At 36.2% G+C, this 127,582-nt stretch overlaps 15 protein-coding genes and 1 long non-coding RNA gene across 24 annotated transcripts; 11 read left to right on the top strand and 5 right to left on the bottom strand.

Annotated features, from left to right (window-relative positions):
• Window positions 1–16,139: 16,139 nt before the first annotated feature.
• Window positions 16,140–18,224, bottom strand: LOC130999429 (putative pentatricopeptide repeat-containing protein At1g12700, mitochondrial). Its single transcript, XM_057924952.1, has one exon. The coding sequence runs from the start codon at window positions 18,085–18,087 to the stop codon at window positions 16,252–16,254; it is 1,836 nt and encodes a 611-aa protein (XP_057780935.1). The 5' UTR covers window positions 18,088–18,224; the 3' UTR covers window positions 16,140–16,251.
• LOC130999427 (poly(A)-specific ribonuclease PARN-like) lies at window positions 18,199–21,771 on the top strand. 2 transcript variants are annotated; one of them, XM_057924949.1, is made up of 8 exons: window positions 18,199–18,572; window positions 19,220–19,350; window positions 19,445–19,630; window positions 19,711–19,823; window positions 19,897–20,007; window positions 20,087–20,201; window positions 20,297–20,512; window positions 20,653–21,771. In XM_057924949.1, the coding sequence occupies exons 1-8, from the start codon at window positions 18,256–18,258 to the stop codon at window positions 21,303–21,305; spliced, it is 1,842 nt and encodes a 613-aa protein (XP_057780932.1). In that variant the 5' UTR covers window positions 18,199–18,255; the 3' UTR covers window positions 21,306–21,771. The 2 variants fall into 2 exon arrangements, with proteins under 2 accessions (XP_057780932.1, XP_057780933.1); XM_057924950.1 differs by having other exon boundaries at window positions 18,235–18,572; window positions 20,656–21,771.
• Window positions 21,727–26,110, bottom strand: LOC130999426 (linoleate 9S-lipoxygenase 6-like). 2 transcript variants are annotated; one of them, XM_057924947.1, is made up of 9 exons: window positions 25,837–26,110; window positions 24,713–25,011; window positions 24,381–24,621; window positions 23,962–24,306; window positions 23,804–23,889; window positions 23,592–23,681; window positions 23,115–23,416; window positions 22,769–23,032; window positions 21,727–22,683 (listed from the first exon to the last, which is right to left on the bottom strand). In XM_057924947.1, exons 1-9 carry the CDS (start codon window positions 26,108–26,110, stop codon window positions 21,915–21,917), a joined length of 2,670 nt encoding a protein of 889 aa, XP_057780930.1. In that variant the 3' UTR covers window positions 21,727–21,914. The 2 variants fall into 2 exon arrangements, with proteins under 2 accessions (XP_057780930.1, XP_057780931.1); XM_057924948.1 differs by having other exon boundaries at window positions 24,713–25,005.
• Window positions 22,575–26,287, top strand: LOC130999437 (uncharacterized). Of its 3 annotated transcripts, XR_009093515.1 has the most exons (8): window positions 22,575–22,713; window positions 22,780–23,450; window positions 23,530–23,701; window positions 23,788–23,994; window positions 24,107–24,252; window positions 24,377–24,479; window positions 24,583–24,673; window positions 24,812–26,287. It is a non-coding gene; the product is annotated as an uncharacterized LOC130999437 (long non-coding RNA). The 3 variants fall into 3 exon arrangements; XR_009093517.1 differs by having other exon boundaries at window positions 22,586–22,713; window positions 22,788–23,450; window positions 24,583–26,287; XR_009093516.1 differs by having other exon boundaries at window positions 22,586–22,713; window positions 22,788–23,701; window positions 24,583–26,287.
• A 373-nt stretch (window positions 26,288–26,660) lies between these two features.
• On the top strand, window positions 26,661–28,748 carry LOC130999428 (putative pentatricopeptide repeat-containing protein At1g12700, mitochondrial). Its single transcript, XM_057924951.1, has 2 exons — window positions 26,661–28,304; window positions 28,452–28,748. Exons 1-2 carry the CDS (start codon window positions 26,798–26,800, stop codon window positions 28,634–28,636), a joined length of 1,692 nt encoding a protein of 563 aa, XP_057780934.1. The 5' UTR covers window positions 26,661–26,797; the 3' UTR covers window positions 28,637–28,748.
• Window positions 28,749–30,891: 2,143 nt separating this feature from the next.
• On the top strand, window positions 30,892–31,683 carry LOC130998803 (pentatricopeptide repeat-containing protein At1g09900-like). Its single transcript, XM_057924209.1, has one exon. It carries the CDS (start codon window positions 30,892–30,894, stop codon window positions 31,681–31,683), a length of 792 nt encoding a protein of 263 aa, XP_057780192.1.
• Window positions 31,684–33,878: 2,195 nt separating this feature from the next.
• On the top strand, window positions 33,879–34,783 carry LOC130999435 (uncharacterized). Its single transcript, XM_057924961.1, has one exon. It carries the CDS (start codon window positions 34,048–34,050, stop codon window positions 34,531–34,533), a length of 486 nt encoding a protein of 161 aa, XP_057780944.1. The 5' UTR covers window positions 33,879–34,047; the 3' UTR covers window positions 34,534–34,783.
• Window positions 34,784–46,958: 12,175 nt separating this feature from the next.
• On the top strand, window positions 46,959–49,972 carry LOC130999431 (uncharacterized CRM domain-containing protein At3g25440, chloroplastic-like). The gene is made up of 4 exons (XM_057924953.1): window positions 46,959–47,143; window positions 47,239–47,524; window positions 48,458–48,865; window positions 48,946–49,972. Exons 1-4 carry the CDS (start codon window positions 47,031–47,033, stop codon window positions 49,480–49,482), a joined length of 1,344 nt encoding a protein of 447 aa, XP_057780936.1. The 5' UTR covers window positions 46,959–47,030; the 3' UTR covers window positions 49,483–49,972.
• LOC130999433 (protein FAR1-RELATED SEQUENCE 5-like) lies at window positions 49,957–52,171 on the bottom strand. 2 transcript variants are annotated; one of them, XM_057924957.1, is made up of 3 exons: window positions 51,967–52,171; window positions 50,373–50,836; window positions 49,957–50,288 (listed from the first exon to the last, which is right to left on the bottom strand). In XM_057924957.1, coding segments are annotated over exons 1-3 (681 nt in total). In that variant the 5' UTR covers window positions 51,968–52,171; the 3' UTR covers window positions 49,957–50,072. The 2 variants fall into 2 exon arrangements, with proteins under 2 accessions (XP_057780940.1, XP_057780938.1); XM_057924955.1 differs by having other exon boundaries at window positions 49,957–50,836; window positions 51,967–52,142.
• Window positions 52,172–59,650: 7,479 nt separating this feature from the next.
• Window positions 59,651–61,989, top strand: LOC130999434 (probable 3-beta-hydroxysteroid-Delta(8),Delta(7)-isomerase). Of its 3 annotated transcripts, none has more exons than XM_057924960.1 (5): window positions 59,651–59,898; window positions 60,576–60,733; window positions 61,096–61,242; window positions 61,326–61,434; window positions 61,519–61,989. In XM_057924960.1, exons 2-5 carry the CDS (start codon window positions 60,589–60,591, stop codon window positions 61,781–61,783), a joined length of 666 nt encoding a protein of 221 aa, XP_057780943.1. In that variant the 5' UTR covers window positions 59,651–59,898; window positions 60,576–60,588; the 3' UTR covers window positions 61,784–61,989. The 3 variants fall into 3 exon arrangements, with proteins under 3 accessions (XP_057780943.1, XP_057780942.1, XP_057780941.1); XM_057924959.1 differs by having other exon boundaries at window positions 60,567–60,733; XM_057924958.1 differs by having other exon boundaries at window positions 59,674–59,898; window positions 60,573–60,733.
• Window positions 61,990–62,929: 940 nt separating this feature from the next.
• LOC130999432 (uncharacterized) lies at window positions 62,930–65,256 on the bottom strand. The gene is made up of 2 exons (XM_057924954.1): window positions 63,942–65,256; window positions 62,930–63,246 (listed from the first exon to the last, which is right to left on the bottom strand). The coding sequence occupies exons 1-2, from the start codon at window positions 65,112–65,114 to the stop codon at window positions 63,088–63,090; spliced, it is 1,332 nt and encodes a 443-aa protein (XP_057780937.1). The 5' UTR covers window positions 65,115–65,256; the 3' UTR covers window positions 62,930–63,087.
• Window positions 65,257–65,808: 552 nt separating this feature from the next.
• Window positions 65,809–69,282, top strand: LOC130999436 (pentatricopeptide repeat-containing protein At1g63330-like). The gene is made up of 2 exons (XM_057924962.1): window positions 65,809–67,531; window positions 68,603–69,282. Exons 1-2 carry the CDS (start codon window positions 65,923–65,925, stop codon window positions 69,037–69,039), a joined length of 2,046 nt encoding a protein of 681 aa, XP_057780945.1. The 5' UTR covers window positions 65,809–65,922; the 3' UTR covers window positions 69,040–69,282.
• An 8,053-nt stretch (window positions 69,283–77,335) lies between these two features.
• LOC130998802 (ADP,ATP carrier protein, mitochondrial-like) lies at window positions 77,336–78,939 on the top strand. The gene is made up of 3 exons (XM_057924207.1): window positions 77,336–77,653; window positions 78,028–78,396; window positions 78,497–78,939. Exons 1-3 carry the CDS (start codon window positions 77,336–77,338, stop codon window positions 78,740–78,742), a joined length of 933 nt encoding a protein of 310 aa, XP_057780190.1. The 3' UTR covers window positions 78,743–78,939.
• Window positions 78,940–92,527: 13,588 nt separating this feature from the next.
• On the top strand, window positions 92,528–98,988 carry LOC130998801 (ADP,ATP carrier protein, mitochondrial-like). Its single transcript, XM_057924206.1, has 4 exons — window positions 92,528–92,677; window positions 97,090–97,420; window positions 97,787–98,155; window positions 98,749–98,988. Exons 2-4 carry the CDS (start codon window positions 97,097–97,099, stop codon window positions 98,986–98,988), a joined length of 933 nt encoding a protein of 310 aa, XP_057780189.1. The 5' UTR covers window positions 92,528–92,677; window positions 97,090–97,096.
• Window positions 98,989–116,034: 17,046 nt separating this feature from the next.
• On the top strand, window positions 116,035–118,924 carry LOC130999425 (protein FAR1-RELATED SEQUENCE 5-like). Its single transcript, XM_057924946.1, has 2 exons — window positions 116,035–117,166; window positions 117,417–118,924. The coding sequence occupies exons 1-2, from the start codon at window positions 116,628–116,630 to the stop codon at window positions 118,822–118,824; spliced, it is 1,947 nt and encodes a 648-aa protein (XP_057780929.1). The 5' UTR covers window positions 116,035–116,627; the 3' UTR covers window positions 118,825–118,924.
• A 916-nt stretch (window positions 118,925–119,840) lies between these two features.
• Window positions 119,841–122,295, bottom strand: LOC130999424 (uncharacterized). 2 transcript variants are annotated; one of them, XM_057924943.1, is made up of 11 exons: window positions 122,248–122,295; window positions 122,082–122,177; window positions 121,804–121,986; window positions 121,638–121,733; window positions 121,466–121,537; window positions 121,329–121,394; window positions 121,031–121,200; window positions 120,766–120,946; window positions 120,584–120,700; window positions 120,355–120,498; window positions 119,841–120,208 (listed from the first exon to the last, which is right to left on the bottom strand). In XM_057924943.1, the coding sequence occupies exons 1-11, from the start codon at window positions 122,272–122,274 to the stop codon at window positions 119,846–119,848; spliced, it is 1,515 nt and encodes a 504-aa protein (XP_057780926.1). In that variant the 5' UTR covers window positions 122,275–122,295; the 3' UTR covers window positions 119,841–119,845. The 2 variants fall into 2 exon arrangements, with proteins under 2 accessions (XP_057780926.1, XP_057780927.1); XM_057924944.1 differs by having other exon boundaries at window positions 121,472–121,537.
• Between the last annotated feature and the right edge of the window lie 5,287 nt (window positions 122,296–127,582).

Raw genomic sequence — 127,582 nt, 5'->3', positions numbered from 1 at the left:
TCTTTTTGTTTTGATTCTTTTCTTAGAATCATCAACTTTGATTCATAAAAAAAATATTCAATATCGATGTTAAATTAAAGATAATGACAAGATCTTTAATTTGATATAAAAATTATAAAAAATAAATTTAAAACGAATAAGTTATTATCGTTTAAAGTCATAAAGTTATTATTTTTGTCTCTCATCTATCATCTTTTCTCTATCCTTTCCTTTCTCATTTCTTCAAATACAATGTTACGTTTCTTATCTTTCATTCCTTCTATCTACTCCATATATATTTTGTTTCATTTTTACATTTGTATTAGATAAAACTTATATTTGTTCATTTTAGAACTCTTTTATAATAAATATGGCTGGATCTGTATTTCGTAGTTATGGATCTGTATGAAATGCTTATAGAGATATAAACTTGATGAAGAAGAAAAGGAATAGATAGGAGAGTTAGAGAGGTGAACGGGAAGAGAGGCAGAGATATAGTAGAGAATATGATAATTCATTTCTTAGGTTTTCTACATTGCATGGCCACCATTTATACAACAATGGTCCCAACTTGTACGAATAACAAACTTTTACTTTTCACAATAAAACTACTAAGGAAAACAAGGAAATATTAAAAATGTAAATGATAAAGTGCTATTAAGCAGCATAAGTGGAAATGCGCTTATTAGCTCAATTCTCAGCTTTTCTCTCTCCTTTTGAATCAACTTCTTCAGTAAGGTCAACAACTCCTATTTCATCACTCTGACTTCCTTCCTTTTCTAAACTTGCTGGAACTCCGTCGCCGACGAACCCTACTTCCTGCGGCCCATTCTTCATTTCCATCAGCCCAATCTTCGTCTCTTCTCCCGTATTCTTCGTGTCCATGACATCTTTATCTTAAAAATAATTTTTTAAGTGAAATTTATATTAATATAAATTTGTAGATAAATATTAATTATATATATATATATATATTAAAAATAGCATTTTAAATATTAAATCATATACTACATTTTATTTTTGAAAATGAACTACATATATCTCATGTTCAATCCTTTAATTTTTTACTTACTCATTGATAAAAAATATCGATAAAATAATAAAAATAAATTTTTTGATGCATATAAAAATAATCGTTGTCATGTTTATGAATCAAATCTTTGGATGTTACATATGAACTTTATTTTAAAATTTGTATTTAAACAAAATGAACACATAAATATGCATTCAAAAAATATATTAAAATATATGCAGATGAATAGTTTTGTATATATTAAAATATTATATGATACATAATGATACCCATTATCATTTATAATTGCTTTAGATATTTGATGATGTATATATTTATACACATTATAAATTAAAATTAATTAATTGATACTTCAAAAATTAAAAATTCAAATATTTTATATATATATAGAATAAGAATCATTTCTTAAGATATAAAATAAGAATCATTTTCAGCCCTTATATTATCAAGATCTACGGTTGATTCGTAACCCTGTTTGATGGATTTATGGTCTTGAGTTCGAATCTCACAGGTAGCAAAAAATTATTTTTCACAATTCATACCTTTATACAGCGAATTCATATGTGTTCTACATAAAATTCATACATTGAAAATTGCTCTTATTTCTTATTTTAAGATATGTTCTCACGGTAGCCCACCCATATATATATATAAGGGAAGGCTAAAATAAGAATGCTTCTTAAAATATAAAATAGAAACCATTTTCAACCATTAGATCATCAAGATCTACGGTTGATTCATCACCCTGTTGGATGAATTTATGGTCTTGAGTTTGAATCCCAAAGGTAGCAAAAAATTATTTTTCGCAATTCATATCTTTATACAGTAAATTCATACGTTTTTGCTGGTTTGTAATTCTTAAAATAAGGGTGGTTTATTGAATATATATATATATATATATATATATATATATATATATATATATAGGGGGCCGCTCCAATGAGACCCCCTAATTTTAGTGAGATCTAGGGCACGATCTATTGCGTTTATTTCATCAATCCTATGGCTGATATTGTATCTGAAGGGTGATTTTTTTTCGCAGGGTTCGAATCCTGGAGGGAGCATTATATTTTAAATTTTGTTATTCATCAGTATATACTGCATTGTTCATCAGTATATATGGCTCTGTTCATCAGTATATATGTCTTATTCATTACGAATTTTTAAAATTTTATTTTTCATCAGTATATACATCTTGTGTCACACCCCAATTCTTGAAAGAAAAAAAATAATTGAGGTATAAATAATTCATAGAAATAAACAAGGGAAATACTTTGTAAAAACCCGAAATAGGATAGAAAGTCGGGCTATGCCCCTTTGGATCACAAGTTTTGTTTCATGCTTCTGACAACTGACATTCATTAGCATAAATTTAGTAGTGAAGAGTCTAAGCTCGGTAAAATATATCATTTGAAATTTAACATGAAGATCTTAAGTTGGGAAAAACAAAAGACTGATATGAGTAATTGCTACAGCGGAAGTCTAACATAGGAATTTATCTCTAGCCTCAGCTCCGTCCCGTCAGCACCAGCCAGCCAACCTGAAAATATTTGAAAGTATTTTTGGGCTAAGTACTAATGTACTTAGTGGGCATGCATTTTCTGAAACATTTCATATTTTAATAAAGACAGTTTATCCAATCATACTTGACATGACTTAGAAAGTTTTAAATTGAAAGAAGTACTTCTAAGCATGTTAAAACATTTTCTTTCATTTGTGCGCACATGTCACACTCCCTTTCTGTTACTCGCTGTGATCCCGGACCTCTAGCCACCGACGGATCTCTTTCTCCCGCTGTACTTGCCCTGAGGACGTAACTCAGACAAGTTTACTTTGACCTCGGGACGTTACCCAGGCAGGCCTGATATTTCTCATGCTCCGGAACTCATCCAGCCAAGCACCCTTATAACGCCTCTGGTTAGAGCCCGATGGAGATCAACCCACCGAGTCAACTAACAAGTGTACACAATTCTCAAACAACGTATTAGGTCATAAGAGAACCTCAATTGATTAACTGTGCGAGCCTTAAACAGAGCAGAGTGCACATAAACATTTTATTGGATAAACAGTTTTCATTACATTAAATAAACAATTTGCATTTCATTGAAACATTTAGATCTTAATAACTCAATCATACTTTGTACATTTGGAAAGTAATGCCCACCTGGATAGGCAAAGCCTGAAGATCATACACATAAAAACCTGTCTTGGGAAAACAACGCTAATCCCCCTGGTCACAAAGCCTACAAGAAATTCTATTCTTAATAGGTATTGTGAAGCTAATCTTAAGTCATGGTGTAGTGCTTAATATTCTATGATTCACTTAGCCGGGTTTTCAAAATTTAATGAATAAATAATTGAAAACATTTCTCTTGAGTTAAGAACACCAACAATATTCTTACTCATCTTTCTTTAATAATTGGAATTATAAATAAAACCAATTAAATCATAAATACTCTTATTGCAAAAATAAATGCAATTTCATGTCATGCTTGGCATATAATAAGTAATTTACTTAAAATATGCACATAATAATAATATAATATTATTATGAAAATTATCCTTTAAATAAATTAATCAAACTAATAATAGTTCAATTAATTAAAAATAAGAAAGCCCAATTTAATAAAACAATAATAGGGCCCATCACAATTATTAAAACTAAGGGCCCAACTGATTTAATAAACAAAACTCGGCCCAATTAAAGAGCCCAACTGAAATTTAAAACAATGCAAAAATCGGCCCAACCCAAAGAAAAACAAAGCCCAACCTTTAATATTTTCGGCCCATATGCTCAAGCCCAAAAGCCCCAAATCCCTTCTTCTTCACAGACGCCCCCCCCCCCTTTTCATTCTCAATTCTCTCTCTCTCTCGATTCGCCCCTCTCTTTCTCAGCCATAAGTTCCGCCGCCGCGGAGACTCGCCGGGAAAGCAGCGGCGACAAGCTAGACCTCTGCTGCTACTCCATCGTACCCGGCGACAACATCGCTTAGGCCACTTCTCCCTTCTCGGCGACTGCAACACAGAAGCTGCCGCCGACCGTGACTCGGATTCAGGCTCGCCGAGCCCTTGCTCAACTCTGGCCGACGGCAGCAGCTTCATGCCGCCACCATCGCCGCCCTCTTATCTCCATCGGAACTCTCTCTCGAATCTCCCCCCCCCGTTAACAGATCCAGAGGGCGCGGTCAGTGGCTCCACGCCTCGCCGCCTCATCTCTCTTCTCCTCTAGTTCCGGCCGCCGCCTGAAACTCTAGGCTAAGCCTCCCCCGACTGACCCCCATACCGACACCCTTCCCTTCAATATCCGGCGACCACAGCGGCTGCCATGGCCGCCTCTCCCTCAAAACTCCGGCCGACAGCAGCAGGAGAACCACCGCCGCCGACCGCATCTGCCACCGCCATCATCTCAATCTTCCCTCAACTCATACACAAGTTCGACGCTCACCCACACAGACCATGACTCCCTCCCCATCTTCCGTCCTTGGCCGGACAGCAGCGGCAGGTCGCCGCCGTGCCCTGCCTCCCTCCATCTCTCGACTCTCTCTGCCGACAACCTCTGACCCAACTCGATACCCACAGACTCGACACAGCAGAATTGAAAACAAGGAAAAATCAAAGCTCAAGCAAAAGTTCTTTCTTCAAATATTTCATACTCTGTTCATGTAAAATATATAAACTCTATTCATTAGCATATACAATTATATGTGTTGAAATGGTGCTATGAATGTATGCGTGTCTTTTTTTTTTCTTCGCTTTTGACTCAATTAAAACTCAAGGAATTGGCATGAGGATTTAGAAGTAAAACCTTTTAGAAAGGTTTCGGTTGGGTCGGTTTGCTTGAATTTGTTTGGCCGCTGAAATTGATTCACAAATAGCTTAGTCATTGAAGTGGAGAGCTTGCTTTGTAAGAAGGTAATGAATTTTGATTGAAATTCTTACCTTTGTCTTGGTGTTTCTTGTGAGAGTGTAAGATGATGAATTGCGTGAGGGTTTGTGATGAAATGGATGAGAATGACTAAAGTATGTCAATGAATTTGTAGAAGCATGGAGTGTGCTGTAATAGGTATAGTGCAGGGGATTGATGGTGATGTTGGTGGTGGAAGTGGGTGGTGATGTTGATTTTGTTTTTTTAAAAATGGAGTAGGTGGAAGTAGGAGTAAAATAAAATAAAAAGTCTTCCGGGTTGTACTATGAAAACTGTAATAATTCTTCAGGGTTTACTAACTAAAAGCTCGTGGAAATGCTTGAATGCTAAATTAAATAAATATGCAATGCATATAAATTCAATAACTAAATTTACAAATATTTTTGTAAATCATTTTTGTTGAAAAAAATAAATTCTTTTTCTTTATCTCCGGCGTGAATCATCTTAAATCTAAATTCAAAATTATTCTAAACTTAGCTCGAGGAAACGGGGTATTACATCTTGTTCATTAGATATACGTTTTGTTCATTAGTATTATATCTCTTATTCATTGTACTCATTTTTTTTTTTTGATCGGTAAAATTAAAATTTTATTAAGATAAAAAGCAAGGCACCAGGGATGCCAATCAAAACAAGAAGGAAAGATTGAAACCCTTTGAGCACCACATGGTGAAAGGAATTCTCAACTCCAAAACTTTATAGACCTCATTCCAACTCCAAAGTCTACCCTTGATCTGTAAAACAAGTCTCTCAATATCCCAAATCTTTCCTTGAAAACGACTCTCGTTTCTTTTTTCCCATAGTGTCCAAACCGTTCCCACCCATAACGCATTTAGCAATCTTCTTCCTTTCTTCTTTTTGGCAGCAGAGATGAAGGAAGTGTAATGATGGAGAGTACCTCTAGGATTTGCCGTTTTGATGTGTAACCATTGGAAGATTTGGTCCCACACCGCCGCAGCTTTCGGGCAATGAAGAAACAGATGTTCCGTCGTCTCCTCTCTAGCGACGCAGGCGTTGCATCCTCTCTCTTCCCAGCTAATTTGAATTTGTCGTCTTCTTAAGTTGTCACATGTAGCCAAACGATTTCTAAGACATCTCCACGCTGTCACCTTGGCTTTGTGCGATGTTGGAGCCTCCCAAACCATAGCCATCTCAGCCGGTTGAGTTTGTTGCGCCTCTCTGGAAGCCGCCACCAAATCATAAGCCGACTTTGTTGAGAATTTACCGTCCGTAGTTGCCCTCCAACTTCATCCATCAGTTAAACCTGTAGAAGGGACAAAAGCAGCAACAAGTCTCAAAAGTTCCTCCACCTGTCCATTCTCTCTTTCCCTCAAATCCCTCCTCCAATTCACCGACCACACCCACTCTTCTCCTTCCCAAAACCCACTCTCTCCGACAAGGGCTTTCTTATTCGAGCACAAGTTATACAATCTCGGGAAAGAGAACTTGAGAGGTTTGTTAACAGCCCACACGTCCTCCCAGAACATTGTATTCATCCCATCCCCGAGACTGTGTTGAAGGTGATCAATGAACCATCTATCGTCTCTTCCTCCCCCTTTCTCCACAATTTTCGCCCACCACCCCAACTGCCCACTTCTTCCCACCATCGAACAATCCCCCTCTTCGCCCCAGACAAGTTCCCCATAAATCGATTTGATCACTCTCGCCCACAAAGCTCCCCCATCCACCAAAAATCTCCAAAGCCATTTAATTAACAGAACATGATTAAACAATTCCACATCCCGAAACCCAAGACCTCCTGTTTTCTTATTGGAACACAAGGAGCTCCATTTAAACCAGGTGATTCTTGTCGACTGAGAGTCTCCACCCCACAGAAATCTGGAGAACAAGGAATTGAGGTTCTTGAGCACCGTCTTGGGAATGAAAGCGTAGGACAGTTGATATACCGGAATAGATTGAAGCACCGCTTTGACAAGAGTGATCCTCCCTGCCAACGAGAGAGGTCTTTTTCTCCAGCTTGCAATTTTGTTTGAGACTTTATCCACCAAGAACTTCCACTCGCTAACACCATTGCTTCGGCCTCCAATTTTGGTTCCCAAGTAAAGACACGGGAAGTAACCAATCTTGCAATGGAGAAACGAAGCCCATGTCCTCTCGACTAACACATTCACTCCTACCGTCATCAGGCTGCTCTTCGCGAAGTTGACAGCAAGACCCGAGACAAAATGAAAGAGAAGCAACAGACTTTTCAGTGATTCCACATTACGCTCATCAGCCTCTAAAATAAAGATGGTGTCATCCGCGTACTGGAGGTGTGTAATCGGCACTTCATCCTTACCAATCTTAACAGGAAACAATAACTGTCGTTCCACTGCTCTCTCAACAAGCGCATTCAATCCTTCCGCAACAATGAGGAATAAGAAGGGAGACATCGGGTCACCCTGTCTCAAGCCTCTCTCCATTTTGAAATCTCCCGTTGATGACCCGTTAACAAGGACACTTGCCGTGGCTGACTGAAGACACCCTTGAATCCATTTCCTCCAAATCCCATCGAAGTTCATTCTGTCCAGCAAAGTATCCAAAAAATCCCATTGAACTGAGTCGAAAGCTTTGGCAAAGTCAATCTTAAAGAATATCCGGCTTCGTCGCTTCTTTTTTGACTCAACAACAACTTCATTCAAAATGACCGCCCCATCGAGAATGAACCGCCCTTTAACAAAAGCGCTTTGATTATCAGAGATGATCGACCCCATCACCTTCGTCAGTCTCCCCGCCAAGATCTTTGCAATGATTTTATACAAGCTGGTAATGAGCGAGATTGGACGAAATTCGTTCAACGAATCAGCCCCTTCTTTCTTCGGTATTAAAACGATGAAAGAAGCATTACCTCCTTTAGGAATTTTACCGTTCGCGTGGAAGTCCTTCAAGACCTGGAGGATATCCTCCTTAACCACATGCCAAGCCGATCTCCAGAATGAAAAGTTAAAGCCATCAGGTCCTGGACTCTTATCGCCAGAGCAGCTCCAGACCGCTTCTTTAACTTCTTCGGGTTCGAAACCTCTAATCAGCCAATTTCTCTCCTCATCAGAGATTTTCCTTCTCACAAAGTCAATGGGAATAACAGGCATTTGTCTATCTTTCCGCTTGAAAAAGGTTTCAAAATGATTTCTCACCCTAGCTTTTACTTCTTCCGGTTTGGAGATCCATGAGTTATCAAAGATCAGTCCGCCTATGTCATTCTTCAACCGCCTCCCTTTAATCGCCTTATGGAAGAAGCCAGAATTCACATCTCCCTCCTTAAGCCATTTCAGTTTAGCCTTCTGTTGTAAAGTCATCTGCTTATGCTTCATCTGAAGGGAAATGAGAGCTTGGAGCTCATTTCTCCTGATAACATCCACTTCGCCTAAACAACTCTGCTCGTCAAGCTCATCTTTCTGTTGTAACTCCTTCTTTAATTCGTGAATTTTAGAATCAATCTCACCAAAGGATGTACGATTCCAAACTTTTAAAGCCTCGCGAAGTTTCTTCAATTTCTCCTTAACCACGAAAAAGCTCCATCCCTGACAGTCAGTCCCCGTCCACACTTTCTTTACAACATCTTCAAACTCCGGGTGATTCGTCCAAGCATTTAGGAACCTAAAAGGTCTTGGTCCCCAATCCTCTGTTCTAGTAGTGAGAACAATTGGGCAGTGATCCGAGATCGAACGCTGAAGACCGCGTGCAGAACTTCCTTCCCAAGTAAGCATCCAAGTTTCGTTAACAAGGAAACGATCGATCTTGCTCTTGCATTTGCCATTGGGCTTGTACCAAGTGTACTTTCGACCTTGTGTATGAATTTCCTTCAGATCGTTCCCCCTAATAAAATCCTCGAAAAACCTCGCATCCGACGCTCGAAACGTCTCCCCGCTGCCCACCCTCTCTTCTCTTCTCCTGACTGCGTTAAAATCTCCCAAAATACACACACTTCGATCCGCATTCTGTTCAACAATAGAACCAATTGCATCCCAGAGAATCCTCTTTTCCTTTGATTCAGTTGGCGCATAAACATTGATAATGCAACACAATAGACCGTCCTTCTTGTACCTACCGTTAACAACCACTGCCCCCGGTAAATCCCAAGAACTAGATGCTTCGAACACCTCCCTATTCCATAAACACACAATTCCCCCAGCTCTCCCCTCAGAGTTCCTGATTGCCTTATCTGTGTTATTAAACCCCCACCAAGAATTACCAAAAGCATCACTAAAAGTCTCCATTTTTGTCTCTTGTAAACAACAAATATCAATCTTATGCCCTCTAACAAGTTCCATAACATCTCGCTGTTTCGCAATACTCCCCAAGCCCCTAATGTTGTATGACAGTAAATTCATGGACAATTCATCTGACTCCCAGCATTATTGAAGGAAAGGAAGTTACCTTGCATCTCGATTTGGCGCACAATCACCTCTTCTTCAGTCTGACTTGAAAGACCTAACTTCTTCCCAAAGTCCCAGATTTTGTGACCTGAAATTCCCCCCTTCTCTGTCAAAAGCAACCCTTTTTGTCTCTCCCCAATGTCTTCCTCCTCTGCGGCCTCCTCCCCTCTCCCATTTAGTGGTTCTATTTCAGAGATGAAACGCCCCCAATTTTCCTTCTCCCTCGCTCTATTCTTCTTTTTCCCTTTACCTTTTTTTCCTTTTGTGCATCGGTGATCAGCCCTTTTGTTGTTGGAAGGCAGCCTAGCTTCCCCTGCTTGGGAGCCCGAAGAATCATCCTTTTCGGTCGTAGACACTCCCTCAGAATGGTTGTTTTCTTCTACAAAAACATTCACGTCGAGACTCTCACTATTATCTTCCAGATCATCAATACCCCCTTGTAGAAGAATGGATTCCTTTTCTCTCTTTTCTCTCACAGCAGGAACCGTGGGCAAGGAAATGGGTACCTCGCAAAGAGTGGCCTGCTCGGCCCTGCAAGAAGACTGGCTTAAAACTGCGGCAGCAATCTCATTCAAAAGCAGTCTCGAGCCTCCCAATGTTTTCTCCTCATGATTGGTAACCTCGACTGACGTATCTGCAACGGTTTGTTGCGAAGGAATCGGAGAGTTCAATTCTTGGAGAACTGAGACGTCTTGCGAAGGAATCGAAGAGTTCAATTCTTGGAGAACCGAAACGTCTCCATCTTCCACACCGATGCCATCCATCATTCCAATGGTAGCGTTAGCCTGATCCATGGATTCCACTCCATCCGACCATCCTGGATCCGATTCCGATTCTGACTCGTCTAAATCCGGTTCTCCGAACAAGGACGAGAGTGGGTTATCCTGAATTTCTTCAATGCGAATTGTGAAACTAGCTCCATCAATGCAGCACTCCACTACTTGCTCAATGGATTTGAGACCTGTAGAGATTTGGATCCAAGCTTCGTCCAATTTCTCTCTTTCTTTCGTGAGTTCGTGAATTTTCAAAACCCGCCCAAATTTTGCCGTCACCGAATCAAAGAAACGAGAGTTCCATGCATGAAGCGGGATCCCAATCCATTTCGTCCAAATAGATCGCTGCTGGTGAACATCCACGAAGTTCCATTTCCTCTTCCAAAGAAACCAGAAGTCACTACATTCATCTAACTCCGTGAGAACTTCTTGTGTTGGCAGTTCGCAAATACTTCGGATGAGCACCAAACTTCCCCCCATCGTCGAAACTTTCAGTTTCCCGGCACATTCGCTATTGATTTCTTCTTTGATTTCATCCCAGGAGAAATCATCTTTGATGAAACCTGTGAATGTTCCTTCAAGCCACTTTGAATCCTCCTCCGAAGTTTTGAATTGTAGCTTTTCTCTTGTGCTGGGTTCTCCTTCAGAGACTCCAGTGAGAACTTCTTTAAAGGAAACTCCCGGCTTCTTCTTTGCAGAATCCAAAAAATGGAAGTAGTCCGGTTTCTTTCCAATATCTCTTTTGGCGTCGAACCCCTTTTTTTCCTCATCCCTCACCACCCTCTCAAACCTTGGTTTAAAAAATCTAATTTTGTAGCTTCCAATCCAAAGTTGGTTCAACTGTTCAAGCAAACCTTCCGTATCCTCGACACCTTCGAATCGGACAAAGCCGAAAGGCTTCCCTTTTTTATCTCTCTTATTGGGACAGAAAATGTCAGTCGGAACGCGGACAGCACCAAACTTCCTTCTTAAGAAATCAAAGCTGCAATGTTCGGGGATGTTGTTGAAGAAGAAGGTGACTCTCTGTGGTTTAACCTCTCCAGTGGATCGACCAGCACCAGTCCTCCAAGTCTTCGGCTGTCTATGAAAGTTATTGCTCCGTTGATACACCTCATTGCCTTCTGCTCTGGTCCTCTCGTGCCCCCTTCTCCTGACCACCCTCCAAACCTCCTGGCGACTCATGTTCTCCGGTCAATGAAATAAGAAAAAACTCTCAACCAAGCAACTTCAAGTTACTCCACAAATAATTCAACTCAACAGCCACTGGTCAGTTTCAAGGTAATCCACAATTGGAAATATCCATTCCAGAATCATTCATATCCAAGGAAAATAAGTTTGAAGAAGAAGAATCCGTAAACTGCCTCTATTCGAATTGTTGTGAAATCCAAATCCCAAACTCCAATCCATACGCCATTTTCATAGTAGAGAAGAGACTACGATAAGGATGAAGGACGGCACAACAACAGAGCTTTCAACCATTACAAGATAGCTTACATTGGCGTCGGAACTTGGGTACAATGACAGCAGATGACGCCGGTCAGAGCGAGAGGAATCGGCCTGAGAGAGACTGCAGGTGTTGAGATAGGTGGCTGGTAGGCGAGATTCAGATTCAGAGCATAGCTTCGTGACTACCGGCGTTGACCGATCTTGCGCAGAGGTGAGATGTCTGCTGGGAGAATTGCACGCTGCATCGGCGGCTCCGGTGGCTGCGACTGCAGCTACGAGTCTGTCTCCTAAGCGTCGGAGGTCTGCTGGCAACCGGACTGCTGGGTGGCGTAGAAGCGTCGCCGATCGATCTGCTGGGTGGCGGAGGAGTGGCGCCGATCTGGTGGATGGCGGCGGAGCTCTGCTGGGAGATAACCGATCTGGTGGATGGCGGAAGAAAGGCGCCGATCTGCTGCGGAGGCGGCCGTTGACGAGGCTGCAAGGGGTGGTCGCGGGGTCACCGGAATAGCTACGCTGCCGGAGTTGGCGAGGCGGCGAGGGTTGGCTGCTGCTGCTGGGGACTGGGGGCGGGCGAGCAGCTTGCGGAGTGACAGCGAGGGAAGGTCCAGGCCGTCCGGCGCGAGGGTGGTCGGCGGGTTTGAGTGGGTAAGGGGTGGCAAAAGCAGCGGCGAGTTTAATTATATATCTCTTCTATCACATTATCACACTTATTTATCACACAATCCTTATTCATTGTACTCATGTTACACGAAAAATAGGGGGTCTCACTGGAGCGTGCCCCTATATATATATATATATATATATATATATAGGCGCGCTCCAGTGAGACCCTCTATTTTTCGTGAGACACCGAGTACAATGAATAAGACATACTCCCTCCGTCCCTGAAATAAGTTACTCTTTGGGGACAGCACGAGTTTTAAGGAAAATTGGTAAAGTGTATTGATAGTGGAGAAAAATATTTTATAATTAGTATTTAGAGTGGTGAAAAGGTGAAAAAGTGTTATAATTAGTATTGAGAGTGATGAAAAAGTGAAAATTAGAATAAATAAAATATTATTAGTAGTGGGGTAGTTGTCCAAAAATAGAAAGAAAGAAAGAGGAATTTATTTGGGAGACCTCCCAAAAAGGAAAAAGATGAACTTATTTCAGGGACGGAGGGAGTATATATTGACGAACAAGGGTCACAAGGCAGTATATACTGATGAATAACGAAATTTAAAAAATTGATAATGAATAAGACATAATAATTGTTCACTGATGAACAATGCAGGACATACTGATAAATAACGAAATTTAAAATATTTCGCACCCTCCAGGATTCGAACCATGAGAAAAAAAATTCTCCCTCTAGATACAATATCAGCCATAAGATTGATGAAATAAACGCACGAGATCGTGTCTTAGGTCTCACTAAAAATAGGGGGTCTCATTGAAGCGCTCCCTTATAGGAGCGCGCTCCATTGAAACCCCCTATTTTTCGTGTAACACTGAGTATAATGAATAAGACATATAATACTAATGAACAAGACGTATATCTAACGAACAATCTGTATATACTGATGAAAAATAAAATTTAAAAAATTGGTAATGAACAAGACATATATACTGATGAACAATGCATTATATACTGATAGATAACAAAATTTAAAATACTCTGCTCCCTCCAGAATTCGAACCCTGCGAAAAAAATTCTCCCTCCAGATACAATATCAGCTATAGAATTGATAAATAAACGCACCAGATCGTGCCTTAAATCTCATTAAAATTAGGGGGTCTCATTGGAGCGGCTCCATTTATATATATATATATTATTGAGATTGTTGGGAGATGAATCTAGGCCTATAATTGAAAGGCATCATCACCTCGTAAAGTTTCAAAACAATTATCGTCTCTCACACCACACCAAGTCTTCTTTGTGAAGCTAATTCAATTTTCTTAATTTGCTTTTTTTTTTAAGGAATTTGGTTGTGCGTTTGAATCTATAGCTAGGTAATGCATTTTTCTTAGTTTGTTCTTTTTCAAAGGAGTTTAGTTGTGAGAGTGGATCTATAGTTGTAATGCATTTTTTCTCAATTTGCTTTATCATCATTATTATTATTATTATTTGTGCGGTAATTCACGAGTTATAATTAATCGTAGGAAAGAAGTAAATATTTAGTTCAACTAATGTTTTTCTAAGGATTAGAAGTTGATTTTCAAGATTTGAGAAATAAAAAATAAAAAAAATTGATTAATATTCTTGAATGCACAACCAGATCTATTAATTCACAGTTTAATGTTCTTGAATTCACGATCAGATCTATGAATTCACAACCAAATCTATTAATTCACAACTTAATGTTTTTAAATTCATAACTAGATCTATAAATTCACAACTTAATATTTTTGAATTCATGACCACATCTATGAATTCACAACTTGATATTCTTGAATTCACAATCAAATCTATGAATTCACAACTAAAACTAAAATTCACAACCAACTCGATGAATTCACGACTGAATCGTTAGTGTTGGTTGTGAATTCGAGTTTTAAAGCTCAAATTCACAACTAGTTGTTTTGGTTGTGAATTCTCGACTTCACAACTGAGCTGATAGTGTTAATTGTGCTAGTTGTGAATTCAAGTAGTCGTGAATTTGGATTTTTAAAGCTTGAATTCACGACTAACAATATTCTTAGTTGTGAATTCAAACTTTAAAACTTGAATTCACGACTAACAATATTTCTAGTTGTGAATTCCAACTTTAAAACTCAAATTCACAACTAGTTGAATTCACAACCAAAATAAATCCTGGTTGTGAATTCGACTGGTTGTGAAATGCACGAGTTTTTTAAAGGGTAATGTTTTATTTTTATATGCAAGTGTAAAATGGTAAGTGTGACTAATTTTTAAGTTTTTATCTTAGTGGACAATTTTTAAGTTTACTAAAAAAATAGGCTAGTTTCAAAATCCTCTCTATATAAATTAAATGGGGATTTGTGTTTTATTTAATTTTATTTTTTCAATTTTTATATATATTTTTTAATTTCAATTTTATGAAATTTTATTTTAAAATTCTAAATCTTTTCAATTCTTTTAATTTTTTTTAACATAATATTTAATGTCTAATATAATTTTTTTATTTTAATTATACGAAATTTCGAATCACTATATGTTCTGTTTTGGTGCAAGAAATTGTGATTGAATTCGTATTAATTCCTATCCATATGGTTGTTCTACTTCGTGAACGAATACGGGTGCTTGGAAGCGTTTATTTCGAGACTATACACGCTTGCTTTGTTTGCTCGCAACGAAGATCATGATAAAAAACTTGTGTCCGACTGTCTGATCGACGAGAAGATGAGATATTTGTGCTTGGATCCGGATACGGGGACCACTGACGATACTCGTATTCGGATCCAAGAAAGTGTATTTGTAACCTTACGAGTGTTTCGTTGTGCTTGCATCCGTATATGAGCACCCTCTGACGATCTGACACAAGACTCCCCCTTCTGAACGTCGACTCACATTTTTCGTATGTGAATCCACAGGCACACTCAAGGCTATGACTACAATCTCACGTTCATCACCATCAAGGTATACAAACACATGACTTTTGATTGAATACCTGATGTCATCATCATCGTTCCTCGAGCCTCAAGGCCTCCATCGACTATATTGACACCGAACTATCGACTCCTCCGCAGGGGGCCGGGCACACCGTGCCGGAGTACAAGCCACTCAAGTCGTTGGAGTTCTACTCGCGCTTCCTTGCTGGCGTGAAGATATGAAATCGAATGCCACGTCTTCAAAGGGGACCAAAGGATCATAGCAGTTAAATCATTCACTATCTCTTATCCAAAGTTTGTCATTCTTGATTGATGATTGAAGAAGATTCGGCTTAGCATTATTTATAGTAATTCAACATCACATGAATAAATGGTAATCCACAATATCAAAAAATCAATCATTCATCGGAATCCAACATTCAAAATGCGATCTTTGACACATATATGCAAATTCTTGTACACATTCAATCGTAATCACTCCAAAAACCACTAATATTCCAAAAAAAAAAAAAAATGACTTTCCTTAACTTTCTTTTCCTCCACCAGTCAATTCCTAACCATATCAAATTAGAAATGAAGTTTGAAATCTGAAATGGAATCTCAATTCAATCAAAACTAGAAAAGATGTCCCTTTTGCTACAAGTTTCTTAACCTTATCAAATAGAAAACTATCTCTACCTTCCCTTATCACAACTTCAATATCTCTTCCCAAAAACATGGCGGCGTGGTTCGAAATCATGGAAACAAAGACAAGCTATAACACAATATAAGAGCTTCAATTTGGAAACAACACTTTGATTATCGCCATTTGCTTCTTATACTTCGATTTACACCTAAAAGATAAATACGTAAAAGCTAAAGTCCCTATGTTTTTCTAAAGAGTTCAAAATCAACTTTGCAGTATTTCGAACCGTGTGAAATTCAAAGTGTCAAATTGATGAACTGTGGCACTATTCATCATATCTTATAAGCTCTAATCCTAGAATAAATACTACTTTGCCAAGAGCGAGTGATATCGTTTGGAAATCCTAGTAATCTATGATAAAGCTAAAAAATTCAAGCATTTAAAATCATCATAACATAGAGATTAAACAAACAAATAAGCATTTGCACTTTCCCCTTTGTTTCCGGTAAAATAATTCATCAACTTCTAACACAACATAACAACTATCTAGAATAGAGATCCTTTGGTACGAGTTTCTTAAGCTTATCAAATAGAACACTATCTCTACCTTCCCTTACCACAGGGTCAATCAACATCGAGAAAGTAGTTTCGTCAAGTGTGAAATCCCTTGCATCCATCTCTTCCAACAGTGGAATTGCATCACACGTCTTGTTCCTTTTGAGAAGACCTTGAACAAAAACATTGTACGTCACACTATTAGGCAATTGACCGTTCTTTACCATTTGCATCATCAAACCCTTAGCCTCCTCTATCTGTCCTTCCTCGCAAAGTGCACCAATGAGAATACTATATGTTATGACGCTGGGCTGCATACCTTTGGATGGAAGCTCGTCGAACAGATCTTTTGCTTCTCTGACTTTATTATTAATGCACAATCCCTCAATGAGAACATTGTATGTTACTATGTTTGGAATGACTCCTTTATCTTTCATGGTATGTAACATGGAAAATGCTTCAGAGATACGATGAGCATTACACAGACCATCCAGCAAGATATTGTAAGTTATCACATCAGGAGACAATCCTAGAGCTTGCATCTCTTTGAACAAATTCAAGCCATCCTCGCATCTGCCTTTACGAAATAGCGCCTCTAGCATTATATTATAAGAAATAACATTGCGCTCTAACCTTTTGGCTGGAATTATGGTAAAAAGCCGTGAAACTTCATTGACTTGGCCCTTTTTGCAATACCCGTTCATCAAGCTATTGTAGCTTACGATATTGGGCTTGATTCCAGAATTCACCGCCAATTGGAAAATGCGTACCGCTTCGTCCATTTTTCCTTGCATACAATACCCATTTATCAATGTATTGTAAATGAAAATGTTAGGTTGTACATCAATCTCCTTCATAGATACCAACATATGCTCGGCCTCTTGCACCTTTCCATCTTTGCACCAAGCAGTCACAAAGATATTGCATGTCACCACATTCGGACAGACCTTAGCAGCAATCATCTTCTTCAAAACGTCTTCAGCCTCGTCCATTCTTCTCCTATTGCATAACCCCTCAATTATTGAACTATATGTCACAACATCGGGTGAAATCCCCTTATCACCCAAAGGGGAGAAGAGTTGGAGAGCATCGTCTACCTTTCCTTCCTTGCATAGACCATCAATGACTGCATTGTAAGCATATACGTTGGGTTTGCAGATTTCCTTTTCTTTTTCCAATAAGCAGAGCAAATCAATCGCCTCGAGAGCACCTCCAGCTTTGCACAATCCATTAATCATAGTACTATATGTATGTTCAGTGTGCTCACACAGTTGGTAGACAGACATCTTCCATAACACTTTAGCTGCCTCTGGGACCCTTCCAACCAACAAAAGACCTTTCACGAGAGTGTTAAAGGTTACAACATCAGGCTCGTACCCACGCTTGAAGAAACTGCCTAAGATCGCATACCCAAAATCAGGCAGTTTCAGTCGGCAATAGCAATCGATCGCGATACTCAATGTGTAGTGATTTATGGGTACATCCCTTTGAAGCATTTCGTCGAACAGACGAAGGGCAAGAGTGTTTTGTTGCATCTTGACCACAGTACTCAACAATTTATTGAAAACAGTAACATAAGGGAGCGGCCGCGTTCTCATCATCTCCCGGAATAGAGCGACGGCATCATCGGGCTCACGTATAGATCCAAAATCGAATCTGGGATAGGCGGAGAAGTGTCTCATTTGGCAGCTGGCATTATCAAAATGAAAACTGGGTACAAGAAATGATTGATAATGTGGAGAAGCGATGGCAAAAGTGGAGGATTTAGATGAAAAATTTGACAAAAATCTTCCCAGAAACATGGCGGTGTGGTTCGACCTCATTCTTGGAATAGTTTTGTAGGTTTTCTCACTCTCTTAGCTCAAATTTTGCTTTATGAAAGTATTTCACTGTTTTTTTTTTTTTAACTGGTATATATTTTGGGGTTTTAAATAAAATAATAAGAATTCAGTTCAAATAAATACACACAAAAACATAGTATTTCGTGCGAAATGTATCTCCGGCGCTCTCTATGCACCCAATCAGCCGCCGGCCACCGGCGCCGCCGTCAATTACCGGTGAAGCAAGTGATTAAATCTAACTTCTCCGAGACTATAGCAGAATTCAAGGACAGCATATTCAGCTCCGATTTCGTAGCGGTTTCGTTGCAGAAAACCGGCGGCTACTCCGCGCCGTGGCAAAAATTGCTTCCGATTGACACGGAGGAGACGGCTTATTTGAAGGCCAAGCGCGCCGCTGAGCGGTTTCAGGTTCTCCAGTTCTCGGTTTGCCCTTTCTCGGTTAAAGCTTCTAAGCTAATCGCCAATCCGTAAGCCTTCATTTTTCCTTGTTGTGTGGATATGGAAGGATTATCATTGCATCTGCGATTCAGTTTGATTACTGGTTTATTATTGTTGTGTGGAGATGAATTGAATAAAACTGCTTTGATTGTGCATTTGCTGAAGATTATGAGCAAATGAGGTGATTTGCTACGCTGTGGAGAAGGCATTGTGATTGGCAAAAATCTTAGTAGTATTTATATGAAAGTAATGATACTACGAAGCTATCAATGTTTCCTCAAATTTGAATAGAATTTGATTGGTATGGTAATCTCAGCAAAGAGCCTATTAGGATGCATCAGCTTGCTGGTGGTAGTTGATAATTGTGGGAGTTTGGCTTTGAGGGCTTAAATTTGCTCTGTAATCATTGAATATTTCACAAAATCCTTCACAGAATTATGGATGTGGCTGTTTCTGTCTAGCACGATTAATGCCATCATGCTTGGTGAAGAGTACCGGGAAGAGGCAGGAATTGTTATGACATAAATACCTAACAATCTGGATGTAAAAATGCATAAAAGTTTATCAGCGCGCCAAACTTCGATATACTCAGTTGCTTGTTATGGTGTTCCGTTCTCATCTGATGATGTTTTGATGGAAAAATTTTACGGATTCAATTCTCCCACTTCTGGTGCAGGTATAACTTCCAGTTGTTTCCCAGGCATGAGGTGAAAGTAGGAATGCCATCTTATAGTTTTTCATGCCAATCATCGTGTTTGACCTCTATGGCGCAAGAGGGCTTTGATTTTAATGCTTGTGTATACAATGGTATGTGACGCCAGTTCGACTAGACTCTCTTAAGTGTGCCTTTTTCCTGCTGTGGTTATTCTTGACCAGGCACACTTCATTTTCTTTTTGACAGGCATATCATACTTGTCTAGAGCACAAGAATCAGCTGCGAAAGTTCAAACTGGAAGTGTATTACTTAACAGCTGCAGTTTCCAATCTACTTCAGCCTTTACAGTTGCTGATGTTATATTTGCAGAAAGGATCAAAACTCGAGTTAAGAACTGGATGAATGGTTGTAACAATCAACATAAAACTGAGGGTGAGCAGTGTTAAATCTTCTTATGATCAGCCATTTCTTTTTTGCCGTTGATATTGTAATGCATTCATTTGAAGTTGCAGATACTCTGATAAGTTCATTAAGGAAACTAGTAGGAAGATCTGAAATCTATGGTTCGAGACCTTCCTTGACCATAGATGTCTGCAGCGAACGCCAGGTGCAGCTTACATCAGAGGTAAGCTTGTTCATGCACGATGCAGTTCAATGATTGTTTTTCTGTCTTTTAATTGTCTGGAGTTGAGGTGCAGGTGTTGAAAGAGTTTGTTAATATTGTATTAGTACGAGCTCCAGCAAAAGTAGGGGTAGAGGCTATTCAAGTTGTTTTGACGAGTTCAGAAGAAGATAAGAATCTTCTTGTGGTATAATAAATTAATCCTAGATTGTTGCGAGGTGTATATTGATTCAACTAGATTTTTTATTTTTCATTTTGCTATGTAGAAAGAAATTCAAGATCTGGAAGAGGAGCAGGGAAGACTTGTTAGTGGCTTTCGAGAGGTGATAGACTTGATTTCTACTTCTCAGAAGCCGGTTGTTGTGCACAACTCACTTAATGGTCCATCTCTGCTTTAAAATCATTCTTGTCGTTTCAAAACCATGATCTGCCAATTTTCATATTAATGCCATGCACTCTTTTTTTTTTTCCTCCAGATTTTGCTTTCATACATTCAAAGTTCCTTGCTCCACTTCCTCCAACTATGTATGAATTCACGAGTTCTTTGCTTACGGTGTTTCCTCACATACTTGACATCAACCATCTCATGAAGGAAATTGGATTATTTAATAAAATGAATAACTTGTCATCGGCCATTTCCTATTTGGATAGGAGGTTCTCCACGTCAACAGACATGGAAGTTTCAAATGAAGGTACATAATCAAGTCAAATCACCTAATCACTAGAAAGTCTTTCTTACGAGCCACTTGTCCTGACTTCATAGTATTGATGAGTTTAATAAAACAGAGTTATTGCATAGGTGTTAATTAGTTAGTGATGACTTTCTTTTCAGCAGAGGAGACTGGCCGTGTCAATGTTCATGGGCATTGTGTTATGAGAGAATGCTATTTGTTTATTAAATTGTGCTCTATACTGAAAATCTCTTTAGAGATTCGTGAAGGAGGTCATACCCAATTGCCCGCTGCCCTTCAACGCTGCTCCAATATGTTTTTTTCAAGTGATGCTAGATATCCTTTCGATGATGACGTGAGGATTTGGACAGGCAAAAGTAGAACTGTCAGTGTAAGCAATTTGGTGTTCTTGTGGGGGTTTAGAAGTGGAATGTCGGCCCAAGATCTGAAAGACGTTCTGTGTAATTCACATGATGTCTTCTCAGAAGAATTTGATGTTAAGATGGTGGATAGGACATGTGCTATAGTTGTTTTCTGGACTCCTGGTTTCTCAAAAAGTTTTCTCAGGATAATGGATTCTGGAGAACTTTTCTCTAATAAGCTGAAAGATATGATCTCGGAAGGCCTGCAAGCTGCAGATTACGAGACATACAAAGGAGTTTGCAAATCCGGTTTGTGGAAACCAGATTTGGCAGAGTGCTTGGACCAAGCCACGAATGAAATCAAAGAGCTTTCTGGAGCCAAGACGCAGCAGCAGGAGCAATCACTAATATGCTGGAATAATGATGAGATGATTAATCTGGATGAACTTTGACATTAATCGTTTTCGTGGCATCACCTGGAATAGTGCCTTGTTACACTATTGTCCAATTATACGCACTGATGGATTAAGATGCCCCACTTACAGATTTTCAGTTGATAAATATCTTGAATGCCATGGCATACCCGTTGGCACATCATACGTTTCATTCAAGAACTGGGACGAGCATCCACGCCCAGTTTGCTCGATATCTTCCAATTCCATTCTTGGCGAATGACTGGCTTCTGAAGATGGAGTCTGTTGAGTGCAGTTGCATATAAAGTGGTTTTTCCTGTGCTTTAGTCTCCTGCAGCTAAAGAAGATTGAAAGCTACACTTGTAATTTTTTCCATTGAATTCAAATCTGAGTTCACCTGTTGATGACAATCATGAGGTTTAGTGTTGCTAATTATGTAATTCAGAACTAAGAGTTATGCTTGTAAAAAAGAGCTTAAATTATAAATTTCAGACACGTTTTTACAGATGATGCTAAGATATGTTGATTTTTCTTTTGTTTGTTTGTCTAATTAGATTCAATGGTATCACGAACTCTAACTTGCTGTGATATCTCGCAGAATATTTCTATTTTGTGTTTCCTCTACAACAGCAAGATCCTCCCAAGACATCATATGGATATGCTGTTGGGAATTCCGCTTCTCAGGATTCCATCACTTGATCTAACCTCTGATGTTTCAGGACACAGAAGCTCGTACCGGAAATCAGCTCTTCCCCGTCTGTTCTTCAGTTTTGGTTCTCGGTTTCTAGCTTGGATTCTTTGCTTCACTTCTTCAAGGTCATCTTCAAAACTTCTGAACATTCGAAGTACCCTTCCATCTGCTATACATTTCAACGAAGGCTGTTGTCCTAAGCTCATTTCATCGGACAAGCGCCTTGACAGAACATCAACCATAGCTATTCCAAGAGCAGTCTCAAACTTTTCAGGTAACATACTGAGAAAATATTTGTCTGGATCTTTGAGAAGCTCGGCAAACTCCATTGTCCCTTCGTATGGAATAGGTTTCCGACATGCTGTTGGACGGTTTGGTGGATAGCCTGCGTAGTCGTACTGTCCTAAGCTTATTGCAGCATGATGAGCTGAGACGGTCCATATTAGAGTTGTTATAGTCTCAATCAGTGCAGCCACAGTTGTCATTTCATACCACCATGTTTCGTTGCTCTTATCGCCATGACCGACATTTCTGATCTCCCACCACCAGTCTGCAATCTCATTGTCAGACCTTAAAGAGGCGTTATTTTCATAGAAGTAAGAACAGTATTCTATCACCCAGTTCTTTATGGCTATCCAGATATCAAGTCCATCTGCACCATAGGGATAATCTTGAAAGAGAAGCTCGATGTTTTCTGGCTGATTCGGGTTATATCTGGCAAAGCCTCTGAGAAATGTTTTCATAGAACAGAAGACGGTAAGAGAAGTGCATAAATTTTAGCTATGGTTGTGCAATAAATAATCAATAATACCTTTTGATCAGGTCTGCAGGGAGGCTTTGCTCATCGAATCTCCAGCTTCTGTACAGAAACGACGAGAGCTCCATTGAGATGTCACCGGTAAACAGTATCTTTTCAAAAATTCCTCCAGCATTTAGCAACATGCTCCTTGCCAGTGCATTTACTTGCATGGTGTCTTTGAAATGAGGTTCGAGTAACCGGTGAATGGGGTGCATAACACTCAACTTCCTTCGAGTTGCAATGATAAATGGCTCAACAACAGCATGTGCATTTAGCCTAGAAAAATTTGAACTGCTTCAGAAAATGGTTTCAAAGTACTCGGATCAGAGTGAAATAGCATGATTGTTTCATTGCTCACCAATGGCTGACTAGATGATGGTAAACTGAATCTGCTGCTGCTACATGAGCTTTTGCTAGTTGCCAGAGAGCAGCTTCTGTCCCGTCATGTGCTGGACGGAAAACTCTGCTAATTTCCTCGTGGGACAAAGAGCCAGGCAAGCTCAGTTCTATGGCTACTGGTTTTAGCGTGCAATCGTCTCTCAAGAAGAGTAGCGTGCGCGATGCATAAGCACATACACCCTCATCTCTGTTTATTCTCGTCAAGAATGGCATCAGATAATCGTGGTGATCTAGCTTGAAAAGTCTCCACTGGTTCATTGCCTGCATTATTGTAGAAGATGAAGATCGTACAGAGGTATTGTATTATATATCATCTTCCAAGTTAAATATTTCTTTGGCGAAGAATTTGAATTCTTTTCCTGCTCAATTTTCAGTTAACGACATAACCAGTCACTTGAACATAGCTGCATTCAAATCAAGATTTGGTCCTTTCTACCTCTGCAACTGTCAGACCATCAAGGTTATGCTCTATGTCGGATCCCTTTATCGAACTCTTGACTCCATTGCTGCCGTCTGGTGGGAAATTCTGCAATATAGAGAAAACATGTGAGTGATTAATGATACAAAGTGTAGATTGCGCTTAAAAAAGTTTTAGAAATGCGATTAAAGCTGATGACATTTTCATTGTTCAGAGATTTTCTTGTCTACCTGCAGAGATGAAATTACAGTTGGATTAGTTCCAGCAAGCATCTGCCGTCCAAATTCATCGTCATCCATCCATGCAAATTGGTTCCCTGCAACACATAACATCTAAATATGTCCCGATTCTGATCATAGTTTTGCATCCAGTGATTAAGCTGCATTACCTGCTGCAATCCGAGGCAATTGGAACTTAACAGGTTTCTCCTTGATCACTTGCTTTACCTTCTTGAAAAGATCATCAGGCAGTTCGTGTTTTAAACGCTTCAACAACCATTCGTCAACTGATTGATTTCCGTTACCCATGAACAGCCTATGAATCTGATCGAAGGACTCAAAGTGGCTCGTTTCTTGGTTGAAGATTGCTCCTGCTTCAGGCATCACAAAATGGACAGCAGCCCTGACCGCGTTTGTTGTGAATTCCGAGAGTTTCTGTTGGCTGAAACGTTCATCTGGAGGTACATATATATCTGTGTTGAACCATCCACGTAGTCGCCTCTCAGCTCGAGTATCTGCACATTTTTATTCTTTCTATATGACCTGCTAATGCTGAAAGCAAGATCAATTAAAACTTATCTGCAGGTACCGTAGTTGTTTGAAGGGCGACCAGTTCTCAACCTACGCGGATATGGAAACGACTGCGTTCCACCTAAAACAGGTCTTCCATATCCAAGGCTTCTTTCAGGTATGCCAAGATCGTTGTAGCAGTCGTAGTCGTAGATTTGTTCCCATTTTCGTCTCTCTCCAGTTCCATTCCCTCTCAATCTCGCGAGTTCATCTTTTCGCAGTTCCATCAGAGAAGGCGGTGTTTGGTTTGGTAGATAACACTAACAATGAAAACACGCTAAAAATCGCGTTACACCCATTTGATATAAGCAGGTAAAATGCATCAAGAAGTGCTATCTATAACCAACTCACCGTGTTTGGGAAGAAAACACGATCTTGTTTGGTTAAGTGGAAAGGATAGATCCACGAGTTGCATTCGAAATGAACTATGTGGTTGTTGTCTCCTTGCAGAGACACATTTTGAAGGAAAAACTCGTGTTTGTGCTCGTTTTTCACGACGAATGCTCCTGGAGCCCCGAAGTCTGGCTCAACGTTGAACTCTACTTCATACCTCAGAACTTTTGTTCTGGAGCTGCTGTCTGTTTCCTCGTCGATGCTTCCTTTTTGGAGAGCGGCTTTCTGCGTAAGTTTCCCTTTTCCAGTGCCTAATACTAAAACAACATCAGTAGCAGACCAAACATATCTAGATTCTCGTAGAGAAGAATAAACGTGACATAGATGCTGCACTAGACACATTTTTTAATTGCAGGGGCCAGTGAATGTGGTATTCCGTCAAAGTGTAGGCAGGGGTGTGCGGAATACCACTTTTCACGCGCCCTACGAAGGTGCCACGTGGCGAGATTTGAAGCTGGACTCAAGCTTTTATGGTTAAGATTGAGCTCAGTTTGTTCATCAAAAGATAGAATTTTGATCAGTTTCTTCTTTTCCAAATTGCAATATGAGTAGCTCTTGAATAACTTGATTCATTTACAGTGCTACTTAACTCAAAAGGGGTTTATGTTTAAAAGATAATCCGAACTTTAACCTTATGGTGACCTTTTAGTCCGAATTTATAATTATTGCAAATATAGTATGTACTTATCTTTATTGTTCAGTTTATTGCTCGAGTCAAAAATTTATGATTAATTGAGTTATGTACATCTAGACATCTAGTTATTTGAGTTATGATCCTTTGAATTATGTATATTTATAATTTCGACTAAAAAGTCACATTGAGGTCAAAGTTCGGCATATTTCATAAGGAGGTGGTCTTGGATACAACTGGGTGTACTGTACAAATCGATTTGCACCCTCACTTAGACCCTGACACGCACCCTGATTTGAACCCGTATTCTAACCCAAACCGTGCGGGTCAACTCGGTTGTATGGTACACCCAGTTGTACCCAAGTTTTTTTTGTGTTTCATAAGAATATAACCATAGGCAAAATGAGTGAACCATGAACTAAAAAGTTATAACTTCGAATACCGAACTCACCGGGATCAACGTTGGAATCGCTATACAACCAAACTGAGGCTGCTTTTCCGGGGCCTGACTCTCCATGGCCTACCTGGATGATGATCTCTCCGTATACGATGTTCTTCCCGGGAGTGCCGAAACTCCGAACTTTTCTGGCGGCCACGTCACCTTGGCACAGGCTCAGGCACCGGGCGAGGCTTGAACACAAGCCTCGCCGTGTTGCTCTCTGTCCGTGCCTTTTCTTCATCTTGCTATACTCATGGGTTGTGGACTCCAAAGTTTTTAAAGGCATTGATATTTAGTATCATGTTCAAGAAAGGAAGTGTGTGCAAATCTTGCGATTTGAGGAAAGGATCGGATTCATTCACTTCTTTGGACTTCCATTTTTAGCTTCTCGAGTTGTAAATGTATAGGTTTTAATGAATTGCAGTGGTAATATATTATTATTGCGATGTCTTTATTTTGGAAATGTGCTTGGTAATTCAAAATTTACAAAATATCATTTACGTGATGAAGCTCTTGTTAATTCGAGGCATAACAAATTAAAGAGGTACAACCCCAGTGCATCTAGATATACGATACATTCATAGTTGAATTTTAATTTTGATTAATAAACTAATTGATAATTAATGAATTGTAATGGTTTCATAATTTTTTTTGTAGAAACTCGGATTATGAATAATATGCACAATTGATATCATGCTCGTTAAACATAATTCTTGTGGAAGACTCGTCATGAACAAGAAAGTGAAAATAAGTTTTTTTTTTTTTTTTTGGAGAATAGAAAATTTTCTTTTAAAAACGAAGTTAAATTTAGCAAAGTATAATGAGGATCTATTTTGCCCTTCTTTCTAACCTAGCACTGCGAATTCCCCAAAACTCATTTTTCACTCACAAAACCCTAACTCTCCTCCTTCCCCAATTCTTCACCTTCCAAATTCAGCTTTCACATCTGAAATCCTACAAAACTATCCCAAGAATGAGGTCGAACCACGCCGCCATGTTTCTGGCTAGAATTTTGTCGAATTCTTCATCTAAATTCTCCACTTTTGCCATCGCCTCTCCACATTATCAATCATTTCTTCTACCCAGTTTTCATTTTGATAATGCCAGCTGCCAAATGAAGAGACGCTTCTCCGCCTATCCCAGATTCGATTTTGGATCTATACGTGAGCCCGATGATGCCGTCGCTCTATTCCGGGAGATGATGAGAACGCGGCCGCTCCCTTATGTTACTGTTTTCAATAAATTGTTGAGTACTGTGGTCAAGATGCAACAAAACACTCTTGCCCTTCGTCTGTTCGACGAAATGCTTCAAAGGGATGTACCCATAAATCACTACACATTGAATATCGCGATCAATTGCTATTGCCGACTGAAAAGGCCGGATTTTGGGTATGCGATCTTAGGCAGTTTCTTCAAGCGTGGGTACGAGCCTGATGTTGTAACATTTACCACTCTTATCAAAGGGCTATTGTTGGTTGGAAGGGTCCCAGAGGCAGCTAAAGTGTTGTGGAAGCTGTCGGTCTACCGATTATGCGAGCCCAATGAACAGACGCATAGTACTATGATTAATGGGATATGCAAAGCTGTAGGTAGTCTCCATGCGCTGGAATTGCTCTGCTTATTGGAAAAAGAAAAGGGAATCTGCAAACCCAATGTATATGCTTATAGTGCAGTCATTGATAGTCTATTCAAGGAAGGAAAGGTGGACGATGCTCTCCAACTCTTCTCCTCTTTGGGTGATAAGGGGATTTCACCCAATGTTGTGACATATAATTCAATAATTGAGGGGTTATGCAATAGGAGAAGAATGGACGAGGTTCAAGACATTTTGAAGAAGATGATTGCTGATAAGGTCTGTCCGAATGTGGTGACATGTAATATCTTTGTGACTGCTTGGTGCAAAGATGGAAAGGTGCAAGAGGCCGAACATATGTTGGTATCGATGAAGGAGATTGATGTTCAACCCGACATTTTCATTTACACTTCATTGATAAATGGGTATTGTATGCAAGGAAAAATGGATGAAGCCAGACGCATTTTCCGATTGGCAGTAAATTCTGGAATCAAGCCCAATATCGTAAGCTACAATAGCTTGATGAACGGGTATTGCAAAAAGGGCCAAGTCGATGAAGTTTCACGGCTTTTTACCATAATTCCTTCAAAAAGGCTAGAGCGCAATGTTGTTTCTTATAGTATAATGCTCGAGGCGCTATTTCGTGAAGGCAGATGCGAGGATGGCTTGGATTTGTTCAAAGAGATGCAAGCTCTAGGGTTGTCTCCTCATGTGAAGACTTACAATATCTTGGTGCATGGTCTGTGTAGTGCTCATCGTATCACTGAAGCATTTTCTATGTTGCACACCATGGAAGATAAATGCGTCGTTCCAGACATAGTAACATACACTATTCTCATTGAGGGATTGTGCATTAATAATAAAGTCAGAGAAGCAAAAGATCTGTTCGACGAACTTCCATCCAAAGGTATGCTGCCCAACGTCGTAACATATACAATCCTTATCGGTGCACTTTGTGAAGAAGGACAGATAGAGGAGGCTAAGGATTTGATGATGCAAATGGTTTTTAACGGTTGCTTGCCTAATAGTGTGACGTACAATGTTTTTGTTCAAGGTCTTCTCAAAAGGAACAAGGCTAGTGATGCAATTCCACTGTTGGAAGAGATGTATGCAAGGGGTTTCACACTTGACGAAACTACTTTTTCGATGTTGATTGACCCTATGGTAAGGGAAGGTAGAGATAGTGTTCTATTTGATAAGGTTAAGAAACTCGTACCAAAGGATCTCTATTCTAGATAGGTGTTATGTTGTGTTAGAAGTTGATGAATTATTTTACCGGAAACGAAGGGGAAAGTACAAATGCTTATTTGTTTGTTTAATCTCTATGTTATGATGGTTTTAAATGCTTGAATTTTTTAGCTTTATCATATAGATTACTAGGATTTCCAAACGATATCACTCGCTCTTGGCAAAGTAGTATTCATTCTAGGATTAGAGCTTATAAGATAAGATGAATAGTGCTACAGTTCATCAATTTGACACTTTGAATTTCACATGATTCGAAATACTGCAAAGTTGATTTTGAACTCTTTAGAAAAACATAGGGACTTCAGCTTTTACGTATTTATCTTTTAGGTGTAAATCGAAGTATAAGAAGCAAATGATGATAATCAAAGTGTTGTTTCCAAATTGAAGGTTTTATATTGTGTTATAGCTTGTCTTTGTTTCCATGAGGTCGAACCACGCCGCCATGTTTGTGGGAAGTTGTGATAAGGGAAGGTAGAGGATAGTGTTCTAGGAGTATTTGATAAGGTTAAGAAACATGTAGCAAAAGGGACATCTTTTCTAGTTTTGATTGAATTGAGATTTAAAACTTCATTTCTAATTTGATATGGTTGTACTCTTCTCTTACTAGATAATTGGTATGAAAGAATATTGTATGATGAAATTGGGAATTGAATGGTGGAGAAAAGAATAACTAAAGAAAGTCATTTTTTTTGTTTTGGAATAGTTGTTTTTGGAGTGATCACGATTGAATGTGTACAAGAATTTGCATATATGTGTCAAAGATCGAATTTTGAATGTTGGATTCCCATGAATGATTGATTTTTTGATATTGGGGATTACGATTTATTCATGTGTTGTTAAATTGCATGTGAGATCGTCTCATCATGAAAAGGGTAAACATCATAATGTGTAAATTTTTTGAACTAACATTTATTATAAATTTGAAATCACAATGTATTAATGTTCTTCGTACTATAAATAATGCTAAGCCAAATCTTCTTCAATCATCAATCAAGAATGACAAACTTTGGCTAAGAGATAGTGAATGATTTAGCTGCAATGATCCTTTGGTCCCCTTTGAAGACGCGGCATTCGATTTCATATCTTCACGCCAGCAAGGAATAGCGAGTAGAACTCCAACGACTCGAGTGGCTTGTACTCCAGCACGGTGTGCCCGGCCCCCTGCGGAGGAGTCGATAGTCGGGTGTCAATATAGTCGATCGAGGCCTCGAGGCTCAAGGAACGATGATGATATCAAGTATTCAATGAAAAGTCATGTGTTTGCATACCTTGATGGTGATGAACGTGAGATTGTAGTCATAGCCTTGAGTGTGCTTGTGGATTCACATACGAAAAATGTGAGTCGACGTTCAGAAGGGGGAGTCTTGTGTCTGATCGTCAGAGGGTGCTCATATTCGGATGCAAGCACAACGAAACACTCGTAAGGTTACAAATACACCTTCTTGGATCTGAATACGAGTATCGTCAGTGGTCCCCGTATCCGGATCCAAGCACAAATATCTCATCTTCTCGTCGATCAGACAGTCTGACACAAGTTTTTTATCATGATCTTCGTTGCAAGCAAACAAAGCAAGCATGTATAGTCTCGAAATAAACGCTTCCAAGCACTCGTATTCGTTCACGAAGTAGAACAACCATATTGATAGGAATTAATACGAATTCAAATGTCACAGTTCAACAAATCCAGCCCCCTAATGTTAAATTCTGGATCCGTCGTTGAAGTTACCCCACCCCTGCGGCACCCTCTCCATTTCTCTCTAAATATTCTTCTTCTTCTTTTCTTCTTTCCACAAGCTGCGGTACGGTTGCTCTAAGGCCATATATTTGGATTTATAATATCAAAATGGCCAACATCTATTAAATGGGCAAATAATAGATTATGATTTTTGTTAACCAATTATTTTAATTTTCATTTGAGAAAATTCGATTGACGTTTCATTGTTTAAAGAAATTATAAATGAGACTAGTTATGTAAATTATCATATCATAAAATTTGATCGCAATTTCATTATTAAATGAACGAATTGAGTTCAAGCTTTAATTTCACAGTTTTTCTAAAGTTTGAGTTAAGTTCAAGCACAAAAAATATATTTATATATATAAATTCATGTTCTAATTCGAGCCAAACTCAAAACTTAATTCGAGCCAAACTCAAAAATATGTTGGTATCTATGAAGGATATTGATGTACAACCTAACATTTTCATTTACAATACATTGGTAAATGGGTACTGTATGCAAGGAAAAATGGATGAAGCCGGACGCATTTTCCAATTGGCAAAGAATTTTGGAATCAAGCCCAATATCATAAGCTACAATAGCTTGATGAATGGATATTGCAAAAAGGGGCAAGTCGATGAAGTTTCACGACTTACTATAATTCCCGCAAAAAGGTTAGAAAGCGATGTGGTTTCTTATAACATAATGCTAGAGGCCTTATTTCGAGAAGGCAAATGCGAAGATGGCTTGAAGCTGCTCAAAGAGATGGAAGCTCTTCAAATATCTCCTAATATAAAGACTTACAATATCTTGTTGGATGGTTTGTGCGGAGCTCATCGTATTGCTGATGCATTTTCGATGTTGCATACCATGAAAGATAAAAGCATCATTTCAAACATTGTGACTTATACTATCCTTATTGAGGGATTATGTGATGATAATAAAGTCACACAAGCAAAGGATCTATTTGACGAGCTTCCATCCAAAGGTATGCAGCCCGACGTCATAACATATAATATTCTCATTGGTGCACTTTGCGAGGAAGGGCAGACAGTGGATGCTAAGGATTTAATGGCGCAAATGGCAAACAATGGTTGCTTGCCTAATAGTGTGACGTACAATGTCTTTGTTCAAGGTCTTCTCAAAAGGAACAAGACGTGTGATGCAATTCCACTGTTGGAAGAGATGGATGCAAGGGGTTTCACACTTGACAAAACTATGTTTTCGATGTCGATTGAACCTGTGGTAAAGGAAGGTAGAGATAGTGTTCTATTTGATAAGATTAAGAAACTTGTACCAAAGGACCTCTATTCTAGATAGTCGTTAAGGGGAAAGTACATGTTCTTGTTTGTTTGTTTAATCTCTATGTTATGATTATTTTAAATGCTTGAATTTTATAGCTTTATCATAGATGACTAATGGTATATCACTCGCTCTTGGCTTGGCTTATCTTCTCCAAGTAGTATTCATTCTAGGAGTAGAGCTTATAAGATAAGATGAATAGTGCCATAATTAATCTATTTGACACTTTGAATTTCACATGATAAAAAATACCGCGAAGTTGATTTTGAACTCTTTAGGAAAAACATAGGGGCTTTAGCTTTTACATATTTCTCTTCTAGGTGTAAATCATAAGTATAAGAAGCAAATGATGATAATCAAAGTTTCCTTTCCAAATTGAAGCTTTTATTAATATATTATAAATTATTCTTCATTTTTATTTTTTTAAAAAAAGTTAATTTTTTTCAAAAGTATATATCATAACTTTGAATTATCAACATATTATTAGTTAATAAAAATGAAATTAAATAATTATATAATCAAAATGGAATAAACTCGAATTATAATCACAAAATAAAATTAAAACATACGAAATTGAAATTGAAAAAAAATAATAATATAAGAAGATAAATTAAGTTGAAAGTATGATACAAAGTGAGACATCAAATGCGATATACTGAATCTCAATCCGAATTGCACAGTAATATATTACTGATGTCTTTATTTTGGAGTGTGCTTGGAAATTCAAAACTTACAAAATAAAATTTAAAAAAATGAATAGGAAATCTCATTTAAGTTATTTTTCACGTTGAGATTGTTGTGCCATCTCAATTCGTACAGAGATTTTCACTTAAGTTATTTTTCATGTTGTCATTATTGTGGGAAAAATCAGAAAAAATCAAAAGACGATTTTTTTTTAAAAAATTGAAGGTTATAAGAAAATCAAAATTGTTGAAATTTCGCGTATGTTGCCGTAAATATACCTAATTAAAAAGCTTAGTCAACTACTCCCTCCGTCCCATTATTCATGACACGTATTCCTTTTTGGGTTGTCCCAACCTACATGACACATTTCCTTTTTTGGAAAAAATCAGGGGTCATTTAAGTATTAAAATATTTGCTAATTACTACCTAATTACATTTCTCTCTAATTATACTCATTTCAATTTTAGCTCTCTCTCTCTCTCTTCGTCTCTCATCTTACGCTCTCTCTCTTCGTCTCTCATCTTTCGCCAGCTTCACGCCGCCGCCTCCGGAGAAGAAGCCCGCGGCGAAGAAATGACCGGCGGCCGAGAAAGCTTCAAGCTTGCGAAGGAGGGGGCGTCGCCGACAAGAAGAAGCTTGCTCGCTGCTACCAGTAGCCGACACCTTTGGCCTCACTCCTTCCTCCAGCGCGCCGCCCTCCTCTAACACGCCGCTTTCCTCCAGCGCCGCCTCCATCGTCGTCGACATGGTCGGCCTCGCGGAGAAGAAGCCTCGTGGATTTGGGGACGAAGGGAAGTCGACGATGAGTTTGGGGATTTAGGGCTCCGATTTGGGGCTCCACCATCTCCCACTGCCATCGTCCTTCCACCGCCGTCGTGCTTCCAACGATTTGGGGGATTTACTCGCGTCGTCCACGTCCGCCGTCCACCCGCGTCGATCTGCGCACCACGCCTTCTCTCTTCAAAATTATTGTGTTGATTTGATTCTAGAAATTTTTAATTTCGATCTTGTTTGAAATTTTAATTTCGATCTTGGTTGTTGATTTTAATTGTTGATTTGGAATCTTGCTTGTCGATTTGGTTCTTGGAATTTCTGGAAATTTGGTTCTCTGAAATTTGGTTGTTAATTTGGTTCTCTAAAATTCTGAAAATTTGGTTGTTGGAATTTTGCTTGTCGATTTGGACAGTGGCCGGAGAGGGGCCGACGAGGGGATGGAGAGGGGCCGACGAGGCGGCGCTCGCCGGCGGCCCCGCCGCCGTGTACCGGTCCGGCGAGAGAGAGGCCGAGAGAGAGTGAGTGTGCGTGAGAGTGTGTAAGTGTATGTGTGTGTGTTAATTAACAATAACAATTCCCTTCATTCTACTCTTCTTAATCTCCGTGCCCAACAGTGTTGTCCCATAAATAATGGGACGGAGGGAGTATATAAGAATCCTTTTAGGTAATGAGAAGAAAGTTTTCTTTCAAAATTTAATTTATAGGTAATAAAAGTGAAATTTATCAAACTGTAATACAATTAACATGCACAAAATAAAATAAAAAAACTAGACGATGTCATGAACAAAAATAGAAATCGAGGAAAGAAATAATTAGAAAGGAAAAATAAAAAAGAAAAAAGAAAAAAGAAAAAGAGCACTTGTGTTGGCAAATATAATCGACAAATTTCCCCCAATTTCTCCACTCAAACCCTCGAACTCAACAATGGCGATCTCCACTCTCCAGAAACTCGCCTCCCAAATTTCCAAATCACCCTCTCTCTCCGTCTCCTACCGCACCGTGATTGCGCGCACCTCCGCCACCTCTGCCGCCCGCACCACCTCCGCGAAAGTTTCCGATCGGATCATTAAGCTCAGCGCCATCGACCCCGACGGCAACAAGCAAGACGTGGTTGGGCTCACCGGCCAGACTCTGCTCAAGGCATTGATCAACAAGGGCTTAATCGACCCCGCGTCCCACCGCCTCGAGGAGATCGACGCCTGCTCCGCCGAGTGCGAGGTGCACATCGCGCAGGAGTGGCTCGACAAGCTGCCGCCGCAGTCATACGATGAGCAGTACGTGTTGATGAGAAATTCGAGGAATCGCGTCATGAACAAGCACGCGAGGCTTGGATGCCAGGTGGTTTTGACGCCGGAATTGCAAGGTATGGTGGTCGCCGTCCCCGAGATGAAGCCGTGGGACACTCCGTAAGGGTTTCGATTCGATTCGTGGAGGCTGGATGTAAGGCGTTCTTTTAATTTTCAAATAATGTGGTTGAATTCAATGGATATCTGACCGTGATGAGGGATAAATTGGGGAAATTGTTGTTTTGAAGCATGTTTACGTTCAAATTGAATCAGGTGATCAGTTTGTTTCCTTTACGCAATGGGATTGCACTAGAATATGTGCATAATATCAGATTTTGGATTTGACATAAATTTGATTATCTTGTTGAGGTGAATTCTTTTATTTGAGCTGAAATTTTATGTTTTCCAATTGCTTTATGTCTTAGTTGTTTGTTTAATATCAGCATTTTAATATTCCTGTATAGTGTTTTAAGGTAAGAAGCTGTAGAGTTTAGAACTTGAGCAATGGGAGCACTTAGAAATTAGTTCTTTTGGTTTGAATCCAAAATTTGCAACCTGTTATGCAACAAATGTTGAGACTTAATAGTAGTTTCATTATCGGACACAGCTGAGTATCTAAGACATCGGCCATTTTAGGAAGTAGCAGTTGTTTTTGGTGAAATCCAAAACTTGGCTCCAGTTAGAGTTGTGACGCAAGACATCAGCTATTTTAGTAATTAGTTGTTTTGGATGAAATCTGAAACTCGATTCCAGTTTATGCAGTCAAATATTAAAGTTGTTATATTTTTGGATTGTTGAGTATCCAAATGTTGGCAACATGTCATCTATCTTAGGAATTAGTTGTTTTGGATGAAATTCAAAACTGGGCTCCAGTTAGAGTTGTTATGCAATCAAATGTTAAGACTTAAGAGTAGTTTCATTTTCTGACATTGTTGAGCATCTAAGACATCGGCTATTTTAGGGATTCGTTGTTTTTGGTGAAATCCAAAACTTGGCTCCAGTTAGAGTTGTTGCGCAAGACATCGGCTATTTTAGTAATAGTTGTTTTGTTTTGGATGAAATCTGAAACTCGATTCCAGTTGATGCAATCAAATATAAAAGTTATATTTTTGGATTGTTGAGTATCCAAATGTTGGCAACATATCATCTATCTTAGGAAGTAGTTGTTTTGGATGAAATTCAAAACCGGGCTCCAGTTACAGTTGTTATGCACTCAAATGTTAAGAACAGTTCTATTTCTGCACATAGTTCGAGTATCCAAGTATTGGCGTGTGTAGAATATGGTTCTGTATATGCTAAGTGTCAATTTTTTCAGCTGAAGTTATGCGTGCGACTTAATGGCACGTACCCTCTTAAGTTCTTTAGAATCTGACATAGGATGATGCTTGTTCTGTCATACTATCTATTAACTTTTCACTTCTTAAAATGGAATGGGACGAATAAAAGTCGTTCAAGAAATAGATTTTTCTGCTTGTCCTATACATCTAGAGATGGATCAGCCTAGCGAGTTGCTGCATGGCATTTTGTTTGATCCACCAAAGCTTTGCAGTCTTTGTTTACAGCTTTGGAAACAACTCTAGAATAGTTCTTTATCAGCATTGATTTGGTACTTGATGTCAAAATGATTTATGATTTTGTTGAAAACCATCCACTTAAGGTGATTTCACTGTGTTCTACAAAAGAATGAAGGTTGTCATAATTTGTTGGCTGTGTTTTTCATTTCACATTCATACAAGTGTGTTGCCACATTTAATAATAAAAAAGAAATTTGTAGGAAACAGAATTAGCTTGTGCTAGTAATATACACTTGCATATTCGTTTCCAGATTTTGACTGCGGTTATTTTCCTTCTTTTTTCTTACTGTATATGCATTCTTGAAATGATGCACACCTAATTGTAATTTATAAATTTTAATTGAGGACTAATAAGCCCTAATTAGGAATTGATGAACTTTAATTGAATTTAATTAAGATGGGTGCACACAAGTTTTTGCCACTTGAAATTTAAGCTGCCGAGCAACTTTGAATGAAAATTTTGGAAGTAGTTATGTGAAAGTTTAGATATTTTTAGATGTTGATGTAAGTTAATAAACAGAGTAAAATAAATCATACAAATCATGCATTTAGAAGAGCTCGACAAAGCAATTTTCAAGCTCAACTAAAGAAGAGCTCAGTAGATAGTATAAACTAAATGAATTAATTATTTGAGATCATACTAAGAGGGTGTTTTGTTGAGCTTAAAAGCATCTAAGATCAAATATTTCGAGCTAGCTTCTGTGGAAAAGTGTACCTAAATTGTTTGTCAAAATAAATTTCTAAACATGAAAATGAGTTTTAACAACTTATAAACTCTAAAAAAAGCTTATAAACTTTAATTTATTTTTTCATAATCTTACAAACAACAGTTAATTTACAAAAATAACTCTATTATGAATTGTTATTTTCAGCATATACCCTTTCAATTCCATCTCTATTAAATTTCTTCATTCTAGGTTTCTAACTAAGGTTTCTCCAACTCCTAATTTTCTCTTGCTTATAAATTCAATTATACAAACACTTTCACAACTTATAATTTTTTGAGATGTTACATCTTATAAACTTTTAAATTTTTTTTTATAAATTATTGTAGCTTATAAAAACGGTCTAAATAACTTAGCAAACACCCTATATAAATACATACATAATGAATAGTAAATGTTTTTCAATCAGAATTAAAAAAAAATAAAATAAAAAAATGCAGCTAGATAGTGGGCTTTTACTCCCGTCCATTAAAGATGGGCCTAACCCTGCACGTAGCCCATTATTATTTGTGCCCTAACTCTCCTTGCCCTTTATTTATTCTTCCCACCTTTCCTCCCAAATTCTCTCTCTCTCTCTCTCTCTCTCTCTCTCTCTCACACACACAGTAGTTTCGAAATTGAGCTGAGCAAATACAGCTCATGTCTCTCTCTCTCATGTTTTGAGTTTTTTTGAAATTTGTTTGAATTTGGAGCGGGCAAGTTAGTTTCTTGACTGGATCCAGATCTACGTCGGTCTAGCCAATTTTTATTCAAATCTTGCAAAATTGAAATCGTCGGTAACACTCGCCTGAATCTGATTCTTCTGATTTTTCAGGCCCTTATTCTACCGGCACATCCTTTTTCTTTCGATTGTTATTTGTGCGCTCCCTTCCTCTCTCTTTGAAAGTAGTTTCGGAATTGAGCTGAGCAAATTCAGCTTTTGTAGAATCGTCTCTGTATCTCTCTCTAAAAGTAGTTTCGAAATTCAGCTGAGCTAATTCAGCTTCTGTGTCGTCTCTTTCTTTCCTTCTTTCATGTTTTGAGTTTTTTTTTTGAAAATTTGTTTGAATTTGGAAGGAGCAAGAATAGTTTCCTTGACTGGATCCAGATCCATACCGATCCAGCCAATTATTTATTCAAATCTTGCGATATTGAAATCTCCGGTAACACTCGCCTGAATCTGATTCTCCTGATTTTTCAGGCCCTTATTCTACCGTCACATTTTCTTTACCATATTTTTAAAAAAATTGATACGCTTATGACAAACGCACTCTGTCCCTTAACCTAATCTAATGTTTTGAGGCAATTTCTTCGTTTGTCAAATTGATTATATCTCCGATTTTACTCGCCCGATTGATCTTCTCATACGTGGTCAACTGGGCACATGGTTGGATGACATTTTTTTTATTCCAAATCTAGGATTTATTGAGGTGATTCAGTTCTGCTGAAAATTACAATTCGATGAAGTGATAAGAAACATCAAGTGATTTGAAAATTGAAAACTGAGTAGACGATTTTGTAATTGAATTGCCAAAAGAGTAATGCTAAACATGCACAATATAGCACATTGTGGCTGCCCACAATTTACTTAAGTAGAAAATAATTTAATTTATTTAATTTATTTTTTAAAATAAAAATAAGATTTAGTTATTTTATCATATTCTCTACATTATAGTTATTTTTTTACAATTTTTTAATAATTTTTTTATTTTTATTAAAAAATAAATAAATAATAAAAAATGCAAAAAAAAATTAAAAAATAAGTACAATGTAGAAAATACAATAAAATAATTAAATCTTATTTTTATTTTAAAAAATAAATTAAATAAATCAAGATTATTCTTATTATATTATTGTGTGGGTAGCCACAATATGACTGCATAGATTTATTGTTGCCAAAAATTATACTATGTGAAAATTGAATTTATTGGCTTTGAATGAAATGAAACAGTCTCCATATGCTTAATTACTTATTTTGAGACAAAAAGATACCCGAAATTTTAAATACGAAAAATCAAAAGAAAATTTTTAGTTAACTGAATCAGTAGATTGATTAGATTCATGAAATTAGCAATATTCAAACATTTCGATATTTTAACGGCGACAAAGAGTTTCTGAATAGATTTGCTAACAACATAACCTCTGTGTAAATTATCAGCTTAAAATTTGGTTTCAATTTGTAAAGCATAATGTTATGTAAAATCGTATTAAAAAAAGACGATAATTATTTCCTCATGATTATAATAAAAAGAGTACGGGAATAAGATTAAAGAAACTAAAATACTACTCATTTCCATTAAATACACAATCGGAATTTCAATCAAATTTCATTTCTTTTATTTCCTCATGATTATAATTTGAACAAATGTTTTTTTTTTTAGCTTGCCTCTAAATACACCCCGTACCAACCCAATCCATTTGTGAAGCACAAATATGTGAGACCAAGAGGGTGTTTGGCTGAGCTTATAAGTTGCTCAAAACAGTTTATAATCTTTTTAGAAACTTATAAGCTCCTCCAAATGTTTGACAAAAAGCTCCCAAACAGCTTATAAGTTCTAAGAGCTTATAAATTCTCCAAAAAATAAGTTCATCTATCCCAAGTTATTTTTATTATATATCATTCAAGTTCATTTTTCTTTGATTTTCATTCTCTAAAAAAATATTTTCTCTCTAACAAAAACTTTTCTCTCTAACTTATAAGCTCAATTATCAAAACACTTCCAAGAGCTTATATGCTCTTTAAAATAAGCTTAGCCAAACACCCTCCAAGTGTATGGAAGAGACGGGTTGGGTCGAAGCTGATCGCAAGTTGAGACAAGCCCAACAATCCAACATTAAAAAAAAAAAAAAAATTCACCCCACAAACTCTAATAGTCTTCTCCCCTTTTCCTTCTCTCTCTCGTCTCCGCGCTTGAGCTCATGGCATTGCCAAATAACATTACTTTCATTTAAGTGGATTTCGAACCTAATATCATTGGGTAAATTCCATATCAATTTATATTATTTATGTTTTTCAGTTGATCCGCGACCCGTCTTACCCCGAACCATCTCTTCTATACACTTGGTCTTACAAGAAAAAAAAATTAAAAAAATGTTAGTTTATGGTAACACCGGTTGGCCATGTCATGTACAACAATATTATATATTTTTAAATATATTAAAAATTAAAAATTAGTGATAGATTATAGGGTTAATAGCCGCTAAATCCTTCAACTATTTTCATTTTCGTGTTTTGCATCATTCTCAGAAATTCTGCCTCAGTATATCACAACTAATTAAGGAGTCGCGATTTGCATCATGCGAAATTTTTCGGAAAAATTGAAGATGACTTGGCAGCCGGACTAATCTACGTGGCATAGAATTCCGATATGTCGTTTTGCCTTACGTTTCTTTGAAATTATTAGTCACAAAACGACGTCATTTTGTTGAATTAGGGTTCTGGGGTTGGAATTGGGAACATAGAGATAGATGAGAGGGAGGAAGCGGCGTCTCCGCCGTGGCCGGGGAAGGAGACGGTGCTGCGTGGGGCGGCGTCAACCCAGATCGGAGGGAGGAGAATAGAGAGATAGATGAGATCTGCTGAATTAGGGTTCCGGCCGGTGAAGTACAGCGACGCTAGCGGAGCTTGAGAGAGAGGTGGGCGGAGCTTGAGAGAGAGGTGGCGGCGGCGCACAGTGAAGTGGGGTTGGATTGGGGAAGGGTGAGGCGGATATGTCCGCGGATGAGAGTTTTGAGAGTAGAGGGAGGAAGCGGCGTCTCGGCCATCGCCGAGGAAGGAGATGGTGCTGCGTAGGGCGGCGTCAACCCAGATCGGAGGGAGGAGAACAGAGAGATAGATGAGATCTGCTGAATTAGGGTTCCGGCCGACGAGCAGCGACTTTACCAACGGAGCTTGAGAGAGAGGTGGCAGCGGCGCACGGTGAAGTGGGATTGGATTGGGAAATGGTGAGACGGATATACCCACGGATGAGGGTCTGTGAGATGGGAACGAGGGCGGCGGCCTTCCGACCGGCGGGCAGCAACTTCGCCGGTGGAGCTTGAGAGAGAGGTGGGCGGAACTTGAAAATGACGTCGTTTCGCTACACGTCATTAAAAAAAAATAACAGGTAATTGCCATGTAGATGTGTAACAGATCTATATATATCGGCTATGTTGCTGTAAAAATGGTGTAATGTAATGTGGTAAAGGTGAAGTCTTTACTGAAAATATGAAGAAGATAGAAGGCAGATGGGGAAGGTGGCGAGAGAGATAGAAAGAAGATAGGAGAAGATTAGATATTTCATTTCTTAGGGTTGCTTACAAACCATGCAGATATATTTATACTAAAGTGGTCCCTCACTAACTGACTAAAGAAATGAGAATAACAACTCTCTTAATTGAAATGCAAAAAACTAGCACAGCTCCATCAGCCACGTGGAATAACACTCTCCCTTTTTTCTTCCATCTGGTCTTCACTCCCATAGCAGTCAACTATCTCTTCCCCACTTCCACTCTCACCCGGAACATTCTGCAAAAACTTCTCCGGTAATAATGCAGCAAGAACACTTTTCTCATCCAAATGCCCGCTGAACACTAGTCCAGATACCTTCTCTGCTTCCTTATCTTTGAAGATTTCCATTGTCATAACAATACCCTCCCCATTTTGAGATCCTAGACCTCGAGGATCTAGATCAGGAAAACGGCGAATGAGAGGTTTCAGATCCTCCCAGCTAGAGTCATCAGCACCATCGGGTGACCACTGCACAAGAGCCTGCTGAATCTCTTTTCCCCCACGATTGACCACTCGACTGTCCAGCAAGGCAAAAGGCGCGAGCTTGTAATGCCCATCGGAATCAACAACAGGCAGCTCCGTCGAAGGGACAACCCCCTGCCCAATACACTTCTTCAGTAGAGAGACATGGAAAACAGGGTGGATTTTTGAAGATTCTGGCAGCCCTAGCTTGTACGCCACAGTTCCAATCTTTTGCAAGACTTCATATGGGCCATAATACTTTGCCGACAACTTCAAGTTCCTTCTCAACGACACAGAATTTTGGCGAAAAGGCTGAAGCTTTAGGTAAACAAAATCCCCAATTTCAAAATTGCGCTCACTTCGATTTTTGTCTGCAAAAAATTTCATTCGTGCTTGTGCTTGAGTGAGATTTTCCTTCAACGAGTTCACCATCGATTGCCGCTGAGATAGCCAAAGCTTAACCTCCTGATTGCTCGAACTTAGGAAAGCCCCTAGTCCCGTGTGAGGTGGCGGTATACCATACAGAGCTTGAAATGGTGTGCATTTGAGACTGCTGTGGTAATTGGTGTTATACCAGTACTCAGCAAGTGAGATCCACTTTACCCACTGTCTAGGATTAGTACTCACCATACATCGGAGATAAGCTTCCAAACACTGATTAACCCTTTCAGTTTGCCCGTCGGATTGAGGGTGGTAAGCCGTAGAAAGATTTAGCTTAGTACCCATCAATTTGAATAGCTCCTTCCAGAATTGACTTGTAAATACTTTATCTCTGTCAGACACAATACTCACAGGCGGCCCATGTAATTTGTAAATGTTGTCCATGAACAACCTTGCCACAGTTTGAGCTGTAAAAGGGTGTGACAAAACCATAAAGTGGGCATACTTGCTCAGCCTATCAACCACCACAAGTATGACATCCTTCCCTGAAGACTTAGGCAACCCCTCCACAAAATCCATAGAAATGTGAGTCCAACATTTGTCTGGAACAGGTAATGGTTGCAGTAAACCAGGATAAATAGATAAATCAGATTTATGTCTCTGACATACATCACACTCTCTTACCATACATTCCACATCCTTCTTCATGTATGGCCAGAAGAAGAATAATTTGAGCCTAGAATAAGTGCCTTGAATACCCGAGTGACCACCAAATGCTGAGCTATGCATTTCGGCCAGAATAGTATCCCTCAATCCATTTGAAGAACCAACCACCACTCTCCCTTTGTAAGTAATAATACCAGCTTCCAATTGATACTCAGGATGTGCAGCAGAATCAATGAGTTTAGCAGTGATAATTTCAGTGAACTGTACATCACCCTCATAGCTTTGCTTGACCTGCAAAATCCAATTAGGAGAAACCGTTGTAATAGTGAAACAATCATCTAACCCCTGCTGACATCTGGACAAAGCATCAGCAGCTTTGTTCTCCACTCCTTTTGTGTATTGTATTTCGTAGTCCAATCCCAATAATTTAGTGATCCATTTTTGTTGCACCGGGTTCATAATTTTCTGGTCTAGCAAATGCCGAAGAGCCTGTTGGTCAGTTTTAATTATGAACTTGTTGCCTTGCAAGTAGGACTTCCACTTTTGGACAGCTAGCACCACAGCAAGAAATTCTCTCTCATAAACTGACAGAGCTTGATTCCTAGGACATAAGGACTTGCTCATGAAGGCAATGGGCCTTTTGTTTTGCAATAAGACAGCACCCACTCCAGTACCACTAGCGTCTGTCTCTAGTATGAATCTTTGAGTGAAATCAGGCAAAGCCAAAACAGGAGCAGTAGTCATTGCTGTCTTGAGGGAGAAAAAAGCCTCATCTGCCTCCACAGACCATCTGAAACAGTCTTTCTTGAGTAAATCTGTTAGTGGCCTGCTAATTATACCATAATTCTTGATAAACTTCCTGTAATAACCAGTTAAACCCAAGAAACCCCTTAGTTGTTTGATATTCTTGGGTTGAGGCCAATTGACCATGCTTGTAATTTTTTCAGGGTCAGTAGCCACACCCTGATGTGATATAATATGCCCCAAGTACTCTACTTCCACCTGGCCAAACTGACACTTGCTCCTCTTGGCATAGAGGGACTTATCCCTGAGTACTCCCAATACTTCTCTCAAGTGTAGTAGATGTTCATCTTTGCCCTTGCTATAAACCAATATGTCATCAAAGAATACGAGAACAAACCTCCTCAAGTAAGGGCCAAAGACCTGATTCATTAGGGACTGAAATGTAGCTGGAGCATTACAAAGACCAAAGGGCATGACTAGAAACTCATAGTGCCCATGGTGTGTGCTAAAAGCTGTCAAAAACCTGTCTGACTCTTTTACTAGAATCTGAAAATAGTCAGATCTTAGATCCATTTTAGAAAAATACTTTGCTCCATGTAACTCATCAAGCAACTCATCAATAAGTGGAATAGGGTAGTCATGCTTGACAGTGAGAGAATTCAAGTACCTGTAATCCACACACATCCTCCAAGTACCATCCTTCTTTTTGACTAAGATTACAGGTGAGGCAAAAGGGCTTTTACTATGCCTTATAATTCCGGCATCCATCATTTCCTTGACGATTTTTTCGATCTCATCTTTGTTGCTGTGAGAGGTTCTGTATGGATATTGATGCTTGGGCACACTACCAGGTTTAAGTGTGATTTGGTGCTCTGTTCCTCTCTCAGGTGGCAGGCCTTGTGGATCCATAAAGACATCATGGAATTCTTCCAATAAAGATTCCATTTCAGGAGAAGATGATAGGTTGTCAAGAATGGGCTGAGCACCAACCAGGTAAACCTCTTCAATTTCACTGAGATCATGGTGGATCATATGGAATAGGCCCTGTGCACTAATCTCCTGAAATTTGGTGGTGTCAGTTTCTGCCCTGATTTTAACCTTCTTAGTACCCACTTGCACAGTGAATGTCATCTTCTTATAGTCTAATATGATGGGAGAGCAGAACTCTAGCCAGTCACTGCCCAATATCAAGTCATATCCTTGACTAGCCAAAATCCTAGGTGAATAGGTAAACACCTGACCCTGAACCTGCCAATTAAGATCCACAGCTCTTCTAGTGCTAATTAACTTCTGTCCATTAGCAACCTTAACCAAAATAGGAGTAGAGCTCTCTGTTGTGACTCCAATCTCCCGGGCAAATCTCTCTTGCAGGAAGCTAAGCGTACTGCCAGTATCAATAAGAATCCTTATTGGGTGATCTTCCACCACACCAATGACTCTCATAGTCCTAGAGTTTGAGCTGCCAATGGTGCCATGCATGTTAATTTGTATTTCATCCATCGGCTCCTTTTCATCTAACAACATCTCCACAATCTCTTCCTCATGTTGCAAATAAGCCAATTCCTGTTCACTAGTCATCTCCATAAAGAATAACTTATGCTTGCACTTGTGTCCAGCAAAGAACTTCTCATCACAATTAAAGCATAACCCCTTTTCCCTCCTGGAAGACATTTCAGCTGGAGTTAGTAGTTTGATTGGAGTCTTGTTATTATTGGCAGACTGAGGCTTGGTTGTAGCAAGTAGCAACTGTGGCAGGCTTGTTGTAGGTTGAAGCTTGGCTAGGAAAACCCTTAGATACATGTTTAATTCTTCTTGCTAATGCTTCAAGGGTAGACAATTGTTTCCTACCAATTTCAATAGCTTCAAATACAGATTGTGGCTTAAATAGTAACATGAACCCCTGCATCTCCTCTGACAACCCACAAATAAAACTAGCAACAAAATACTCTTCTGAGTACTCCATATTAGAGCTCAACAACAGGCATGACCTTAACTCCTCAAACTTCTCCACATATACATCATAGTCTCCAGCTTGCTTAAGATTCTTAAATTCCATAACAATCTTCCCCTCATTCAAATCCTCGAACCTGGCTGAAACAACTTGCAAGAACTGATCCCAAGTTATCTCAGAGATGTGTTCATAACCACAACTTTGTAGCCACTGTAGTGCTTTCCCTTCAAAGTTATGAATTGCCATTTGTACCATATGTTCATCATCAAGAGATGAAGTAAGGGTGAAATAACTATTACATTTAATCATCCAGCCCCTAGGATTCTCTCCATTGAACCTAGGAAAATCAACCTTATGCAGAGAACTGCCAGTACCAGATTGCGAAGAATAATCTGTTTTGAACTTTGATTTAAAAGCTGATGATTTAGTATGGCTACCTCCTGTTTTGGTAGAGGAAGGAGATGGCCCCAAAATACCAGATCCTTTGTCTTTCCCCAGGTTGAGCAGCTGTAGCTTAATATCGACTAAGGTGGTGGTAAGATGATCATATTTGGATTCAATTCCACTCATTTTCTTCTCCATTTTTCTGTCAATGGTTATGATCTGTTCTTGCAGCTTCTCTTCAGCTGCAGATCTCTTCATGGATTCAGCTTGCAGCACCTGATCCAACTTCTTCTGTGCATCCAAAAGCTCCTTCACACGAGTGCCGTCAGCCATAATCACCCAGAATTTGTACAATCAATGCACAAACCTGGCTCTGATATACCAAATGTAACAGATCTATATATATCGGCTATGTTGCTGTAAAAATGGTGTAATGTAATGTGGTAAAGGTGAAGTCTTTACTGAAAATATGAAGAAGATAGAAGGCAGATGGGGAAGGTGGCGAGAGAGATAGAAAGAAGATAGGAGAAGATTAGATATTTCATTTCTTAGGGTTACTTACAAACCATGCAGATATATTTATACTAAAGTGGTCCCTCACTAACTGACAAAGAAATAACAAAATAATAAAGAAATGAGAATAACAACTCTCTTAATTGAAATGCAAAAAACTAGCACAGCTCCATCAGCCACGTGGAATAACACTCTTCTCCCTTTTTTCTTCCATCTGGTCTTCACTCCCATAGCAGTCAACTATCTCTTCCCCACTTCCACTCTCACCCGGAACATTCTGCAAAAACTTCTCCGGTAATAATGCAGCAAGAACACTTTTCTCATCCAAATGCCCGTTGAACACTAGTCCAGATACCTTCTCTGCTTCCTTATCTTTCAAGATTTCCATTGTCATAACAAGATGATAATCACCCTTGTCAGCAAATAAAATGCCACGTAGATTAAGTTATGTTGCCGGAAAATTTCGCCGGATGCAAATCGCGACAGGAGGATTAGTTGTGATATACTGAGGCAGAATTTATGAAATCGATGCAAAACGCGAAAATGAAAATAGTTACAGGATTTAGCGGCTATTAACCCTAGATTATATATAATCTATAAATAATGGAATTATATTTTTGATTGGATAGATGTCACTAATAAAATATGAACAAAATTAAATTAACTTGGATGAGAGGAATGACTTCATTAGTTGATTTAGATAGTCTTGAAATATCCAGTTTACCCTCTTTTTTTTTTTATTCTTTGAAGCAATTAAAATCCTGTTATCTTAATAAGTAATCTATTAATTATTTTAAATCATTTTAAATCGAAACCATTTCTAACACAATAGTATATCTAGTTGCTCTTAAATTTGGGCCTCTATAAATGGGCCAACTCACCAAAGCCCACTTAAATTCGTTGCCATTTTTCCGAACTATAGAATTTACAGAGGCAAAGCAGAGCAAACTTCGAAAGCAAAGAAAAACAAAAATGGCGGTGAGAAATTTGGCATCTAAATTCTCATTCCTCAAACATCTCCGCCCAAATTCCACGCCCTTGTCGCCTCTCTTCTCCCATTCTCAAATCATATTTCAAAGCTCGAGGTAATTTGTTCCTTTTTCTCCAAATTCAGTGTGCAGTGAAATCCCATTTCATCATTTTTGTTTAATTCCTGGGCTGTTGATTGTTGTATGCGCAGTATTGTTAGCAGAAGCATACCTCCTGCTGCTGGGAATCGTGTGATTGTGGGGCAAATATGTAACTTTGGCGGGTTCCATTCGGGTCGGGTTCTGAGGAATGCGGAGCCTGAGGTGGGGCAAAATGGTGGGGCGGATGATGGGACGAGTGCGGGTCGGGCCACGAAGAGGAAGAAATTGAAAGGGAAGAGAGCTGTGGTGAGGTGGTTGAAGCACTTCAGGTATAAGAAGAAGAAATCCTATGAAAGGATGACCGCCGAAGAGAAAATCCTCTACAAATTGATGAAGGTGGAAACCCTTTGAATTTGTTCATGCTTTTATGTTGATGTTGTTTATGTGTTGGAATCTCATTTAGTCGTAATTAGGCTTTAAATAGGCGATAATTGGGAAAAAAAAAATTATGTCGATTGTTGTTCATCTTTATCGTTCATGACTTCTAAGGGCTTGTAGTTGGTTTTTTAGGGAATCCATTTTGTTGATTTTTGTATAGATTTTAAATATTTGTCGCGAATTCCCTTGATTGGATCACTATTTGTGTAGTCTCTGTGATTGTGCTTTGCCTCAACTTGATTGAGTTGATGTTTATGAAGTTTGATGTTGTTGTTTAGGTGTTGAATCTTTGAGGTTGAAATGTAGGTTTTGAACAAACTAGAATCGGGTGGTTTTGATGTCGAATACTGTTGGTTATAATCGTTCATGACTTCTTAGGGTGGATAGCTGGTTTTAGGAGTCCGTTTTAGCGATTTATGGATAGATTTAAGTCGTAGTCGCGAATTCCCTTGATTGGATCACGATTTGTGTAGTCTTTGTGATTATGCTATACTTGATTGAGGTGATGTTCATGAAGATGTTTGTTGTTCGGGTGTTGAATCTTTGGGTTCAAAGCTAAGTCTTAAACAAACGAGAATCTTTGAGTTTAGATGTCAATTTACTGTTGATTATCATCGTTCATGACTTCTTCGGGAGTGTAGCTTGTTTTAGGAGTCGTGATCTATGGATAGATTTAAGTCATAGTTGCAGTCCTCTTGATTGGATCACAATTTGGGTAGTCTTTGACTCTTTGTGATCATTTGGATGTGATTATACTTTGCTTGATTTAGTTTACGAGGAATGGATGATTTGGATGTGATTATACTTTGGTTGTTTGATTTTCTTTGATTATGGGATGCGTTATTGGAGATTCTTACGAGACGTTGTTTTACTTGTTAATGCTTCGCGTAGGCTCGAAGGAAAGAGGAAAGATTACTTGAAGCTCTCAGAAAAATTGAGCCTAAAGAGACATCGGACACGATGCACGACCCTGAAATACTGACACCCGAAGAACACTTCTACTTTTTGAAGATGGGCGAGAAGAGCAAGAATTACGTCCCCGTTGGGAGACGGGGACTATATCAAGGTGTTATACTTAACATGCACTTGCACTGGAAGAAGCATCAGACGTTGAAGGTCATCGTGAAGACGTTCTCTCCTGAGGAGGTGAAGGAGATTGCTTCGGAGCTGGCAAGATTGAGCGGTGGGATCGTGCTCGATATTCAGGAAGACAACACCATAATCATGTACAGAGGGAAGAACTATTGTCAACCCCCGACCGAGATAATGTCTCCGAGGGAAACCCTCTCGAGAAAGAAGGTAGTATTACTCGGAACCCTTTGTAGATTTCATAATGCTAAGAGATTTAAGGATGCTAATATTCGTCTATGGTTTTATAGGCGCTGGATAAGTCGAGGTATAGGGACGCTCTGAGGGCTGTTAAGAGATATATTCCGAGACTCGAGCAGGAGCTCGAGCTGCTTCAGGCTCGGGCGGGAAGTGAACCTAGCACGAACGAAGAAAACCAGGCGAACGAGGCTGGTGGTCTTGATTCCGGAAACCTTCCCAATCGAGAGTTCGAAGGGTCCGATAGGTTGAAAGAACTATTGGCTAAGAGTGAAGGAAATGACACCAACTCGAGCGTAGATTCGGATATGGTTTCGGATACCGAAGATCTGTCGGATATTTTTGAGACGGAATCGGACGCGGAGATCGAAGGGAGAGACGAAAAGCCTCTTTATATGGACGAGTTTGAAAAGTTTCCGGTGCAGAGTGAGGGAGAGGACGACGATTTTGAAGAACATCTGCGCCGGATATCTGCCGATTCGAGAAAGGAGGGGAAATCACGCGACGGAGACGGAGATGCGGCGGATCTCGATGAGGTTGATCGAATGGTTCTGCGAGCTGCGTCACTTTTGAAGAAAAAGAGGAGATAGATCACACTGCTCTGCTTGAATGAAAGTGAAGATTTTGAGGATCATCACACCACCATGGCAAAGGGTGAAAAGCTTCGACAAATTCCACCGGACGCGTCGTCCGTGCCGTGGAGACGACAAGATGCAATAGAAGACGTCGCACGACAAGATCGGTATATATTTAAATTTTCCTTGTATCAATCATCTGCAGATGCAACAAGAGACATGGCACAATGATGCAATAAAAGATCCGTCTTGTCGAATATCACGCTCGAGGTAGGAAATTTACGGGGCAGCACGCCGTCAAAGTCGGCGTGCTCGTATCTCGACGATTCTGTAGCTGCTGCTAAGCAAAGTGAACTAGTGAGTAGGCGTAGAGTAGATACATGTACGCATATGTATACGTACATGTGATCAATAGATGATGCACATTTTCTTTCAAGTTGTTGGGATCTCTATATTTATGCTACATTACAAATCAATAACAAAATGAGGTAGCCACTGTGAAAAAGGTTGCACTCTTATTAATAGTAATAACAAAATAACATATTAAAAGAAATCTTGATATATACTAAGAATAACAACATGAACATGACTCTTACATTATACAGCTATTTATCCAAGGGTATTGTTAGGGCTTCAGTAAGAGCTTCTGCTTCTGCTTTCTTCACACTTTCAACCACTGCTAGAACTTTTGAAGACATTTGATCGGCTTGGCTCTCGACGGTCGAAAGAAGGTTGATCAGTCTCTCCCTGTACGCAGCGCAGAGCTCTTCCTGCCGTTGCAGCTCACGTGCGAGCTCTTGGATCCTCTTGTCCTTATCGAGCTGCATTCGTGAACAGATAATCAGAACCGGTAGCTTCTGTTGAAACAATTGATAAATATGAGAAGAGGAAGGCGTAGGGCGTACCACATTCGTGTCTTCTTGGGCGGTGACGACTAGAGGGTGGTTGTGTTCCTTGACAAAACGCGTCACCACCCACTTCCCGGACTTCTCCAACTTGAATAGTATCGTTGCCTTGCAACCTTCGCGTGCGCTGGGCCGTGGCTTCTTCTCGGGCCCGATCATGCCTTTTGTGTTTGGGGAGAAGCCCTGTTTGTTACATCCGAGCCGGCGGGCAAGGGTTCTACCGTCAATCTCGGAACGGCGGCGTTGCATGACGCGCACGACGAATCCTACCCTCCTAGCATAGTCATTATAGAATCTCCTAGCATCATCTTCTGAGTCGAATTCCATACCTACATGTGGTTCGACAACTTCACCTCCTTCACCCGACCACGTCTTCTCCTCCTCGGCTTCAGCAAGATCATCTTCGTCTGAGTCCCTTGAGTTCAAATCCTCTTTGTCCGAGTCACCAGCCGCTGCTTCTACCACTGCAAGCCAACGAGAAGCCAAATTACCATGCTAGCATTGTAGAGCAAGCACATATTTTTTGAGCTCATCTAATATGACCTGTCGATGCCACAAGATCCATTCTTAATACATGCAACATTACGATTCTCTCATCCAGTTTTATGTGTTACAAGAGAGAAGAGAAGCCAGTTTCGAGTACTATCCAATTTTCACTATAAATACTTACTCTAATAGATAGATCCAAATGGCTCCATATAGAAAAAATATTTGAGCCCTTTTATGGGAACTAATTACAAGATTAAGCCATGACTTCGATATCGAATATCGATAGGTAAATTAAAAACCTCATTCTTGATTATTCTCCTCATCCAGTTTCTTCACAGATCCCCTATAAACCAGACTCTCAATCTATAACTAAAATACCAAATTTCTTCTAAAAATTGACTAGCCACATGCTGATATACAGAAAAAAATGAAAAGATTATGAACATTAAGTGATTGTCGCGCATAGTTCTGGACGAGGAGATACAACGACGCATAAGTATCAGTTAAACAGGCAAGTGCTGGATACAACTACAAAAACAAAACAGAATGCAAGCTCAAGACTACTTCAGGAAAAGAGTTTCACATTTTAACACCTTTTTTCTCTGTTTAAAATCTTATAATCTCCATTAACTCCTGCAATTTCTGCTGAACTAGAAATCCATTCTTACTGAATTTTCCAAATAATCACATAATGCAGCATCCTGAGGTGACTATTCATCCATTAGCAGTAAAATTGAGGTCATGTGCACATACATTTGTTAATTTCCACATACTCACTCACACACACACACACAAACATAAAATCAACCAAAAAGGTTCAGTTACAAATTAGCAAGAGCTACACTAACACAATCTAATTGCAGAATAGAAAAAAAAAACCTAGAAAACTCATCAACCACCCCCAAATCACTCTCTTGCTAGAATTCCATCACGGAAATTCCAAATCGAAGAACTCAAAGCATAAACAATAAATATGCTCAAAAATCGTAACTCTGTTTCCGGTTCATCCACTCCAAACAACTGCCGATCAGGTAGCAAATAACGAAACACGAACAATATTTCAGTAAATTCGAAACACAAATTGCGAGGGGCAAAGAGAACTTACTGTTGATGGAGATACAATCAAAGGATTAAGACGAAATGTGGAGAGAATTGCGAATCGAAAGTGAAAGTGAGCAGTTTTTGGGCGATTTATTCTGAGCTTCGAAGCTGAACACCGCAGTGTATGGGCACCCACCCGTTGCAGAACTTCCACATTTCTTAAGTTAGAATTTTCTTTCCCTTTTATCTTTTTTTTTTAAATAAAATTTTTCTTAAGGTTTGGAGTCTTAGAGCACTCCCAGCAGATCACCTAAATGTATCACTAACTCTAAATTTAGGCTAACACAATTGAAAATGAGATAAAAAATGCATCCAGCAGATCCCCTAAATTGGATGGGTCCCACAAAAATTTTTACACCTACCTAAATTCAATCTTAAATTTACACTCACCCTAAATTTATTTTAAGCTTATAATTAGTAGGGCCCACACATAATTATTATTTTTATGTAGAAAATAGGAGATCTGGTGTATGCATTTATAAAATCGAGATCCTAAAATTAAATAGGAAAGCTTTAGGGAGGAATATAAGAGCATAATTTTGAGATTTCTGCTGGGAGTGCTCTTAGTATTTTGTTTTTATTTTCTTAGATTCTCTTTTGTGTTCTAAATTCCGAAATACTTTGGTTTTTCTTAGTCAAATTAATTAGACTTAGGGTGTGTTTATTTTGATTGATAAATTTATCATGAAAAAAAAGGATGAATGACGAAAATTCATATCTTTAAATACATCGTTTCTTTTTTCACATTTTAAAGGCATGTATTCATCATTTTTGTTATCCATCTTTAACGTGTTATCTATCTTTTTCACATGAGAAATTTATCTATACTAATAGAAAAAGAGCATAAGACAGTCTAAAACATAATTTGTGAATTGCCTATTTTACATTTATTTGTCACTCAAATATATAAAGAATACTTATTTTGCATTAGAAAAGAGCCTTAGAACACAACATGTGAATTGCCTTATACTACATACTACATACATGAAATATAATTATAAATATAAAAGGAAATATAATATTAAATAAAGCAAAATATATATAGCAAACAACAAAATATCTTATATACAAATCAATTCTACAGAGTTCCATATACACAATATTATCGAGAATCAGTCTTTTTCAAGTTTCAAATATCAATAATTAATAACCATTGATATACGAACATAAAATGAATCCAACCTATGGAATAATCAATGTGCAAGCTAAAATTAATCGAACCTATGAAATAATCAATAATCAGTAACCCATGGAATAAAAAGCATGTTTATTACGTAAAAGATTAAACGTGAAAGATATCCAGTTACACGATTATATTTGTGCGAAATAATCAATGAAACTTATGGTCTCTACACAACAAAACATTCTACTTTAAGAGAAATCAGGTTCATTTAATTACACAAAAATATGTAATAATTTTATTCGAAAAAGCATAATATTTGTGCAAGCTAAAAAAAATACGACATTCTAAAAAAAATCATAAAGTTATATCGTATATATAATGATGACAACTCCAATACACAAATTATATAAAATTAAATCTATTATCTATGATCATAAAATTGAGTTTTTAGATATGACTCCGCCCCAAATTCGACCCGTGGATCCATTTTTTAATATATATTATTTATAATTTATATTTACTTTTCTAATAATATAAAACATAAATATAAATATTAAAAATCAATACACAATACTGATACTTTAAAACTCAATACACAATACTAATACTTTACACAATATAAATATTAAACATAAATATAAATATTAAATATAAGTATATAAAACATAAATAAATATTAAAAATCAATACAATAGTGGATCCGCGGATCTAGATCCATAGATCCACAGATCCCTATAGCGCGACCTTTAAATTTCTTTAAATGTTAGTTTATATATATATATATATATATATATATATATATATATATATATGAATCACCATGTGAAGTGTGGTTCCATTTAGTTAGCAATATAAATATAAATTCTATAATTTACCATTTATTTCTATTATATAATTAATTAAAGTGAAACATATTTGATAGAAAAGAGATAAAGATAAGTAAATTGTATTGTTTCATAAAGCTAAAATGGAATTAAAACAAAAAATAATTCGAAGAAAAGAAAAATAGAAGAGGAAAAAAAAAATAGACCAACATCAACAGTCATAAGAAAATAAATAATTTTCTTCATGCTCTTTATGAGTCATATCCCTAGAGTGTGCTGTAAAACTTAGTATATTTATTTGTTCGATTTATTTAATTCATTTATCCATTTCTCAAATTATTATTGCAGTACAACTTTACTTTTTTTTTTTTTTTTTTTTTTGCGTGTAGTTTTCTGAAAGGCAAACTGGAGTACAATTTAAACAACCCTAATTCTAATTTAAAGCAGCGCCGCTTCTATTCCTCTCTCTATTTCTTGAAAATTTCTCCATTCTCTCTCCTGTAAAGCAGCGCCTATTCCTCTCTCTATTTCTTGAAAATTTCTCCATTCTCTCTCCTGTAAAGCAGCGCCACTTCTTCATCTTCTCTCTACTTCTTTTCAATGTCTTCATTCTCGCTGTCTCCTTTTCTCCATTAATACCTCCCTCTCACCCTCTCGGCTCCTCTTGCGCCGCGTCGCGCCGGCGCCGTTGCCGGAATCGGCGCCTCTCTCTCTGCCCCCGACATCTCTCCCTCGCTCTCTTATCAGAACGGGCAACAACCACTCCCGCCGTCGCCGCCACTTTGCTCTCTCATCGCCGGCCGCCGTGGCGCAGGCGGCGCCCGACAGCGTCGTCCAGCCACAATCCCTTTACAGTAGCTTCTTTTTCATTGTTTATTTCTCTTCACTTCTTCATAATTCTGATCCACTGGTCGTCGAACTGATCGGCCATAACCACTAACATCTTACTCCCTCTTATCTTCTCTTCTCTCCCCTGATTTATGGGAATGGCCGAATGATTGAGAATTTGTGAGGCTGAACTGATATTTATATTAGATCATTTCTTGGAGCCAAAGCATCCCTTGATTTGTGGGAATTCCTTGGAGCCAAAGTATTTTCTTGGAGCCAAAGTATTGGAGATGTGGATCCTCTAAATATTAAGACTATTACACAGAAGACATATGATAAACTAAAACATAGTGGTTAAAGCAATGATACATTTTCCCGCCAAAACTCATGTAGGCTAAGGCTCAGCTTTTATATATATATATAGATTATATATTTTATAAGAATATATTAATTCATTAGATATTACACTAAATCTATGCGATATATATCTATAGCTATTGATAAGGTTTATAAATAAATATATACATCCAATAAATTATCTAATAAAAGTAATAAATTAATAAATTTTTTTAAATAATAGATTATCAATTAAAATAATATTAATCACACGTACATACATTGTACGTTCTTTCTGTTAGTTCATCAAAGCAAACACACCGTTAAGAGGTTGAACTAAAAAATATACTCCTAAAACGAATGATTAATTATCATATTGTGTATATAATTGTTTTGGAGGAAAATCTTATTATATCAAAATATTTTTTTTAACATGATCAACATTGATTCTTCATTTTTTACATGATAAGTTAATATCTGATTTATTGATCGAAGGGGATATCATATTTTATATTAAAATACTTAAACATGAGTTTTTTTTTTTCTATAAATATCTTTATCTTTTTATATATATATATATATATATATATATATATATATATATAAAGCAAAGTAGGAGTATAATTTAATTCAATTACAAGGGTGTAATTGGAATTAGAGTGAAAAATATAAATGGAGAAAAAGCCGGCAACCACTACAAGTTCACAACCGTTTGATTTTTAATTTTACAAGCGTCATTAACAATTTTATTCTAAGCATTTTTTTTCTTTTTCTCGAATCTAATAGCATATTATGTAATTATGATAAAAACATTATATATTATATTATAATATAATAGCATTTTTTATTTATATATTTTCTTCTAAATATAAGACGTGTTTAAACTATTCTTTTAACCTTTTTTTATACCTATTTCTCTTTCTTTCTTTTTTCAAATATTTTGATTATTATATTATCCATTTCCTATAAAACTGCATTAGTGGTTTATTCTTTCTTAATGATATAGATTTTAATCAAATTGTGTAATTTAGAGCCGCCACTTTTTTAAAATATAAAAATGATTAGTATTATATTTTTAAAGTGGTGAAGCATGGTTAAACGGAGATGGATTTTATCGGAGAATTATTAGGAAATCGTGAACTGTACCTAGTTTTGATCGGAGAAGACAAAAGAGAGTAATCGGAATTTTAGAGCACGAGAGGAAAGTTGCTGTTTGATAATAAAAGATAACGTAAATTACAAGGAGCACGTATGCCACTATTTATAGAGTACACGTAAAGGGTAAAATAGTAAATTCAACATTGGATCATGCGCCTTGCGTGGTTGAGGGCATAATAGTAAAATCGCCTTCACGCGGGAGATTTCCCCACGTTTCTGGTGATTCCTCTGGTGAAGACCATCCCTCTGGCGAGTGTGATTCCTCTGGCGAGTGTGACTCCTCTGGCGAATATGATTCCTCTGGCGAAAACCATCTCGCTGCATCCCGCGATTCCCCTGGTAAAGTCATTCCTCTGTTCTGCATATATTACTCCTCATCATAAAGAAACTCAACAAATTTAGTATTAATATAATTGACTCTTTTAAAAAATAATATTAAATAATTGAACTCCTAAAGTGCCTTCAATTATTACCTCTCAAAACAAATTCAATTTTAACATTATAATTCAATTTCTCCCTCCATTTTTTCTTTTTCTTATCCCATCAATTTTTTCACTATTTTTCTCTCTCTTTTTATTTTAATTCTTTTCTAAATATCGTCAAATTTGATTTATGAAGAAATATTCAATACGCATCTTAGGTTTAAGTTATCAAGAAATATCAAATTATATATTTATAGTTTATGTTATGAAGGGAATTAGAAAACAACCACGTTATATATAAAGGATGTTGTAACCATTTATGTTGTCTATTAGTATTATTTTAAATTCATAAATATTAAAAGGTAAAATTTACTATTATATTTTAACTCCATAATCTAAGTGTATCGTGGTATATTATATACATATATAATATGTAAATAGATTTATTTACATGTACACATAGAAGAATATGTAAATATATTTATTTTTTAAGAAAATAAATTCAACTAGAAGGACATTATTGAAAGTTTACATTTAAATGTATAATTAGACGTTTATAATTAAATTATTTAATCCACAAATAACCAATAATTTTATATAATCACACGCCTAACACAAATACTTTAACTATGCTCAAACTAAATTTATAATTATTTCAAAAAAAAAGGAAAAAGAATCCAGTCATCCAACTGAACATTAAAGGCACTTTAACCAATAATTTTATATAATCACACGCCTAACACAAATACTTTAACTATACTCAAACTAAATTTATAATTATTTCAAAAAAAAAAAAGGAAAAAGAATCCAGTCATCCAACTGAACATTAAAGGCACTTTAACATATCATTTTTCTTCTTCTTTTTATTTGCATGGATTTTTTTTTCTTTTGTGTATAAATGAGTTCTAAATCAAATATGCAATATGTCTATTAAATGAAAATTTATGAAAAGAGGTCTAAGAGCATCCGCAATGAGCTTACTTGATAGACTACTTGATAGTGGTTGTGTTATTGAGTAGGTAGTGCTGCATTGAGGTTACTTGATAGCCTACTTGATAACATTAGTTTTGATTTTTATGTTTTTCATTTAAATTTAATTGCATAATTTAAATAACATATTTTTCTAATAGTTAAATACGCCATTAAACATAAAATTTAAAAACACCTAAAACATAAAAAAAATTACATAAAAATTAACAACACCTAAAACATCATATTACCCCATCATTAATTAAACATAATTAAAATCCTAATTTAGACCACGACGCCTGAGCACGTCGGCGACCATGGACGCGTGCAATGCCCTTTGTGCGTCCGTCAGGAGTTGCATATCGAGCTCCCTCTCCTTGATATCGTTCATCCGCTGGTACTGGGCGGTGAGGCCCTCATCTGCTGGTCGGACCTGTCCAACCTCTCCACTATTTCGGGTGGAGGCTCCGAGCTCGTATGCGACGCTGATGCCTTTCCTTTCCCCTTTGCTGCCTTCGCCGCCGCCTTCGCCGCCTTGTTGCCAATGGGCTGGGAAGAAGAGATCTCCTCGCCCGACGCCGAGGTGGTGAAGCCGCCCTCTTCCGTAGTCTTTGTCCTTTTGGAGGCATGCACGTCTCCAACGAGGTACATCGACTTGAACTTGGGATTGTTCCGGAGAACTTTCCACGCGTTCCAAAAATTGAATGCGGCCTTCTGTGGGCTTCGAGCCTTGAAGAGGATTTGGGCCTTGTCACGAAGCATATCATCCGAATGACCGGAGGGCCAATTGTTGCGCGTCTCCACCCAAATAGCTTCCCAGAGATGCACATCCGCGCTCACTCGGGCCCAGTGGCCTTGAAGTTGCCGGATCTTAAGGTCGACGCCGAGGATGGGGTTCACACGTGCGCGGATCCGGCCCCAATACGCCTCCCCCTTCTGACCTGTCCCACGGATGGCGTCGTTGGTCTCCTCCGCCCAAACTTGGACGATGAGATCCGTATGCTCGGGAAGGTAAGTATGACGGATCCTTACTTCCTTGTCGTGCTTGATTTTGGTGGCCATTTCCTTCCTCCGGCCGCCCTTCTTTGGTTTGGAGGCACTCTGCTCTGCACTGACCAGTTCCTCCTCGGGTGGGGTCTCCTCCAAGTTGAATCATCCCATATCGGGGTGATAATCGGAGGAGAGATTGGGGCACCAATTAGGATCATAGAAAGGGTTGTGTGGATCCATGAAGGAAGAAAATTCTTGAAGAAAAATGGAGGAGAAAAAAATTGGAGAAGAAGAGAGGTGAAGAAGAATGGAGGAGATGGGGTATTTTAAAGAGGAGAAGAAGGAAAAAAATTTTTGGAAACGATCGGTCAAAGCACGCATATCAAGAAAAAGCAGTCAAAATTCGAATTTAAAATTCGAATTTCTCTTTTTTTTTTCTTTTTTTTAATTAGGGCGCGTGCATTGCACGCGCCTTCCTCTCCCCCCCGATCGAGCATACTCGAAGGCTCGAGTAATGCTCGAGTATCCGCCTCCTGCAACGCCATACACGATGGCAACGCCTTACTCGAGTAGGCACTCGAGTAAGGCGTTGCCAATGCTCTAATATATGATATGTATAAATTGAATTTAAAATGAATATGTTATAATAGTTTAAATTTCAGCATATTATTTTAGTGAAACAACTATTTTTTTTATTCGGTTTCGGATTTTTTGCTCACCCCTATTTGACCCAACCACATAGTTTGTTCCGGTGAAAAAGTTTATCAAAATTTAATGTAAAAGCTCCAATAAAGTATATATGTAATGTATGTATATTTTTAAAATTTTCACATTTTATTATTACTTAATAAAAGTAATAAAGTTACTGTTTTATATTTAATAATAAATTTACCACATTTATAATATTTTCCGTGCATCGCACGGGAGGTATACTAGTTATTTTTTTTTTTTTGAGAGGAGAGGTATACTAGTTATTGTAATTGCCCAATATTGAATAAGTATAAATATTTTGCAAGTAAAAAGAAAATTACCAATATTATGCTATCTAAACTAACAGGAAGAAGAAAGAAAAGAAAAAACGTTAAAAAAATTTAAACAACAAATTGTAGGAGAGAATACATCTAGATCTGCTTTGTGCGTCTTCATTGACTTATCACTCCAAAATTCTAGCTGGAGTTAAAACAGTGTAGAGTGTATATACACACACATATCCACTACACTTTTGATGATCCACTCCTTCTTCGCAATCAATTGAACTGTAGCAAATTGTTCATCAGCATATTTCCGTGAGTATTTTTTTTTTGTTTCTTTTATATATTTTCCCCTTTTTTCTATGAAATGCGGGCAAGTGTGAATCTCGATTTTGCTTGGATATGGTGTTAAGCGCGTGGTATAAGCGGAATTTGTTGATAATTGGAAATTGATAATCTGGTGTAGCATTAGTTGGTTTAATTTCACGTTTTAATTCAGTTAAATTAGCAAATCCCAGCTGCAGGTTTTAGTCTGTTAATTCTGCTTCTTTATTATCTGTTGTGCGTGTGTGTGAAAGAGACAGAGCGGAAAAGGCAATCTTGAACAAATTGATGCAGGTTTGTTGTATGATTTAGGTGTCTGAGTTACTCATTTATTATCATTTTCTCGAATTATTTTCTATCGCCATACATTTTCTTTTGAGAGTTTGAATTTTGTTTTGGTGTGGATTATACATTAATTTTGGTGCCCTAATTTAAACCCCTATTAATTACTGCCAAAAATTAACTAAATTGACACAATTTCCCCAATTTTCTTAGAAGATTTAGCAAACTTGGGGAAAGAAGCTGATCATTAGTTGTAGATTTAGAAGATATAAAGTAAATTTGTCATTATGAGTCTTAATCAGTTGATAAAGAGCACATACAACTGTATTTTGATATAAATAATTTTATTTTTCCACTGAATATAGATTTTTGGTCAGAAACAGCAGGTTTTTCGCGTAAATGAGTATGGACGCCGATCACCCCTACGTGCCAAGAGATCTAAAGTTGCCTGGCTACGTGCCTTTGTTACTCTCTCAGTCAGCAATCCTTGTTGTGTATGGTGCCGCGTCTGTGTTGGTGATCTCCTTAATGTGGCTCTTATCTGGTAATCCCTCGACTAATTCTACACAGTTGAAAGTCAAGCCTATATATGCTAATCTGTATGTGTCTCTCTCATCTGTCAGCATGTATGTAGCTTAATAGATTTACGGTCGCGTTGTTTGTCTTGTTTCTTGACTTCTACCTTTCTCGTGAGCCTATATGCAGCTTTGTAGAATTGGTTTATTGAATTAGTTGCACTGTTTGTATGGTGCTGCCTTGCAATATGTTGTTCTTGATGTTTACCTTCCTTGTCAGCATCATTTGGTAAAATTAGATATCTTCTCTTTCCTGTTGATTAATCGTCGTCTGATTTGTAGATTGTGTTAGTGAAATCGGAGCTATCTTGATGATTATCAATTGTTTTAGGGCGGATTCATAAGATTTCCAAAGTCGATAGGGTGTTAATGTGCTGGTGGATATTCACTGGTCTCACCCACATTATCCTCGAGGGCTACTTTGCCTTCACCCCCGATTTTTACAAAGTGAAGACTACACATTACCTCGCAGAAGTTTGTGAGTCGCTCAAACCCGTTAATGGATACCTTATCGTACTCATTCTTCTGGTCGAAACACTACTCACATTCGACTATTTCTAGGGAAAGAATACAGTAAAGGCGACTCAAGATATGTTGGCCGGGATTCTGCTGTTGTTGCCGTTGAAGGGATCACAGCTGCTATAGAGGGTCCAGCATGTCTCCTTGTAGTGTAGGCACAATACAAAAACGAAACTATGATTTCCATCTTAATTTGCTTTCGAGCTTTCATAATTTTGTATCTTTGCCGTTGCAGGTACGCCATTGCAAAGAGGAAGTCGTACAGCTACGTACTTCAGCTGTCAATCTGCCTCGGCCAGCTATATGGGTGCGTCGTGTATTTTGCAACGGCTGTCTTGGAGGGAGATAACTTCGCAACGAGTATGTTCTATTACTACGCGTATTATGTCTTTGCTAATATGTGGTGGGTTATTATTCCGGGCGCCATCGCTGCTCGTTGCTGGAAGAAGATATGTGCAGCATGCCAGGTTCAGGAACAGAGAAAGAGCAAAGCTCGTTGAGTTTTAGGATTTGGTTGATCCTTTGCTAATTTTAATGTGATCATTCCCTGTTGTGATCCTTGATTTTCTATTTTTGTCGTGTTTTAATCTCGTATTTCATTTCGTAGTATACACGCAGCGTGCAATGATGAAATGAAAAGATTTTGAACATCATTTGGGATTGAAAATCTCCTGAGATCGATTAGGGCGTCAATTTTCATTTTCAATTTTTCTTGTGCGATCATTCTCTCCTCTCTCTCACACACACACACACTAAAGTCTATATTTTTAGATTCCGAAGCAGTCCGAGCTATGTCGGCTGTGGTCTCTACAAATAAGAAAAAATAGGGAGATATGTTGGATGACGACGATGTTGGGGACGAAGATGATTATCTAAATTTCTCCTCATAGTTTTTATTTTTTGTCCACCCGTGGTCCTTTGTGGTTTTTTTGTGTGGTTTTGTCTTGCTTTTGGACGGTTCCTTTTAGCCCGGCCTTTTGTTAGCGTATGTGCTTTCAAGGGGTTTTTCTTTTTAATAAAATTTCTATTTCAAATCCAAGTAAAATGAAATACTTCTAATTACTCGCCAACATATAATATATACATACAATGACCTTTAACAGTTGAGTGATGAGATTCAAATGAAAACGTGAAAATCATTTTAAACTCTTTAATTACAAAGATCTACGGGTGAATGTGTTATAAGAGTTGGCGAAAATTCTATTTTTAATATGATTAAGACTTTAGTAAAACATATTCTTATGATGACCAACCCAATTTTTTTTTTATTTTTTTAATCATAGAAAATTAGATATTTAAGGTAGCAAAGTACGAGCAAATAAATTCCCGTAATATAATGGCTTAAACAATCAAACATACTATCCAACCAATCTCTCCAAACGAACTAATAGTTATTAAATGACAGAATTTAGACTTTCATCGATTTTTATATTCTCTTCTTTTGTGAAAATTCGAAAAAACTTGAACTTGTAGAGTAAATCCCATTTTATACATTAATAACATGTAGCCTCTCTCTCTCTCTCTCTCTCACACACACACACACACACACACAAGCAGAATAGCATAAGAAGATGACTCAAGAAAGTTAACATGAAGCTGAAGTGCTAAACAATATCGAATGTAGAAAGTGAATAATAAAAGAGACAGAATCAAACATAAATTTTGTTCTATTAATGCAAATTCGATACAACAAAGGTCGATTTAACATTTGAAGGCAGGTTGGGAGAACCGAGAAAAGTAAAGCAATCAATCCACCTTAAACTGGTGTGACTATATAATCAGAACAGAATACAAGGATGTGATCTCACCATCCATATTTTCCTTGTGTTTGAGCTTTGGTGAGGAAACCTCTCGAGCGCCTCTCCGCAAGCTCCGTCTCCTTCTGCTTCATGTCGAAGTACAACGAGCCGATCTGATGCTTCCGCTTGTGCAGCTTTGTCGGCTTACCTTTGGTAGATGCAGGCTGCAAGAATGCCAAAATGGAGATGTCGTTAAATGGATAAAGCTAAAGCAATTTATCAGCACAGCTTCCTCCGTTCCTCCAACTAGTCATCGTCCATGACAACAAGACTAAACTGTCCATAAAACTTATATTCGAAACCAACGAGGATTAAGCAGAAACTCTCCTTGAACAGCACAACAATTGTTTTATAGTATAGCTATCATAGTTTATTGCTTTCCTAAGTTTTTAATTTCAACCCGAACAAGATGTAAGCATAAACTCTTTCTGAAACAGACCTAAGCAATATATCTTGCAGAGAGAATCAATATAAATATTAACCATAACAATCTACTCCTTTGTCAAGTTCGAATTTCGATGCCAACAAGAATCAAGCACAAAGTATACCTAAAACAACACAACAATTGTTTTAGGATACCTAAGCAATCAATCTTGCAGAGAGAAACCAATCACAATTCACAACCAAACTACTTTTTTCCTTCCCTAAATTCTGGATTTAGTATACAAATAGTGAACCAATAGTCTCCAAATCACACAAATTCGAGAGGATTAGTGCAACCAAACACAACCAGGAAATTTATACCAAACTACTCTTTTCCTTCCCTAAATTCTTGATTCGAGTGTACAAATACTTAACCATATAATCACACAAATTCGAGAGGATTAGGTCAGCTAAACACAAGCAAGGACAAGTATACCTGATATGCAGGACCAAATGCAATCCCAGTCATTTTAACCTGATCCTCCCTCGGCCGATTTTTCATCAACTCATCCTGTTTCACCTCAATTATCTCTGGTGGAATATCTTTCCTGCCCCTCTTCCCAAGCACTTGGAATGCATCCTCAACCACCCCCAACGCCTCAGGCAATGAGGTCGAATTTCCCCAGTTATTCTCATACTGCAGATTATTATTGACATAATCACCACCATAATTCGAGTAATCTACTTGATGCCCTTGGGCGTATGAACTATCAACACCTTCGTATGATCCTGCGTTAGGGTTTATACCAGCATCAATTCCAGCTGTACTAACATCGGTCGAAGCACCACCATATGCAGCATAATAAGCATAGCTTTCACCACCTAAACTAGTTGAATGATCATAAACTCCATAGTTTGTTGAATCTGGATTAGAAGCAGCGCCATTATCACTATAATTAGCATAATTCGCATCATCCGACTGATTATTCGAGTATCCCACACTAGGATACGCATCGGCATCACTTCCTGTACTTACATTGGATGCCGGAGAGCTAGTTTCGAGCATCGATCGCCGGCCCATACCCGAAGCAGAAGGCATAGCGCCCAACGTAGCTGAGTGCTTGGGCGCCGGGATACTTGACAAAAACGACGTCGCGGAGGTGGTTGATATCTTCTCTCTCGATCTCTTCCTTTTTCTCTCTTCTTCACCCTTATCGTCATCATCATCCTCATCCTCATCAAGACTACGAGAATACGGGTTCGTAATCATTGGCGGCTTGAATTGAACAACCTTCTTAGCCGCGGAGGAAGCGGCCGCCGCCGCCGACGACGACTTGGGACGAGGAAGAGACGAGAATAACGACGACTTCGGTTTCAGATTTTCCGTGATTTCTTCTGCATCAACTCGATCTTCTGCTCCCGATTGGGGCTTAGGGTTAGGGGAGGATTGGGATTTGGGCGGTGGGAGTGAATTGAAGAAAGACGATTTGGGCGGCGGGAGAGAATTGAAGATTCCGCCGCGTTTCGGGGCGGATTTGGGTAGAAAATCGTCGTCGTTTTCTTCCACATATTTAGCTAGCTTCGCCGGCTGTTTTAGCTGCGACGGCGGAGGCGGCTGTTCTTCGTGCTCCTCTTCGTCGGAGGAGGCGTAATTTCCGAGCAAATCCATCGGAAAAATTACCGAATAGCAGAGGAGATGAAGATTGCTGAATTAGGGTTCAAAAGGGATTTTTGTACGGAATTTGATCACGATTAGGGGGAAATAGCCATTCAATCTAAGGCCATATCACCTTTCAACAAAAAAAATAAAATAAAATTAATCTAAGGCCCATATAATATATTGGGCTAATAAAATCAAAATGGGCCCACATCAATTAAAACGGCAAGTAATATGCGAGTAATTTTTTCTTTAACCTTTTAATTTTCATTTTATGAAAATTTGATCAACATTTCATTGTTCAAAGAAATTGTAAATGAGACTACTTATATAACTTCTCATATCAGAAAATTTGATGGGGATTTCATAATTTAACGAAGGAATTGAATCCAAGCTTTATTTTCATATTTTTTTAAAAAAAATATGAATTAAGTTCAAGCAATAAAAAATTAATTATGAAAGTCATAGTCATATTTTGTTGAAGAGCTAAATCTGATTACAAAAAATAATCCGAAAAATCCAGTAGGAGGAAATTGAGGGATGCTTTTGGAAGATAACAACATAAATTACAAAATACTGCTTTCCTCAAAAAAAAAAAATTACAAAATACTGCATGAAATGCGTTTTCCTCAACACCCAAACGCGATTACTCTTTCAACGGCCGAGATTCGATCAACAAAATCTAACGGCTCACCATTAATCGGAATAACCAGTTCTACTTTACCTTTCTTCTCACAAAACCCTATCTTTCCTTCTTCAACAGCTACCTTCCCCAATTCTTCAGCTTTCACATCTCAAATCATACAATACTATCCCAAGAATGAGGTCGAACCACGCCGCCATGTTTCTAGCTAGAATTTTGTCTAATTCTTCATCTAAATTCTCCACTTTTACCATTGCTTCTCCACATTATCAATCATTTCTTCTACCCAGTTTTCATTTTGATAATGCCAGCTGCCAAATGAGACACTTCTCCGCCTATCCCAGATTTGATTTTGAATCTATACGTAAGCCTGATGATGCCGTCGCTCTGTTTCGGGATATGATGAGAACGGAGCCGCGCCCTTATGTTACTCTTTTCACGAAATTGTTGAGTATTGTGGTAAAGATGAAACAATACTCTCTTGCCCTTCATTTGTTCGATGAAATGCTTCAAAGAAATGCTCCTGTAAATCACTACACGTTGAGCATTGCGATTGATTGCTACTGCCGACAGAAAAGGCCTGATTTTGGGTTTGCGATCTTAGGCAGTTTTTTCAAGCGTGGGTACGAGCCTGATGTTGTAACCTTCAACACTCTCGTGAAAGGCCTTCTGTTTGTTGAAAGGATCCCAGAGGCAGCTAAATTGTTGGGGAAGCTGTCGGCCTATCAACTGTGCGAGCCCAATGAGTATACGTATAGTACTATAATTAATGGGTTATGTAAAGCTGGAGATCTTCTACAGGCGACTGATTTGCTCTGCTCATTGGAAAAAGGAAAAGGGAGCTGCAAACCCAATGTCTATGCTTACAACATAGTCATTGATGGTCTATGCAAGGAAGGAAAGGTGGACGAAGCTCTCCAACTCTTCTCCACTTTGAGTGATAAGGGGATTTCGCCAAATGTCGTGATATATAGTTCAATAATTGGGGGCCTATGCAAGATGAGAAGAGTGGACGAGGCTCAAGACATTTTAACGAAGATGATAGCTAATAAGGTCTGCCCAAATGTGTGGACGTATAATATCTTTGTGGATGCTTGGTGCAAAGATGGAAAAGTGGAAGAGGCCGAGCATATATTGGTAAAAATGAAGGAGATTGATGTTCAACCCAACATTGTCACTTATACTGCATTGATCAATGGGTATTGTTTACAAGGAAAAATGGAGGAAGCCGGACGCATTTTCCAATTGGCAGTGAATTCTGGAATCAAGCCCGATATCATAAGCTACACTAGCTTGATCAATGGGTATTGTTTACAAGGAAAAATGGAGGAAGCTGGACGCATTTTCAAATTGGCAGTGAATTCTGGAATCAAGCCCGATATCATAAGCTACACTAGCTTGATGAACGGGTATTGCAAAATCGGGCGAGTCGATGAAGTTTCACGTCTTTTTACCGAAATTCGCACTGAAGGGTTAGAGCACAATGTTGTTTGTTATGGAACAATGCTAGAGGCGCTATTTCGTGAAGGCAGATGCGAGGATGGCTTGAATTTGTTCAAAGAGATGGAATCTCTAGGATTGTCTCCTGATGTGAAGACTTACACTATCTTGTTAGATGGTCTGTGTAATGCTCATCGTATCATTGAAGCATTTTCTATGTTGCATATCATGGAAGATAAAGGAGTCGTTCCAAACATAGTAACATACAATGTTCTCATTGAGGGATTGTGCATTACTAATAAAGTCAGAGAAGCAAAAGATCTGTTCGACGAGCTTCCATCCAAAGGTTTGCAGCCCAACGTCGTAACACATACAATCCTTATCGGTGCACTTTGTGAAGAAGGACATATAGAGGAGGCTAAGGATTTGATGATGCAAATGATAAACAATGGTTGCTTGCCTAATAGTGTGACGTTCAATGTTTTTGTTCAAGGTCTTCTCAAAAGGAACAAGATGCATGATGCAATGCCACTGTTGGAAGAGATGGATGCAAGGGGTTTCACACTCGACGAAACTACTTTTTCGATGTTGATGGAACCTGTGGTAAGGGAAGGTAAAGATAGTGTTTTATTTGGTAAGCTTAAGAAACTCGTACCGAAGGATCTCTTTTCTAAATAGGTGTGGTGTTGTGTTAGATGTTGAAGAATTATTTTACTAAAACTAAGGGGAGAGTATATTGATATCTCTTCTAATATCTTAAATTCCACAGTTCCTGGTTTGCTGTATTCTTCTATGGAATTTGAATTTGTGTATTTGGATTTCAATTTCATACCAAAACAGTTTACTAACTTGTGCAAATATGAACATTGTCCTTTTCCTGCAATAGATTTCTGGGAAATATGTCAGAATTCTTCCTTGAAGCTTTGGAAGAACTAAATTTACAGTTTAATCAGCTTTCCAATCCATTGATAGATTAAGCATGAGAATTGATTTTGCAATCTTGAAAGACTTTGTATTGGTGGAAAAAAAAAAAAAAAACTCATCCTTTATGTATGCTTTGTATTTATTCTTCAACCCAGAAAACCTTTGTTATTCTGGAAGTTTTGTTGGTTAAAAAACATTTTCCAATTGGCAGTGAGCTCTGGAATTAAGCCCGATATCATAAGTTACACTAGCTTGATGATGAACGGGTATTGCAAAAAAGGGCAAGTCGATGAAGTTTCACGTTTGTTTACCATAATTCCCTACAAAGGGTTAAAGAGCAATGTGGTTTCTTATACCATAAAGCTTTTCAAAGAGATGGAAGCTCTACAAGTGTCTCCGAATATAAAGACTTACAATGTCTTGCTGTATGGTTTGTGTGGAGCTCATCGTATTGGTGAAGCATTTTTGGTGTTGTATACCATGGAAGATAAAGGCATCATTCCTGACATTGTGACTTATACTGTCCTTATTGAGGGATTATGCCACGATAATAAAGTCACACAAGCAAAGGATCTATTCGATGAGCTTCCATCCAAAGGTATGCAGCATAACGCCGTAACATACACAATCCTTATCGGTGCTCTTTGTGAAGAAGGACAGATTGAGGAGGCTAAGGATTTGATGATGCAAATGGTAAACAACGGTTGCTTGCCTGATAATGTGACGTACAATGTTTTTGTTCAAGGTCTTCTAAAAAGAAACAAGAAGCATGATGCAATGCCACTGTTGGAAGAGATGGAGTCAAGGGGATTCACACTTGACAAAACTACATATTCGATGCTGATTGAACATGTGAAAAGAGAAGGTAGAGATGGTGTTCTATTTGATCACGTTAAGAAACTTAAGCCAAATGACATCTTTTCTAGTTAGCTGTTACGTTGTGTTAATTTGTTTTGATGATTTTTAATGCTTCAATTGTGTGGTTGTGATGTTTGTTCAAAATCTGCAAAGGGAAGGTAGAGATAGTGTTTTATTTAATCTATTTAGTAGTTGATTATCATCTGCTGTTAGTTTATGGAAATTCTGATGAACAAGTAGAGCTTTTCAAGAAGAAGTAGAAACTTGTAATTGGAATGTGAAAACTAATAGCAAAATCAATTGATTGGTGTAGATTGTTATCATGTACAAGTTTATAGGAATTTCTCCATCTGCAGATGGAGAATGTTTGTGGGAAATCAATGAATTGATATTCATGTTTCATCATATTATTAGATTGATGTGATTCCAACATGTATATTTTTGATAGCAATATTTGTTAAATTTGGTTATGCCAATTAAAGATACGAAGAAGAGACTTGGAATTTGAAATTAGTGCATGCAAATTTTAATAACAATTTGATCTTTCAATTTTTTTTGCTGCCTTCGCCGGCCATGTATGCTTTGTTGATTATTATCATCATTCACCAAAATGATAGTATGTTCAACATTAAGGAGGGAGGAAATAGGATAACTGAAACTTTAAATAATCATAATTTATTCATTCTAAATTTATTCACAAATTAAAGATTTTGTCATAATCTCTAATTTAAGATGTATATTGAACATATTTTTTTTTTCATAAATCAAAGTTCACGATTTTTAAGAAGGAAATGGTAAAATAACATTAACATTATTTTGAGAGATGGTCATTTTATAGGTAAGATAGTTTTTTGAAACCATTTTATACGTAAGATATTAATATTGCATATGTTTTTTCTTTATGAAAAAATTATTTAATATACATCTTAAATTAAATATTCAATTAAAAATGAATTTAATTTTTAAGGTTTTAAAAATATTTTTTTCTCTCATTTTTACTCCTACTATTTTTTTTTTTATCTCTTCTCTTTCATCTCTTATACTAGTATTTCCACAGCTTAACTTCTATCATATCATTTCTCCTCTCTCCTGGCTAATCATTATTTACATTATAAAGGATTGCCCTAAATTAATATCTAGAGTTCGAGGGTTTTTTAGGACAATAACTTAGATTGATTTGGAAATTAGGACAATAACTTTCGGACTTGTAAAAATAGGACACTAATTTTTTTTAGAGTAAAAATAGGACACTAATTAATAAGCGTTGCATTTGCAGGACATTTTTCGGCCAATTATCGGCCTAGAAATGTCCTATTTTTACGACGCTTATTAATTAATGTCCTATTTTACTCAAAAAAAAATTAGTGTCCTATTTTTACAAGTTCGAAAGTTATTGTCCTAATTTCCAAATCAATCTAAGTTAGTGTCCTAAAAAATCCTCTGACTCTAATATCTACAATTCAAGATTTGACATCAATTTGGAGAAAAATAAATTATTGAAAAAATATGTTTTATATTATACATAGTTATAGATTATCAACACAACTAGTATATTGAAGTATTAAATTTAATGAGTATCTTATTGTACCTAATAGTTAAACTATAAAGATAATGTAGCACATATTTCATTTTCAATACATATAAACGTCAATCTAAAATTAAATTTAATTAACAAAAGATAATAGTATATATATATATATATATAATAAATAATTTATAGATAGACATAACTACAAAAAAAAAATTAAACCATTTTTTTTGTAGTTATGTTTATCTATAAATTATTTATAGATAATTGAGTGGAATTATCTACTGCAGATTATTATTTCCATAATCACTTGGAATGCATCCTCAACCACCCCCAACGCCTCAGGCAACGGAGCCGTCTGCTCTTTCTTTTTATCCGTCCCTGAAGATGATGTTGCCATAACTAGCAATAGATTCATTCTCATGGCCCATAGCAGCACAAAGATATTGAACCTTGTGTTCAATAATTTTATCTGCCCATTTCAAGTCATCATTAGTCGATATCCTTCTCTAATGCTTGAAAACTTCTTGTTTAAACAAAACATGAACACCCTCTGCTCTAGTTTTATCACCAACATTTTGTTCAACAAATCCCTAGTAATTCTATATGCCCAGAACACCTTCTTCTGCATCTCTCGTAATTTTCATGAAGGCGAGTCTCTGGGGATACTTCCATACGCTGGAATCACTCACATTTTATTTTGATGCAAGTAAATTTCTAAGTCTAAATTTTGCTTCTTTTTTCTTGCAGTTGGTGGCCACAGGAGCTTGGTGATGGCGACCTTCAAAGAACTGTTGCTTTGTTCCATTACTGTGTTCAAGATTGGCGTAGTCTCATTAACCAATTTCAAAGCAGATTTTACCCCAAACAAGGATACTTTTGGGCGTTTGCAAAGTTCTAAATATGCTGCCATTTTTAGTCTTGACATCTCCATCAAGTCGACTGAAGTCCATGTCCAGAGAGTTCATCCAAGAATCTAGTAGCAACCCCCCTATTTCCTTCCAACACATTGTTTGAGAAATGTTTACTTTGCACTTCAGTTGGCTCAATTGGCTTTTAATCAGATTTCGGGTGCGCTCGGACTTGGGATTGCTCAAGTCTGGTCTCAATGGTGTTCTATTATGTTTGGCTAACGTGTGTTTCAACTTCACGAGTAGTTTCAACTTTAGCTTGGAGAGAAGTGAAGTTAGTGATGGATAGCCGACCTCATTTCCAGATGACTCAATTCTTTGACAGGTCTTGGGTGCGCTCGGACCTGGGATTGTCCTTGGAGGCTTCTTCATCGTTATTCTCCTTATCTTCGTCGTTTTCTTCGCCTTCTCCCTCATTGTTGGCGTAGCTTGAATCTCCTTTTTCTCCCTTCTCTCCCTTGAGCTTTGCAATCTGGGCATCTTGCTCTTGGATGTGCTTGGTTAGAGATTCAACCATCTTCGTCAAGTTCAAGAGTTGCACTTCCATGGTGGAAGTGTTCGTCATCATGACGCTTGCATGAAGGTTGTAGTTTTCAATGGGAAATGTGAAGCTTCTTTCAGAGTTGTTATCTTCTTCGTGGATTGATGGAAGATGGAAAATCGACTTAAGACACTCCTTGCATCGATTTCGCTTTGCTTCGCGTGATCATATCGACGCTTGCCGAAGAAGCTTTGGATGAAGCTAGAACAGCTGCATTTGATTGAGTAGACACCGTTCAAGATTTTTGGTGAAGAGTAGAGATGAGAGTTAGAGAGGTCCCACCAGGTGTGCCAAAATTTGTAAACACAAATTTTTGTATTTCAATTTATAAAATACAAAAGTGTGTTACAAAGATAATTTAATAGAATTTGATAGAGTTTTGCGGGTTGCAATCTCTAGTTGATCCTCTGATTCTTCTCTTCCATTTGATTCTTGAACATTCTCGAAGGTTCTCGAAATATTTGATTTGATGACGATAAATCCAAAGGGCTTCAAGCCATGATTTTGAATTGCACGTCGAAGTTGATTTGATTTGGAGAATAACGTCCTTAGAATTTTGTAAGAACGCCTTGAAGCTTTCGATCTTGAAGATTTGAATGCTTGATCACTTAAAGATTTGAAGGTTTGATCACCTGAAGATTTGAAGATCTTGATTACTTGAAGATTTGAAGGCTTGATCACTTGAAGATCTTGAAATCTTGAACTTTTGAAGCTTTGAAGATCTTGAATTCTTGAACTCTTGAAGCTTTGAAGATCTTGAATTCTTGAACTCTTGAAGCTTTGAAGAATGCTTGAATGCTTGAAGATCTTGAATTCTCCACTTCGATCTTCTACTTGCGACACTAGAGAGAATTCTTGTGCTCTTCAACGTTTTCCTCCTCCAAGATGTCATTTATGAGCACCCAACACTTCTATTTATAGATTTTAGAGATGGCCCTCATGGGCTTTTATGGGCTTTGGGCCTCCATGCATGGACCTTAAGGCTTTTGAGTGCTAATAGGCCCATTATATTAAATATTAATTATATATTTATTTAAATTAGGAATAAAATCCCATTTAATAAAATAGAAAATATAATTGAATATTTAATTCACGAATTTACACATGCCACGATTTAATTCGACGACAAATTTAATTGTCTACATTACTCTATTGATATAATGAGTAATCAGCAAAATAGAGAAAAGTAGGCAGCAAAATATTTTGTTGGCTTCTGAAAAGAAAATATTTGTAAGTTGGTTTGTTTTTTATGAAATATTATATAAAAATGTATAATGAATATAAAAAGATTATAAAATTATTTAGGCATTGATAGAACGGGGAATTAAATTATAAAATTGTATATAGGCTTTGATAGAACTTAAGTGGGAAATTGTGAATATGAATATTTTATATGATCTCTTAATAATTGTGAGAATGTATACTTCCCGCACAATTATTTTATATGAAATGAATAATATAAAAGAGAGTATTTTCAATTATATTTGAGATTGGTATAATGAGCTTATAAATTATAAATTGGTTCAAAAATTAATCGATATGACTACATAATTTTTTTTTACTTTTTTAATTTTAATTTTGTTATTTAGTTTATTTATATTAATATTTACTTTGTAATGTCAATTTGTGACTGTGACAGATAATCAATTAGTGTAACAATATATTTTTATAAATTCAAATAGATTCAATAGTGAGTATAATAGACATATTCGAGAGTAGAATTAATAGTAAAATATTTTTTAAGTGGTTTATGAGGGGTACGTGTATTTATATAATCTAAATTTGAGTAGTTGAACTCTAGCCTTTTTATTCTAATGGTAAATCATAAATAATTTAGAATATCACATATATTTTGATTTATAATATTTATTAAGTTTGACAAATAAAGAAAGTTTTCAAAATAAATACTTCCTCCGTCCACAAAAAAATAGTCCTAAAGGTGGAAGACACGGATTTTAATAAAAATAGTTATTGTATCGTGAATGTAAAAAGGTTTACACTTAAAAAGTAGTGTTTATAATGATAATTACTTTTTTTGCGAGTGGCATGTGATAGATAGTTTCTAAATATGGAAATTGACTAATTTTTGTGGACATCCCAAAATGACAAAAAGAGACTATTTTTTGTGGTCATATCGAGTGATTTTTTGTGGTATCTCTTTTGATTCTTGAACATTCTTGAAGGTTCTCGAAATATTTGATTTGATGATGATAAATCCAAATGGCTTCAAGCCATGATTTTGAATTGCACGTCGAAGTTGATTTGATTTGGAGAATAACGTCCTTAGAATTTTGTAAGAACGCCTTGAAGCTTTCTAAATATGGAAATTGACTAATTTTTATGGACATCCCAAAATGATAAAAAGAGACTATTTTTTGTGGACATAGAGAGTGATTTTTTGTGGTATCTCTTTACGATTTTGGTGATATAAAATGTTTAGAATTATTAAGATATTAACATCAAATTAAATAAACAATTTGGTATTAATATAACATTGTAATACCATTTTGATTTTGGTGGTAGTAAATGTTAAGATTATTAAGATATTACTTAAATACCGAATATTCTTGTTGAGATTGAACATGGATATAAAAAAAAATATTTTACATAATTGCATGTTATTAATACATAGTATTATGTTGCAATGTATTAATATATAATAATATTGTTTAGTCGATATTGTTTTAATACTTCTTATAATATTGTAGTACATTTTCAATCTTGTGGTAATAACTGTCGAAATTATTAATACTCTGTCTTTGTCCCCCAAATAACTTCCTAAGAGGGAAATGTGTGAATTTTAAGACAAAGTTGTTGAGTGTATTGAAAGTGGTGAAAAATTATTAGATTACAATTATTCATAACCGGTTGTCAAAAGTTGTAACTAAAAGACAAAAAAATTGTAAAAATAAAAAGAAAAAATAAAAAATAATGAATAACCCGTCATGTGTATAGTGCACAGACCAACCTTAAAACAATTCATTCTATCTCTCTTATTATAATAACATGTTAATTATAAAATATATATAACAATAACTAATAGTATAATAAAATATATTTTAGGTTGAAATAGGTTATTGATAAAACATAATAGAAAGTATTTTTTTATTAAAAGGTTAGGTTAGGATGGGTTGTTGATAAAAAAAAATGTCTTATAATTAGTATTGAAAGTGGTGAAAAGATAAAAAATAAGAATAAATGGGGTATTATTAGTGGTGGAGTAGTGTCCCAAAATGGATAAAAAATTATTTGAAGGACGACCCAAAAAAAAAGATATGAAGTTATTTTTTAGGGACGAAGGGATTATATTATTTAAGTAGCGGATATTACTATAAGAGATTGAGACATGAATGAGTACAAAAATATATTTTAATTGAATTTGAGATTAATATAAGTATATAAATTATAAATGCGAATATATATATAAATTTGTAACAACTTATATTTATAAAAGTAAATGATCGTGTAACTAATCAAAATGGGACGAGTACGAGTATATATATTTTAAACGGGAAAGAATATTTATCAACACGTCTTCATAGAATTTTCTCTAATTTTAAGTGTTTTGTTATTCAAATTGTCTAGGTATGAGTAACATACATTTTTGACGGGTATAAACATTTTATCAACATGTTTACATATTTTTTTCTTTCTAATTTATAATCTCTTAATTTTGTATATTTATATATTTTTTTTAATATTTGAGTCTTTATTGAGATGGATAACCAATTATTGTGATAAATTATATTTATAAATATAAATATGTGTGGATATTGAAGACATATTACTATACATTTTTATGATGAGAACAAATAGTAAAATAGTTGATTTACATAGTAAATTCATTATTTTGATATAAATATTATTTTATTTATTATAATTATAAATATAACTAAAATAATTACCCATCGAAATTCAACAGATTACACACTAGTTATAACTAAATTCAATTAGAGTTTGTTAACTCCCAATTGAATGTATTGAATTGAGATTCTATAGGATTTTAAAAGATTTCGAAAGTTCGGGTGTATTCAATTCAGACTTTTAAAAGTCTTTGAAAATCCAGAGGTATTCAAACCAGACTTTTTAAAGTCTTTTAAAATCCCGAGGTATTCAAACCAGACTTTTTAAAGTCTTTTAAAATCATGTGGTATTCAACATTTCATGGATTTTAATAATTCATGGATTCTGATGGATTTGTCAAAAAAAAAAAAAAAAATACGAAGGACAAAATCCGAGCTTCAGACTTGAGATTTCGATGGATTTCTCTAAACTCCACGCAACTTCACGCGGAGTCTATGAATTCGAAAGTCCTTTAAAATCCATTCTTTAAAATCCATGAACTTTTTAAAGTCCTTTAAAATCCTATAGAATCCCAATTCAATACACCTCCTAAGTCCAAGTTAAAAGTTTATTATCGTTGATTTATATATGTAAGTACATGGTAAAATCTATTTAGAATTCTTATAAATTTTGAAAATAAATAAATTGATGTACAGTATAAATTTAATTCTGCCATGGGCTGTAGAGTCGGCCGCAAGAAACTCATTTGAGAGTAAAAATAAATGTATATTTTCTTTTGCACTTTCTCTCAAAAATTTTGTGCTCTACTTTCCTCTCAATCACGTCTATCTTTCTCTCTATCTTCCACACGCAGTAGAACTTCAGCTGTTTTATAATCGGTGAGAATCGACCAAAGCTTAGTATGTGTTATTCTTTTTAGCACAATTTATGTTTTATGTGATTTAGTATATATTTATTGATGAGATTGGCAACACCCATTATTTCTCCTCTGATTTGTGTAAATGAGATTGACAGCCCACTTTGTGTAGATCTTGTTGCCTGTCGTTTGAATTCATAATAAAGAAGAGCATATGCAGTCACTAAATCTGAAAAAAACATTGTTTAATTTGTTTCTAATTTTTTGGTTAAGGTTTTAATTTATGACAAATTCAGTATTTTGGTGTTTTTCCCCTTTAATTATTTCTGGGCGTGTAGTATTGAGAATTTGTATAGCGCATTTCATTCAAGAATTAAATGTATCTATCTTATGCACGTTTCACATTTCTTGTATTTATATTTGTGTTTTTGTTGTTTGATGCGTCATTACTCTTTTACAGTCAAATCTGGGGTTAAATGTTTAACAATTTCATTATTTTTATTTGATCTAGATAAATGTATTTCTTGACTCGTTAATTCATTATCGAATGGCTCCAAAATAATAAATTATGCATTTGATGTTCTGAATTTGGAGCCACAATATATAGTATTAGGAAAGTAACTATATGAGCTGCATAGGTCAGTGAATTTTGAAAAAAATTCAAAAAGCATTTTGGTTAGTAAACTTTAAAAAGTAACTGTTTTTATTTGCACAGGAAAAAAATGAATATGGATGAGACTCAACATTCGGGAGGGAACACTGCATTGGCGTATCCATCTGTGGTGAAGTATGATGGTTTTGTGCAAGACAAGAGATTTGTGGGGCTGTCTTTTCTGACGGGTGTGGCGGTATGCAAAACCGCTACTGCTCCTATTGATCGTGTGAAACTTTTGATGCAAAACGAGGGTGCAATAGCCATGGCGGGTAGGTTATCTGGACCATACAAAGGCATCCGCGACTGTTTGTGGAGAACGATAAGGGAAGAAGGAGTTGCCTCTTTGTGGAGAGGGAACACGGTTAATGTGATCCGTTACTTACCAAGCCAGGCAAGTTGTATAATTGGAATTGGATAGACAGTCACACAGACACCTTGTGCTATGTTTATGCGAGTTTAAAATTATTTAAGGCCATTATCTTAAGGCGATTTGCAAAAATAGGCCAATTATTTTAGTTTTTAGTATTCTTAAGCCACATTTGGGCTCAATTCAGCGTTTATAGGCCACTTTTTGGGGCAAAATGTGGCCCAAAATAGCCTGATTAGGTACACATGTGGCCTAAGAATACCAAAAACTAAAATAATTGGCCTATTTTTGCAAGTCCGAAAAATAGTGACCTATTTTTGCAAATCTCCTTAAGATAATGGCCTTAAATAATTTTAAACTCATGTTTATGCTAAATAAAATGATAAAATGATTTGCAGGCCTTGACTTTAGGATCGTGGGATTGCTTCAGGAGTGTAACTACTATGTTGTACCAAAATTATGAATTTGGGTACTTGAGGTGGTGTTGTTACAACTTTGGCGCAGGTGCGTTTGCTGGTTCTACTTTTAGCTTCTTTTTCCAGCCAATGGACTATGTTCGTACTAGACTGGCAATGGATGTAAAGAAGGGGGGAACGAGGCAGTTCAAGGGCGCCCTTGATCTTTGCAAGAAGACTTTGGCAGCTGACGGCGTTGCTGGATTTTATCGTGGATTCACCCATTCTTATATAGGCGCCACTGTCTACCGCGGCATCTACTTTGGGATGTACGAATCTTTGAAGCCGGTTGTTCTGACTGGCGAGATGCAGGTAGGTATATACTCCCTCCGTCCCACTATAAGTGGGACTCTTTCCTTTCTGGGCAAAACCTTTTCACCTACATATGAGTCTTGTCTTGTGGTGCATTCAGGATAGTTTCTTTGGTAGGTTCGGGGTTGCTTGGGTGAGCGCAATCGTTGCTGGTTCTGCATCTTATACATTTGATATTTCTCGGAGAGGTATGATGATGATGATGTGTGGTGAATTCAAGAGTGCTTTCAAGGGTGGTGGAGCAAACATGCCGAGAGCCATCGTGGGTGCTGCTGCGCTTGCTGCATATGACATGTCCAACCCATTCAATTTGCCATTCCGTGCCTTATGCACGATCAAACCGTAAGTATTAGGAAAGCAACTATAATAGTTAAATAAGCAAACATCTGAGCCTTATGCACCATGTAAAACGATGCCGTATTATATAGTTGGATGGAAAATGGCATAAAATGAGAACAAATTAACAGTCAAGTAATTTTAATAAATATTTAAAGTTTGTATGCAAAAAGAAAATTTGTTGAAATTTCAATAATCTATATACAATTAATCCCTTGTTTTATAATAAACTAGTGTATGATCCGTCGAATTTCCATCACTTTTCATTATAATTTATAATTATAGATCTAGATTGTTGGTCGTGGTGGAGGAAGACATAAATCAAAATGATAATGCTTGTATTGTTCAGTCACCTAAATTCATTTAAAATCTATATACTTGTATTTGTCCCACATACAATATTTACATACAATAAAAAAAATATTCAACATGCAATATTAGCTAATTACGCAAACCCATTTAATTTATAAATATAATTTCTTACAATTATTAGTTATCTGTCATAATAACAACCCCAAACATTACGAAGTAAATATTAATAACAAATATAGTAAATAACAATAGATTAAAATTAAAAATAAAAAAAAATCATGTAGACATAAAATAGTAAATATATATTAATAAAATAGTATATATATTTATTAATTACCTATTTTTGTGTCAAATCCGTATAATAATACGCATTAATTACTCGAACCCCTTTTAATTTATAAACATATATGGTTATAATAATCTATTGTCTGACACAAATATGAAGTAAACATTTGTAATAAATAATAAGATAATAAAATATTAAATAGAAAAATTTTCATGTATACATGTTGATAAATGTTTGTACTCATCAGGGATGTATGTACTCCTAATTGTCCTGTATCCGATAAATAAACTAATAAGCTAGTTTAACAAATGTGTAATTTCTATTTTTTTTTTCTTTTTTTCATATAAAATTATAAATTCCTAATTCGATCTCTTACTACATCAATATTTAGATATATACTCACTGACTAATTCAACACCAAAAATGCATTTAAAAACTATGAGCATTAAAAAAAAAAAAAAACTGAATTCAGGATTATATTTACTTATGTTTGGTAAAAGTCCTATTCTTTAGGATTAGTTGGGCTATCCTGACTAATTCAATACCATAGGAGTGCGTTATCTTTGATTGTAAATTTATCATGAGAAAATGAAGGATAAACAAAATTTAACCCTTTAAATCATTTATTTCTTTTCTCACATTTCCTATTTGACCCTTACTCATTCCTCATTTTTGGAGGGATAATATTATCCCTCCAAAAATGGTGTGATAATATTATCCCTCCTTTGTAGTGTAAATGAGAAATGAGTAAGGGTCAAGTAGGAAATGTGGGAAAAGAAAAGAAATATTTAAAGGGTTAAATTTTGTTTATTCTTCATTTTCTCATGATAAATTTACAATCAAAGATAACGCACCCTAAAAATATTTAAAAAAAGAGTAGTGCTAAATGACCATAATTATGGCTGCCATAATGGGCTAGATTGGTAATTATTCTTCTTTTTTTTTATTTCTATTTTCTTGTGGCGTATATGTAATAGTTATAAGTGTTTCTTTTTCAATTTGAATTCAAACTGTTTTATTAAATATTTTATATGTTATAAGACTTAAATTATATATATATATATAAACACTGGTTCATATTAAATTTTACTAATTTAATTCCAATTTACTAACTTGTAATTATTTTTTACTAAGAACAATTGAACTAATTAAAACGCAATGTGTGACGCTTTTCATAGTTAGTTCTAACTTCTATATCCTTTATATTGAAATTTGAGTGTTGACATTCAAATTTTACTAATATGTTATTATTCCACCACACTATAATTTGACATATGGTGTTAAAAATAAAAACAATATTGCTACGAAATTCAAAATGTTAATATGTTAATTCACATATGATCTATATATAATGCCTTATGCGTCAAAACTGTTATACATATTTAAAATATTATTGATCACAAACTGATAATCAACCTTACATAAATTACAATTTTGAATTTGCAAAAGATATGAAATTATAAATTGAATAAAAAAATATTTAATAAAATGTATTTTGTAATTAATGAGCCAAACGTTTTATAAGAGATTCCTTGTAATCTGCTTCCATCATGTAAACTAATATCAATAATCTTGAACATAGATAAAATTAAAATAATTGAGATACTATATATACACAAAAATTCATGTGAAGCCGGTTTTTTTAAAAAACCACCTTCACAATGAGATAATGATACTTTATCATTATAAAGTATTATTTATATGTTGAAATAGCGTCATTGTGAAAGTAGTTTAAAAAAAACGGTTTCACAGGATGCCACCTCATATATATATATATATATGGGAAAAGGTGCAAATTGGTCTCCGAAGTAGTAGCCCCTATAGCGTATAACCCCTCTTACTCGCTGTGTGTGCAACTAAACCCCTGAACTCTGAGAAAAGGGTGCAAATTCCCCCCTCTGACTAACGGCTGTTAACGACGTTAGGTCAGATGGGGGATTTTGCACCCTTTTCTTGGAGTTTAGGGGTTTAGTTGCACACACAGTGACTAAAGGGGGTTTTACGCTATAGGGGCTACTACTTCAGGGGCTAATCGGCACCTTTTCCCTTTTTTAATTAACTCTCATCTCTCTCACTCAGCCCTCTTTCTCTCTCGGCCACTACACCGCCGCTAACGGTGGTTGAATCACCAAGTTGTAGGATCATCTTTTATCAGCAACACAAACGATTAATCCATCAAATCGACATTATATAGAAATAGCGAAAATGAGGAGGTTATGATCGTTACATTGTGAGAGGCGTCAAATTTGGCGATGGCACCGACGCCTTGCCAAACATCACAAACTCGTGAAGCTTCGAGGCGGCAAGCTTGCTTCTACGGCGTGATTTGGGGGCGACCTTCGCGCTGTCTTTTGTTGAAGCAAAGCACAGAGGACGACCGCAAGTTTGCTAGAGAGTAGCCAGTGGTGATGGAGAGCGTGCGCGGCGCTCTTCGTTCGAAATTCGAGCGGTGGAGGCAGGCCTATGCTAAGGTTCAATCCTTCGTCCTCTTCAGAGGAGAATCGAGCAGGAGACGGCTCTCCGGCTGGGTGCGGCTGCACTGGAGCCATGGATTGGCTGCTTGCCGGCCTTTTAGCAGCGGTGGCGGCGATTTTTCCGTATTTGAGAGAAAGAGGCGACTCCTCATCGAGAAAAGCTAGGGTTCGCAAACTGTCACAGATTGAGATACAGAGCATGTGGTGGGTGTCATTGGCAGTAGGCGGCCGGTTTGCCGGATATCGCCGCGGCGATTTCAGACGGAAGGGGGGAATTAGGGCTCGCCCTTGACGTTGAGCGTGTGCAGCCGAGAGAGCTCTGAGGTTTAGGGCCCAGGAGAGAGGGAAAGGGGCAGCGCCCTCGGCCAGCCTTGCCGGAGCTTAAATCAGCGGCGGTGGCGATTAGATTTTGGAGGAGGAGGGCTCCATGTTTTCTTGTGCGTGACTTTTTGAGAGAAAAGAGAGATGAGAGATAATTTAAAAAAAAAAAAAAGGAAAATGTGCAGATTAGCTCTTGAAGTAGTAGCCCCTGTAGCGTAAAACCCCCCTTAGTCACTGTGTGTGCAACTAAACCCCTGAACTCCGAGAAAATGGTGCAAATTCCCCCCTCTGACCTAACGTCGTTAGATATAGATTATCACACAGCTAGTACATTGAAGTATTAAATTTAATGAGTATCTTATTGTACGTAATAGTTAAACTATAATGATAATGTAGCACATATTTCATTTTCAATACATATAAACGCCAATCTAAAATTAAATTTAATTAACAAAAGATAATAGTATATATATTTTTATATATAATAAATAATTTATAGATAAACATAACTACAAAAAAAATTAAACTAATATTTTTTGTTATTTAGATATATACCTAATTATTCATCTATATATTTATATTAAAATTAATATAAATTCTACCTTTTCAAATTTCATCTTACTTTTCTTAGTTGCATTATTATAATTTAAATATATAAAAATAAATAATAAACAAATTGATATCTAACAAAAATATAGAAAATGAAGTAAAATTAACAATAAAAAAAGGAAAAAAATCGTGTGTTGAACATTAATAGGAAAGAGAGAAAAAAGAAAAAAGAAAATTAATGAAGGGATAGAAAATAAAATATTTTAAATTTTAAATTTTTCATAACTTATTTGTTTTAAATTCATTTTCGATGATTTTTATATCATATTAAAGATCTTGTCATGAACATAAATTTAAAATGTATATTGAATATTTTTTTATGTATTAAATTTGACAATATGAATTAAAATTAAAAAGAATAAGAAAAGATGGAGAAAATTAGTGGAAGAAGAGAGAGAGAGAACAAATGTGGGAGAAAGTAGAGGGAAGAAAAAAAACTCCTCGTTTCCAACTTCTCAAACCCGATTACTCTTTGAACGGCTGAGATTCGATCAACAACAACCAACGGCTTACCATGAATCGAAGTAACCAGATCTACTTTACCTTTCTTCCCCAGCTAGCACTTCCAATTCCCCAAATCTCGTTTCTTCTCACAAAACTCTATCTCTCCATCTTCAACAGCGAGCTTCCCCAATTCTTCACCTTCCAACTTCAGGGGTCACAACTACAAAACTATACCAATTGTTGTGTTTTACGGACCGTCTGCCCCCAAGGCTCCGTCCAATCACGCGCTCGCAAGAGATGGTTGCAACATTCCTCCTTCACTAAGTTCCGACGTATAATACTTTGTTGGAAAATGAAAGATATTTTTTTTACTAAACCGGAAAGTTGAGCAAAAACAAAGCGTTTAAAGAGGAATTATAAAATATTTAATTTATTTCATAAAATCTTTTGTTTAGCTACTCATTAGTAGCTTAATACTTGTGTACATAAAATTAAAAGAACTAAAAACTTTAAAACTAAAACTTTGAAAACTAAAATATAAATATTATAGAGATAAATTTCTAGAGAGAGAGTGTGTTGTATGAAGTTGTGATGATTCTTCGATGATCTCTTCCTCTCCAGAGCTTGGTTTATATAGAGGTCTAATACCCTCTATCTTCCTTGGTGATTGGCCTTTGATTCTTTTTCTGAGTGGCCAGCTTGTGTTGAATGTGATAGCCATTTTCTTTTGTCGGCCATGATTGCCGACACTTGTTAGTGCCCTCACATGAGGCTGGACCCTTTCTTTGTTATCTTGTGATAATGCTGGTAGGGGCCATCTACTTTTTTCCTCCACTCACTTCTGTCGTCTGCTTTTGGTGAGTTGTCTGTCTGTATGATGACCCACTCACTTTTATCGTTTTCTTTTTGGTGTGTGGGATTCCTGTTGTGAGTCACATGAATCCCTTTTTTCTGTCGGGCATCTTACTTTTTTGGGGCCCGAGGTACTCGACTACGTGGATTTTTGTGCTCCTCGTGTTCATCAGACCGAAATCTCCTTCGGTCAGGTTTCGGGAGGAAACCCTTTCCGAACTCTGGTTCCTTCTGCGTTGGATATTCCACGCAGATATGCTCGATCCAATAACCCAAGTGAGCCATGTTACAGAACTTGCGACGAGTCTCTTTGCTCCCGGCCCTGTGATCTTATTTTGCCAAAGTGTTAGCCTTTTTTCTTCAAAGGCCTTTTCGGCAAATTTGGTGGTGGTTCCGGTCATAGTGTTTAACAGGAACGATCCCATACTTGAATTCTGAAAAAATTTAAATCTGGACTTGACCTTGTCCATCTTTGTGAGACAGACTCATAATCCCCATGCTCGTCTGGTGGAGATTTGATCCTCCTTGAATGTAGCGACGATTGAGGACTGATAATCAGGGGCCTTAATTCGGTTCAAGGCCTGGTTGTCGGGTCTTCGAAGCTTTATGAAATGGAAAGCTTCATTGTTCCCCTTCCCTGCAGGTTCTGGTGCTGCACTGAAAAAGTATAGCTCCAAAACATCCCCTCATTTGAGGGACTCGTTATTTCTCCAAGTGTCATACACCGTTTCTTGGATCTATCTTGGTAGACCCTTAATTTCGGTGAATATTGGGGATATGGTATAAACCGAAGCCAGAGCTCCAAACTCATACCATTCCTTGACATCCTGTGGATGGGCACCGGTAGTCATCCACACCCGGGGATATTTTCCTCCGACATCAACCTGATAATTTTCTGGATTAATGCCCTTCCTTGTGTTGAGTTTCTCCCATCTGCTCTCGTACAACTGCCAAGAAGGAGACATTTCAACAAAATTATTATCAACCTCAGATTTGCCAGTCACCGGCCTAAGGCTGATCTCTCCATCTTTTTCCCCAGAGGTGGAGTGTTGACATATTGGTTTAAGAAGTGATTCCTTAGCAACATCTTTTCCTTGAGGATCCGGTTTTGAAACCTTAGCCTCAAGACTTGTGCAAGGGGTACTTGAATCCCCTGCTACCGGTAATCCGGCCGGTACGGTAGTGCCTGCTTTAATCAAGGGTTCCATGATTCCGCGCAGGAGCGGTCCTTGGGTTGCTTTATGAAGATTTATCATCTTCTTAAGGCATTCTTGTATACGGTAAGACACTTTGGCTTCATCAGCCGACTGTATCCTTCCAACTTGTTTGGCATGGAGTACACACTCTTGCCATTCCTGTTGTAGCATCTCCATGTTATCCTAGAGTTGCCTTTGGTTTATAATGATGGCGTCAACCTCAGTTGGATCCATCCCTGGTTAGGAAATCTGCAAGAACATTATCATCAGATTTCAAAATGACAATATCGAAATCATAATATTGACATTCAGCCTACCATCTTAGTAATCTAGCCTTTTCAGGTTTAGATTCAATTTTCTTAGTTAAGAAAGCCTTAACGTTAGTGTTATCGACTTTCAAGACGAATTTCTTGGCAAGTAGAAATAACGGTCATTTTTTAAACGCCTTTCTAACTACATAAAATTCTTTCTCGTTGATGTGCCACCGCACTGCTTCATTGTCGGAGAAGAGGCCACTACAATATCTGCATGGTTCCTCTCCATAGGGGGTGATTTTGGTAAGTACGGATGCCCACCAGAAATCACTTGCATCTGTATAAAGAACCAGATCATCCTCATCTTGTGGTATTGAAAGCTTTGGGAGATTTTTACAAATCCATTTCAGCTTATTAATACCCTCACGATGTTTCTCCTTCAATATGAATGAAACATCTTTCTTTAGTAAATGACTAAAGATTTTCCTGTGTTCTGCAAGGTTTTTAATGAACATCCCTGCAAAGTTGACAACTCCAAGAAAGCTTTGAAGCTGTTTCTTTTCCTTGAGATCTTTTGGAAATTTCTGGACTTTTTCCACAATATGATCTTGCAGAATTATTCCAATCTCATCGATCTCGATTCCCAGAAACTCCATCTTCTGGGTAGCAATGACTGCCTTCTTTTCAGACAGCACTAGTCCTTTTTGTTGACAAACATCCGCAAAGATCTCAAGATGCCTGACATGTTCATGAATGTTTTTTGATGCAATAAGAATATCATCAATATAAACAAACATGAATAAAGAATAATCTTTAAAAAGATTATCCATCTTCATTTGGAATATCTGAGGCGCATTGGCTAGCCCCATTGGCATGACATTCCAGACCTAATGTCCTTGTGGAGTTGAGAAGGCTGTGAACTTCTTACTCCCTTCCTCCATGCGAATCTGGTAAAACCCTGATTTGCAATCAAACTTTGAGAATACCTTTGCACTTCTGATGCAGTTGATAAGGTGTTCTCTGCTCGGGATGAAATATCCATCGAACTCAAGAATGTCATTAATCCCTTTGTAATTAATGACCAAATCTCAGTTTTCCTCGTTTGATCTCCCCATGATTTCTCACTAGAAATCCAGGACTGCTGTAAGGCGAGTTTCCTGGTTCGATCAACTTTAAATCAAGGTGTTCCTTGATTATGCTCCTCATATGCAACTGATCTTGAGTGTTCATTAGGATAGGTCTGAACCTTACGAACTCATGCTCCTTTCCAGTTTTAACTTTCAATGTAGCTTTGAGCTGGTTCTTGTCCCACCATGCCAAATGATCCTCGTGATAACACTTCTGAATTTCCCTCTTGACGTCGGCTATGGACACCTGATCTTCTTCCCTAATATCTTTGTGTGATATCAAAAAAACTTTGAGGATTTGTGTTTCTTCCTCGGAGAGATCTGGAAATCCCTCGGCTCTGCATTTGAGCAGAACATCTCTGAATCTCCGTTGATCCTTCATTTGTGGTCTTCGGAGTCTACCATCATCACCACGCTTGCTACGGAATTTGACTGACATCGAGCGATTAAAAGCTCCTTCGAGCCTTTGCACAATGATTTTGTGGTCATAATTGGTTGTGAACACAAGCCTTCTGGCTTCATTGTCCTGTGTATACCTTTTGAAGGTTTACAGAAAATTATTTCCTAACAAAATATCTGCTCATGTATCATGGAAATAGATGGGAGAGTCTTAACCTTGTACCAAGGTGTTTGTCCTGCTCTGCCGATCAATATTTCTGTACTTTTTTTGATAAGAGCAAAATCTTCTTTGAGAAGTCCTTTCCCGCAATTCGAGGTAGTTCTTCTTCAACTTCTATTGGAAAGACTCCTCGTTTTGTAGTACAGATTTCTGCTCCTGAATCAATATAAGCAGCAAAATATTCTGCTTTGAACTTTTCGTATAACATCCCCACAGAGATGTAGATCGAGAATGGACTCGTCATTTGATCAGCAACCTATTTTCGCCGATTATGATCTCCACCCCACTTGCTTTCCTCGACCATGGTTGATCATTGTCAAGAAAGTTTCGTCCTAAGATCAGGACGTCAGCTTCTTGTCCGACTTTGCCCTCTATCTGGATCTCAAAGCCTCCAATCTCCAGAAATCTGATGTATCGATTGCTTTCTGGATTTGCCAAATAGTTTAACGTGTTGCAAGGAAACTGATTTTTCCTTTCGGTTGTATCAAACTTTTGTGGAAACACTTCTCCATCCTTCGGGGCATTTGAGTTTCACTCTTATGCCTTGAGCTGGTGTTTCCTGGATCGCCTTTCTCTCGTAGGAATGAGATAAACTTCTTTCTAAAGGCCTTGATATCAACCTATCTTCTTGAAATGATAGCCTTGGTGCTCCCAATCCAAGACTTTGATTATGTTTTAGCACCTGCTTGTCTCCGACTTGGATGTCAATTTCCCTTATTTATGGGATTTTGACTCGATCAGGGCTAATTGCCTTGGCCACTTCTTTGAATACTTCTGGGATTTCAATAAAATTCTTCCCCATAAATAAATTCGTGTGGTGGGAATTTGATAGGGCATAATGATACTTGATATGTAATCGAGTATGGCCTATTTCCTCCCGTCAATATATCCTTCCTCTTGTAGTCCTGATAGAGTGTCAGGGCTCGGCTGAAGGCTGAATCTTGAAGATTATAAGCGATCTGTGGGTACAATTCGGTTACAATCTGCTTGGCGTAGAGATTGCCTGAGAAAGCTCCCAGCACTGCATCTCTCGAATTTGTAATCCTCTTGTCACAAATTGCAATATCAATTGGTGTATCTGTCCTTGGTGAAAGTGAGGACTTGATTACCAACTGGATTGCTCCAATATGAATACATTTAATCGCCTTAGCGACTTCTAGCTTCATTTTTGAGAGATCCCTCCGCACATATTCGGCTGGAATTAATTGGATCTCTACTTGGTTGTTCGTCATTTCTATTGAAAGCGCCAACTCCTAACTCGTTGTGCCGAAGAAGACATGATGCTTCCTTTTGAATGGACTCAAGCTTTGTAGAACTTGATCCAATCTTCCTCTTGAAAACACTTGGAACGTTTGTATATCCATTGTTTTGTTCTTGAGTTTAGTCACGAGTTTTTCCACCACCTTTCCTGCGAGATCAGAGAATGATTGGTGTATCCATCCTGATCATCCTTTTGGAAGTGGATAACCTCATCCTCGTTAGTCTGACTCGTCTCCGGATGATCCATCAGTCATGTCCGAATCTTCAGAACTAAAGACTTCTTTCTGCTCGTATATACTCTCATCGGAGGATATATCTTCGAACCGATATACAGGTATCAGTTCTTGGTTATAGATGGCATCTTCGATATCTGGTGTGGATTCGAATCTCTTCATCCCTCTTTTCTCGTTGTCAGGACAGTTGGTAGAAATATGCCCCTTTGCACCACATGTCCAGTAGTTGCAATCTTTGAAACTTTCATTTGTTTTGGCTTGGGTACGCCTGAAAGTTTTTCTCGTCGGGGTTCTTTTTTTAGATGAAACCCCACCCCTCAATGGTCCGCTCCGTTGGCCTGACTTGTAAGATCGGGCTTTTTGCTTAGACCACATAGTTCTAGATCTCCAAGAACCTCGCCTTGTTCTTGATTCTCTTTCATAGGGTTGGTGATAACACTCATATTTCCATGGTTTTTAATGTTCATATGATGTTAATTTTATAGGAAATTGAATGTTGGAATTTGCTTTATCTTGTGAAACATGATTCTTACTCGAACTTTGAAGGAATTTTCAGATTTATTGAGTTCGAATTTGGAACAATGTTCTGAAATAGAAGTTGTAGATCATCTCGATACGAGTTCGTGAGCGCAAACAGATCATAAATCGAAGTTCGGACGAGAAAGTTATGGCCGAAACAAAAACGTCGCGCGCAGCAGTCAAAATTCGGCGACCTAAACGGCGACCGCCGAGTTGGTCGCCGAAATTTCTGTTTCAGATTTGCACCGCGAGTTCTAAATTCGGCGAGCGCCGAATTTGGCCATTTTTCAGCACAAATTCGGCGACCTAAACGGCAACCGCCGAGTTTGACCGCCGAATTTGACGGATTTGCGAGATTTTCCGATTTTTAGAGTTCTTCTGGGTTTCAAACACTGTATTTTACCCTGATACTTTAAATAGGTCTTCTTTTGACCTATCTAGGGTTCCTTTTTTAGTTCCTAAACTTTATTTTCTCAGTTTCGTAGCTTTAGATTATTATTGCTTTCCAGTTTTTACAGCTTGGATTGGATTTCCACAAGATTGAAGATTCAAGCCGCTACAATTATTTTATTCAGAGTTTTATTTAATTCAGTTCTTTCAATTGAGTTCTCATTAATTATGTTTTTGCTTTCTTTTATTATGTTTGGCTAGTTCTTTTATCTGAACCTATGGTTTGTATATAGCTGATTAATTATGTGTTTTTGATTTATTGATATCAATTTGCCCTCCAACTTGTGATTCATGATTCCTGGTGCCTGTTTTCTTGTGAATTATCTGATCAATAATTTACATGTCTAGCTGTTCAGTTTGAGTCTTGAATGCGATAATTGTTCAGCCGATTCAGGAATGCATGATATAGTGTTAGCCTTGAGTCTTGATTGCGACAGGTGAAGCTATAGGAAGCTATTCTTTGTGTACGCTTAGGAGTTAATTTATTCCTTGGAGTCTTGAATGCGAAAAGGGATTAATTAATCTACGTTCATAGGTGGTCGTTAGAGACGCTTGTGAATAATATAGTGATCTTTCATCAGGGTTGGATTAAAATTGGTAATTGAATCAATAGGTTAAATGCATGTAGTTGCTTAGTAAAAGTACATCCCTAGGGTCAGAGCTTTCCTTATATTTGAGTTAATTATCATAGTTTACATACTCTTTAGTTTTTATTTAGTTAATCTTAGTTCTTAATTCATCTTCATAATCGTTTACCTGCATACTGTGAGAGTCTGTTTAGGAGATAGCTAAAGTAGTTTCGTTGTGTCAGTCCCTGTGGATACGATACTTGGTTACCAATTTGTGCTACAATTGCACCGTGTTAGTTGCGGTAATTTGTTGCTAATAATTTAGTGATCAGTTGGAACCTATTTTTCTTCTTTTTCTTTCTTTGATACAATAATTCCTAACCAATTTTTGTTGGTAGGTCAATATTGTCGCAAATCAAAGGGTGAAAAATTATTAGATTACAATTATTCATAACCGGTTGTCAAAAGTTGTAACTAAAAACAAAAAAATTGTAAAAATAAAAAGACAAAATAAAAAATAATGAATAACCGGTCATGTGTATAGTGCACAGACCAACCTTAAAACAATTCATTCTATCTCTCCTATTATAATAACATGTTAATTATAAAATATATATAACAATAACTAATAGTATAATAAAATATATTTTAGGTTGAAATAGGTTATTGATAAAGCATAAAAATATTTTTTTATTAAAAGGTTAGGTTAAGATGGGTTGTTGATAAAAAAAAATGTCTTATAATTATTATTGAAAGTGGTGAAAAGATAAAAAATAAGAATAAATGGGGTATTATAAGTATATAAATTATAAATGCGAATATATATATAGGAGCGCGCTCCAATGAGACCCCCTATTTTTCGTGTAACATGAGTACAATGAATAAGACATATAATACTAATGAACAAGACGTATATCTAACGAACAAGATGTATATACTGATGAAAAATAAAATTTAAAAAATTCGTAATGAATAAGACATATATACTGATGAACATGGCAGTATATACTGATGAACAATGCAGTATATACTGATGAATAAAAAAATTCAAAATATTCTGCTCCCCCCAGGATTCGAACCCTGCAAAAAAAAATCATCCTCCAGATACAATATCAGCCATAGGATTGATGAAATAAACGCACCAGATCGTGCCCTAGATCTCACTAAAATTAGGGGGTCTCATTGGAGCGGCCCCCGATATATATATATATATATATATATATATATATATATATATAATTTGTAACAACTTATATTTATAAAAGTAAATGATCGTGTAACTAATCAAAATGGGACGAGTACGAGTATATATATTTTAAACGGGTAAGAATATTTATCAACATGTCTTCGTAGAATTTTCTCTAATTTTAAGTGTTTTGTTATTCAAATTGTCTAGGTATGAGTAACATACATTTTTGACGGGTACAAACATTTTATCAACATGTTTACATAATATTTTTTCTTTCTAATTTATAATCTCTTAATTTTGTATATGAATATTTATTTTTTAATATTTGAGTCTTTATTGAGATGGATAACCAATTATTGTGATAAATTATATTTATAAATATAAATATGTGTGGATATTGAAGACATATTACTATACAATTTTATGATGAGAACAAATAGTAAAATAGTTTATTTACATAGTAAATTCAACAGATTACACACTAGTTATAACTAAATTCAATTAGAGTTTGTTAACTCCCAATTGAATGTATTGAATTGAGATTCTGTATGATTTTAAAAGATTTCGAAAGTTTGGGTGTATTCAATCCAGACTTTTAAAAGTCTTTGAAAATCCAGAGGTATTCAAACCAGATTTTTTAAAGTCTTTTAAAATCCCGAGGTATTCAAACCGAACTTTTTAAAGTCTTTTAAAATCATGTGATATTCAACATTTCATGGATTTTAATAATTCATGGATTCTGATGGATTTGTCAAAAAAAAAAAAAATACAAAGGACGAAATCCGAGCTTCAGACTTGAGATTTCGATGGATTTCTCTAAACTCCATGCGACTTCACGCGGAGTCTATGAATTCAAAAGTCCTTTAAAATCCATCCTTTAAAATCCATGAACTTTTTAAAGTCCTTTAAAATCCTATAGAATCTCAATTCAATACACCTCCTAAGTCCAAGTTAAAAGTTTATTATCGTTGATTTATATATATAAGTACGCGGTAAAATCTATTTAGAATTCTTATAAATTTTGAAAATAAATAAATTGATGTACAGTATAAAGTTTAATTCTGCCATGGTCTGTAGAGTCGGCCGCAAGAAACTCATTTGAGAGTAAAAATAAATGTATATTTTCTTTTGCACTTTCTCTCAAAAAATTTGTGCTCTACTTTCCTCTCAATCACGTCTATCTTTCTCTCTATCTTCCACACGCAGTAGAACTTCAGCTGTTTTATAATCGGTGAGAATCGACCAAAGCTTAGTATGTGTTATTCTTTTTAGCACATTTTATGTTTTATGTGATTTAGTATATATTTATTGATGAGATTGGCAACACCCATTATTTCTCCTCTGATTTGTGTAAATGAGATTGACAGCCTTCACTTTGTGTAGATCTTGTTGCCTGTCGTTTGAATTCATAATAAAAAAGAGCATATGCAGTCACTAAATCAGAAAAAAAAATGTTTATGAATCGTTTTAATTGTTGTATTATGGGTTTTTCGTCCATTATTTATGGAGTCTTCACATTGTTTAATTTGTTTCTAATTTTTTGGTTAGGGTTTTAATTTATGACAAATTCAGTATTTTGGTGTTTTTCCCCTTTAATTATTTCTGGGCGTGTAGTATTGAGAATTTGTATAGCGCATTTCATTCAAGAATTAAATGTATCTATCTTATGCACGTTTCACATTTCTTGTATTTATATTTGTGTTTTTGTTGTTTGATGCGTCATTACTCTTTTACAGTCAAATCTGGGGTTAAATGTTTAACAATTTCATTATTTTTACTAGTTTTGCTCCCATGCGATGCACGGTAATAGTTATTTAACTAAATTATTTAAAAGTATAAGTAATCTATACTTTTTAATGTTGAATGTCTTTTTATATTATACTAATATTTTTATAATTTAAAAGATAATATTGATAATTTTTTAAACTTATATAAGAGAGATCTCACTAATACTATAATTGTTTAAATGAAGGTGACTTTTTATAGTTGTATGTAAGTTAAATCAATGACCAATATCAATTAACAACATATTTTTTATCAACTATCATTATTATCTAGTTAAAATGTTCATCAAAATATTCATATGTTTTTATTTTAGGTTTCTATTAAGAAATAAATTTTTTCTAAAACTTTATTTATGCATAGTAGTAAAAAAGATTTTCTAGAATTTTTATTATTTGATGCATAATATACAACTCTGAATTTTTTCAAAATACTTCATTCGTCCCAGTTATATAGGCTAATTGAATTCTGTAAAATGATTAAGAAAATCATTGTAAAAGAAAATTATACAAGTATATTCCTAACATCTCCATATTTATTATTTGACAATACATTAATGCTAGAGTGAGTCAAAGAATTAAATTAACGCGTATCAGGACAATAAAGATGAGAAGAAGTTTGATGATTGTTTTGAGCACACTAAAATTTATACTCTTTTGTCGTGTGAATTTATGATTTTTTTTAAGATAAATTTGAATCTAAAATGAATTAATTTTTTAATGAAATATATAAATTGAATGACAAAAAAAAATGCAATAAGATAACATAAAAGTATTATTTTATAGAATATTAGATTAAACAATTATAATTTTAGAATATTTGCATGTTTTTGCCCCTTCTATAGTATTATTTTATAGATATATATTAGATTAAATTAATGAACATTCATAGGCTATAATATCTTATCTATTATAGATTAAAATCAATATATACACACACACACACACATATATTGTATGGAATATACCATTTATATAACATAATATATTATTAATTGTATATAAGTAAATCTTCTTAAGTTTATTACATGTCACTATAGAAATAACATTCAGTTAAAATATTAAAATTAATGTGTTGTCATGAGCTATGTCATTGTAACATTAATTATTAATTGTTGATCCAAAATTATCAATACATAAATATGATATGCCATTTTTAAAATACATAGGGGATTGGAACCCAGGACCATCCAATAAAATGATGAATTCACTGTATATCTTTATGATCTAAATGCAAAAAATGGTTCATAGTTTATATCTTAAAGTGACTTTTAATTTATTTTAGCCAATCTTTGGTTCATAGTTAATATATATACATAACTAATATATTTTAGAGATACAAAATTAACTATATTTTAATTAAAATAATAGAAAATTTATAACAAAAAAATACCAATATGATTTGGAGTAGACGAAATGAAGACAAACTAAAAAATAAAAATAAAATTCTAAAATTAGTAAGTTAATTTTAGTAGAAAAAATATATAACTTATTATTTATGAGAATAGTTTTCTTTTACATACAATAAGAATATTAGTAGAAAAATTAACGAATAAAATAAGAAGATTAGCGTTGACATAAAGATAAAGAGATTAGTAGAAAAAATATTTATTGCTTGAGAAAGAAAACTATTCTTTTAGAATCTATAGATCAAATATAATTGGTACAAATATTTCAAAAAAAAAATTAGAATTTTAAGGGAATAATTGAAATTTTGAAATTATGTGAGAAATTATCATATTTCATGTTATAATGTAATTCATTATTCTTACATTATATATAATGGACAATGAATATATTTGAAGGAATCATTAATTACTATACTACTCTGAATTTTTTCAAAATACATAATATACAACTCTGAATTTTTTCAAAATACTTCATTCGTCCCAGTTATATAGGCTGATTGAATTCTGTAAAATGATTAAGAAAATCATTGTAAAAGAAAATTATACAAGTATATTCCTAACATCTCCATATTTATTATTTGACAATACATTAATGCTAGAGTGAGTCAAAGAATTAAATTAATGCGTATCAGGACAATAAAGATGAGAAGAAGTTTGATGATTGTTTTGAGCACACTAAAATTTATACTCTTTTGTCGTGTGAATTTATGATTTTTTTTAAGATAAATTTGAAGCTAAAATGAATTAATTTTTTAATGAAATATATAAATTGAATGACAAAAAAAAATGCAATAAGATAACATAAAAGTATTATTTTATAGAATATTAGATTAAACAATTATAATTTTAGAATATTTGCATGTTTTTGCCCCTTCTATAGTATTATTTTATAGATATATATTAGATTAAATTAATGAACATTCATAGGCTATAATATCTTATCTATTATAGATTAAAATCAATATATACACACACACACACACATATTGTATGGAATATACCATTTATATAACATAATATATTATTAATTGTATATAAGTAAATCTTCTTAAGTTTATTACATGTCACTATAGAAATAACATTCAGTTAAAATATTAAAATTAATGTGTTGTCATGAGCTATGTCATTGTAACATTAATTATTAATTGTTGATCCAAAATTATCAATACATAAATATGATATGCCATTTTTAAAATACATAGGGGATTGGAACCCAGGACCATCCAATAAAATGATGAATTCACTGTATATCTTTATGATCTAAATGCAAAAAATGGTTCATAGTTTATATCTTAAAGTGACTTTTAATTTATTTTAGCCAATCTTTGGTTCATAGTTAATATATATACATAACTAATATATTTTAGAGATACAAAATTAACTATATTTTAATTAAAATAATAGAAAATTTATAACAAAAAAATACCAATATGATTTGGAGTAGACGAAATGAAGACAAACTAAAAAATAAAAATAAAATTCTAAAATTAGTAAGTTAATTTTAGTAGAAAAAATATATAACTTATTATTTATGAGAATAGTTTTCTTTTACATACAATAAGAATATTAGTAGAAAAATTAACGAATAAAATAAGAAGATTAGCGTTGACATAAAGATAAAGAGATTAGTAGAAAAAATATTTATTGCTTGAGAAAGAAAACTATTCTTTTAGAATCTATAGATCAAATATAATTGGTACAAATATTTCAAAAAAAAAATTAGAATTTTAATGGAATAATTGAAATTTTGAAATTATGTGAGAAATTATCATATTTCATGTTATAATGTAATTCATTATTCTTACATTATATATAATGGACAATGAATATATTTGAAGGAATCATTAATTACTATACTATAATATTTGTAGGTGTGAACTAATTACCATAAACAAAAAATATATATAAATCATCATAAATATACATATGTTATGTACTAATTATAAACTATCTATATTATATGAAATAAATCACAAAAAAATAAGTACATTGATATGTACATACATATGTTATGTACTGTATTGGATTATATACATGTGTATACATATAACCGACTATTAATATGTGAATGAATTAGTCAATATTGACATATTTATGATATGAACTAATTATCATATTTAATGCTTTAATTAATTGTTAATTACCAAATTTAAGATATGACTAAATAGTGATTAGTATAGAAATTACACTCTAGTTTTGGGCGGGAAAAAAATTGTGAAGTTGGATGAGCTTTTATATATATATAGATTTGATCTAGATAAATGTATTTCTTGACTCGTTAATTCATTATCGAATGGCTCCAAAATAATAAATTATGCATTTGATGTTCTGAATTTCGAGCCACAATATATAGTATTAGGTCAGTGAATTTTGAAAAAAATTCAAAAAGCATTTTGGTTAGTAAACTTTAAAAAGTAATTGTGCAAATTGTGTTGCTGTTTTTATTTGCACAGGAAAAAAATGAGTATGGATGAGACTCAACATTCGGGAGGGAACACTGCATTGGCATATCCATCTGTGGTGAAGTCTGATGGTTTTGTGCAAGACAAGAGATTTGTGGGGCTGTCTTTTCTGACGGGTGTGGCGGTATGCAAAACCGCTACTGCTCCTATTGATCGTGTGAAACTTTTGATGCAAAACGAGGGTGCAATAGCCATGGCGGGTAGGTTATCTGGACCATACAAAGGCATCCGCGACTGTTTGTGGAGAACAATAAGGGAAGAAGGAGTTGCCTCTTTGTGGAGAGGGAACGCGGTTAATGTGATCCGTTACTTACCAAGCCAGGCAAGTTGTATAATTGGAATTGGATAGACAGTCACACAGACACCTTGTGCTATGTTTATGCGAGTTTTAAATTATTTAAGGCCATTATCTTAGGGCGATTTGCAAAAATAGGCCACTATTTTTCGAACTTGCAAAAATAGGCCAATTATTTTAGTTTTTGGTATTTTTAGGCCACATTTGAGCTCAATTCAGCGTTTATAGGCCACTTTTTGGGGCAAAATGTGGCCCAAAATAGCCTGATTAGGTACACATGTGGCTTAAGAATACCAAAAACTAAAATAATTGGCCTATTTTTGCAAATCGCCCTAAGATAATGGCCTTAAATAATTTTAAACTCATGTTTATGCTAAATAAAACGATTTGCAGGCCTTGACTTTAGGATCGTGGGATTGCTTCAGGAGTGTAACTACTATGTTGTACCAAAATGATGAATTTGGGTACTTGAGGTGGTGTTGTTACAACGTTGGCGCAGGTGTGTTTGCTGGTTCTACTTTTAGCTTCTTTTTCCAGCCAACGGACTATGTTCGTACTAGACTGGCATTGGATGTAAAGAAGGGGGGAACGAGGCAGTTCAAGGGCTCCCTTGATCTTTGCAAGAAGACTTTGGCAGCTGACGGCGTTGCTGGATTTTATCGTGGATTCACCCATTCTTATATAGGCGCCACTGTTTACCGCGGCATCTACTTTGGGATGTACGAATCTTTGAAGCCGGTTGTTCTGACTGGCGAGATGCAGGTAGGTATATACTCCCTCCGTCCCACCATAAGTAGGGGTGTAATCGAACCGAGCCGAACCGAATAGTGGTGTGTTCAAGTTTGGTTTGTTAAGTATCGAATCGAATCCCGAACTTTACTTACCGAATACTTTGAGGCTCACGAGCGGCTCACGAGCCTATACGAACTTTCTAAATTTATATTTATATTCAAAATATTGATTATTTTATTTTAAAAATAAATTATTTTATTTAAAATAATAAATATATTAATTATTTTCTTATAACAAACAAAATTAATTAGAGATTTAATACAATTATTATTAATTTTAGTGGATAAATATAAGTTATGTCTACTAATAATTTATATTTTTCAAGCTAAATCACTTGACGAACATGTTCACGAGCTAACGAGCCGAATACTACTAAGCTCAAGTTTGGTTTGTTTATTTTACGAGCTTCTCTAAACGAACTTGAACGAGCTTTTTTCGAGCCGAGCTCCGAATAGTTCGCGAGCGGCTTGGTTTGTTTACAGCCCTAACCATAAGTGATGCTCTTTCCTTTCTGGGCAAAACCTTTTCACCTACATATGAGTCTCGTCTTGTGGTGCATTCAGGATAGTTTCTTTGGTAGGTTCGGGGTTGCTTGGGTGAGCGCAATCGTTGCTGGTTCTGCATCTTATACATTTGATATTTCTCGGAGAGGTATGATGATGATGATGTGTGGTGAATTCAAGAGTGCTTTCAAGGGTTGTGGAGCAAACATACCGAGAGCCATCGTAGGTGCTGCTGCGCTTGCTGCATATGATATGTCCAACCCATTCAATTTGCCATTCCGTGCCTTATGCATAAAATAGTAAATAACAAACATTACGAAGTAAATATGTGATGCCCCGCTCTTTAAATACATATTAGATTAAATATGTGCATTAGTTATAAAATTCTTTTAATTATTTATGGTGATTATTTTGTTCAGATAATGTTATTTCAGCAAAAGTCTGTATAAGAGATACAGAGCTGCGATTTAATATTCAGTCATGAATGAAACCAATAATTAAATTTATAGGTTTAACTATACGTTTGAGACTTTGTTTTACCAGTTTATTGATTTAATCAATATTATTAGAAAATTTAGATTTATAACCGATTTTATAAATCGTGTTATTTAAATCAAATTGCTAGAATTATAACTTGAGATCATATGCATAATAATTTTATTATTTCGCGTTATATGTGTTAAGGTATTAAGTCGCGAATTAATTCCGACTTTCACGTATTAAATCTCAAGATTGAGGATTTAATTTATATAAATACGACGAGTATTTATTAAACGAGAATTGGAGAATTATTACAGGAACTAGGAGAAACTAGATCACGGCGCTACACGTATGTCTCGATTTTTCATCCAACACATCAATTCCTACACTATTTCCTACACTATTCCCTACACTATTCCACCTTCCCCTCCAACACCTCATTACTGCAAATTTTTTTTAAAAGTTTCATTATCTTCATGCATGTGTAATTGCTCCATTTTACTACATTTTCTTCCATCTTAAACTCTTCTGCAAAAAGTTCAGTTTATCACCAACTCTCTCCTACAACTATCTCGCTACATATATGTAGGGAAAATGTTTTGACACCTCTAAAACTATACACCATTTATCCAAAATGCCCCATACTATTAATAATAGCCAAACAATATGTGAACTATCAAATGTTTAATCATATCTAACATCTTTCATAATGTTGATTGGGCATTAGTTCAGCAGATGTGTCAATACATCATGAGGTGGAATACAACTACAAAAGAGATAACAATCATGCACAATTTCTTGACAGTAACCATCTCTCTCTCTCAGTATACGGGGAAAATGTTTTGACGTCTAAAACTATACAACATTTATCCAAAATGTACAATACTATCACTAATAGCTTAACAATCAATTTTCAAAAGCTTCAGCACGCCGAGAAAGAAATTTCACGGCAAGATCACAATTGTCAAAGGATGCAAATTTCAACGATCAAATCTTCAAAAGTTGCAACTCCCGGTACCAAAATTTCCACCATTTTGATTCTGTTGTCTGCAGAAACTCCTCTATAAATTGAGGAGAGTTCTGCAGAAGGAAGAAGTGCAGCAAGAGGTGTGAGGCAAGAGAGAGTTTAGGAGATTTTTTTTTTACTTGCAAGAGCTCAAGTGAGCTCCCTTCGCCGGGCCATTTCTTCGTCGACCGGCCACTAGGCTCTAAACCAAGAACGTGTACTCGTTCCTCCATCTTTAGGCTACCAAACCCAACAATCGAAAGGCCGAAACCTTCTCTATATTTTCCCGACCAAAGGCCACAATATCCTTCGGAGGCCAACGTCGAATTCCCGACTTAGCCACCGGCCAACTTACGGCCTTCGTTTCTCACTATCCTTACGACGAAAAAGGATCAAGAAACCACCGTTGTGTAGCCTGATCTATCTCGCACGAGGAAAACTAAGTCGTAGACCTTCGCGGCTAAACCCCATCGCGGAACGACGACCAGAAAAAAAACCCCGGCGAACAACTTCCATTAGTGCTCACTTGGACAAGGGTAAGTTGACGCCCTTATTTCGATGCATTCCCGTTTCTATTATATTATGGGAAATTTCTGGGGTATCGATGGGAGTGTGGTAAATATTCGTACAAAGTTTCATATCAGTTGAACTTCGTTTACTACCCTTTTAAAATTCAAGAAGTCTACTGCCAGTATCTGCTGAAACTGTCATGAGGCAGATGATTAGGTTAATTATTTCAGTAACCATATGTTGATATTTAGCTCTCAAAGTTTTATTTTATGAAGATATATGTGTTAGCTATCTGCATATAAAATTTGAGGTCATTCCAGTAACTTTTGATATTTTTCAAAAATCTGGACTTTCAGTTGGCAGAAACTGCCGAATCTGGTAGGCGATGGGAAAATCGCTATATCTCTTAAACTACTAGGAGTTTTTCAACATACTTTTTTTTCAATTAAACTAGACTCAAAGAGGTTTCTATTGATATAAAATTCGACTCCATACGAGTTCGGAGTAAAAGCAGTTTATTAGTTGAAGTTGAATCTATACAGTTTTGTTGAGATTGAAATGATTCTAAATAATTCCTATTAAGGATTTTAAAGTTTTATTGTTGATAAAATATCACTTTTAGTTTATAAATGAGCTATTGAGATATATAAATATTTTGAGAAAGATTTCATGAGAACTTGTTGGTAGAATTTATATTAGATGGAATAGTTGATAAATGAAATATTAAAGATTTATTAATTAAATGGTTAAAATATTAAAAATTTTAGATCTTCTCGAAAATTTCTTTTTATAGTTAACTCCTTTTATTATTTTAAAATATTTTTACAAATGTTCCTAAAATCTCACAATGAAATTTTCATCAGGAATTAATGTTTAGAATTTATTAATGACTTATTAGTTCTTTTAATAGTAGCAATATATATATATTGATTGGCATTATTAAATGGGGAAAAGGAAAATATTTTATGAATTATTCTTTATTTATAATGGATAAATAAATGAATAATATAAAATGGGCTTTCCTACATCCTCAAATGTACATGAAGTATTTCGATAAAAGAAGAACGATTGTATATGAGTTAGATACAGTCGTTTAAGGAAATATGGGTAGTTAGAGAAATGAGTGAATAGTAATTCACTGCATTTGTTGTTATCTTTTCTATTATTCACTCGAACACATGTTTCGTGTTATCAAAGGTTCAAATAAACAAAAGCGCCTGAGTAACCTATCGCGCTAAGGAAAGAGAATCATTTTCTTAAGTAGCAAAACACTGCAATCAGGTAGGCATTACTTTCATATATATCAAATGAGTTTAAATGTTACGTTCAAGCAAGTTATTTCATGACAAAATCTTTGAATTGATGTTATTTCAAGTATTGTCTTGCCATAAAATGTTTCAATTTCAGTATGATATCTATCTGATATGGCTTTGCCAATTATCATGTAATCGAATTCGAGTCTTGAGCAGTTGATAGCTATCCTGCCTTGGCTAGTGTACACCAGTGACCGTGAGTCATCTAGCGGGTTGGCCGGTCAAGTGACCGTGAGAGGTGGCCACCTCTCCGGCACACAGATTCAGATATGATAGATTACAAAAGAACTTAGTCTGATCAGACGAACTTTAGAATCACAAATGAATTTAGTATGCTTAGGGCCTTTTTAAGTAAAAACCCTTGGTTATACTATTGAAATGGCATGACAATTTACAGTTATTATGTATGTATATGATTTTCGGCATATGTCTACTGAGTACTTTGTACTCAGCCCTGCATGTATTTCTAAATGTGCAGGTTGAGCAGTGATGAGTGATGATGGGGTGTCGTGCGGAGCTTTGTCATATTTACTAAATAAACTCTTGGCGATACATGTCTTCATACATGTATCACGTTCTCATTTCCGCTGCGAACACCCAGTTATGATGCAGTTTATCCTATTATGTTGGATTGTCAAATCAAGTTATTGTATAAACACTTAAATCGGATACTCATGACCGATTACTCGTTATTTTCTATATATATGTGTGACTTATTCTCATATGATGTCTAAATCTTAATTTAATTCATTTATAATTATTTATCACCCCTTTCTGTCCCCTCTCCTAATTTCCCTTCCCTAGTCACGGTTTCCCGGCTTACCTATCCTTAGTTAAGTCCGGTCGTGACAGAATGGTATCAGAGCAGTTCGTTTGCTCTGAACCCAAGAGTTATCCCAAAATTTATTCTTTTCTGAATACTAGTGTTAGAAAGGTCAGTTGACAAAAGCTCAGCACCTCATCATAACATCCTGCTCAACAGAGAAACAGAGGTAAATATTTATTAAATGTTGAGAAAGTTGTATTTTCAAATGTTTGTACAAGTGCTTAAATCTCATGCTATATGATTGAGTAGATTCCTTGATGAACTTAGATGCGTTAGAAATGTTTGATCACTCTTACAAAGAACATAGAAGCAAAACATATACATGAGTTTAGTTATCATTCATTACAGTTGAAATGAAAAACACAATAGAAGAAAGAAAATCAGGCGTCACTCGAGGATGTATAAAGATAGAGACATGACGGAGCGTGTCACTCATGATGATACGGGCATAGTTCGAATTGTTCAAACATATCAACTATTGCCTTACCCAATAAAATTATTTATTATATAGCTCGTAGTGACAAAAGTGCATTGAATGATTTACTATTTGTGCAATGAGTTGAATCTCTTTCAACCCTTAAAATTTCAATACATATGTAAGTATTGGGATTATGACTGCACGATCTAGGACTTGTGAATTATTAATTATGCATAAGTCAGAGATTAAGACCAATATTACTTATGATATGATCACGACTTGTGTTGTTAATACATGAGAGTAATTAGAAACCTACTGCTATAATAACTTATTATGAGTTTAATTATAGAACGTCATTCTTTCAAAGATGGCAAGAACACGACGCACCGCTAGAAAGCAAATGACGAGGCGACCAAGTCCTGAAAGTATCCTCAGGGAATACCGAACCTACACACGTTGTTGGAGAGATGACCTAGGAGAGTTCCTCGCCCATTATTATCGACTGTGGAAAGCTGCACATCCCCATGGAGCCACTGGTTATGACGGGATCATGCGCTTGATCTTATTACTTCCACTAGACTGGCAGGGATGGGCTACAGAGCTCGCAGGTGACTACGTACACACTGCAGAAGAGTCGTTTGATCCAGAAGGCGATTTTCCACGGTTCATCGCAGCAATTCACTACACCTATGATGCCTTTGGCAGAGCATTCAGGGGACCATATATGAGGCCAGGAGACCTTGCTCCTGTTGGAGTTCGTCCGGAAGAAAGGACCCCACTTATGCCTACTCAGGCTCCTATAACAGCAGATCCACCCATCCCAGTGCAGAGTGTTTCCCCACAACTGTCTGTTCTCGGTCGTCGATGCCGAAACGACTTCGAGGCCGGGACATCACGTCCAAAAACCCAAAGGAAAGAGACGCCACCACCCCAATCACCAGTCGGTACACCCCCGATACAGCCACCTCCACCAGGGGAAGAGGACCCCATTTACAGTGCGGCCATGAAACAATTAGAAGAAGTCTTGCGTCAAGCACGCGAACTTATTGATAAGGGCAAAGCCCTGGCATGCACTGACAACGATGAAGGTGAGATCTTGCGCCAGACACTCAAGACTGCTGAAAAGGGGAAAGCTCCAGCCCACGATGACACTGGGGGAAGTAGGAAGAAAACTCCAGGCAAGGCGAGTTGGAAGCCACTACCTGCTCAGCCTTTTTCCCTTAAGAAGGGTGCTACGACCTCTGATGCAGGAACGCCCTGCAAGGATGTGGTGAAAATCCGACTTCTCGGTGGTCGTGTTCAGCTCGGGGCAGAGGGTGAGGAAACAGAGGACTACTACCTGGATATCGACTCCGAAGAGGATCCGGAGGAAGACCCAGAAGAGGATCCGGAGGAAGACCCAGAAGAGGATCCGGAGAAGAGCAAGTCTGCTAGCTCCCATGGATCGATAGTCTAGGGCAGTTGTATTTGCTTGTATGATGTATCTCGAACTCGTGGGTTGTAATATTCATCTATCTAGGAAGTTGTTACTACAGGAACGGTAACTACCTATGGACCGTTCTATAACTCCATATTATTCGAAGAGGCCTCTAGGAAGCAGAATCTTTAAGTACTTATATATAAATTCACGCCTTCAGTAAATTCGTGTGTTAAGTACTTATTATATTTTGTTGATTTAAAAGTTTTGCATGCGATATAGCTAGTACAAGGAATTGAAGAAGCAATGAACGAGTGTTAGAATACATCTACCATGTACTAAAAAACATATTATATTGACTTATCAGAATGCCACCAAAGAGAGGACGTCCAAGAGGTGGGAGAAGAATCCCACAAAATGATGAAAGAGGTCCAGAACCAGGGCCAGAACCAGAAATAGCTCCACAACCAATACGGCCAGAACGTAGAATAGAGGAATTGTTTTTACGTCAAAACCCACCTGTATTCAGTGGTACAGGAGATCCAGCTGAGGCTGAAACTTGGGTGCGTGCAATCGAACGCATCTTCAACTTTCTGCGCTGCACCGACCAGGAACGTTTAACCTGTGTATCTTTCCAACTGACGGGATCGGCTGACTTCTGGTGGGAAGCCAGAATGAAGACAATGACAGCTGATCAACTAGAAAACCTCACCTGGGAGCAGTTCAAGATTGGGATATATGATAAATATATACCCAAAAGTTACCGAAAGAAGAAAGAGATGGAATTCTATAACCTGAAACAGGGGAGGATGACGGTTACACAGTATGATAGGATGTTTTGCGACATGTCCAGATATGCCCCAGAACTAGTTGATACAGACGAGAAAATGGCTGAAAAATTTTGTGCCGGTCTGAGGCATGAAATCAGGATGGCTTTGGCTAGTCATGGAGGGTTGTCGTATACTGAATCCCTCAGTAGAGCTCTAGACATTGAGGCAGCAATGCCATGGGAAAGACCAGTGGCAACACCTATGCCACCACCCCCACAAGCCCAATCCCAGAACTACAAAGGGAAACGAAAATGGGAAGGCAATTACAATGGCCAAACTGAGAAGAAACCATGGCAGGGACAACCACCCCAGCAACAGGGCTTTGGAAGGCAAGTTGCTCCTAATCAGGCGGGGAACAACCAACAGAAAACTTCACCCTGCCCAAAGTGCAACAAAAACCATGGTGGAATCTGCAAGGCTGGCAGTGATAGTTGTTACATCTGTAACCAGAAGGGGCATTATGCAAATCGTTGCCCAAATAAGCAACACGGGATGAGCTTAAGGCCAAACCCATCATTCCAAGCCCCACATCTGAGAGCTATCCAAGCGCTACCCCAGCCACGTCATCTGCAATTGCCGCAGCCTCAACAATCACATCAACCACAGCTGCCACAACCACAGCCACGTCAGCAGCAACAAAAGATGCAACCGTATCACGCAAGAGCCTATACTATCAAACAGAACCAGCCCGAGAAAAACCAGGGAAACCTGGCAGGTATGGGCATGCTACTCAACACACCTGTTGTACTTCTGTTTGATACGGGTGCTTCACATTCTTTCATTGCAAGTGCATGTGTGGACACCCTAGGACTCAAAATAGAAAGATCTAATCAGGACATGAGTATCTCTTCACCAATAGGAGGAACAATGACAGTAACGCATGTTTGCTCGAACTTAGAATTGAACATAGGATCACTAGAGGTCATAGCAAACAACGTATATGTTATACCAATGTCGGACGTTGATATAATCCTAGGAATGGATTGGCTAGCTGAAAACTACGCTACAATCTTATGCAAGGAGCGGAAGATCTCTTTCAAATTTCCAGAAAAAAATGCTTGGGAATTTCACGGGACAAGAATGGGTAGGAGAATACCAATTATATCCACCCTACAAGCAAGAAAGATGATGAATAAGAAGGACTCTCAGGCATTCCTCGTGTACCTAAACGGGAAAGCTGAGACAAAAAGAGCAATTGAAGATGTGGATATCGTACGAGAATTCCGTGATGTGTTTCCAGAAGACTTGCCAGGATTGCCACCTAATAGGCAAGTGGAATTTACCATAGACTTAGAACCGGGAGCGGCGCCAGTATCAAAGGCACCGTATAGGATGGCTCCAAAAGAATTGGAGGAACTAAAAATTCAATTGCAGGAACTACTGGACCTAGGTTTCATCAGACCTAGTGTATCCCCATGGGGAGCACCAGTTTTGTTTGTCAAAAAGAAAGATGGCACCTTGAGAATGTGCATTGACTATAGAGAGCTGAACAAGCTAACACTCAAGAACAAATATCCTTTGCCAAGGATAGATGATTTGTTTGACCAACTTAGGGGTGCGAGTGTATTTTCAAAAATCGACTTGAGATCTGGCTATCATCAACTGAAGGTCAGACAAGAAGATATACCCAAAACAGCTTTTCGAACAAGGTATGGCCACTACGAGTTCGTAGTTGTGCCATTCGGGCTAACAAATGCACCAGCTGTATTCATGGATCTCATGAATAGGGTTTTTCACCCCTACTTGGACAAGTTCGTCTTAGTGTTCATAGATGACGTCCTCATCTACTCCAAAAATGAAGAAGAACATAAAGAGCATTTGAGGACCACTCTACAAACGCTAAGGAATGAACGACTCTACGCCAAATTCAGCAAATGCGAGTTTTGGCTGAGAGAAGTCACATTTCTAGGACACATCGTATCATCAGAAGGAATCAAGGTAGATCCTGCTAAAGTGGAAGCAGTACAAGAATGGAAGTCGCCAACAAATCCAAACGAGATCAGGAGTTTCTTAGGATTGGCTGGCTATTATCGAAGGTTTATTGAAGGATTTTCGAAAATAGCAAGGCCAATGACGCAACTGCTCAAGAAGGGGATCAAGTATACTTGGACGGACGAGTGTGAGGAGAGTTTCCAAAAACTCAAGAAGATGCTAACTACTGCGCCGGTTTTAGCAGTCCCCGAACCAGACAAAGAATATGTAATCTACACGGATGCGTCCAAAAATGGACTAGGTTGCGTGTTGATGCAAGATGGCAAGGTAATAGCATATGCATCACGACAACTTAGACCTCATGAGTTGAATTATCCGACTCATGATCTGGAACTAGCTGCAGTAGTACATGCATTAAAAATCTGGAGACATCACCTATATGGAGTTAGGTGTGAGATTTTTACTGATCACAAAAGTCTGAAGTACTTTTTCGAGCAAAAAGATCTAAACATGAGACAAAGGAGATGGCTCGAATTAGTAAAGGACTATGACTGTGGTATTAACTACCACCCAGGCAAGGCTAATGTAGTAGCCGACGCATTAAGCCGAAAAGTCTCGTCAAAATTAGGACATCTTCTCACGAGAGAAGGTGAGCTTATAAAAGAATTTGACAAGATGAAGATAGAAGTGATTAAACCACCTGGAACTATAGCAGGCATTGTTGAGACAATACCTAGTTTAAGAAAAATGGTGGTAGAAGCACAAAGAAAGGATGAGAAGATGGAAAAATTACGGGAAAAGATAAGATTAGGAGATCTCAAAGATTTCCAAGAAGCACCAGACAATGCCATACTCTTTGAAGGAAGGATATGCATTCCTCAAGATGAAGAACTTAAGAATAAAATCTTGAGCGAAGCCCATGATACCCCTTATACTGCCCACCCGGGAAGTACTAAGATGTATCAAGATCTAAAAGAGAATTTCTGGTGGGAAGGAATGAAACGAGATGTAGCCTCGTTTGTTGAACGATGTCTTGCTTGCCAGCAAGTGAAAGCCTTACACCAAAGGCCTTACGGGGAACTACAACCCTTGGAGATACCAGAATGGAAATGGGATGATATAGCAATGGACTTCGTCACAGGATTGCCAAGATCCAAGCGAGGTAACACGGCTATATGGGTCATTGTGGACAGACTTACGAAGTGTGCGCACTTTATACCAATCCCAATCACCCATGGATCCGACAAGTTAGCTCAACTTTATGTTAGAGAAATTGTGCGTTTGCACGGAGTGCCAAAGTCAATTACATCGGACAGAGATTCCAAGTTCACATCCAGATTCTGGATCAGTTTACAAAAAGAACTGGGCACAAGATTGAATTTTAGTACAGCTTTTCACCCACAGACAGATGGTCAGTCTGAAAGAACGATTCAAACATTGGAGGATATGCTGAGGACAGTAGTGCTAGACCAGGGTGAAAACTGGGAGCACATTTTGCCACTCATCGAGTTTGCATATAATAATAGTCACCAAGCGACTATCGCTATGGCACCCTACGAAGCACTGTATGGGAGAAAGTGTAGATCGCCACTTTATTGGGATGAAGTGGGCGAGAGAAAAATCCTAGGGCCAGACACAATAGGTGAAATGATTGAAATCGTTCGCCAAATCCGACAGAGGATTAAGGAGGCCCAGGATAGACAAAAGTCATATGCTGATAAACGCCGAACTGACTTACAATTTGAGAATGGAGAAAAAGTCTTTCTGAAAGTTTCTCCATCAAAAGGGATCATTAGGTTCGGAGTTAAAGGGAAACTTAGACCCCGATTTATAGGACCCTATGAGATCCTAGAAAGAATAGGCCCAGTGGCTTACAGGCTGGCATTACCGCCAAGCCTAGGAAATGTCCATAATGTTTTCCACGTATCACAACTTAGGAAGTACGTTTTCGATCCAAAGCACGTGATACACCAAAATGAGATGATCCTTAATCCAGACCTGAGCTATGAAGAAAGACCCGAAGCGATTTTAGATAAAAAGGTGCAACAACTCCGAAATAAATCAATCACCTCAGTGAAAGTTCTTTGGAGGCACCATGGACAAGAAGAAGCTACGTGGGAGCTCGAAGACAAGATGAAAGAAAAATATCCAGAGTTGTTTAACGAAGGTATGCAAATTTCGGGACGAAATTTATTTTAAGGGGGGTAGTATGTGATGCCCCGCTCTTTAAATACATATTAGATTAAATATGTGCATTAGTTATAAAATTCTTTTAATTATTTATGGTGATTATTTTGTTCAGATAATGTTATTTCAGCAAAAGTCTGTATAAGAGATACAGAGCTGCGATTTAATATTCAGTCATGAATGAAACCAATAATTAAATTTATTGGTTTAACTATACGTTTGAGACTTTGTTTTACCAGTTTATTGATTTAATCAATATTATTAGAAAATTTAGATTTATAACCGATTTTATAAATCGTGTTATTTAAATCAAATTGCTAGAATTATAACTTGAGATCATATGCATAATAATTTTATTATTTCGCGTTATATGTGTTAAGGTATTAAGTCGCGAATTAATTCCGACTTTCACGTATTAAATCTCAAGATTGAGGATTTAATTTATATAAATACGACGAGTATTTATTAAACGAGAATTGGAGAATTATTACAGGAACTAGGAGAAACTAGATCACGGCGCTACACGTATGTCTCGATTTTTCATCCAACACATCAATTCCTACACTATTTCCTACACTATTCCCTACACTATTCCACCTTCCCCTCCAACACCTCATTACTGCAAATTTTTTTTAAAAGTTTCATTATCTTCATGCATGTGTAATTGCTCCATTTTACTACATTTTCTTCCATCTTAAACTCTTCTGCAAAAAGTTCAGTTTATCACCAACTCTCTCCTACAACTATCTCGCTACATATATGTAGGGAAAATGTTTTGACACCTCTAAAACTATACACCATTTATCCAAAATGCCCCATACTATTAATAATAGCCAAACAATATGTGAACTATCAAATGTTTAATCATATCTAACATCTTTCATAATGTTGATTGGGCATTAGTTCAGCAGATGTGTCAATACATCATGAGGTGGAATACAACTACAAAAGAGATAACAATCATGCACAATTTCTTGACAGTAACCATCTCTCTCTCTCAGTATACGGGGAAAATGTTTTGACGTCTAAAACTATACAACATTTATCCAAAATGTACAATACTATCACTAATAGCTTAACAATCAATTTTCAAAAGCTTCAGCACGCCGAGAAAGAAATTTCACGGCAAGATCACAATTGTCAAAGGATGCAAATTTCAACGATCAAATCTTCAAAAGTTGCAACTCCCGGTACCAAAATTTCCACCATTTTGATTCTGTTGTCTGCAGAAACTCCTCTATAAATTGAGGAGAGTTCTGCAGAAGGAAGAAGTGCAGCAAGAGGTGTGAGGCAAGAGAGAGTTTAGGAGATTTTTTTTTTTACTTGCAAGAGCTCAAGTGAGCTCCCTTCGCCGGGCCATTTCTTCGTCGACCGGCCACTAGGCTCTAAGCCAAGAACGTGTACTCGTTCCTCCATCTTTAGGCTACCAAACCCAACAATCGAAAGGCCGAAACCTTCTCTATATTTTCCCGACCAAAGGCCACAATATCCTTCGGAGGCCAACGTCGAATTCCCGACTTAGCCACCGGCCAACTTACGGCCTTCGTTTCTCACTATCCTTACGACGAAAAAGGATCGAGAAACCACCGTTGTGTAGCCTGATCTATCTCGCACGAGGAAAACTAAGTCGTAGACCTTCGCGGCTAAACCCCATCGCGGAACGACGACCAGAAAAAAAACCCCGGCGAACAACTTCCATTAGTGCTCACTTGGACAAGGGTAAGTTGACGCCCTTATTTCGATGCATTCCCGTTTCTATTATATTATGGGAAATTTCTGGGGTATCGATGGGAGTGTGGTAAATATTCGTACAAAGTTTCATATCAGTTGAACTTCGTTTACTACCCTTTTAAAATTCAAGAAGTCTACTGCCAGTATCTGCTGAAACTGTCATGAGGCAGATGATTAGGTTAATTATTTCAGTAACCATATGTTGATATTTAGCTCTCAAAGTTTTATTGTATGAAGATATATGTGTTAGCTATCTGCATATAAAATTTGAGGTCATTCCAGTAACTTTTGATATTTTTCAAAAATCTGGACTTTCAGTTGGCAGAAACTGCCGAATCTGGTAGGCGATGGGAAAATCGCTATATCTCTTAAACTACTAGGAGTTTTTCAACATACTTTTTTTTCAATTAAACTAGACTCAAAGAGGTTTCTATTGATATAAAATTCGACTCCATACGAGTTCGGAGTAAAAGCAGTTTATTAGTTGAAGTTGAATCTATACAGTTTTGTTGAGATTGAAATGATTCTAAATAATTCCTATTAAGGATTTTAAAGTTTTATTGTTGATAAAATATCACTTTTAGTTTATAAATGAGCTATTGAGATATATAAATATTTTGAGAAAGATTTCATGAGAACTTGTTGGTAGAATTTATATTAGATGGAATAGTTGATAAATGAAATATTAAAGATTTATTAATTAAATGGTTAAAATATTAAAAATTTTAGATCTTCTCGAAAATTTCTTTTTATAGTTAACTCCTTTTATTATTTTAAAATATTTTTACAAATGTTCCTAAAATCTCACAATGAAATTTTCATCAGGAATTAATGTTTAGAATTTATTAATGACTTATTAGTTCTTTTAATAGTAGCAATATAGATATATTGATTGGCATTATTAAATGGGGAAAAGGAAAATATTTTATGAATTATTCTTTATTTATAATGGATAAATAAATGAATAATATAAAATGGGCTTTCCTACATCCTCAAATGTACATGAAGTATTTCGATAAAAGAAGAACGATTGTATATGAGTTAGATACAGTCGTTTAAGGAAATATGGGTAGTTAGAGAAATGAGTGAATAGTAATTCACTGCATTTGTTGTTATCTTTTCTATTATTCACTCGAACACATGTTTCGTGTTATCAAAGGTTCAAATAAACAAAAGCGCCTGAGTAACCTATCGCGCTAAGGAAAGAGAATCATTGTCTTAAGTAGCAAAACACTGCAATCAGGTAGGCATTACTTTCATATATATCAAATGAGTTTAAATGTTACGTTCAAGCAAGTTATTTCATGACAAAATCTTTGAATTGATGTTATTTCAAGTATTGTCTTGCCATAAAATGTTTCAATTTCAGTATGATATCTATCTGATATGGCTTTGCCAATTATCATGTAATCGAATTCGAGTCTTGAGCAGTTGATAGCTATCCTGCCTTGGCTAGTGTACACCAGTGACCGTGAGTCATCTAGCGGGTTGGCCGGTCAAGTGACCGTGAGAGGTGGCCACCTCTCCGGCACACAGATTCAGATATGATAGATTACAAAAGAACTTAGTCTGATCAGACGAACTTTAGAATCACAAATGAATTTAGTATGCTTAGGGCCTTTTTAAGTAAAAACCCTTGGTTATACTATTGAAATGGCATGACAATTTACAGTTATTATGTATGTATATGATTTTCGGCATATGTCTACTGAGTACTTTGTACTCAGCCCTGCATGTATTTCTAAATGTGCAGGTTGAGCAGTGATGAGTGATGATGGGGTGTCGTGCGGAGCTTTGTCATATTTACTAAATAAACTCTTGGCGATACATGTCTTCATACATGTATCACGTTCTCATTTCCGCTGCGAACACCCAGTTATGATGCAGTTTATCCTATTATGTTGGATTGTCAAATCAAGTTATTGTATAAACACTTAAATCGGATACTCATGACCGATTACTCGTTATTTTCTATATATATGTGTGACTTATTCTCATATGATGTCTAAATCTTAATTTAATTCATTTATAATTATTTATCACCCCTTTCTGTCCCCTCTCCTAATTTCCCTTCCCTAGTCACGGTTTCCCGGCTTACCTATCCTTAGTTAAGTCCGGTCGTGACAAAATATTAATAACAAATATAGTAAATAACAATAGATTAAAATTTAAAAAAAAATCATGTAGGCATAAAATAGTAAATATATATTAATAAAATAGTATATATATTTATTAATTACCTATTTTTGTGTCAAATCCGTATAATAATACGCGTTAATTACTCGAACCCCTTTTAATTTATAAACATATATGGTTATAATAATCTATTGTTTGACACAAATATGAAGTAAACATTTGTAATAAATAATAAGATAATAAAATATTAAATAGAAAAATTTTCATGTATATACTCATCAGGGATGTATGTACTCCTAATTGTCCTGAATTCAGGATTATATTTACTTATGTTTGGTAAAAGTCCTATTCTTTAGGATTAGTTGGGCTATCCTGACTAATTCAAGACCATTTAGGGCGCGTTCTCTTTGGTTGTAAATTTATCATGAGAAAATGAGGGATAAACAAAATTTAACCCTTTAAATCATTCATTTCTTTTCTCACATTTCCTACTTGACCCTTACTCATTCCTCATTTACACTACAAATGAGGGACAATATTATCCCTCCAAAAATGGTGTGATAATATTATCCCTCTTTGTAGTTAAATGAGAAATGAGTAAGGGTCAAGTAGGAAATGTGGAAAAAGAAAGGAATGATTTAAAGGGTTAAATTTTGTTTATCTCTCATTTTTCCATGATAAATTTACAACCAAAGAGAACGCACCCTAAAAGTATTTAAAAAACTAAATGGCCATAATTATGGCCGCCATAATGGGCTAGATTGATAATTTTATATTTATTGTAATTATATATTTAATTATTGATTTATTATTTTACAATGTTACCCCTCCATATATTTTCTTTCCTTTCTTTGATAATAAAGATTATTTCCTTATATATAAACTAATTATACTATGTTTTCCTAATTATGTTACTTACCGAATATGAATAGATTTATTTTTGGACATTTGATAGGTCTTAGGATATATCAATTCGTTTTAGATGTAGTATTTTTTTTCTTACTTTTTTAGTTCTATATTTGATTTATTGTTTTATATCTTTTATTTATTTTATTAAATATTCTTCTATTTTTTTATTTCTATTTTCTTGTGCCGTATATGTACTAGTTATAAGTGTTTCTTTTTCAATTTGAATTCAAACTGTTTTATTAAATATTTTATATGTTATACGACTTAAATTATATATATATATATATATATATATATATATATATATAAACACTAGTTCATATTAAATTTTACTAATTTAATTTCAATTTACTAACTTCTAATTATTTTTTACTAAGAAAAATTGAACTAAAAACGCAATGTGTGACACTTTTCATAGTTAGTTCTATATCCTTTATATTGAAATTTGAGTGTTGACATTCAAATTTTACTAATATGTTCTTATTCCACCACACTATAATTTGACATATGGTGTTAAAGATAAAAAAAATATTGCTACAAAATTCAAAATGTTAATATGTTATTCACATATGATCTACATATAATGCGTTATGCGTCAAAACTGTTATACATATTTAAAATATTATTGATCACAAACTGATAATCAACCTTACAAATCACAATTTTGAATTTGCAAAAGATATGAAATTATAAATTGACTAATATATATATATATATATATATATATATTTAATAAAATGTATTTTGTAATTAATGAGCCAAACGTTTTATAAGAGATTCCTTGTAATCTGTTTCCATCATGTAAACTAATATCAATAATCTTGAACATAGATAAAATTAAAATAATTGAGATAATATATATACACAAAAATTCATGTGAAACCGGTTTTTTTAAAAAATCACCTTCACAATGACACTATCTCAACATACAAATAATACTTTATAATGATAAAATATCATTTGTATGTTGAAGTAGTGTCATTGTGAAGGTAGTTTTAAAAAAATGGTTTCACAGGAGACCACCTCATATATATATATATATATATATATATATATATATATATATATATATATATATATATATATTCTTTTAAGAAACTTCTTATCATTTATTTATTATATGAAATAATATCAACATTATTCAACATGATCTATATATATATATATATATATATAGAGAAAGGTTCAACAGAGAAGTACAAATATTTAGAGAAGAGAGAAGTGATCTGGAGCATTGATTCCTTTAAATCCAATGGCCGAATTTTAATCAGCCATATCCCCTTAATTATTTTCGAAAAGGTCATTTAAGTAATTGCATTTCTTAAGTAACCGTATATTAAGATATGTAATCTTAAATTATCTTCTTTTTTTTTGGTAAGATTTGATTATACCAAATCTATTCAATAAAATTTCTTTGACTGTGAAATTCCTCCTACCGTAAAACTCAGTATCAGAATTCATTATCAATCTCAGAAGCTTCGTTTCAGATTGTTAAAAAAAAACCGACATCTGTTCTTCAGAATATTGAAGTCGGCTTCCATGGATGATACAGGTAATTTTTTTTTCGTTTCATTATAGTTTTACACGGTGATTCTAAACAAGTATATATTTTTTGTTTTTTTCGAACTCCTGCATTATATGTTCACAATGATTTAGTGAGATCTTTTTGTTAATGATTTGCGTACTGTTCTGCTTGATTCTACACTTATCCATCTTCACCAGTTTCTTGTATAATGTTATGCGTACTGTTCTGTTCGATTTTTAATAGTTTCTGTTCGTTTAGTTAAATGAATAATTCATTTGTGTAAAGTGTTTTGTGCTGTCATTTTTACACATTTTTTGTTTTTTGTAACTACTATATATTAGCTTCGAATTTTTAATGTTTGCACTTCATAGTACATCATATTCTTCCAGTTTACCTATAATTTATTTAATGAGCATTAACACTTCATCATGTTCTAAAATTGTCTCATTTGTATTCTTTGTTTTCAAGGATATCCGGCGTATGAAGAAAACGAAGCAGGTGAACTTATAATCCCTGAATGCGAGGCTAAGAGCAAACCGTTTGTGGGGCAGATTTTCCCAAATTTGGAAGTAGGATGTAAGTTTTACGACGACTATGCAGAGTTATGCGGTTTTGCATCCAGAAAAAGCACAAGCACAAAGGATGATGATGGTACAATTATTTTATACTATGTGTTATGCAATAGAGAAGGTATTCCTCCTAAGCCTGACGAGTTATTGATGCCCAAAAGTAAACGCTCAACCAAGAAGCGTAAGAGGACGTCATGCAAGGTGAATTGCAGGGCTCGGATTATTTTTCAAATTTCAGAATTTGGTACGTATAATGTCCGCACGTTCATTGAGGGTCATAATCACACCATGGTTCCTACTGTATCTAGACACCTTATGCCCGTGAACAGGAACGTTACCCCTGCCCATGAGATATGGATTACGTCCGCGATTAAAGCAAACATTGGGCCTATTAGATCTTTCCGTATGTACAGAGAGATTATGGGCGAGTATGAGGATATTGGTTGCGTGAGTAATGATTTCAAGAATTTTGTACGTGATCTTAATGTTTACGCACTTGATTCAGATGCTCACATGATTTTGCAAACATTCTTGAATAAAAAAGAGTTAGGCAATGGCTTCCAATATTTCTATGATGTAGACGATGAGAATAGGCTTCGTCGATTGATTTGGACCGATGAAGTCTCTGTTAAGAACTACAAATTATTTGGTGAAGCCGTGTCCTTCGACGCAACATACAATACCAACAGGTATTTTTATTTTTTCTTTGTTCTATATAATTTTTTTCTTTTTTCTTTATGTGTTCAAAATTTTTATTAAAATCGTTCCTGTTCAGTTTTGTGTTCAAACGTTTTTACACGAATGTTCGGATTGTATTTGACAACTGTTCAAATAGGTTGAAAAGTCAGTTTTATTATTTTTTATATTGTTGTAGTATGACCATTTATTTTTTTCTGTTTTGTTCTCATAGTATTGAAGATTCATTTTTTTCTTTGACAGGTATAAAATGATCTTCACACCGTTCACGGGTAGGGATAACCATGGCAAGTGTTTGTCTTTTGGTGCAGCCATCATATCTCGAGAAGATGTTGATTCGTATTCTTGGGTTTTGGAGAAGTTTGTTGAATGCGTGGGAAATGCCCCACCACTATTAATAACTGATCAAGATCCAGGGTTGAAAAAGGCTGTTGCGGCAGTTTGGCCTCAAACACGTCACAGATACTGCATGTGGCATATTACAATGAAGGTTGCTGAGAAGATGCCGCAAAGACTGAGGGATAGCACTGAGTTCAAAACCAACTTTGGGAATATTGTTTGGTCTGAATTTGATGAGCCTGCTGTTTTTGAGGAGAATTGGCAAAATCTTATGGATGAGTACGACCTGTTGGATAATAGATGGTTTTCTGATATGTTCGATGATCGTTCACACTGGATCCCTGCATACTTTAGAGATGTCAGTATGAGTGGATTATTCAGAACTACATCGTTGTCAGAGAGCGAGAATAGCTACTTCAAACGGTTTGTCCATAAGAATGCAAATCTTATGTTGTTTTATATGCAATATTGCAGTGCATTGGAGGCTCAACGACATAATTATCATAAGACTACCTTTGCTGACGAGACTGGCGTTCTACCCATGAAGACGAGACTTAAAATAGAGAAGCATGCTGCAACCATATACACCAACAACATATTCAAGGAGGTACAAGACGAGATAGATGATTCGCAAACCCATTGCAATATGTATAAGATGGAGGAGCAAGTTGATGAGAGCATATATACTGTGCATGACAATGTTGATGGGAAATTCGTGGTGCGACATAGACTGTCGGACACTTATACATCTTGCAGCTGTAATCTGTTCGTCAGGAAAGGTATTCTGTGCAAACACATTTTTCTTGCATTTCGCACATTGCAAGTTGAAAGAATTCCTGATAAATACATATCAATTCGCTGGAGTAAATTTAGTATATTGTCGGCCATGGTTCCTGGATTTGAGCTCGGCAGTGCACCAAGCCAAAATTCTATTATTGGTAACAATAAATTTTTCAACATTGTTGGCAATTGTATTGGGTATGTTGGTGACAATCAAGTGCTACGTGAAGAACTCCTTGCAGCGCTGATTGAAGTTGAAAAAAGATTTGCGAAGGAGGGTCGTACAGAGTCTAAGCTACAAGCTAAGCATAGGCTTTTCAAGGATTTTTATGGTACTACAGCACCGGAAGTACCATCTGTGTTACCTCCTCTCATATCCAAAACGAAAGGCAGTGGCGCAGGTGGAAGAAGAAAATCGAACCAAGAGAAGGCAATGGATCTTGCTAAGAAGCCATTGCGTAATTGCAAGAAATGCAATACGATGGGCCATCATGATTCGAGGAATTGCCCAACAAATAAGCTTTCTAATTGATCTAAGTGATTTACTCTTTTTGATTTTTTTTTATTGTGAACCTTTATGTATTTGATTTTCAATAACGATGCTGGACTTTTTTAGTTGATATCATTGTGAACCTTTTTTATTTATTATGCTGGACTTTTTTAGTTGATATCATTGTGAACCTTTTTTATTTATTATGCTGGACCTTTCTAGTTAACATCATGAAGTCATGAAATTCACGTATGGAAAAATTCTACCCATTTTCTGGCGACATATTTTGTATGTTCATTTGTTTATTTGTTTTGTTCAAAATTTAATGCAATCTGTTCAGTTCGGTTTGTTGACTTCCATACAAAGCATTATTAAGTTTTATTAAATCTTAATATGATAGACTTTCCTATAAGTTACAATCGATTTTTCTAACGATTTTAAATTATACTACTGTAAAGAACCATTTGCATAATAAGAAACCATTGGACATGAATTTGAAATAAGCTTTCTAATTGATCTACGTTATTTAATCTTGTTGAATATTTTTTTTTATAGTGAACCTTTATCTATTTAATATTCAATAACGATGGTCGACTTTTTTGTTTTATATCATTTTGGTGACCTTTTTATTTTCAGTACATCATGAACTTCACGTATGGAAGAATTGTACCCATGTTGTGGCGACATTTTGTGTGTTCATAATTTTATCTACTTTGTTCAAATTTTAATGTATTCTGTTCATTTTCGTAATATGATCCGTTAACTTAGAATTCTGGTTTTATACTAAGTTGGACATGAATTTGAGATATTACACTTTAAATAGCAATTTAAATACAGTTAAATAGCCCAATCGAATAAAGAACACTTACAAAAAAATACCATAAATTAATAAAAACAATTTAAATAGGTTCAAAAATCAAGGTAATTCAACTTAAATCAATAACATCTCAAAAACAATCGAAATCCATAATATCTCTAAAACACGATCAAGTCACTTGGAAGTGATAAGTTAAATATGTTCAAAATTCAAGATAATTTAAATTTATTTAGAAATCAATCTAACTCAACCTACCAAGACTGAATCTATGTTAACCGATGGATCACTGCAAATCTTACGATATTCAATTGCAGCATTGTCCTCAATCTCTTTCTTCACTTCGTTCCTAGCGCATGATATTATGGACGAGCAATACCTCACCCGCATTCGAGAGATTTGTCGTGTACTTACGTTGGACATGTCACACTTCCAATTTGACGAACTATCTCCCATGAATGTCTCCAAGTGGCGCATAAGATAAATAGCTGTGTCCAATGTATTTCTCTTGTCCGCCCACTTCAGTTTGACAATTTGCATTTTGGAATTCGACACCGATTTTGACTTCATGGTCTCTTCTTTGTAGTTGAGATAATACGCCAATAGTGTACGCTGCAATTTATTAAAAAAATGGATAATTTCAGACATAGAGAAGGTTTCAACAGAGAAGCTAAATATTGTGGAAAATAGAGAAGTCATAAAATAAAAACGAACAGATCTATAATTTTAATGAACAGATAGTAGTTCTAAATACTTACAACTTTGGTGCAAAGGCTGTCATACTTCCTGAAATCATGATCACCTAATATGTCTATGAGACTGTCCAGCACAAAGATTCGTTCCCTTTTTAAATCCACACACAATGCAAAGTACCGTTCTTGTTCATATACGGGGAAGAAAAACTGTCCAATAACAAATATATTACAAATAATATTTACATTATTTAGAAAAGTACTGTTCCTGTTCAATTAAAAAGTAGTTGCGTACCATATCAATGTTCTCAATTGGATTTTTTCCAAACTCCGTCAACTCCACATATAACTCCATCACGAATTTAGCTCTTTGTGATTCAAGACTTAAATTTTCTGGAGCTATACTGTCAAGCTAAAAATAATAATAAAATATAAATTAGAGTTTATTTTTATTGAATATGAACATAAATAACTTACATATAGGCTGGCCGTAGAAAAAAATCGGAGGGGTGAACTATTTGAACGATACTGCTCTTTCCAGTTCAGAACTAGCGTCCATGCATCTATAAGAGAAATGTTCACCACATTGCCTCTTCTCATTGATAACATCTCGAAACGCCTTACTTGTATATCCATGAATTCGAATAAAATTTCCTTGCTACACATAATATAAACAAATTAATATAAACAAATATCATAGCAATGTTTTTAAAGTATAAAATTTATCAAAATAATGACTTACTTCTCTCCACTGTCCAAGTACATGGCATAAAATCCCACTTCCTTCTCATTTTTTTTCAACGGTTTTGAAGTGCTTATATCACGTTGAAAATAGGGTGAGCGGAATTTTAAAGTATGCAAGAACATGCTCTGCTTGGGTGCTTTAGTCTCACGTCTTTCTGGACTAATAATCTTCAAAAAAAAATGATTGAATACGACAATGTATTTATAATAATATATTAATTCATATATATAGAACATCAAACACTACCAAAATAAGTTATAAGCCATCAATATAAACAATTCAAAAGGACACATACGTTTGTGTCAATGGCCTGTAATGCTAACCGATCCACCACATCTATTGTTTTGGAGTTCTCGTCAACCTGCTAAAATTATTTAATTAACATACAACCATATCGAATTATTTTTTTGCTTTCTTCATAGGGTATGCCACCTTTACCCCTGTCTTTGTTGTGGTAGGACGAAGCAGATGCTTTCCGGCATCACCCACCAAGTTTCCCTTAACCTGTCAAGTTTCAAAACACATTTGTTTAACACGTATAAGAACATAACTCAAAATAAAACGAACAGACATATTACTCAAACGAACAGTGTTATCGGATTACCCTGTTAGAACGTCTGACCTCCTTCCGAGCACCGACAACGTCACTAACATTGTCGCCTTGAACCTTTTCACTTCCAGATGCAGCATCAGTCATAATCTGAACAAATAAAATAGTAAAATGCCTCATACTTTAATGAATTATAGATTTAGGGTTAGTAATCAAATACCTCATCCATGGTTGAACTTTGAACCATTTTCTCCTTACTAATGGCGTGCTGGACAACGACGGCGTGCTGGACGTTTGCTAATTCCTTTGATGCAGCTATGCCTTCAACTTTTTCACCAGCTATGCCTTCACCGTTTTCAGGAACTAGTCCATCGTTAAGCCCATCCTTTGTCAAAGTTAAGAACTACAAAATGAACATATCAGTTAAATATATTCGAATATAACTCAAAATAAAACGAACAGACATATTACTCAAACGAACAGTGTTTCTCGGATTACCCTGTTAGAACGTCTTACTGTCTTCCGAGCAACGACAACGTCACTAACATTGTCGCCTTGAACCTTTTCACTTCCAGTTGCAGCATCAGTCATAACCTGAATAAATAACATAGTAAAATACCTCATACTTTAATGAATTATAGATTTAGGGTTAGTAATCAAATACCTCATCCATGGTTGAACTTTGAACCATTTTCTCCTTACTAACGGCGTGCTGGACGTTTGCTAATTCCTTTGATGCAGCTATGCCTTCAACGTTTTCACCAGTTATGCCTTCACCGTTTTCAGGAACTGGTCCATCGTTAACCCCATCCTTTGTGAAAGTTAAGAACAACAAAATGAACATATCAGTTAAATACACTCGAATATAATTAGAGTCATGACATAGGTAGCTACTATTTAACCTTATTCTGAATCTCAGTGTATGTCTCCATTGTATTTCCTCCTTCATTTTGTTCCAAGACCTGCTATTAAAAAATATATATAATAAATAAAGATAGATTATGATAATTCACTATATTATATGCAAAATATAATGGATGGTTTGTTTAAAACGTACATCCCCAGTCATGTCATCTTGGCCTCCACCGTTCTGTCCATGGTTTTCAGTCACGCTTCCATGTATAACCCCAGCCTTTGCCAAATATTTTACAAATTTGAAATCAATAAACGACCAGATACACACACATAATCAAACTGAAGTTAACTATATGGTGTTCTAAATATTATGGTTTTGAACAGAACAATTTTATAAACGAACAGAATTATGAAATAAAAGAATATCTACTTTCTCACTTACACATATAACATATTTTAGAAAATTTAAATACTTAGCAAAGAGCACTTACATTGGTCTCAAGGTTTTGGTCGACTTCATCAACGTTTAGTGAGAAACTCGGGATATCAACATCCACATGCCTTGTTTTCTCAAGCGCAGCGTCAGATGAAGCTGCATCAACTGCAGCGTGAACTTCGTCCATATACCAATATGGGTCAGTTTCAGGTTCCAGTCCCTCAGGCAACTTAGAAGGCAACTTCCCATCGACATCAATCTTTACTCCTATAATTTTTGAAGCTGCTACCAAGCTATCCTTGAAGTACTTTGACTCCTTCTCCTCAGCTGAAACTTTATGAACCATCTCACGTGCTTTACGGATCATCTGACCAATTACTATCGCGTCCTTCATCAATTGTCTGGCCACGGGACCCCTATATTCACCATGTGCATCTTCAAATGGTTCTTCTTCTTTGTATTCATCTGGCAGTTCTATTGGTGGTGCAACAGAACCACCTCCAAAGAAATCATCGTCGAGCTCTTTTTCCTGACGTTTTTTCAAAGTTTTTCCATCCCAGTTCACGAAAATAGGGAAACTTCTAGGCACAGTTTCCCTACCGATCCGAACCCTATCCACGTAGAAAAGCTGTGACGAAAATGGAACAAGTCAATTAAAAGAATATATATCATAAGTTATTTTTAATGAATTGAATACTTACAACTAAGAACAATGTCGGCCCACCAAATACTTTTGTCTTGTCCGCCATCCATGATCTCTTGTGATCTATCAAACAACGCAATAGATACTCTCCCCAATTCCATGACTTGACTTCATTGATGTTCGCCAGAGCTGTAAATACGTACGGGTGTACTGTCCCATTAGTACAACTCTCCATCAACGAGAAACACAAAGCGATGACGAAATGACGCTTAAACCATGTCCCGCCATCTGCACAGTCAATCATATGACGTAACACTGCCTTTATTTTGATTTTATCTCTTTTCACAACACCGAAGAATGACATCCACTCTATAAAGAGCTCATTTACTGCCGTGCGCTCAAATTCCTTAATGATCTTTTTTCCCTTGGGAAATCCGTACACCCTGTAGACATCATCTTCCTCAATTTGAACCTTGGTCAAATTGTCAATCTCAAGTGTGCAATTCCTATTGTTGAATCTGTCCAGCACCCAATATGCCATTTTGGATGGCACCCTATTCACATTAAACCCCAATATCTGTCCGAAACCAATATCTCGGACGGCAGCCTTCTGTGCATCGTTCAATTCAGCCAATTTTTTGAAGAAGGCTCTAGTTGTTGTACGAGTCTTCAGCTGCGGGTGGTCTGCTTTCTCCTTCGGCTGAACACCATTCTTGCTCTGCAGAACGCGTCTTCTACATTTGACATTCTTTGGATTTGCAAAAACCTTTTTTTTGCCCCTCTTTCTCTTTGGTTCATTTGACATGGACTGATCTGTAAACATAATGAACAAACTAATTAGTTTAAAGAACACAACAACAAATATTAAATGAAAATTTATTTGTAATAAGTGTGAATAGAATTCGAACAGGATTCATAAATCAAATGAACAGATACATAAACTAAAAATAACTAATTAGTAAGAAGTAAAGCCACCATTATAAATTTATAACTCCCTTTCGAACATGCATCAAAACTGATTTGAACAGATAAATAAACTAAAAAAGAACTAACTTGTACCAAACCAAAAGTCATTTGATCAGATAAATAAACTAAAAAGAACTAACTTTAAAAACTAAAAACTCATTGCAACAACTACCATTACAAATAAACTACATTTCAATGTACACATAAACTACAAAGAAAAACAAGATTTGATCACATAAAACTCATTTGAACAGCTAAATAAACTAAAAAGAACTAACAGGTAAACAGTAAAAACTCATTTCAATGTACACATAAACTACAAAACTCATTTGAACATGCATCAAAACTCATTTGAACAGCTACATAAACTAAAAAGAACTAACAGGTAAACAGTAAAAACTCATTTCAATGTACACATAAACTACAAAGAAAAACAAGATTTGGAACATAATATATTATATACCTTCCACATTTTTCAATCCCGATGATTTTCCGATTTTTTTCTTCTTTGATGCACGAGTAGATGACGATCCTTCACCTATACATTATATTGTATTTATTAAATAAAAAATATTAACACTAAATGTATCACATAAAACAAAGAGAAAGAACAGAATATGAGCATACCTTTCTGCCTTTTCTTGCCTGTTTGAGCCTTTATACCATCTGTACAAAGGAAATATAATCCATTATACAATTGACAATTAGCAACAATATAAATAAAACTATATTTGAAACCTAATCCATACCATCTAAAGCCTTTTCTTTGCCTTTTGCCGAACCCATACAGAATACCTACAGAGTTAAATCATAAGTGAGAAATAAAGTAAAGACAAGAAGACGACAACCGTACGCACTAATCTGACAATTAAACCAAAGTAAAATGAGCAAACAATTCTGAAAATTATGGGGGGGGACCATTAACTGTTTTAGGTAATTTCGTAGATCCGAAAGTTCGAAAGACGACAAAGAATTCTAAAATTAACATGGGACCATATTAATTTATTGTCGACGCCATGTATATTTGAACACCCAAAAGACATTTCAACATCACACACCCAATATCTTGTCGAAAGAATATGCTACTGAAATCCATAGATCTAAACTATATTCAAAATTCGAACAAAAAACTATCGGAATCCCTAAAAGAACCAACATTTCCCGATCGAAAATTTCCAAACTAATACGAACAAAATCAAAAAAACACTATAGAAAGTTCGAAGAAAAACAAAATTAAAGAACAATCGATGAAAAAACGAACAAAACCAATGAAACCAACGCACCTTTTAATTATTTGTTCGAAATCTTCTCTTACAAGTCGAAATCGAACTCGAAATAGCCGAAGAATTGCAGGAGTCGCCGATTCGCCGGAAAAAACCCTAGATCTAGTGGGTTTGGTATGCGGTGGTTGTGAAGAAGGTAGGTGAAAGTAAATGTTCAGTAATTATCGCGATTTCCGTTTTTTTACTGTGTTCAATTTACTATTTCACCCTTTTTTAATTAAAATCAGTATTTTATAGTTTAAAATCAGTCATTAATTGTATAAAAATTAGCCTGCCGAAATAAATAGGAACCGCTAGATCTAGTGTTTTCTATGGCTAAGATCTATTCTTTATTCTCTATACATAAGTGTATTCTTTGTTGAACCCTACCCTATATATATATATATATATATATATATATATAAACTAGTAGTACTTTTTTTTATTCCTAAGTATAGTGATTTCAGCTAAAACTAGTGTAAATTTGAAATAGTGAATAACATAAAATTTTACAAATTAAAACATTTAATTTTTGTAGGCTTAAATTAATACATTTTTAATCTATTTATCTATGTGATATAATTTTATATGTTATTGCTTACCAATTAAAATATTTGATTTTATGAATATTTTTTTTATTTTACTCCATTAAACTCTTTACTAAGTGTCGGGTGATGGGTATCAGGCACCCTTATAGGGTGTTGAGTGTCCCTTGTCGGGTGAATGTGATGATTGTGTCACTAAAACTTATAATTTGACAAAATAATCGAACAACATTGTCATTGTGTAACACAATTCTCGCGATTATATTGATTTCTATTATTTTCTAATATGTATTTCTAATTTTGCTAATACATTAATTCATATTTTTTTTAATCTTTATTTCTAATTTCACTAATACCTTATAGTACTATTTTTACATTATAGTATAGTTTTATAAAATAATCAAATAATATGGTAAATGTTCGACACTATTCTCACCATTATATCGATTTCTATTATTTTTATAGTCTTTATTTTGAATTTCACTAATAACACCTTTTATTATCTTTTATATTATCATTTTATAAAACAACCAAACAATATGGTAGATTTATGACATTATAATACATTATCATCATAAATATACTCAATTTATAATTTATAGTGTTAATTGCACTATTATATATATATATATATATATATAGGGTGGGGATCTATAAAGAATCCCCTTAGTCTAAAGATTAAAGAATAAATCCTAACCACTGATTTAGTCGTGATGAACGGTTAGATTTGTAAGTTTTAATAATTTTAAAATTTGAAATATTTACCTTTTTATTGCTGGAAAATTCGTTCAAGGGCAATACTGTATTTGACATTTATTCAGAAACTCTCATTCCTAAATTTACTCCCGTAATTATAGGTTTCTACTCACCCATGAACCACCCACCATTTTTTAGTTCATTCACGAAAACCTACACACACCAGCACACACAGTTACACACACGCACAGGGCGCCGCTCCCTCTTTTCGGAGAAGATGGATGCCGCCGCCAATCACCTCGGTTCATCGCCTTCACTCTGCCGCCACAGGACGATCACCGCCGCCGTGCCCTAGCCACCTCTCTCTCTCTCTCTCAGACACACACACACACACATTGTGAAAAGCAGCAGTAAGCCACCGCCCAAAGAGAAATTTCACCGCCGCCGCCTCTGGAGAAATTTTTTAGCCCCTGATCTTCGCACTACTTTCCCGATTGGAGATAAAGGCAACCGATACCAAGACTTTGGAATAATTTATTTTCACATTTGATTTAATATTTTTTATTGTGTAAATTAGGTGATAGAATAGAGATATA

The sequence above is a fragment of the Salvia miltiorrhiza genome, chromosome 8 (assembly GCF_028751815.1).
Source record: "Salvia miltiorrhiza cultivar Shanhuang (shh) chromosome 8, IMPLAD_Smil_shh, whole genome shotgun sequence".
NCBI classification, from domain to species: Eukaryota; Viridiplantae; Streptophyta; class Magnoliopsida; order Lamiales; family Lamiaceae; genus Salvia; species Salvia miltiorrhiza.
Note: the sequence above shows the minus strand (reverse complement) of the source record. Positions and strands in the feature narration are given on the sequence as shown.

Excerpts from the sequence above, each read along its gene's own strand:
- LOC130999427 (XM_057924949.1), top strand. The coding sequence starts at position 18,256 with ATGTATCTCCGGCGCTCTCTATGCACCCAATCAGCCGCCGGCCACCGG. Across the intron at positions 20,008-20,086 it reads AAGATAAGAATCTTCTTGTG|AAAGAAATTCAAGATCTGGA; the intron begins GTATAATAAATT and ends TTTGCTATGTAG. Across the intron at positions 20,513-20,652 it reads CATGGAAGTTTCAAATGAAG|CAGAGGAGACTGGCCGTGTC; the intron begins GTACATAATCAA and ends CTTTCTTTTCAG.
- LOC130999431 (XM_057924953.1), top strand. The coding sequence starts at position 47,031 with ATGGCGGTGAGAAATTTGGCATCTAAATTCTCATTCCTCAAACATCTC. Across the intron at positions 47,525-48,457 it reads TCCTCTACAAATTGATGAAG|GCTCGAAGGAAAGAGGAAAG; the intron begins GTGGAAACCCTT and ends TGCTTCGCGTAG. Across the intron at positions 48,866-48,945 it reads AAACCCTCTCGAGAAAGAAG|GCGCTGGATAAGTCGAGGTA; the intron begins GTAGTATTACTC and ends ATGGTTTTATAG.
- LOC130999429 (XM_057924952.1), bottom strand. The coding sequence starts at position 18,087 with ATGAGGTCGAACCACACCGCCATGTTTCTGGGAAGATTTTTGTCAAAT.
- LOC130999428 (XM_057924951.1), top strand. The coding sequence starts at position 26,798 with ATGAGGTCGAACCACGCCGCCATGTTTCTGGCTAGAATTTTGTCGAAT. Across the intron at positions 28,305-28,451 it reads CGACGAACTTCCATCCAAAG|GTCTTCTCAAAAGGAACAAG; the intron begins GTATGCTGCCCA and ends TTTTTGTTCAAG.
- LOC130999435 (XM_057924961.1), top strand. The coding sequence starts at position 34,048 with ATGGCGATCTCCACTCTCCAGAAACTCGCCTCCCAAATTTCCAAATCA.
- LOC130999434 (XM_057924960.1), top strand. The coding sequence starts at position 60,589 with ATGAGTATGGACGCCGATCACCCCTACGTGCCAAGAGATCTAAAGTTG. Across the intron at positions 60,734-61,095 it reads CTTAATGTGGCTCTTATCTG|GGCGGATTCATAAGATTTCC; the intron begins GTAATCCCTCGA and ends CAATTGTTTTAG. Across the intron at positions 61,435-61,518 it reads CCAGCATGTCTCCTTGTAGT|GTACGCCATTGCAAAGAGGA; the intron begins GTAGGCACAATA and ends TTGCCGTTGCAG.
- LOC130998801 (XM_057924206.1), top strand. The coding sequence starts at position 97,097 with ATGAGTATGGATGAGACTCAACATTCGGGAGGGAACACTGCATTGGCA. Across the intron at positions 97,421-97,786 it reads TCCGTTACTTACCAAGCCAG|GCCTTGACTTTAGGATCGTG; the intron begins GCAAGTTGTATA and ends AACGATTTGCAG. Across the intron at positions 98,156-98,748 it reads TTCTGACTGGCGAGATGCAG|GATAGTTTCTTTGGTAGGTT; the intron begins GTAGGTATATAC and ends TGGTGCATTCAG.
- LOC130999426 (XM_057924947.1), bottom strand. The coding sequence starts at position 26,110 with ATGCCTTTAAAAACTTTGGAGTCCACAACCCATGAGTATAGCAAGATG. Across the intron at positions 23,890-23,961 it reads ATTGCCTCGGATTGCAGCAG|GGAACCAATTTGCATGGATG; the intron begins GTAATGCAGCTT and ends TATGTGTTGCAG. Across the intron at positions 23,417-23,591 it reads ATGGTCTGACAGTTGCAGAG|GCAATGAACCAGTGGAGACT; the intron begins GTAGAAAGGACC and ends ACAATAATGCAG.
- LOC130998803 (XM_057924209.1), top strand. The coding sequence starts at position 30,892 with ATGGATGAAGCCGGACGCATTTTCCAATTGGCAAAGAATTTTGGAATC.
- LOC130998802 (XM_057924207.1), top strand. The coding sequence starts at position 77,336 with ATGGATGAGACTCAACATTCGGGAGGGAACACTGCATTGGCGTATCCA. Across the intron at positions 77,654-78,027 it reads TCCGTTACTTACCAAGCCAG|GCCTTGACTTTAGGATCGTG; the intron begins GCAAGTTGTATA and ends AATGATTTGCAG. Across the intron at positions 78,397-78,496 it reads TTCTGACTGGCGAGATGCAG|GATAGTTTCTTTGGTAGGTT; the intron begins GTAGGTATATAC and ends TGGTGCATTCAG.
- LOC130999436 (XM_057924962.1), top strand. The coding sequence starts at position 65,923 with ATGAGGTCGAACCACGCCGCCATGTTTCTAGCTAGAATTTTGTCTAAT. Across the intron at positions 67,532-68,602 it reads CGACGAGCTTCCATCCAAAG|GCATCATTCCTGACATTGTG; the intron begins GTTTGCAGCCCA and ends TGGAAGATAAAG.
- LOC130999432 (XM_057924954.1), bottom strand. The coding sequence starts at position 65,114 with ATGGATTTGCTCGGAAATTACGCCTCCTCCGACGAAGAGGAGCACGAA. Across the intron at positions 63,247-63,941 it reads CATTTGGTCCTGCATATCAG|CCTGCATCTACCAAAGGTAA; the intron begins GTATACTTGTCC and ends GCATTCTTGCAG.
- LOC130999425 (XM_057924946.1), top strand. The coding sequence starts at position 116,628 with ATGCCCAAAAGTAAACGCTCAACCAAGAAGCGTAAGAGGACGTCATGC. Across the intron at positions 117,167-117,416 it reads GCAACATACAATACCAACAG|GTATAAAATGATCTTCACAC; the intron begins GTATTTTTATTT and ends TTTCTTTGACAG.
- LOC130999424 (XM_057924943.1), bottom strand. The coding sequence starts at position 122,274 with ATGGTTCAAAGTTCAACCATGGATGAG. Across the intron at positions 121,201-121,328 it reads TACAGGCCATTGACACAAAC|ATTATTAGTCCAGAAAGACG; the intron begins GTATGTGTCCTT and ends TTTTTTTTGAAG. Across the intron at positions 120,209-120,354 it reads ACAGCCTTTGCACCAAAGTT|CGTACACTATTGGCGTATTA; the intron begins GTAAGTATTTAG and ends AATAAATTGCAG.